This window comes from Coptis chinensis, chromosome 8 (assembly GCF_015680905.1).
Source record: "Coptis chinensis isolate HL-2020 chromosome 8, ASM1568090v1, whole genome shotgun sequence".
Lineage (NCBI taxonomy): Eukaryota > Viridiplantae > Streptophyta > Magnoliopsida > Ranunculales > Ranunculaceae > Coptis > Coptis chinensis.
The window spans coordinates 30115016-30259194 of record NC_141463.1 but is presented as its reverse complement, the minus strand read 5'-3'; the positions used below and the strand labels follow the sequence as shown (position 1 = coordinate 30259194).

Below are 144179 nucleotides of genomic sequence, written 5' to 3'. Positions count from 1 at the left end.
TTCATCAACATACTGTCTTGAAGAGGAATCCAACAACGAAAGACGATCATCTAGTACCCCGAGTGCCCAATATTTCAATGGGTTATCACTATTTTGTCTAATGGAATCGGGTGTTGGGAAAACAGTAAATTCTTCAACCCCCAGATGAAAGGACACAATACGTGACTTGGGATTGGAAGAACTATTATCAATGGCTATCCAATGAAGAGACCCATTAGCAAATACAAATGAAACATGTACATAATACTTCCAGATCGAATCCCAACATTGGCGGCAAATAATAAGACCCAAATTAATAGTGCAAATCATTAGTTGTGCCACCTCTTCAACATCAACCCATCTCTTGATGTCATTCCTAGCATCCTTCAATCCGTTAATTTCAGTTCTCAAGTTTCCCAGATTTTCTTCAAGTCCACACAGGAGTAATTCATATGCCTTGCAGTGCAATTTCATACCCGAACAACAACATTGACTATGGGACTAACTAAATCCATGCAAGTTTTTATGGTAGCAATTAATGAGAATGAACAAAGAAGAAGAAGTGAATGGAGGCTCTCATGGTGGAACTTGCAGATAATATATAGATAGTGAAGAAGATGACTTCTTGATACTATATAATTGGGGCCGTTGGATCAAATCTTAGATTTGATGTTGAATTTAAAAATTCACGTGATAAACACGAGCAAGGGTGTTTTAGTCATTATACAAAATCTATTTTTTTACTAACGGTGAAATCACGGTCAATGCAAAGTCAACGCAGTCAACCGTCAATTTTGGTCCAATGTCTAATAAACGATCAATTGGTGACCAAACGCAAATTATCCAATTATAATTGGGTCCAAAAACTAAATAACCCTATCTTTTTCTTGGATTTTGAGTAAAGTGAGTAGTAAAATGTTAAAATTTAAGAACTTATTTGCACTATCAAGGAAGATTCAAGAAATAGCAGCTTTGTACTTTTAATCATTTTTTAACTAGATTTTAATTTATATAAATTATGGGCAACAATAACTTCTTCCACTCATCTCTCTCATATTACTTTGTGTTCTTTCACCAAATTTGGATATTTTTAAACTTAGTTTCGAATAGAGGAAGCAGTTGCTTTGCAATTCATTACACAAGCAAAGGGGAAAGAGAAAAAAAACGGATGGGGGAAGAGAAAGATGTAGGCAGAAGCAAGGCCCAAAATATCGATATAGATGAATATATCGGTGTACTCAAAAACCGATATATATCGGATATATCCATTTTTTTAGTGATCAGTCCAAACTATTTAAAATATCGAAATATCGGAAATATAATATCGTAAATATATTGGAAATATCGGATTTATATTAAAAAATGGTCAAAAAGTCAACCGACATATATCGTAAATATCGGATATATCGATTATATCGGCGATATAAAGTTTTATATCGGAAATTCCGATATATATCGGAAAAAAGGGTTCTATATTCGGTGGATATATGTCGAAAATATCGATGTCGGTGTACCAAAATACTGATATATATCGGCGATATATCGGATATATCGGCAATATTTTGGTCCATGGGCAGAATTACGTTTACCCCTTTATTTTGGTATCTGTCTTTATTTTCCACAAAAACAAGACAATCGATTTTAAAGGCATCCACTTTCCAACTTGCAACGTGGCATAACACTAGTGGGTTGTCATGTATCTTGATGACAGTAGCCCCGCTAGCATTTTCGGGAGAAATTTAGACGACTCCTACAAAAAGGAGAATAAATCAGTGATTTTCATATAATGAATAAATCAAAACTATAACTAGATACAAAAAGGATCTCATTTAATGGTTACTTTCCCTTTCACGGAATTGGATGGTTCTGAAAAATGTGTATTGCACGAAAACAAAACTAGATGGATATAGAACTTCCAGTGGACAACAAAAACAATAAACACTTTTGGGGAGCCAAGTTAGTTCATTTCTCCAGAGTTCCTTGGAACTTGTAACGAATCCCTATCAAAACATGTTATTCATGCTTCCAATTATGAATTTGGTTGCTATTGGCATGTGACATTTGCTATTGACAAGCTAACATCAAGGTTAATATCATAAAGAGATGGTTGCATATCCAAACTAAGCCAATGATAGGAACTGCAAAAATAACAGAAACTGCCCAAAGCATTATTAATATATTTGATTTATCGTTATAGTTGGATACATGAGTGATCTTTTTGTTTCGGCCAATGCACCAAACTTAGCCATACAGATAAAGGAAATCTAGCACTCTTATTTGAAAAAATAAAATGAAAACCATTAAATTTCTCACCTTGATTCGAATTAATAAAAGAAAGAGATGAATTTTGGCTCCCCAAATTTGTCAAAATGACATTGCCAATCACAGTTAAAATTGATTTATATATATATATATATATATATATCGGGCAGGCTAGAGAGACAACAACATTTCAGACAGCATCTAAACAGCAAAAACTCGTCCGTTGGATCATAATCAAATCAATATCAAGATGGAAATGCGATCTTTCAAAATTTGGGTGAAAACAACGATATTTCGGAATTTGGGTGGTTTCGAAATTCTTCTACGAAGGGTTTGGGTTTCCAATTTCTAAACAGCAAAATCAAACCCAAAATCATCAACAACAAAATCAAACTACCGAAATCATCATCAACAAAATCAAACCACCGAAAAAACACAAAATCAAACCCAAAATTCAATACCCAAAAACCCAAAATTCAAAACCCCTTATTTTCGAAGTTCATGAGCGAAGTAGTATATGGTATGTTGAATTTCAGTTGTTAGCTTTGTTTTTTAACTTGTTAGCTAGTATTTCAAACCCAAAATTTATAAATGGAGTCAATGGGAGATAATGTAACAACCAGTATCGACAATGACGTAGTTGTTGGGTCTTCGTCGAATAAATCTCCGGATAAAATAGTTGCTCCGTTTGAAGGTATGATTTTTAGTAGTGTTGACGACGCAAAGACATACTACAGACAGTATGATCAACAAGAGGGATTTGAGACTCGTGTTCGGTCGACAGATCGGAAAATTGGTGTGGATTTGGCTAGGGATTGTTTAATAGTTTGTTCTCGTGAAAGGATCCATAACAAGAAAGAAGTGGGCGAAGTGAGTGTTTCTAGAAATACTAGCACTGTCAAGTGTAGTTGCCCCGCTAGAATGCGTGTTACAAAAAGAAAACACGATGATATATACTATGTAAGCTACGTTGAAAATGACCATAGCCACGGTTTGGTTAGTCCAGCAAAGAGAATTCTCATGAGATCCAATAAAAATATGCCTGAAGCAGCAAAGAAGTTGACTGAGATTTTTGGTGAAAGTGGTTTACCTGTCGGTAAAGTTGCAGTTGTTTTTAGTGGGGAAAAAGTTGGGTTTACAAAGAAGGATTGTTGGAACCACCATTATGGTTTGACTAGGAAGATGCCTAAAGAAGGTGATGCAATTGCCGTGCTTAAATATTTTATGCAGAAGAGTGCCTGTGATCCCCAGTTTTACTACGCTATTGATTTAGATCTGAATGGGACTGCAGTAAACTTTTTCTGGGTTGATGGGAGGTCTCGAGTGCAGTATGAGTATTTCGGGGATGTTGTCTCTTTTGATACCACATATCGTACGAATGCATACTCTATGCCTTTTGCCCTTTTTACTGGAGTCAATCATCATATGCAGTCAATTCAGTTTGGTTGCGCGTTGTTACTTGATGAGACAGAAAATACATTCATATGGCTTTTTAAAGCCTGGCTTGCAGCCATGGGTGGTCGTGCGCCAACTGCAATCATCACTGACCAGGGTAGAGCGATGACCGCAGCTATTGCTAAAGTGTTCCCTGATACTCGTCATCGTACTGTCTCTGGCATATTATGCAGAAATTCCAAGAGAAGATGTCCTTTACCAAATTTGAGACATTGGTAACTGAGTTGAAGAACACTATTTCTTTTTCGTATAGGATTGATGATTTTGAGAGAAAATGGTGTACAATCATTGAGAAGTATGAGTTGTCTGGAAATCATTGGTTGACAGAGATATATTCAATGCGGGAGAAATGGGTTTCTTGTTATCTCAGTGACACTTTTTTTGCTGGCATGCATACGACTGGGAGGAGTGAATCGATGAATTCTCATTACGACCAATTCGTAAATTCGAGCACTATGCTGATGGAGTTTGTACATGGTAATGAGAGATCTTTGGCTTTGATTGCTAGGAATGAAAGAGATCCTGATTACCACACTGAGCATAGTTCACGAATTGTGCCTAACGATGCTTTCCTCCTTATGCATGCTGCGAAGGTCTATACGATTAATGCATTTAATAAATTTAAGGAGCAATTCGACAAGGCAAAGATGGAGTACAAATTTGATGGGGATGAGATTGTCAACAATGGAACCGGAAGCTACATGGTGAAATTCAGAGATCCGCAGAAGAAGTCCGTTTGGAAAGTGAGTTTCAATAGAGGAACCTTAGAGGGAGACTGTGAATGTAAGCATTTTCAGTTTATGGGGTTACTTTGTGGTCACCTGTTAAAGCTTTTTCAGCGTTACGAGATCGAAGAGATTCCAAGGCATTTTATTTTGAAGCGGTGGATGCAAAAGGCAAACACGTATAGAGCGGAGTTTCATACTGGATTAGTGGCCGGCCATGAAAACCATGAACTTTTGAGAGTGACTCATTGTATCAAGGTTGCTTCTTAAGTGGCTTACGATGCGGGGAATAGTGTTGAGGCTTATTCATATTTTATAGAAAAGATGGATGAAATGGCTAAGCATGTTTCGACGTTGAATAATACTTCCAACGAAGGAGACGAAGATAGTGAAGATGATATAGTTGAAGAGTCTTTCGTTGATACCTCACAGGTTATGATTGTGAATTAATGTTTAATTTGATATCGTTTAGTGTTTAATGTTATTTGATTTATTTTAATTTTTAATTTGATATAAAAAATTATTTGATTTTGACTTTCAAATCTTTATTTCAGATATTGATTTTGAATCCCAACATATCTCAAACAAAATGGAGGAAGAAAAAAAGCAGATAGATGGAAATCCCCTAAAGAGATAGCCCTAAACAATCTAGGAAGAATGTGTAAAACCTGTGGAAAGATTGTTAATCATGACTCGAGAAATTGTCCGGAGAAAAATAAGACGTAATTTGTGAAATGTAAGTATTTTTGGTTGCTAGGTTGCTTGGTTTGTTGGTTAATACGTACTCGATGCTTATGAAGAATTTTTGCCATTTTGTGTAAACTGATCCTTCGATCCTTCGATGCTTGCAGTAGCTTTGGATTGAATCTTGCGGTGTTTTGACTTGTTGGGAAGACTTCGGCACTTACGATGAATGTAGCTGGTGTTGTGAAAGATTCGTTATTGATGCAAGCTGAGTTCTGTCAAAGTTAAGGGTGTGTTCTGTCAGAGTTTTCAGTTCTGTCAGAGTTAGGGTGTGTTCTATTAGAGTTTTCAGTTACGAGTTTTTCAGTTATGTCGAGTTAGGGTGTGTTACTTCGAGTTTTTAGTTTCAGTTAAATGAGTTAAGGGTGTGTAATAGCTAATCCAATTTCGAATTTTGTATTGATGACCATACTATTGCATTTGGTATTTTGTATTTTGTATTTTGTATTGGCTGTCAAAGTTTTGGTGCAAGTTTTGGCTGTTGGTTTAGAACATTGGTTTCGAATATTGGTTTAGAATATTGATTAGCTAAAACTGATATTGCATATTGATTAGTTATGTCAGAGAAAATTGATATTGCATATTGATAGATATTGGTTTAGTTTTGTCAGAGTTTATTTTGAACTGATCATAACAAGTTAGAGTAGCCTTTAGTTCGTCGTGAGGCGACCTTAAGTTCCTTAACAACTTCAGTCAGAGTTGAGTTTCGAATTGGGCATATGAGAAGCAATTTCTGTCAGATGTTTCGAACTGCCCATATTGGTTTTTGGTGTATATCGAATTTTGGTTATTTATGTCAGAGTTTATTTTGAACTTCAATGAATCTGTGATGGCTAGAAGCACCTATTTCTCATGCCTGACATTGTTGGGTTTAAGTTTGTCTCAAATCTAGTAATCAAATATAGTAATCCAAAATGGTACACTAAAGCAAGAAAAGAAATAGAAATGTCAGAGTCATTTTATCTTATTCCATGATACCACAACTTTACAAAAACAGAAATGTCAGAGTCATTCTAGAAACAGAAAAAGAAACACTATCGCTTCCTTACTTTGACCCATTTGAGACAATCCTCCAATCATCATATTCCATGATACCACATCTTTATCTGGCATCGTCTTGAATAAGTTTTGGGCCTCACCCAAGTTCTCATGCTTGACACACCGATGAATCATGGTGTTCCGTGACTACAACATTTCGAGAGACACCTCAAAAAACAGACGCGTCAAGACAATCCAAACTACCAGAGTCCATGATAAACGTAAAATGAATAGTCTACCTACGTAATGAACGATGAATTCTCAACGTAAGTAAACTAAACTTTTCACTTGATACTCTCTTGTTTATCAAAGATTTATTCTACTCTCAACCAATTGAGATATAGTGGAGTAGACAAGTTCGTTCCACTCCTAGTGCTTTAGCATGGATGTTTTCTAATCTAACTAGTCGTTTTTAAGTCTATGAGAGTTTTACGAAGGGAATTATACTACGATGCAACTACCCACAAGATGCAACTAGTCGGTTATCAGAATACTACGGGAATGCTACGTTGATTCTATGATAAGGAGTTAGAGGGGGATTGATTCCACCTTAACTCAACTTAATCCACTAACGATATCGATCGTAAGTAATCCGAATTGAATCTGCTTCAAGAGAAATTTGGTTATTCCTAATCCCCAATTATACATGGCATTTCTACCAATTATAACTAGCATGTGAACAATTAAACCCATTCTCATGGTGAACTAATCATTTCTAGAGTGGAATAGAAAATACTTAATTTACTTTCTACGATAATCGGACTCAAGCTTTCATCAAGGCTTCACAACCCCCTCTAATGGAGGTTTAGCCTTGAATCATTCATAATCATTTCCATTTATATTAAAACTAAACATAATATAAAGCATTGAAATTTATTTAATTAAACAATAATGAAATCTAATTTAATGACTAAATTGAACTAAGGACATGAATTGAAATTAGATCTAAAATGGAAATGAGAAATTCGAACTTGATAAAAAATACTACTTTATTTATCTAATCTATCAAGAACAATGATTCAAGGATTTAATCTAAAACAAGAATTTAAATGGAACTAAAACTTAATTTAATTAATAAAACTAGATCTATAATTCTATATCTTAATTTAGGTCTAACTAGCTACCATTAACAAAGAGCTAAGCTTTTGTTTTTATACATCCAGATCCAAAATTCGTGCATGGGCTTGGAGCCATGGGTTGGGCCAGAGAATCAGGCCCAAAACCCAATTCTTTCAGTCCAAAAAGGCCTCTTCAGCTGCAGTTGACTTCCACAGACTTTTCGTCCACTTCTGCTCCTCTGATTGGGTCAAGGCTTGGACCATTGCAAAGCTCTTTCCGAGCCGGTCGTTTTGACATAAGGTATGCCCAATTCCGAGGTCTGAGTCCAAAGATACGGCTTTTCGAAGTTTTATCGACTTTTGCTCCTCGTATCTCGCTAAAGTGGTACATTTCTGCACACATAATGGACTTTGAAGCCGAAAATGCATAAAACGCCAGAATCGTTAACTCTTACTTATTATTCACATAATTGGTCTAACAAAGATGATTATTAAGGGGTTAAAACTACAGTTTTGGGCTCTTATCAAACCACCCCCAAAACAAAGATTTTGCTTGTCCTCAAGCAAAGATGAGAAATTAGAATAAGTGACCAAAAATGGAGTTCTAACTACTCGCTTTCATTTGAGTGCGATTGCATTGACCATATGCAACAAGGCCTTAAACCACTAGGAATTCCCTAGTGGACGAGTTATAGCCTCGTGAGAGTTTTCCAAATGAAGGTACTCACAAACTTCATCTATACTACAACGACTAAGAAATAAAACTATTGTTTCCTTATTCATGCTCAACTATCTATACATCTCTCTAGCGATTACATAAGAATAACCAAATAAAACCCTAAGTTAATATATGCATAATAATCGATCATCTACAATAAACATATATACAATGAGTAGTACTATCAAATGTTAGCGAGGTTTTGTTTCGAGAACTTCGAATAAGCGTCCTTAAATAGGTTCTCACAAATAATAGTCAAGAAACAACACTCTGATTTTTGCACTCAAGTTTAAGCTACTCCAAAGGTACAGTGGGCACACTTTACCTTACAATCTCAATGACAACAAGGAAGCCGGGTCAATCAAACACATCCGCCACTTACTATCACACTAACCTATTCCTAATCGAGCTAGAGGTCTTTATTAGGTGTTACGGGATTAGGAGATGGTTTAAGAAGGAAGGAAATGGATATTCAAAAGGACAAGTCCGAGATAATAGAGTCTTCAGATTATGTAACTTAGAGAAAACCTTGTTATTTTCTTTTTTTGCTTCTATACTTTGTTTCCATCCCAGCCATATTTTTTTTTTTTCTTTTCTTTGGCTTTTGACTCCTTTTATTCTATTTTTTTTTTTTTGGAGTTTTTATTTTATTTCTATTTTTCTTTTCTTTGGATGGAAACTTCTTTTCTTTATTTTTTCAGCAAGTAACAATTTTTGTTTACACGTGTTTTTCTCTTCTTCTTTCTTCACTCATTCTATTCTCGGACTTATTCTAAATTGGGTAGGTTGATTTATTCTATTTTTTTTATTTGTTTTTTTTGTTTTGTAAATGGGTAAAGGAATTGTGGTGTATGGAAGGCTAAAGAACAGTGCTCGGAGTGGTGACTAGCGAAAAAATAATTCATAGGTTTGAATTTCTGGCTATATCGATCCAAAGAGCTAAATTCTCACTTAGGATATGGTTTAGTGATCAAGCAAGTGGACGGTGATTTCTCTATCCGGATTTTACTTCTCCCTTGTGTCATTTCTCAAATGTTTCGGCTTCATATAAGGCTTTAGGCTATATTCTCCACAGATTTGTAGAATAAGTACTCTAGCCTAGATTTCAGAAACTTCTATCGCTAACAATCATAGATACTCACATAATATATTTATAGATAGATGCAAAGATTATTACCTACGATTAACCTAAGTTTCTAACAATTATTCCGATGCAACAACTATGTGAGACTTCTAGATTGTTAAGAGCATGGAGAAAGAAAACAATACCAATATTCCTAAGTGTATAGCATAAACTTATTTATTTATATTTTTAAATTTTGAAATTTTAACTCGAAAACAAATGCATATTATATATATCTATATCCTAACAGATGTCTTAATTACACGCGGATTCTATGCCCCCCAAACAAGAAGCATGCTTTGTCCTCAAAGCATTGTAAATAAAGAGGGTAGGAAAAATACCATTGAAGCTTGAAATTCAAACATCCGCAAAACAATGTTAGAACGTACTAATATAGGAAATAAAACCCACACAACTCTATAAGAGTTCCACCCATTATGGGGTTAACATAATTAAATTGCTTGGGACATAAGCGCACACACTATGTAAACTAAAACTTACCTCCACTCCCGTTTATTCGTCATCTTCGCCATCCTCTACTTCTATAAAGAAAGTGAGGTTCCTTCGGCCCCTGCCATGCTATGATAATTTGCCGTGCTTCACGCCATTTATCATCTATGGTTGCTAACCTATTAAGTGCCACTTGTCTGATGGGGTGTAGGGTGCAACTCGGGTGAGGTTGTATCCGCCACCCATCCCAAGTCATTGCACGGAAAGATCGGATAATACTATTGGTGGGTCGCACCGTGTCTACCTTAATCCAATCCGCGAAACGTGTACAAAAAACGTGAAAGAAACATAGCATAATACGCGGAAATTAGAACAGGCATAAGAAGATACTTATGCCTCATAGTATAGGCTCGTGCTAAACTAGACATCAAAGTCCCGGAAGGTCATAGAACCAAGGCCCATTGGCTAAAGCAAGGAAAACGCTGCAAGTGGCGCCATTCACGTAAGAAAAACGCCATTCCCCTAAAATGTTTAGCATTATCCAAAACATAACAGTTCCTATGTTCATGGACAAAGGGCCAAGGGCAACGCTATAGTCCCCTTGGTCCTCAATCTGGAAAATGCCCGCCCCATAAGCCTCGTGCAAAGACTCATAGGTGTAGACATGCATATTATCGAATCCAATAGCACCATGGGTCTTGTATCTCAGGGCATAGCAAGTCCAAGAACAAAGGCTAGCAAGAACCCGGTAATCTCCATTGGTTCATCGTCAATGTTGATGGAGAACATCCGGTCTCTCAAAAAGAAAATGCAGTTATTATAAAAATAAGATGCAAGTCTTTGGAGAATAAAGTTCACCCGGTCTTACCATAAGAGGTTCCCAAACCAACATATGTGATCACCTCACAAACCAAGCACCGTAAGTAGTGCTTTGGAACAAATCTTCAAAGAGACTGTTCCGGTATCAATATTGAGATGTCATCTCTAAATTACGCTTTGGAATAGCTGCGAATGATTCGGATACTACACGCCAAAAACCGAAAATTTCTGGTCCGTCCAGAGAAGTCGCCGGGCCATTAACTTAGGGCGCTGCCGCCGCTTTTTGTATTTTTGATTTCCAGAACTTAGCGCTGGTCGCTTCGACTAGAGCGCGCCGGGCGCCTCGACAAAATTTTTCCGACAGACCAGTAGGGCGCTGAAAAGCTACCAACTAGGGCGCTGGGGCCGAAAGGCGAAAATGAAGTCGAATGAAGTCGAAACGCGGGAATCGCTGGTTTGAAGGGTGAGTGATGGAGTTTAGGTGTAGTGTGAGTTGTGAGGATAGATTGTATCAAGTTTATATAGGCTTAAAGTTGCTAGAATGGATCGAAAGTTGCCAAAACTAATTTCGGCGCTTTCCGAAATCCTAAAATTTCCAAACTCGAAAACGGAAACAACTCATCTCCTGGATTCTAATTCAAACCCAGTATCTCTTATTTGGATTTTATGACTGAATGTACCTATTTAATCTAGATTTCATCCTACAATGATTCTCAATCACAGATATGCCTAAACTTCCATATTTTCACCTTACTCCGCAGTAAATTCTAACACTAGGGTTTTTTATAAAAAATACAGCTTGAAATAATCAAACCACCCCCAAACAAGTTTGGAAGGTGTGGTCAATATGAAATAAGCACACAATATGAAAATAAACCCTTGTATTATAATTTCATTCGGAGTATTACTACAAAATTCAAATTACTGAAATAAAAGTTACATTACAATAAAGACAACAAAAGTAAATAAAACAACAACTACTAAAACATAAATAACAGGACTATCACTGCTCATCCTCTCTAAACACCTCGCCACTGGTGGCGGAGGGCACAGACTCGAGTGGTGGCTCACGGGCTCCGTAGGTCCAAAGAGTAGCCGCCCTTCGCCGACGACGCCATGCCTAGTAGTAGCCGTGTCCTCGGAAGGCGAGTCCGCCTGCGAGGTGGGAAGCGTGCTAGCATATCCACTCTAAACCGGCTATTGGGCTTCCATCTCACCGCTCGCTTCCCATCTCTCATCCTCCTCTCTCGGTCTGCGGAGCTCGGTTGTGGTGAATGGTGGCTGCCGAGTCCGGAGGTCCGCAGACAGAGTGTTGAGTGAACGCGATGCCCTATGTAGCATAGTCATGCGCCAAAGATCGACCAACACCTCTGGAAGGCATCCGTGATCAAAACAGGTGCCATCCTCCTCATCCTCCTCCGACTCATCCTCATCTACCCTCTGCTCCTCCTCCTCAGCTCCATTCCTATCCTCGGGCAATTTCCAGACTTGTTGGACACACTCCCTATAGATACGCTGGGTTCCCGTGCAGGGTAATGTAAATCCTCCTCGTAAGCGGAGTTGCCTTCATCTTCAACATGATCTTAGTGATAAGCCGCGGGGAAGAGGTGCCAACGACCGTCCGATCCTCCCCGATTATGTTGAGCAAAAACTCCGGATACAAAATCGTACTTCGCTCTGGAGTATCCATAGGACGGGAGGCAGGTCGACCGATGTCAATCGACCTTGTCCTTGCCTAGGACATTCCGACCAATCCACTCACGTAGCCAGTTAGTTTGGTCCTCGAGAAGCTTCGGGCGACACAATGGGAGTTTGGATTGTAGCTCCCATTGATGACAGTAACGCCCATCAACGGCTCAACCCCGTCAAACTGGGGCTCCTGTAAAACGGCATCCAGATTGATTCTAGGCGGAATGCCTAGAATCTCAGCCAACAGCCCCGTAGTCAACTCCCTCCTCTTCTTCTTCACCAAAACAAAAATCCGACTCCCCTCCAACTCCCGGGTGTTGTAGAACCGTCTGACCAAGTCTTCATGGTAGAAGTCTTCGGTCGAGTACCAGAGACTATTCCAGTCTCTACTAGCCATTTCGTCACCGTAAAACGGCGCGAAATGGTCGGCGGTGAAAATCTGCTCCGGTATAATACGGCGTTGAGCCATTTAGAGTTTGATTACGGTTTGGGGTTTGTAGAGGGTGTGGTAGTTGTGGTTTAACTTGACCGACCTAAAGAAAAGTGGTGGTGGCGCGGTGGCGGCAGCACCAAAATTTTTTTTTAAATTTCGGTGGTTTTGATAATAGAAATCGGTGGTGGTAGTGATGGTTGGTGTTTTGAAGTCGATTTGAGGTTTGGATTTGATTTTTGGCGTGGGTTGTTTGTATTTTCTTTTTATTTTGATTTTCTTTTAGGTTTGGAGCTTGGTAATGGCGCGTTATGGAAGATGAAACGATGAACTGTCGTGAGAATGTAAGAGCCAGCCAGCTCTCCATGGGCGCTGGTGGCGAAAGTTGGGCCCAAGCCCAAAATCAAAATTTTCGATTTTTTCGATTTTTTCGCGAATTTCAAATCAAAATTCCCGCTTCGTTACCGGTCCGATTTTTGCGAATGAGATATGGAAATGATCAGGAGAGAATTTCCTATCCAATGATCCATAAAACACTCTATTCTGACTTTAGATGACATACGTGATAGTGGAAAACGCCTCGAAATCGTGCATGACGTAAGTTATCGCGAGAACGAATGAACTCTAAATTAATAGATCATGTCAATCCGAATCGTAATACAATAAAACGGCCTAAGCAACTCTAGTGGGACATAAAACATTTAGTACGGAACATTTAACACCCCACCCCAAACAATTTTTACAACGAAGCTTTAGAAAATTTGTTTTTAGCGATGGTCTTTTAAAGTCGATTCCCGAGACTTCATAGATTACTATGTTTATTTTATTTTTTTTTATTTTAGTTTTAGAAGGAAAAACAATAAGCAATAAAGACATAATTCACACCATAGAGAAACATGACTCAAAAATCCGAGAAAACATGCAAGAGTGGAAAAACGTGAATTATGTGAACCGTGGGACTTAGGATCCGTACTTACGACCACACACTCCATAGGGAGGGCCCGGTTACCTTAATGGTGCACTCACCAATATATTGGAATGAAAGGAAATGCACCAACACAGAAATTTGAGTCGCTTATAGTCGATACTCAAGACTTTATCTAAAACATATGTATGAACATGCAGCTTGATCATATATCAACAACCAAATAGTTGTGGATCATTCCATAAATAAATATCGGAGGAAACATATCCAAACACAATGAAACACCAAGATTCCCTACGACCAGACCTAGTGGAATCCAAACGAAGTCGGATAACCCTATTGTGTAACCTATCATGCACCTTATTTTTTCATTTTGAATGAGTGGGTGTTCTAGTAAATAAGTGTGGAAAAGTGAATGGTTGTGGAGAATATGGTAGATATGGATAAGTTTTTAGAAAGACAGCTTGTACACAATGAGGATGTGGTTTTAGCAACTCAACTCATTCATTGTGTGTGTAGGGATGTCTCAATTTTGAAAATGAAGGTGTCACAAAGTTTGTCCTTCCTCAAGTATCTGTTTGTTAGGAGGATTTAAAAATTATAGAGCACGTAAGAAACAACAGGATCGAAAGTGCAAACTCGGGGTTCCTTTGAAAGGGTGGAAGGAGGGAATCGAGGTGGATGTTGTGCTAGTTAGTTCTTGATAGGGTGAATTGTCACCTACTCGAAGAAACTCATCAAATTCCTCATCTAGATTGGTCATATCCACATTACTATGGTAGTCCTCTACGCCTTTGAGAAAGTCATCTATCCCATCCCTCGCCAATAACATGTGTATCGACTAGTGTAGGAAAGAAAATATTGGAGTCCGACTTTCCAAAGGAAAAAAATTTTGGGCATATGACTATCGGGGAACGTGTTGTTGAAATAATCTCGAAAGCAAAGCTCTCGATCATGCTAACCTCTCCATCCATAGACGAATCGGGTAATCGCGGTCCTTGTTTTAAAAACATTGACCTCAACAAATGTTAAGATGGCCAAAAGACATGGACATTGAACCATCACGGCAATTAATGAGCGCATTGGCAGTTGCCAAGAAAGGAATACCTAAAATGATCGAGGACCAGTCGTTAGCGACTTTTCCGTATCGAGGACTACAAAATCAGCCGGATAGTAGAAATCCTGCACTTTTACAAGCACATTTTCGACTACACCCTTAGGGAACTTAATAGACCCGATCGGCTAATTGCAACGCCATTTTAGTGGGTTGCATTTTGTCTAGACCTATTTGTCTATACAAATAAAATGGGAGTAAGTTAACACTAGCCCCCGTGTCTAATAACGCGATCAGTCGTGATAGGAATCTCCTAAGGTGCATTGTACATGAGGGATCGACCGGGGTCCTTGTAATTAACAATTCCATTATGTTCGATAAGGTTGGGAATTGTTCTCGTTAAAAGCGCCTTTTGGTATATTGGTCTTACCTAGTAGTACACAATTCCTTAAGAAACTTAGCATGATGTGGTAGCTTTTAATAGCTTCGGAAAGGGAAGGTTTATAGTTAGATTCTTAAAACATCCCTAATCTCCTCATAATTTGTATCCTTAGTTAACATGGCTAATTTTTGTGGAAACGGTGGTTTCTGTCTATATTTAGCAATGGTATCTCCTGGATGTTGTACCGTAGCTTTCTGTTTCTTAAGTTGTGTTGTAACTGGGACCTCTACAGTGGTAGGCTCTTCAGTTTCTATTTCAGTATCTAGTAATATAGCAGGTGTAGGGGCTACTGGTGGGGTAACTATAGGCATAGTTACTTTGTTATCAACCACTCTGCCAGAACGGAGAGTGGTGATGGCATTTATCTCACCTACATTTTCAAATTCATTACTAGTATTATCCGTTACCTCAAAGGCTGTGTTTGTTGTTTTAGGATTAGGTATTGCGTTACCTGGAAACACACCTTTGGTTTGGGCTTTATCTTGAGCCAACTGTTGGGTTAAATTAGTTACGGATTGTAGAAGCTGTTGGTTGGATTGAGCCATGGTTTGAAAAGTTTTTGGCTCACTTGTATAAAGGTGTCAAGACGATCCGGCTGTGTGGGTGTAGTGGTCACGGGGGGGTATTCTTGGAACTATTTCCGTGAATTATTTATTGGTGGATTTTGATAGTTATTATTTACCGAACGATACCTCTATTAGCATTATAATTATTATAATTACCTTGACCTTGTGCTTGACCTTGTCGAGGTTGCACTTTGGTTGTTATAATTATTAAAATTACCCCGACCACATCCTTGTCGTAGTGGGGCTTGGTTAAAAACTTTATGTAGGCTAACATATTGATGATTGTACCCTTGAGGTGTGACGTTTTGGTTATTTCTCCAACCGGTTGGGATTTTGTCTCAAAGAGGTTCACTATTAATGGAACAAGCCCGTTCATAGGCTATAGGACAGGTGGGATTCGGGATGCTTCGGGCTCCAAATGAAACTACATGGATTTGAATTTACATTCATAACGGGGATTGGCTTTTGTTGTCAGAAATGGCATCTACCTTTTGTGAGGGATTCAATTAGAGTTTTAAGCTCGAGGATCTGATTTAACCTCAAACATACTTGGTAGCCTTTAATCTGTGGAAGAAGAAACTAGCGGAGCTGGAGTAATCGTCACTACCCCAATTATTATTACGCTTTAGTTTGGTCCTCTAAAATTTATAAGCCTCGAGGCTCCTTTGTTTAAGAAACTACCCCCATTCATTATGTCAAGGACTTCTTTATGGTGATGTTGAAGTCCTTTGAAAAGGCACTAACTAACGTGTCTTTCGCTAAGTTATGATGTGGACACTCTATAAGCAGATCGGTGAAACGATTCCAAGCCTCTGAAAATGTTTCATGAGGATTTTGTCGAAAGAAATGAATCTTAGAAAGCATCTCATCCGTCTTTAGGGGTGGGTAAAAATGTTCCATAAACAAACAACAAGTTTAGCCCACGAGTCCACAGAATTAAAGGCTTTAAGCGCTTAACCAAGACGCCGCCTTATCGGCTAAGGTGAAAGGGAATACCCTTAATTTAATTTGTTCCGAACCAACCGTAGGATGGTGGAATGTTGTTAGGACTTGTTCAATCCTACGCATATGCTGGTAAGGTTTTTCATGGTCTAAACCATGAAAACGGGTAACAAATTAAAAATATTTGGAGGATTTCTCAAATCCCCTGGTTTGCTAGAACGATGCAAGATTTGGGGCTATCGCTCGAGGCTTTGTAGAAGTCCGAGAGAGGAGTCTCTTTCTTCCCCATTATATCGTGGTGTGTGGAATAGTAGCTAGAGGTGTAGTGTGTGTGGTATACTAGATAGACTTGATTGTTGATGTTGTTGTGTATTTACGTTCGGGTGTTTTGTACGACCATCCTTAATCTCATGCAAGACTAAGTCGAGCTTAACTACACACATGCAACACTCCAAACAATTCTGATATACTAGTATAAACCTCTAACGAGATGCGAGGTGTGGAAGAAAGGAATACGATTGCAAGTCCTTGCTTCGCTTATGAATAGCGCCTTAGATGCAGCGTTCGGTGTTTATAAGAGAATAGAACACCTGGAAAACTTGACAACTTCGAAGTTCAAATCAAACTGTGGAAATCCCGAAATTGAGAGAAAAGCGATGCTATCTTCTATCTTAGCGCTCAAGGCAAAGTCGAAGCTCGATGAAGATAGCTGGTCGGCCTTCGGTGTATAAACGAAGTCCAATAAGATAGCGAAGAAGGCCTCTCTTTGAAGCGATAAGCGCCTTCACGCGCCATCGCTGAATTTTCCAAAACTGAAACGGCAACCACAAATGAATCAAACAAGGGTGGGTGGGTGAAATGGGACTTAAAAATTACTAATTCTATTATGAAAACAATGATAAAGTGCAACTAAGATGGCGCGCCATTTTTGATAAACGTGAAAATGAATAGTCTACCTCGTAATGAACGATGAATTCTCAACGAAGTAAACTAAACTTTTTACTTGATACTCTCTTGTTTATCAAAGATTTATTCTACTCTCAACCAATTGAGATATAGTGGAGTAGAACAAGTTAAGTTCCACTCCTAGTGCTTTAGCATGGATGTTTTCTAATCTAACTAGTCGCTTTTAAGTCTATGAGAGTTTTGAAGGGAATTATACTACGATGCAACTACCCACAAGATCAGTGACTAATTGGTTATCAGAATACTACGGAATGCTACGTTGATTCTATGATAAGGAGTTAGAGGGATTGATTCCACCTTAACTCAACTTAATCCACTAACGACGAATCGTCAGAATCCGAATGAAGCCCATCGGCTCGCAATTTGGTTATTCCTAATCCCTAATTATACATGGCATTTCTACCAATTATAACTAGCATGTGAACAATTAAACCCATTCTCATGTGGTGAACTAATCATTTCTAGAGTGGAATAGAAAATCACGACGACTCTACGATGTCAATGGGACTCAAGCTTTCATCAAGGCTTCACAACCCCTCTAATGGAGGTTTAGCCTTGAATCATTCCAAGCAATCATTTCCATTTATATTAAAACTAAACATAATATAAAGCATTGAAATTTATTTAATTAAACAATAATGAAATCTAATTTAATGACTAAATTGAACTAAGGACATGAATTGAAATTAGATCTAAAATGGAAATGAGAAATTCGAACTTGATAAAAATACTACTTTTATTTATCTAATCTATCAAGAACAATGATTCAAGGATTTAATCTAAAAACAAGAATTTAAATGGAACTAAAACTTAATTTAATTAATAAAAACTAGATCTATAATTCTATATCTTAATTTAGGTCTAACTAGCTACCATTAACAAAGAGCTAAGCTTTTTGTTTTATACATCGGATCAAAAATTCGTGCATGGGCTTGGAGGCCATGGGTTGGGCCAGAGAATGGGCCCAAACCCAATCTTCGATCCAAAAGGCCTCTTCAGCTGCAGTTGACTTCCACAGACTTTTCGTCCCTTACGCTCCTCTGATTGGGTCAAGGCTTGGACCATTGCAAAGCTCTTTCCGGGCGGTCGTTTTGACGCCATTATGCCCAATTCGAGTCTGAGTCAAAGATCGGCTTTCCGGAGGCTTCTTACCGACTTTTGCTCCTAGATCTCGCTAAAGTTGGTACATTTAACACATAATGGACTTTGGCACGAGAAATGCATAAAAACGCGTGTCAGGTGTTAACTCTTACTTATTATTCACATAATTGGTCCTACTTGATTATGATTATTAAGGGGTTAAAACTTCTGAAACAATGTTAGAGCGTGCTAATATAGGAAATAAAAGCCATTACAACTCTATAAGAGTTCCACCCATTATGGGGTTAACATAATTAAATTGCTTGGGACATAGCGCACACTACGCAGAAACTAAAACTTACCTCCACTCCGTTGTTATTCATCATCTTCGTCATCCTCTACTTCTATAAAGAAGTGAGGTTCATTCAGCGATCTGCCATGCTATGATAATTTGCCGGGGCTTCCATTCATTTATCATCTATGGTTGCTAACCTATTAAGTGCCACTTGGTCTGATGGGGTGTAGGGTGCAACTGGTGAGGTTGTATCCGGGCCATCATCCATCGTCATTGTTTACTAACGGAAAGATCGGATAATACTATTGGTGGTTCGCACCGTCTCTACCTTAATCCAATCCGTGAAACGTGTACAAAAAACAGGAAAGAAACATAGCATAATACGTGAAATTAGAACGGGCATAAGAAGATACTTATGCCTCATAAGTATAGGCTCGTGCTAAACTAGACATCAAAGTCCCCGGAAGGAATATCATAGAACCGGCGTCCATTGGCTAAAAGCAAGGAAAAACGCCGCAAGTGGGCGTCATTCCGCGGAAGAAAACGCCATTCCCACTAAAATGTTTAGCATTATCCAAAACATAGGTTCCTATGTTCATGGACCGGGCTACCAAGGGCAACGTTATAGTCCCCTTGGTCCTCAATCTGAGGAAAATGCCTGCCCCATAAGCCTCGTCGCAAAGACTCATAGGTGTAGACATCATATTATCGACCTAATAGCACCATGGGTCTTGTATCTCACCGGCATAGCAAGTCCAAGAACAAAGGCTAGCAAGAACCCGGTAATCTCCATTGGTTCATCGTTCAATGTTGATGGAGAACATCCGGTCTCTCAAAGAAAAATGCAGTTATTATAAAAATAAGATGCAAGTCTTTGGAGAATAAAGTTCACCCGATCTTACCATAAGAGGTTCCCCAACATATGTGATCACCTCGCCCGAAACCAAGCACCGTAAGTAGTGCTTTGGAACAAATCTTCAAAGACTGTTCCGTATCAATATTGGAGATGTCATCTCTAAATTACGCTTTGGAATAGCTGCGAATGATTCGGATACTACGCCTTGAAAAACGGAAAATTTCTGGTCCGTCGAGAAAGTCAAAAGCCATTAACTTAGTAGGGCGCGCGGCTTTTGTATTTTTGATTTCCGGTAACTTAGCTGGCTTCGACTAAGCAGGCGGCGCTCGACAAAATTTTTCAAAATTGTAGACAGAATTCAGCAACTAAAAGGCCAACTCCGAGGAGTTCTGAAAAATTGCGAAAATGAAGTCGAAACGGGGAATCGCGGGTTTGAAGGGGTGAGTGATGGAGTTTAGGTGTAGTGTGAGTTGTGAGGATAGATTGTATCAAGTTTATATAGGCTTAAAGTTGCTAGAATGGATCGGAAAGTTGCCAAAACTAATTTGGCGCTTTTCGGAATCCTAAAATTTCCAAACTCAAAAATCGGAAACAACTCATCTCACGGATTCTAATTCAAACCCAAGATCTCTTATTTGGATTTTATGACTGAATGTACCTATTTAATCTAGATTTCATCCTACAATGATTCTCAATCACGGATATGCCTAAACTTCCATATTTTCACCTTACTCATGATGAAATTCTAACACTAGGGTTTTTTTATAAAAATACAGCTTTTGAATAATCAAACCACCCCCAAACAAGTTTGGAAGGTGTGGTCATATGAAATAAGCACACAATATGAAAATAAACCCTTGTATTATAATTTCATTCGAATTATTACTACAAAATTCAAATTACTGAAATAAAAGTTACATTACAATAAAAACAACAAAAGTAAATAAAACAACAACTACTAAAACATAAAATAATGTGGACTATCACCGCTCATCCTCTCTAAACACCTCGCCACTGGTGGCGGAGGGCCTGAACTTCAGTGGTGGCTCACCGGCTCGGTAGAATCAGCAGTGATCGTCCTTCGCCGTCGACGACGCCATGCCTAGTAGCCGTGTCCTCGAGGCCCGAGTCCGTCATGCGAGGTGGGAAGCGTGCTAGCATATCCACTCCTAAATCGGCAGCGGCTTCCATCTCAGCCCTCGCTTTGCTCCCATCTCTCATCCTCCCTGCAGGTGCGGAGCTCGAAGTTGTGGTGAATGGTGGCTCAGCCGAAGTCCGAGGTCCGCCACAGAGAGTGTTGAGTGAACGATGCCCCTATGTAGCATAGTCATGCGCCGGCATCGAACCCAACACCTCCGGAAGGCATCCGTATCAAAACAGGTGCCATCCTCCTCATCCTCCTCCGACTCATCCTCATCTACCCTCTGCTCCTCTCCCTCCTCAGCCGTTCCCTATCCTCGGGCAATTTCCAGACTTGTTGGACACACTCCCTATAGATCACAGCGGGTTCCGTGGGGAGGTAATGTAAATCCTCCTCGTAAGCCGGGAGTTGCCTTCATCTTCAACATGATCTTAGTGATAAGCACGGAAGAGGTGCCAACGACCGTCCGATCCTCCCGATTATGTTGAGCAAAACTCCGGGATACAATCGAATCTTCGCATCCCCGGAGTATCCATAGGACGTGGAGGCAGTCGGACCGATATCACCGACCTTTGTCCTTGCCTAGGACATTCCGACCAATCCAGCGGGTCAGGGTTAGTTGGTCCTCGAGAAAAGCCCGGGCGCTACAATGGGAGTTTGGATTGTAGCTCCCATTGATGAATAACGCCATCAACGGCTCAACCCCGCCAAACTGGGCTCCGTAAAAACGGCATCAGTTGATTGATTCTAGGCGAATGCCTAGAATCTCACCAACAGACCAGTGAGTGAACTCCACTCCTCTTCTTCTTCACCAAAACAAAAATCCGACCCTCCAACTCCCGGGTGTTGTAGAACCCGTCTGACCAAGTCTTCATGGTAGAAGTCTTGATCGAAAGTACCGGAGACTATTCCGAGTCTACTAGCCATTTCGTCACCGTAAAACGGGGCGAAATGGTCGGCGGTGAAAATCTGCTCCGGTATAATACGGCGTTGAGCCATTTAGAGTTTGATTACGGTTTGGGGTTTGTAGAGGGTGTGGTAGTTGTGGTTTAACTTGACCGACCTAAAGAAAAGTGGTGGTGGCGCGGTGGCGGCAGCACCAAAATTTTTTTTTTAAATTTCGGTGGTTTTGATAATAGAAATCGGTGGTGGTTGTGATGGTTGGTGTTTTGAAGTCGATTTGAGGTTTGGATTTGATTTTTGGCGTGGGTTGTTTGTATTTTCTTTTTATTTTGATTTTCTTTTAGGTTTGGAGCTTGGTAATGGCGTTAATGGAAGATGAAACGATGAACTGGTCGTGAGAATGTAAGAGCTGAAAGCGCTCTCCATGGCTGGGGTGAAAGTTAAAGTTAGAAGCCCCAAAATCAAAATTTTCGATTTTTCGATTTTTTTCGCGAATTTCAAATCAAAATTCCCGCTTCGTTACCGGTCCGATTTTTGCGAATGAGATATGGAAATGATCAGGAGAGAATTTCCTATCCAATGATCCATAAAACACTCTATTCTGACTTTAGATGACATACGTGATAGTGGAAAACGCCTCGAAATGCGTGCATGACGTAAGTTATGCGAACGAATGAACTCTAAATTAATAGATCATGTCAATCCGAATCGTAATACAATAAAACGGCCTAAGCAACTCTAGTGGGACATAAAACATTTAGTACGGAAACACGAACACCCCACCCCCAAACAATTTTTTACAACGAAGCTTAGAAAATTTGTTTTTAGCAGTGGGTCTTTTAAAGTCAGATTCCCGAGACTTCATAGATTACTATGTTTATTTTATTTTTTTTTTTATTTTAGTTTTAGAAGGAAAAACAATAAGCAATAAAGACATAATTCACACCATAGAGAAACATGACTCAAAAATCCGAGAAAAACATGCAAGAGTGGAAAACGTGAATTATGTGAACCGTGGACTTAGGATCCGGTACTTACAGCCCACACACCCATAGGGAGGGCCCTTACCTTAATGGTGCACTCACCAATATATTGGAATGAAAGGAAATGCACCAACACAGAAATTTGAGTCGTTTATAGTCAGATACTCAAGACTTTATCTAAAACATATGTATGAACATGCAGTTGATCATATATCAACAACCAAATAGTTGTGGATCATTCCATAAATAAATATCGAGGAAACATATCCAAACACAATGAAACACCAAGATTCCCTACGACCGACCCCCTAGTGGAATCCAAAACGAAGTCGGATAACCCTATTGTGTAACCCTATCATGCACCTTATTTTTCATTTTGAATGAGTGGGTGTTCTAGTAAATAAGTGTGGAAAAGTGAATGGTTGTGGAGAATATGGTAGATATGGATAAGTTTTAGAAAGACAGCTTTGTACACAATGAGGATGTGGTTTTAGCACCTAACTCATTCATTGTGTGTGTGGGACCGCCTCAATTTTGAAAATGAAGGTGTCACAAAGTTTGTCCTTACAGAGTATCTGTTTGTTAGGAGGATTTAAAAAAATTATAGAGCACCTAAAAACAACAGGGATCGAGTGCAAACTCGGGTTCCTTTGAAAGGGGTGGAAGGAGGGGAATCGAGGTGGATGTTGTGCTAGTTAGTTCTTGATAGGGTGAATTGTCACCTACTCAAGAAACTCATCAAATTCCTCATCTAGATTGGTCATATCCACATTACTATGGTAGTCCTCTACGTCTTTGAGAAAGTCATCTATCCCATCCTCGTCAATAACATGTGTATCGACTAGTGTAGGAAAGAAAATATTGAGTCGACTTTCCAAAGGAAAGAATTTTGGGCATATGACTATCGGGAACGTGTTGTTGAAATAATCTCGAGCAAAGCTCTCGATCATGCTAACCTCTCCATCCATAGAAGCGAATCGGGTAACTTGTGTCCTTGTTTTAAAACATTGACCTCAACAACAAGATGGCCAAAAAAAGACATGGACATTGAACCATCACGCAATTAATGAGCGCATTGGCGGGTTGCCAAGAAAGGCATACTAAAATGATGGAATGAGTCGTTAGCGACTTTCCTCGTGATCGAGGACTACAAAATCAGCCGGATATAGTAGAAATCCTGCACTTTTACAAGCATTTTTTACTACACCCTTAGGGGAACTTAATAGACCGATCAGCTAATTGCAACGTCATTTTAGTGGGTTGCATTTTGTCTAGACCTATTTGTCTATACAAATAAAATGGGAGTAAGTTAACACTAGCCCCCGTGTCTAATAACGCGGTCGTCGTGATAGGAATCTCTAAGGTGCATTGACAAGATGGGGCTAACCGTGGTCCTTGTACTTAACAATTCCATTATGTTCGGATAAGGTTGGGAATTGTTCCGTTAAAAGGCGTCTTTTTGGTATATTGGTCTTACGCCTCAGTAGTACACAATTCCTTAAGAAACTTAGCATGATGTGGTAGCTTTTAATAGCTTCGAGGAAGGAAGGTTTATAGTTAGATTCTTAAAACATCCCTAATCTCCTCATAATTTGTATCCTTAGTTAACATGGCTAATTTTTGTGGAAACGGTGGTTTTACGTCTATATTTAGCAATGGTATCTCCCGGATGTTGTCACGAAGTAGCTTTACGTTTCTTAAGTTGTGTTGTAACCTGGGACCTCTACAAGGTAGGCTCTTGGGTTTCTATTTGATTATCTAGTAATATAGCGGTGTAGGGATCTTGGTGGGGTAACTATAGGCATAGTTACTTTGTTATCAACCACTCTGCTGCCGAGGAGCAGTGGTGATGGCATTTATCTCACCTACATTTTCAAATTCATTACTAGTATTATCCGCTACCTCAAAGGTGTGTTTGTTGTTTTAGGATTAGGTATTCGCGTTACCGGAAACACACCTTTGGTTTTGGGCTTTATCTTGAGCCAACTTTGGGTTAAATTAGTTCACGGATTGTAGAAGCCGCTTGGTTGGATTGAGCCATGGTTTGGAAAAGTTTTTGGCTCCACTTGTATAAAGGTGTCAAGAGCGATCCGGCTGTGTGGGTGTAGTGGTCACGGGTGGTGTTATTCTTGAACTATTTCCGTGAATTATTTATTGGTGGATTTTGATAGTTATTATTTACCGGACGATACCTCTATTAGCATTATAATTATTATAATTACCTTGACCTTGTGCTTGACCTTGTCGAGGTTGCACTTAGTTGTTATAATTATTAAAATTACCCCTGACCACATCCTTGTCGTGAGTGGGGCTTGGTTAAAGCTTTGCGTAGGCCTAAACATATTGATGATTGTACCCTTGAGGTGTGACGTTTTGGTTATTTCTCCAACCGAAGTTGGGATTTTGTCTCAAGAGGCGCTAGGTTCACTATTAATGGAACAAGCCCATTCATAGGCTATAGGGACCCGATGGGATTCGGGATGCTCGGGGCTCAATGAAAACTACATGGATTTGAATTTACATTCATAACGGATTGGCTTTTGTTGTACAGAAATGGCATCTACCTTTTTGTGAGGGATTCAATTAGAGTTTTAAGCTCGGGGATCCGATTTAACCTCAAACATATCTTGGTAGCCTTTTAATCGTGGAAGAAGAACTAGCGAGCGAGAATAATCGTCACTACCCCCAATTATTATTACGCTTAGTTTGGTCCTCTAAAATTTATAAGCCTCCGGGGCTCCTTTGTTTAAGAAACTACCCCATTCATTATGTCAAGGACTTCTTTATGGTGATGTTGAAGTCCTTTGAAAAAGGCACGAACTAACGTGTCTTTAAGCTAAGTTATGATGTGGACACTCTATAAGCGGTCGGTGAAACGATTCCAAGCCTCTGAAAATGTTTCATGAGGATTTTGTCGAAAAGAAATGAATCTTAGAAAGCATCTCATCCGTCTTTAGGGGTGGGTAAAATGTTCCATAAACAAATTGAACAAGTTTAGCCCACGAGTCCACGAAATTAAGGCTTTGGCGATTAACCAAGACGCCCTTATCGGCTAAGGTGAAAGGGAATACCCTTAATTTAATTTGTTCAACCAACCGTAGGATGGTGGAATGTTGTTAGGACTTGTTCAATCCTACGCGTATCTTTGGTAAGGTTTTTCATGGTCTAAACCATGAAAAGCGGGTAACAAATTAAAAATATTTGGAGGGATCTGAAAATCCCACCGGGTTTGCTAGAAACGATGCAAGATTTGGGGCTATCGCTCGAGGCTTTGTAGAAGTCCGAGAGGAGTCTTCTCTTTCTTCCCCATTATATCGGTGGTGTGTGTGGAATAGTAGCTAGAGGTGTAGTGTGTGGTATACTAGATAGACTTGATTGTTGATGTTGTTTTGTGTATTTACGTTGGTGTTTTGTACGACCGCATCTTTAATCTCATGCAAGACTAAGTCGAGCTTAACTACACATGCAACACTCCAAACAATTACGATATACTAGTATAAACCTCTAACGGGAGATCACGAGGTGTGGAAGAAAGGAATACCTGATTGGTCCTTGCTTCGCTTATGAATAGCGTCTTGGATATGGCGTGTTCGGTGTTTATAAGAGAATAGAACACTGAAAAACTTGACAACTCGAAGTTCAAATCAAACTGCGGGAAATCACGGAAATTGAGAGAAGAGCTGGCGCCGCTTCTTATCTTCGTAGTATGGCTTCGAGGCAAAGTCGAGCTCGATAAGATAAGCTGGTCGCCTCGATTAATATAAACGAAGTCCGGTAAGATAAGATATTGGTCTCTTTTTGAAGCTGGCTTCGGTCGCGTTTTCTGTGAATTTTTCCAAAACTGAAGCGGCAACCCGCAAGATGAATCAAACAAGGGTGGGTGGGTGAAATGGGACTTAAAATTACTAATTCTATTATGAAAACAATGATAAAGTGCAACTAAGATGGCGGCATTTGATAAGCGTAAAATGAATAGTCTACCTACGTAATGAACGATGAATTCTCAACGTAAGTAAACTAAACTTTTCACTTGATATACTCTCTTGTTTATCAAAGATTTATTCTACTCTCAACCAATTGAGATATAGTGGAGTAGACAAGTTCGTTCCACTCCTAGTGCTTTAGCATGGATGTTTTCTAATCTAACTAGTCGTTTTTAAGTCTATGAGAGTTTTACGAAGGGAATTATACTTCTGATGCAACTACCCACAAGATCTGGACTAGTCGGTTATCGAATCTACTACGGGAATGCTACGTTGATTCTATGATAAGGGAGTTAGAGGGGATTGATTCCACCTTAACTCAACTTAATCCACTAACGACGAATCGTCCGTAATCCGAATTGAAGCTCGGCGGAACAATTGGTTATTCCTAATCCCTAATTATACATGGCATTTCTACCAATTATAACTAGCATGTGAACAATTAAACCCATTCTCATGGTGAACTAATCATTTCTAGAGTGGAATAGAAAATACGACGACTCTACGATAATCGGACTCAAGCTTTCATCAAGGCTTCACAACCCCCTCTAATGGAGGTTTAGCCTTGAATCATTCCGCAATCATTTCCATTTATATTAAAACTAAACATAATATAAAGCATTGAAATTTATTTAATTAAACAATAATGAAATCTAATTTAATGACTAAATTGAACTAAGGACATGAATTGAAATTAGATCTAAAATGGAAATGAGAAATTCGAACTTGATAAAAAATACTACTTTATTTATCTAATCTATCAAGAACAATGATTCAAGGATTTAATCTAAAACAAGAATTTAAATGGAACTAAAACTTAATTTAATTAATAAAACTAGATCTATAATTCTATATCTTAATTTAGGTCTAACTAGCTACCATTAACAAAGAGCTAAGCTTTTGTTTTATACATCCAGATCCAAAATTCGTGCATGGGCTTGGAGCCATGGGTTGGGCCAGAGAATCAGGCCCAAAACCCAATTCTTTCGGTCCAAAAGGCCTCTTCAGCTGCAGTTGACTTCCACAGACTTTTCGTCCACTTCTGCTCCTCTGATTGGGTCAAGGCTTGGACCATTGCAAAGCTCTTTCCGAGGCGGTCGTTTTGACATAAGGTATGCCCAATTCCGAGGTCTGAGTCCAAAGATACGGCTTTCGGAAGTTCTACTGACTTTTGCTCCTGTATCTCGCTAAAGTGGTACATTTCTGCACATAATGGACTTTGAAGCCTGAAATGCATAAAAACAGCGTGTCGTGTTAACTCTTACTTATTATTCACATAATTGGTCTAACAAGATGATTATTAAGGGGTTAAAACTACAGTTTTTGGGCTCTTATCGATCCAAAATACCCGCCTTTGCTAATACACCCTTAATATCGCCTTGCTAATAAATCCATGCATTGTCTTTGCAATGTCCAAATTCCCTAATGCTACCGAGTCGGGCATTATACCCGCTTCCCTCATCTTCCTAAAACACCCAAACCTTCTCTTGGACAATTTATGCGCAAACATAAGCACGATCATCGAAGTCCACAAAATCAGTTCACACATCTACACCTAACATAGAAACCAAGTAACACACTACAAACAAATTGACTACACTCATTTCCAAATTTTACAACATGTGCAATCTCACCACCGAATCGACCTCTACTAGAATTTTTTTTTCCTTTACCTTTGTCTTCTACTTTCTCTTTGCTCTCGGCCCGGCATCACTTTTTCTCGATTGAGATACCTTCACTCCGTCTTTTTTCTTGGGGGCAGAGTCTTCCTTGAGGTGTCCCGCTCTACCACATCTGAGACATAGATTTCTGATATGCAAAAGTACAACCATACAGCTTTCTGATATGCAAATACTCAAGGGCTCTAAGCATGAGAATGTACAAGAACCTGCCAACAAATTATAACCGGGTTAAACTAACTCCGGGAAAAAAATCATGAAATGTCGAGTGCAAAAAATGGAATCTGATCGACAAACAAAATGCAAAGAACAATTTTATTAGCTAGTTTATTTCCCTCTATTAATCATTATTTCCCTTCCATCAGAAATCCAGTAGCTCCAACGCACAATAGTTCCACTTCTGGGAAAACACAATATCATAACAGAGAAACCAACGAATACAAAAAAAAAATGCATTAACAGTTGAGTAAAACAGACCTCAAAATTACAAAAAAGAAAATGAAACCGAAAATTTGCAAATTAACAGTTGAGTGAGTGAAACAACAACATTTCGGACAGCAACATTTCCATTTCTTAAAAGTTAAAACTCAACGAACATTGAATATAAATCATCAACAAGGCGCATCACATATGACATATTGCCAATTCAATAAAAGAAAAATCAATATTTTCAATGAAGATATGATTAGAACTCTACACAGACATCTTTACTATATAGAAAAATATGGAGGTCGATGAATAGTAGTTTCACGTACGTCATAGGGGTACTTTCGTCATTTTGTAGTTTTTAAATTTGTCAATTTTTTTTCGTTTTTTTGGAGGGGTAAAATGGTAATTTTGCTATTTTAAAAATACTTTTTTTTATTAATGTGTGGGCTTCGGTGGGTCCCTGTGTCGGGAGAAAGGTTTACACCTAGGGGTATAGTAGTAATTGTAAATGTATACATTAAAAAAAAAAAAAAAAAAAAAAACTCCAATGTGGCCATGTGCATTGTATAGTTAGTGATTTCGATGGAATTCTCATAATTCCCCCCAATATTTCAATTTTTGAGAAATTCGGGATTCCGGATCAAGAGTCGAATAAACATGAATTTCAAAATGTATTTGAAATATAGCGGAATAAGAGCCGGAATTCCGGTTTTTGAATTTGTCGGAATTCCGGAGATTCCAAAATCTTGAACTATGGTGCACAGTGATTAGTTTAACTTGAATTATTGAGTTTTTTCCAATGTTCAAAAACACATCCTCATTATTATAGTATTAATTATATTCTTATTAATTATTAATTAATAAGCTCGTGAATCCATTGTTGGGGAAATTGTCAGCAAGCAAAAAAACTGAAAGAGATGGCTGTTGAAAACATAGAAATTCAATACCATGGTCCGATGTGGAGTGTGGTTCGGTCTCTAACTAATTGTGGCAACTATGGTAATATTTAAGTATTTTAGGGGTTATATAGCTAATATTTAAGTATTAATTAGAGTTCCATTTATTTTTAGTTAATTATTTATGGGTTTCTATTATGATTTGTGTGCGGACCTCCCAATTATTACAAGTGTGTTATTGGTCTCAAAAAATCTAAAAAAAAACAATTATTACAAGTATGCCATTGGTCCCCAAAAAATTGAATTCGAAACCTCAAACTTAAATGACACGGCTAGGTCATTTGGACTAAGTCCCAAACGACTTGGCCACACCGTTTGAGACTTAGTCCAAACGACCTAGCCACACCGGTCAAGAGCCCAAAAAACAGAACTTTATATTTTTTCAAAGTTCAAACAGTTTGGCCATATCGTTGGGGATTTTTCTAAGTCCAAACGGTGTGGCCATTTTTTTCTAAGTCCAAATCCCAAACGACATGGCCACATCGTTTTGGACTCAGTCAAGACGGTGTGGCCATGTCGTTTGGGATTTGAACTTTGAAAAAAATTTAAAGTTCTATTTTTTGGGCTCTTGATCAGTGTGGTCGGGTCGTTTGGACTAAGTCCCAAACGGTGTGGCCAAGTAGTCCAAACGACTTGGCCACACTGTTTGGGACTTAGTCCAAACGACCTAGCCGAGTGGTTTAAGTTTGGGGTTTTCGAATTCAACTTTTTTGGGACCAATGGCATACTTGTAATAATTGTTTTTTTAAGATTTTTCGAGACCAATGACACACTTGTAATAATAGTTTTTTTTTGTGGGAGTTTGCCCAACACAAATTGGGGTCCGTAAGTAACAAATACCTTATTTATTAGCGATTCTAGAATGCGCTGGATGCACCGGTGCGTTGGATTAAGGACTCTAGATTGAAGACTTCTGGGGCAATACACTCTCACCGTTTACTGGTGGAGGGCCCAAATGGGAGAGTACACATACAACATGCGTACTCTAGATTTTGCAATTATTTATTTGGTTATGTTGAATTGGGAATTTTCAATTTTGGTTTGGAATACGACTGTTAATGTTGTTTGAATTTTTGGAGATTTAAGTCATTGCTCGTTTGTTCCATTTGCAAGACGAAAAAGATGCGTCAGTGATTATTTGTTGAGGAACGTCAGTGATTATTTGTTGAGGAACTACCTAAACCAGTTCCTAACTAATCGGGAGGTCATTCTACTTATATGGTGGCTTGCATTTCCACATGAGTACGGAGTACTACCACTTCGTGTGGCTTAACCTAATAGTCTCAACTAATAATGCGATTTAGTAGGAGAATGATCCTTAGCCTGTCATATATCCTTTAGGCAATAACAAAAAATCTCTTCTACAATTACTTATAAAAAATTTAGATTTATTTTGTACACACAAGAATGAGGGGAAGTCCAAGTGTCAGACCAAACATTAACAAACAACAGTTGATACTTGGTAGTTAATACTAGGGCTATTTAGCTTTTGGGCCACTTTTTAATTGGATAATTTGCAGTTGGTCACCAATTGATCGTTTATTTGCATTTGGGCCAAAATTGACGGTTGACTGCGTTGACTTTGAGTTGACCGTCTTGTTCCATCTATAATTTCCTAAAAATGGCTAAAATTCCCTGCGCATGCCATACACGAGACTTGACTTGTGGACCAAACGCAAATATTACTATTAATAGTATGACCAAATACTAAAAAGTATAAGTAATAGTTAAACACACAAAATCTAAGATTTGATTCAATGGCCATATATATAAGAATCTTTTTGTGACCACAACGTAACCAACTTACATCATGCATCTAAAGCAAGTTAATTAAAAAAATTATGGAAAAAAAAAACAAGTTAATTAACATACACATGCAAATACGACCCAAAAGTGATAGGTGGAAGAAAAACAAAATCCATATTATTAATTTTTGCATAATTGTACAAATAGTCTCGATCATTACACAAATTTTTTTGTAGTAGGAGAAAAACGAAACTTCACAAATATTAATATATATGAACACATTTGAGGTTGTCATAATTCAATTGCTATACTTAGAGGTTAGAAGGTGTTTGATTTTTATTAACTTTTATACTAAAATAATTGTAAGATATTGTTCAAATTGGACTATCACAAGCCTAAATTTGAAGAAGATTCTTACATCTATATAAAAATGACCTATTGCATAACACCTCTTACGATTTATTACCAGTGTTAGTCATGGGGTGAACAATTTATTGTTGATTCGATTGCTATCATTAGGTATAAATTAGAATATAATAAATATTTGTAAAAGAGATCGAGTAGATATTTGAGTGGCCAGTTTATCCAATTAGAGAGTTTTAACATTCAAGGAGGCGGTGGTGAACTTATGCTAATGGGAGAGGTGGAAGAATAGAAGGGTATAATAAATAATATAATATTTTAACTGTGAGTTTATAGACGTAACAAGGAGAATATTAACACTCTAAAATTATTGTTTAATGGTACCAAAAACATAAAATTGTACACCCCAATTAGTAGCTAATTTTATGTCAATTTAGAGTTGGTTATTGTATTTAAGGTCAATTATCAATTACATAAAAGATACATCATAATTAGAGCATACAATCGGAATTAGAACAAATTTAGGCCTTTTATTAATTGCCCAAGTCTTATCTCAAAATTAGGGTTTGGCCCCAAAGTTTAAATGTAAATTAGAGTTTGGTCCTAAGGGTAAATGTGTCAATATATAAAATATGGATGGGCAACCGTCAATTTTGGCCCAAACACAAATAAACGATCAATTGGTGACCAACTACAAATTATCCAATTAAAAAGTGGCCCAAAAGCTAAATAACCCTTAATACTAAGTCCAATTATCCAAATTATTCCAAAATGATCAAGTGATGATTTTCGCCTTCGCACTATATAACTGACTCCAATAGTATTAGGTAACAGTGCCGTATGTAGCAATATTTGGATGTTGACGGCATAATGTTTCCCCATTTTTTTATTATTTGATGGTATAATAACATTAGATGTACATCCTTATCTTTTCTCTACACTATGTATCAGACACTTTCAAAACAACAATTTTTGCAATTGGAGTTAGGAGAACAGTTGCATCAATCCTACTTCATCAATGAGCTATCATTCTTGTAACAAAAGGCCTTGATAAAACTTCAACATCCCTAAGCTTTTGTTCCCAATCAACACTGCAAGCAGCCCCACGATGGTGGGCAAATTTGTTTAAATAATTCACAATTTCTTCAAAGTTTTTTTAACTTCATCTGCATCAAAGAGCCTCTGCATGCATCTTCCTCTTGTCGGATAACTACCACCTCCTTTGGTACTACTTTCTTGCCACTAATATAATCATGCATTACAAAAATAATGTAAATCATTCGAAAGTATATACAACCAGTAATTTGTCCAAACTACATTCGTCCCGCTAGAGCTATATGAGAAATGTGTTCAAACATCAACCCAAACATCACTTGATTGCTCAAATAAGTTTTAGATAAACATCAGACTGAGTTATTACATTTCTTTCCTCCTATGATTTTTGTCTTCTTTAGAAATACGAAGAACACATCACTTAAGCTCTTGCTTTTCTTGGCTCTTTCCGCATATCAAATTTGTATTGAAAACTTTATTTGAATAAAATTATTTTCTCTTTTGTTAATTTCTAGATTATTGATTTGTATTTAAGTTAGTTTAGTAATTAGAGAATTGAAGTAAGACTTTCGACTTAGAAAGGTCATTTTATATTCAATAACATAGACTTTCTTTCCTTGTCTAGGAGCAATAAACCTTTCGGGTTGTTCCATATAAATTTCTTCATCTAACTCACCATTCAAGAATGCTGTCTTTACATCCATTTGATGTATCTCAAGTCCATACATCGATGCTATTGCAACTAACATCCTTATGGACGTTATTCTTGTAACCGGAGAGTAAGTGTTGAAATAGTTCAATCATTCTTTTTGTCTAAAGCCTTTGACCACAAGTCTCGCTTTATACTTGTTGATTGATCCACCAGTCTTAAAGTTCTTTGTGAATATCTATTTATATCCTAAAAGCCTTGGAACTAGGTGGTAAATCCACTAATTCTCATGTATGATTTTGCAATATGGATTCAATCTCGCTATTGATAACACTACTAAAAAAAAAGGGTTTTTATCTCGGTTCTAAAATTAGCCTTATCTCGGTTTGTTGATAAGAGAGATAATATGTCCTATAAATGAGATAATATATCCCATAATTTAGGTACTAACTCTGAGTATAAACCTGTTATCTCGCCTCTTACTTAACCGAGATAAAATATATGGATTTTACCACTGGTGGTATGGAACTGATATAATAAGAAATTTCATTTATCTCACCATTGTGGAACTGATATAATAGGAAATTGAATTTATCTCACATTGAACTGATATAACTAATATTAAACCAAATATCTCGGCACTCAATTGAAATAATTGATATTATACCAGATATCTCGCACTCAATTGAGATAATAGATCTTATACCTAATATCTCGGAATAGATATGCAAAATAGAAAACAGGAATCGTAGAAAAAGAGGACACGATTACATAATGGAAGTTTCACACTCTCTCAGGATGGCAACCGCCCCATTGTGCTCCCAAGTATCTCGCCTTCCTTATATATTGCCAACTCTCTTCACCTCGCAGAAACTCAAAAACAATTCCCACTACCCATTTCAACTCCAGAGCAGTTCAACAACACCGTTGGTTTTCATGTATGGAAATTTGATTTTTCAGAAACCGATGATCTAATCTTGGGGTGGTGTCTAACAACAAAACCAAGTATCTTTTCACATTTACTAATTTGCATTCTTACTTTTAATTACTTGTGTATTTCGCCAGTTTTTTTTTTGTGTGCGATCGAAGAGGTTAAACTCAAATTCAACACTAGTTGCTGAATGCATTACTTCCCAATTCTAAGCATTTGGGAATTGGTCTAAGCGCTATTTACTTCTAGCTTGGTAAACTCCTATAACTTTGCCTTATAATTTGTGAAATTAAATGGGAATGCAACGGATTAAATGATTATTATTATTTTTTTATCTGATAGCCATCTGTTTTCAGTTAATTTATTTGTTGAGTTTTTCTTTAATGATGGAGGTACAATTTGACTGTGATGGTATGTAGGGGCCTAAAATAGTTATCCAATTTACTAGTACCATCACATTTAGTAGATCAGGTTATGTTGGTCTCGAAGAAGAGATGGTAATCATTTAGTTTTCTAAATTTTCATCTGTTATTAATTGACTTCACGAGTTTGTGATTTACTATATATTAATGGCTAGTGCTCTTGCAAATGTTAGATTAGGTGGTTGTAAGTTCAAGCGGTTTATCACCTCACCTCATGTCCAATACTCTAGGTCTTATTTTATGTTACTGTCTATTTGCCTTGCCTTCTCAAGGAGAATCTAATGTGTGGGTGTGTGTGCTGCAGTTTGCATGTGTGTACAACATTTGTCATGTTATACCTTTTTTAGTTGATGTCTATTTTTCCTGATATCATGTTGTGTTAATCACCTATTTCTTTCTTACTGCAGTATATTAGTTATTCATCTGAAAATGACCCTTAGCATCCTTATAGGATCTCGTCTCTAGAAGATAGTTAGGATGCAGTACTATTATGGCTTAAGCTTGAATGTTCTAATTGTTTGTCTGGCCATTTAGTATGTCTATCTGTGCTACAATATGAATGTGTGTGTGTACAACAACAAATGTTTGTGTGTGTATAATAACAAATGTTTGTGTGCGCCCTGCATTTTATTGAAGCTCTTGTCCCACCTGTCCTGTAGTTTCCATGGCTCTATGATAAAGAGATTTAAGGAAGTGGTTTTCGTAGTGGGATCTGGATTGGAGCGAATTGAACTTTAGTAACTGATGTATAGACTATTAGGAAAATTTGATATGTATCTCATTTGATTTTAATTATTGAATAGCTTTAGTCTTGTGGGCCTCAAACACACTCTATCAAACTTTAACATGAAAATATTTGTAAATCGTGACTTAGATTTGATGGTGCTCTCCAGTTTAGTTATTAATTAAAGGATATGCAAGTACACCTCGTTCTTTGAGTAAGTCAGAATCCTTGTCCAGGACAAGCTTTTGCATATGGTCTGACTCTTTAATTAATTTACCTAGACCTCAACGACTGCCCTTTCTACTGAGCTTAGCCTAAGCAGACTTAGTTATGCGAGAAAAGGCTTGTGAAAGGATCGCCTGTCAGACTTCTAGTAGAGCCTTTAACTTGCTATAATCTGGAATTCATCCTCAAATCTTAGTCTTAGTTACTGAGTTTGAACTTTATATTTTTTTGAACAAGAAGTATGAATATGTAAATAGGATAAGATTATGAAAACTGGAGGACACTTGTGTCTCCATAACAAGTGACACTTTTATAGTTTTAGATGTTACTTGTTTATAATGTTGCACTATTGAATTCAAGTATTGTTACTTTATTGTGTATATGCATGAATATCTATTAATTCAGTAAGTTAACTTTGATTATCATAGCATAGGTACAATTTACTTAGCTTAGTTTATCACTTCCATAAATGAGGTTTGTACCGCTCCATCTTTCTCAGGTAGTCACTTTTATACTTTAGTTAGTTATTGATATCTTTACTAATGTGTCGTCGAATACAAGCTGACTTTTTAGAGTGTCATAACAGTATAATGGAAGGGAATGAGTCCTTGGGAAGGTTTTCTCCTGAATTTGTAGTACAAGACCTAAGATTCACAAGTGCAGTTTCACTTCTGCCTCCTATCGTCCTCTTCCATGGAACTACATATTATTCCATTCCATCAGATTCCAGGTACATATCTCCTTTAGAGGGACTGCTAATAGCTTTAGTTAGTATGTCGTTAGTGTTTATCTACCTTATCCTTCACTAAAGGTACTACACTTTGATGTTGGTTGATATAAAAAAGGATTCGTATTTAATCTGTAATGTGGAGAGTAATTATTAGTAGAAAGAAAAAAGCAAAGATGCATTTTATATACTAATTTATCTATAGTACATAACTTAGATTCCTTCTCGAGTTATTTAGTTCATATCTGAGTATTATAAATGAGAAATCATAGAATTCATGCTTCCTACTTAGTTGACTAAATGACTACACTAAATTTAGAGTGCATCTCTCGGAGCTAAATTTGCCTACAAAGGCACAAGCACCCAAGTACAAGCAAAATGTTATTGACCAATTTATTGCAAAGGAAGTGTCTCTTGTATGGGGATTTGTTGGGATATGCTAGGCATTTTCTCCATTTTGATTAAGTTTTTCTTTGAGTAATACCAGTTCAAAGCATTGGAAGCAATGGCTGAACAAGTCAAGCTTGATCATATGGCCTCTCACATTACAAATTCGTTATCAACAAAACAAGAGAAGAATGCAACAAAGACTAGAGGGGAACATGTGTTGTTGTTGGCAAGGTTGATCTCTCAATGGAGCTCGATGAGAACATCGGATAGAGCTGCAAAGCCATTGGACTTTATTGGCTGGTTCGTCCATCTGTCTCCTTTCCTGAATATATTTAGAAAGGTTTACAACATGTCTTATTATAATTTGAAGATTAGTTGATACAATATTTGAGTTTCTATAAATGATTGATCACTTGTACTATTCGAAAGTGAAGTTCATGTTCGACATTGTTCATTCTTATCTTAATGAAATTAGATTCTTCAAAAAATTTACTTATGTTGGGTTGCTTTTGTTGATTAGTGTCAATGTTTATGAATATGAAAGGGAATGTGGTGGTTTGGGAGAGTGGTTTTTATTTGCTGGTTGTCATGAGCAATATCAACACCGATTAAAAAAAAATGACAAACTATGTCGGCTAAATAAAGGGTGAGATAAAAAGTTGTCCAATGATCTCTCTTTCCAAAAGAATTTATCACGGTTATATTTTGATATTATCTCGATTTCAATAAAAAAACATCTTAATTTTCTTTTATACTAGTTGGTTTCAAACACAATTCATCTCGGTTTTAATCTATATAATATGGGTTTTATTTAGAAAACCAAGATAATATATTTAGATAAGATGTCAGACTTGTGAGATAATTTAGTAGCTTATTATCTCGGTTTTATATAACTCTATTATCTCAGTGGATTTTACCTCGGTTGTTTTTTCCTAGAAAACCGAGGTAAAAACTCTAACATCTCACCTTTTAGCTGAGCTTATAAACCATTTTTTTAGTAGTGTAGCTTCTTTCCAATAAGGAGTTTTTGGAGAGGACATTGCTTCTTTGAACGTTTGAGGATCATTTTCTAACAAATATGTTAGAAAATCAGGTCCAAAAGACATTGATGTCCTTGACCTTTTGCTACGTCTAGGTTCCTCCTCAATTTTGCTTTGTGAATGATGGTTACTAGTTGTAGCATCTAAAATTCTCTTTGTTGAACTCGCCTCTATACACATGTTATATGGAAACATATTTTATAAGAATGAGGCATTCCTTGACTCAATAATTGTATTAACATGCATATCTTGAATATCTGATTTATGAACTAGAAAACAATATGCACTACTATTATTTGCATATCCAATTAATACACAATCAATAGTTTTGGGTCATATCTTAACCTTATTTGGTTTTGGGACTTCCACTTTAGCAAGACTGATCAGCTCCCAAATGTGTGTTTTATTACTCTTACATTACTGCATTACAACCCTTCTTACGTTTAATGAAAAGACAACTCATAGTTTTTATTACCTTTTTCAGGATACAGAGAAATTCATACCACTTATCATAAAAGCTGCGTCTTAAGCACCAAAATGAGCCTTAATCACGCTTATTATGAAAACTAGAAGCTGCTATGAAAAAGTGCTGAAAAAGTCAAAGTTAAAGGTCAAAGGTCAAGGACTCATAACCAAAGAGCTGGAAGTCAAAGTCCTCAACTCAGAAGACTAGAGATCAATGTCCTCAACTCAAAAGATGACTTTATCTAAAACCTATCTTGATCAAGAAGAAAAGAAAAAAGTAAAAGCATAAAGCAAGTGGTGAGGTGTTTCAAATATAATGGAGAAGGGCAAATCAGTCATTGGCATAAAGTAGGGGTATATAAACCAAAAATTAGGGAGAGAGAATGCACCTAGACTTAATCTAGTGTCATGTAGGATTTATTTTTCTAGTTTTTTCCATTTCAAGTCATTTTTACTTTATTGTTCTTCATTTCAATCTTGCTATTTTGCTTTGTTATTCAATCAATCAATCTTCTTTTTTCGTTCTTTGTTCCAATCTTTCATTTCAATCCTTTCTTTCAATGTTTGTGTTATTTAAATCATTTGCAACTTAAGCTTCAATGTTCTTCAAACTTAGAAACCAATACAAGTCCTAAACTAAGAGTCTACCTTCCTTTCTTTAACTCCCAACACTCAAACTCTATACAATCTATAGTGAACCACATAAAAAATCTTTGATATACTCCAAACTAGTCTATTTTAAATGGCGCCACCATCATGGATTGAAAAAGAAAGAATGCTTGGTTGAGCATCTAAGGAGGAAGCACCATTCTCACCCTTTCACTTATTTTTTTATTTTTTTTTTTAATTTTCGTTCATTTATTTCGTTGTTTCTCATTACTGACTTACTTATCTACAAATCCAGGTTCAAGATCAACATACTGGAGAAGAGATGAAGCTGTCGTTGAAAATCGACATAACTTGGACAGAATCCGACGCGCGATCACGCTCTTACCGGTGGGTGACCGCGAGGCCACCTCAGCATTCCAGTGTCAAGTTTTTTTTTTTCCAATTCTAGTTGTTTTGTGATGTGTAGTTGAATCCTAGATCTGGATTTTGTAATAAAGTAGTATAAGTTAGTGGAACTCGTTTGTAATAGATAGAGATAGAAAAAAAAAAAAAAAAAAAAAAAAATAGAAAATATGAGTTTTGATTGATTGTATGGATGAACTTGGGTGAACACTTGGTTGAAGTTCTAAACTTACTAAGAGATTAAAGTTTTCTTTGCTTTGAGAAGTTCAAGTGTGCGAGGCGAGTCGTGAATCATACGCTTGCACACTTTGAATCAACTTGGTAATCAACACTCTAACTAAGTTGAGCTCTAAGTTAATCTAGATAATCCTTCTAAACTAGTTAATCTATTAGATTAGTATAGTATTAGTTTAGTTTTATGTTTTAGGCCCTTGAAGGCGAAGTTGTTTAATTATCAAAAACCCAACTTGTGAGCTTTCTAAGTGGACCTTTATTGTAACCTAAAACAGGGAAAAGCTCGAAAGGTTAGCCTTGATTCTCAGATCACGCGCCAACCGATGTCACCTTCTCCTAAAGTAGTGTGTAAGCACGGCTTGAGAGGTAAATTCTAAATCTCCTCGAAGCCCAAGTAAGAGGATACCTTGTGTGTTCAAGCATGTTTACGTGATTGTTTAAAATTTGATTTTCGCACTGCAATTTACATTCATGCATAAGGCTGAACCCTAGTCACATAACAACCATTGGGAAATCATTCCCCAATGTAGATAAATTGGACGTTGCTTGATTCTTGAAAGGCCTAGACAAAAAAAAAAAAAAAAAAAAAAAAAAAAAAAAATCAACTAGAGCTCAAAGTAGTCACGCTCATCCAGAAAATGACAAAAATATAGCCACGAGGATTTAGAGTAATCAGTTACCGAATTCCGCTGGACCAACTACCTTCCTCACTCCCCTTCCCCAGATTTATCTTGAGTGAGATTCTTGGTAGCACACTACTTGGTGAAGTGACTGCCTACTCTTCTGAGACATGTAGTAGAACCATCCTAGTCTCGCGCCCAATTGTTCCCGTGAATAGGGAATAGTAAATTATAGACCAAAGCAAAGTTTTCAAAACTCCATACTTGCAAAAACGAATTTCGATTGCTTGAGCATACTTTGCATCGTTTGCGCATGTTAGGATAGTTTGTTGTCTTGTTAGAAGTGCATGATACTGTGTTCAGGCACTTCAAGTATTAGCAAAAAAAAAAAACTTACTCACGTAGGAGAGAATGTCATCCTAGACAATCTCCTATTTCTAGTCCTCCATCTACTAAGATGGCCGACGAGGTAGTGCAAGCTGAAGAGCCTCTCTCCAACTTCTACACAACGTTACAAGATGTGCCTCCATCTTGTATAGGACTCACACCGCTCACGAGTAATTTTCACATTCCACCGAACGTGTTCAATCTTCTGCCCATCTTCCACGAGTTTGAACACGAGTTACCGTACGAGCATCTACGCCGGATACATGAAGTATGTAATACTTTCCACCATCCGGGCGTCACCGATAATCAGGTTTAGCTACAAGTGTTTCCTTTCACTCTAGCTGGTAAGAGTCACGCTTGGCTTATTTCTCAGAAGCCCGATTCTTTTGATACATGAGAAAAAGTTGTGTTCTCCTTCACGAAGAAGTACTTACCACCGAAAAAAATAGAAAAGATAATAAACAAGATACAGTTATTCAGACAGAGTCCAAGTGAGACATTTTCTGAAGCATGGGATAGATTATCTTACCTACTCCTTTCATTTCCTCACCATAAACTAGAAAAATCCACTCTTGTTCAATGTTTCTTCAAAGGTCTTCTCCAAGAATATAAAGTAACCCTCGACATCACGAGTAATAGTAACTTTTTGGATAGAGGTGCAACCAAAGCCTTAACCTTTCTTGAAAACCAAGCTGAAAAGAGTATCCATTGGGGCGACATAAACAATTCCAGAACAGTCCAACCCAGTACATCCAAGGCTAGTGGTATTTTTAAGGTGAAATACGATCAATAAATCAAAACTTTAATTGAAACCCTCGCAAGAAAGATAGATGCTCTCACAACCAAACAAAAAGACCAAACCCCTCATCCTGTCATAAACATAAATACCTCACCATGCAATTTCTATCTAAGCTTAAATCATATAGATGCCACCTGTCCCTTGATCACAAACCTATCATCACTTCAGTCAGAAGAAGTATGTGCTTTCAATGTACTAAATGCACCATGCAAAGAGGTTATAGAGCAATTCAGACCACTTATCATAAAAGCTAAGTCTTAGCACCAAAAGAAGCATTAATTATGCTTATTATGAAGACTCAAAGTTGCTATGAAAAACATAAAAAATACTGAAAAATTCAAAGTCAAAGGTCAAAGGTCAATGACTCCAAACCAAATAACTGAAAGTCAAGTCCTTAAATCAGAAGACCAGAGATAGATGTCTTTGACACAAAAGAAGGCTTTATCTAAAACCTAGCTTGATCAAGAAGAAAGGATAAAGGAAAAGGAAAAAAGCAAAAAGAATAAACATAAAACAAACTTGGTGAGGTGTCTCAAATATAATGGGAGAGGGAAAATAAGTCATTTGCATAAAGTAGGGGTATAATAACTCAAAAGTAGGGAAAGAGAATGCACCTAGACTTATTCTAGTGTCATGTAGAATTTATTTTCTAGTATTTTTTTTTTCATTCAAGTCATTTACTTTATTTTTCTTCATTTTCAATCTTGTTATTTGCTTTTGTTATTCAATTAATCTATCATTTTATTTCTTGTTGTTCTTCTTCCAATCAATCATTTCATTTCATTTCTTTCAAGTTTATATTCTTTCAATCATTAAAACAACTTAAGTTTTTTTTTTCAATGCTCTTCATAAACTAGTAAACCAACACAAGTCCTAAACTAAAGAAAACTACCTTCCCTTCTTCTAAAACTCTTATAATTCAAACTCTAAACAATTTATGATGAACCACAATCAATATCTTTTGAAGATACACACCACTCAACTACTTCAATAATTGAAAAGAATAAGAATTTGTCATAAATTGTTATGAACCACAACTCAAATATACTCACTTTTTACCAATTACCAGCAATAGTACAAACATTTCTCTCAAATGTACAAAGTACGGAAATTTCAATCTGAGCTTAGTGAAGATTCATTATGTCCTTAAGACATATTTTCCCCCTCACGATGCTTCAAGGTTGGATGGGAAACTGTCTCCCAAGATAGAACACATTTTTCCTTCTATGGAAAGCAACACTTCAATTCCACATAATCAGCGAACTCAACATTGTGTTTTAACTAAGAACATAGAGGAGAAGAGATGTTGAAAGGGATGTCTCTTCATGCAAAAACGTTTGATATTTATAGGAGAGTTGTACCTTTTCAAAACAACACAGTGACTGTTCGAACAGTCAAACTTTTCGAAAGGACGCACATTTTCAGTATAATGCAACGTTTCGAACCGTTACATCTTTCGAAAGGTCGCACATTTTCAGCAAAATGCAACGTTTCAAACCGTTGCATCTTTTGAAATGTCGCTCCTTTTCGGCATAATATAATGTTTCGAACCGTTGCCCACTATTTCAAAAACGTTTTCTCTCTTTATTGTTTCAAGTGAAAATATTAAGCCTTATGGGTCCAAACGGATTGGGCCTTATTAACAAATTGGTTGTCCAAAAAGAATATACACTACACACCACCCTAGCCATGCCCATGCTTAGCCGGCTGGTCAGACGGACGGCGGTGGCGATGCTTGCGTGTGTTTCTTTGTTGAGCTTGACTGCGTTCCATCTCTATGGAAAATTAGTGGTACCCCTTGGGGCCCAACCCAAGTAGCCACAATTAGGCCTTATAAACTCAACAACACTTTGGTGTTCTTCCCATGTGGGACTAAATGTTTTTCACACTCATTTCTTAACCATTTCATCTCAAGTGGGAGATAAATTACTCATTCATTTCTCAATGGATTTGTGCAAATCCAAGTCCCATGTGTTCACAACACTTTGAACTTTCAATTGCACACCCATTTTTCTAACATGCACTAGGAAGAAATGTGTTGGATATGAAGACTACAGGTCACCAAACATCTGCATGTACAATGCACCTGGGATAATATATGTGAACTTTGTATGCTTAAACAACCAGAAGTTCTTCATTGTGTGTGACTCACGCTTATGTCTCATGCCTTATGTACACTATGTGGATTGAAGTTATTTCCAGTGGCAATAAATTACCATCTCTCATCTGCATTATTTTTCTCCAATTGAGTCAACCATAAAATTGAGTAGTACACCCATTAGATTCTTTGTAATATTTTAGGGGTGTCAGAATACTTATGTTGCGAGGAATAATTTCAGGGGAAGATGCAAGATATATCTTTCTTCGGTTTGTAAGGAAACATTAGTTTTACGTGCCTTTTCGTTTGGAATATGTTTCTATCTAATATTACTATGCTATCTGCAGGTACTTACAGAAATGTTGTTACTATTTTCACAAGCCTTTTGGTTTTTCACTGTGTTTTCATTCTAAGCATAATGTATTAGTAGATATTTTTACTCCCATTTACCAAAAAAAAAAAGTACTTTTCTCTCTTAGTAAACAATAAAAAAACAATTATTGTACCAGAAATGCATTATTAAGCCTCAAGAAAAAAATTCTAATTGAACTCAAACAAATTATTATATGAAATGCTCCCCGTTAATCACGTGCCCTCTACTAGTAGTATATATATAGATAGATAGATTTCACCATTTTCACTATTTTTACTTCTTCCTCAATATTTACATTTGAATTGTCTGGATGATGAAATAGTACATGAATAAACTGATCGGTAAACTTGCATTGACTAACAGTTGACCTAGTCAACCAGTGAGATTGGGGGTCCAAAACAAAAAAATTGGGGGTCTATATCAAAAATCAAATGAGCGCTCCACTACTAGCCAAATTGAACATTTAGCGCAAAAAAAAGGGTCTTTTGCATTTTGGTCCTACTATTAATAGCGAAATTAGGGTTAGGTCCACAATTAATCGTTTATTGCAGTTTGGTCCCAAATTGACAGAGCTTTGCCATTATAGTTAGCTGATTGTGAATGCAGCAAACGGTCGAAAGTGGGCACATGGTAGCATTTTTGAAAATGGCAATTTTACCCTGTGCATGTTAGCCACGTGATTTCTTATTTTTGTTTACATCATCATACATCATCAAATTAGCTTGGCCAAATCACAAAATACATCCAAGGATCCCAATCCACTAGCCGTTGGTACTAGTCTCCTGCATCACCTATATAAGGCCATATAAGGCCTTCTTCCACCAGCCACATCTTGTCTGCAAACACCTCCCCACAAGTAAACTACCTATTTATCATCTTCAAATAGTCAAACTAAGATGGGTGGAAGTTTAGTTGCAGTCTTCTCTCCACCAAAGGTAAGTTTTGAAACCTTTCTCGAAGGTTTTTAAATTTCATTAATGGTGGATTTGAAGGACCAAACACTAAAATAGGCATATACAGGCAGTACCAAAGCCTAATTAGACCAAACATTATACTGACTATTCACTAATATATATACTTTCTTGCAGGTCTGCCAGTTTTGCAAAGAAGAAAGGCATTATGCTTGAACATGCTCTTACATAGGTTTTCACTGCCCTAAAGCATACTGTTGTGGCTTTATGCGTGTGGTTATCGAGTACAATGAGACTAAAACCCTAGAGAAAAAGTTTCTTAGGTGCTCAAGGAATGGTTGTGGTGCTGTGCAGGAGATTTACTCAAACAAAGAGATGATTGCACTAGTCTGTCAACTATGCAAAGAAGAATCTCCTATCTGCAAGGGTTGTCTCCTATGTGAACAATGCCATCTACCTACTAGTGTAGATGGTGTGACTGACTGTGATTGAGTGATTGTGTGAGAGAGTGTGAGAGACAGAGAGGATGTAATCAGTACTCTATATGAATAAACATAAATCTTCATTCATTCATTCATAACAAAATAGACATATCAGTCATAACAAAATTTTAACAGTCATAACAAAACTTTAAAAAGCATGTTTAGTCTCCATTCATTCATTCAAACAGAGCCAGTATAGATGCTTAAGCTAGTTTGTAAATAAGCAACAAAACAAAATACCACCAAAATGCCAGAAATGTGCAAGTACATCATACACAGTACATGACCAAACCATTACCAAGTATCTCAAAACAAGCAAAATAGACATAACATAATACATCAGTGTCTAAACACACACACCAACAGAACCATACCTACTAAGGCTGAGATTGAGTCAAACTGTCACACCCCGAATTTCGACAGAATTCGGAAAAACAATATTTGTTCCCAACTCTTCGATCTTCGAGGTGTGACGCACTCTCAACTCCCAAAACCCATAAACAGTTTAAATATGCGGATAATTAAAAACCAATAAAAATTTTAACTTAAACAAAAGTCTTATTCGTTGCAAAAATTCACAAATAAGATTAGGTTACAAATCTCTTTTCAATAACTCTTTATTTAAATTTACAAATGAAAATACAAATAACCTTGTCTCAACTGAAAATCTATATCACCTCAAGGGAAAACAAAACATATCCTGAAATGCAACGCTAACGCAAACCACAAGCAGCAACCAACCTTCTTCAACCCTAAACCTGTCAAGACTTATTAACTATGTTCATTTAATAAACACACTCGATAAGCAAACATGCAAATCGGGTCACCATTATAAAAATGCTGGTGTGAGTAGCTCTAAAATACAACATATATTTATACATATACATACACAATCCATAAGGTAGTTAGTTCCTCCACCGAGGTGCCTTAACTCCCAACAACTAATACAACATTCTTAACTACAATAAGTAAGGCAGGTAGTTCCTCCACTGAGGCGCCTTAACTTCCCACTAACCACACAACAAACCATACGCATAATAAAAAGGCATTTAGTTCCTCCACGAGGCGCCTTAGGTTCTAACTAAACTAATAACCAGCCAAACATATTCTATACTTACCGCATTTCATGCTCAATTACAGAGTGGGTTGTCTCTGCCCAAGTAATTAGTTTGACCCACCCTTAAGCAAAACCATATACAATCATCTATCTAAAGATATATTATTAACCAGCATATTACCATAATTATATTAATTAAGGCTTTCTTTGCGTGTCCCTAAAATCACGTCGTATCTATGTCTTACCTAGTTTCCCTGGCTACCACAATCGCTTCCCATCGCCGAACATGTACATCCACATGCCTCCCCTTACATAATGAACCACTCCGTGTGTAACTACTCTGAGCGAGATGCCGCACACTAGGTAACCCTCACACGAAAGCCATTATGCAAGCACTCCCACTATTCGGCATAAAATATCGCGTATCTCGTTCTAATTTTGCGAACGGAATAATCAAGCCACCATTCGGCTACGCCAGAAGGGCCATTCAGCTTTACTGAAATGCCAGAAGGGCCAATCACATTACTTACGCCAGAAGGGCCATTCAGATTCACTGAAACGCCGGAAGGGCCAAATCACATGAGTTGTGGTAGCTAGGTTCTAGGATTTTCGTTACATAATTTATTCAAGTGTCATACATTTATGACTCATAATAATTCCACTATATCACGTGCAGGTCAAATACCTTATTGCACTAAGCCACAATATTTAGAAATATCTCAATTATATCTCATAACCATTTTCATTCTTTCACGTGTCAATATATTATTGCACTACGCCACACTCCCGTGGGAAATATCCACAAATACTCTACTACCTCCTAGTAGCATCTCACAGATAAAAAAAAATGGAGCGTTTATACATTTATTCTTCCAAGACTATTGCATTTAATATATATATCCCAACATCTCTATTAGTAAAATACACCATAATTAACCTGGCCTTTTAAATTAGACCAACCTTTTTTCTACCACCTAATACCCACGATTAAATAAAAAATATTATTCAATGTCTTTAAAAAGGACTATTTAGATCATTTAATATTTTATTTCTATTTATACCCTTCAATTACAACACCACGGACAAAGGAGTTTTTATGTCAATTCAGGGCAAAACCCAAATCCACCTATATTGACATGTAATGCGGTGTTGCCTTCTCATTCATACCCACTTAAATACCATTAATACCCACTTAACTTCCCATTAATCTCGAAGTTCTTTCAACTTCCCTCCTTTCTTCATGAACTCTTTCCAAAGATCTTGGTTAGATGACCATCTATATATGCTTGGAAGAGATTAGAGAAATAGAGAAAGGATCAAAGGAGGATTCTTTTAATTATTATGATTATCTTCTTAACAAGTAGGCTCGTGGACCTCCATTGAGTAAATTTGGGGTTGAAACTTGAGAAAACTATGATTATCGAGCTACCATGTAGAATTGAAACCAAAGACCATTCTTAGTCCTACCATTATTCGTTCAGAGCCCCGACCGAGCTTGATAGAAGTAGTGCTTTTCCCAGACCTTGCTCAAGGACTTCAGTTCTTTCAACTTCCAATTTCAAATTCCAGTTCTTTCAACTTCCAATTTCACTGTTATGCGTGGTGGTTTCTAGCGTGGTCGTCGAGGAAGGAGCCCATCAAAAGCCTACGGTCAAGACAATTCAGGTAGGCCTTTTTGTTTCCAAACACTAAATCATTTGCCTGTGATTTTGGTTTGCGAGAATAATCATTGTTAGTATTAGTTTGGATGATTTTTGGATTTTTGGATTGTTTCATTGTGGTTTATGTGTTTTTTATTTGGGTTTGTCTTTGTTTTGTAGATGGAATGGGGACTGCGGAATGGAGAGCTGCTAAGAGTCTGGCTTATTATAAGCGCGGTGATATTAGGCGCATTTAATGTGTGCTTTGAAGGTGCTGAAGATCTACCCGGCGGGGGTGGATCGAAATATGGTACAAGCGTGAAGAAGGAAGTTGCAATGGATTCATCAAGAGATATTATATTAGCTTATATGCGAATGGTGGTGAGCTTTACAACCGGATAATGGTTTTCCAAAGGGATGATAATTCCTGGATTTATTGGTGGGAGAATGGTTAAATGGTTGACAAGAATCATAGTTACTACAGAGGAATCACAAAATTACTATCACTTCAAGGATAATCGCGTACTCCCTTCCCATGTCGACCCTGAGCTTGCAAACTCTGAAGGTAAGAGCTAATATAATGGGTACTTTTACTGACAAAGAAGACGCGTACATACACTTTTTTTTAGTAGGATATGGAACACACTCCCTTCCAGTAAAGGTACCATATTCAATCCTGATTCCTATTATAGTAGACTGAACACTGAAGTACTGAATCTGTGCAGCTTGGTGGTACAAGCCAGAATACATTATCAACGAACTGAACATAAATTCAGTAATCACAACACCATGTCACGAAGAGATCTTACCGATTAATTCAAGAACGACACAAAATGCCCTACACATTGAAGGGATATGCATATTCCCGTGAGTGATTCTTATTCATTTGCATTGGGAATCTTTTAATTGGTGGAATCTGTTTTTAATCATCAATTATTTGACGGTAAAAGCTAGATCCATAGACCACACAACTTTTATTTAATGAGCCTATTAGAGTTTGGTTTGGTGATCAATTAGCACTTTTCAATCGTCGCAACTTAGTTATTTATGTGGAATTTTTGGTGTCAACAACTCGAGTTGTTGTTTGTTTCTCACTATTTTTGTTCCCATTTTATTGATGAATCGCGCATTAACAACAATTTTTACTTGGTCAAACTATCAAAGACACTTTATCCCGAGCAATTTATTGAATATAACAAAGAAACAATTCACCCTAGAAGCCTAGAATAGTGGAGTTACATACTCGATTGGAATTTATAGTCAACTAGAATTTATTGACTGAATAGTGGAGTTACTAGCTCGATGGATTGAAGGTGAGGGAAATTTATTTTATTGTGGTTATTATGTTCTTTACATTAAGCACACACACATAGTAACACACATTAAAGCGTAAATCGATGGAAGGTGGCGGTACTATTAGTTGTTTAGTCATGTTCTTAGGGGTTTGACTTGCCCACTATAAAAGCGGGTAAGGGGCTCAATGTGTAATCTTGATTAGAAGTATACCTTCTAAGTCCGTCAATGAGTAGGTGCAGCCTTTTAGTGTGGGGAACATGTCGGAATGTCTCATTAGAACCGTATCAACCGGTTTGGTTCTCAAATTTGAATTAGAAAGAGTTCAGTTGTTCAGGTTGTTCGGATGTCCGGATGTTACTACATTAGTTCGGATGTTTTCCCACCCGTAGCTTTGGAGGACTCTTTTCGGTGTAACTCAAAGGATTTTGTTTGAGCAATTGCCACTTGCTCCACATGGATATTCCGTGCCACATGAGGACAATTTTATGCTCATGCACTTTATGGAGGGCCTCTCCACCTCTTGCGATCCCAAGACTCCCCCATGAGTCCTATACTAACTAAGTGAATAGTAAGAAGGTGTTAGTTTAGAAATTGGTATGCTTCTTAGATGACATCATGGAAACAGTGATAAAAAAATAGTTATTATTTTAGCATGACTATAATTGATCATGAGCTATGTGCCTCTTACCCCAGATTTTGATATGGAGGATTGCCCGGGTAACTTGTACTTTAATCTGCAATGGCAGTTAAATTGCCTCATTCTAAATGGCTTTTACTAAGTTTTAGCATTTCTTCATCTAGATTAATCTTTTAAGTTTTATCTTAACAAGAATTTGATAATGTGCTTGATAACCGTGTTCATTCGTGTATGAACAAATGATATTATCCGGGGTCACTCCAGATAGGAAAGCAAGAGCAATGCTTTATGGTCTGCTCTCGAGATATATATGAGGCAAACATTTGATTCATAAGAAAGAACTACTAAACACTTAACTAAGCGTTCTGAGAGCCAAACTTCCCAGTTCCATAATCATCTTTTAGTTTCTGAACACACATTCAAGGTTGGAATCAGACTCCCTTCTGAATGATTATATTAGAAATGTTTTACTTATCCCTGTCACTATCCTTTATTCTTGCGGTCTGTTGGCCTTGGTCCTATGATTGCCTGAATTAGCAAGATACTGTTTAGTTGTATTTCTCCCCCTAGCCTGGATCGTGTAACCGTAGCCTCAACCAAGCCTACTGTGTCAGAAAACACGGTAGTGTCAGAAAGTCTACTAGTGTTATCTGTCACTACAAGCAAATGGGATGACGTCTCAACCAAGCCTTCAACCAAGCCTTCAGTCAAGACAATTCAGGTAGGCCTTTTTGTTTCTTAACCTCCTTTTTTCTGCTTTACCTAAAGATTTGATCGCACTGCTGGTATTTGAAGAGAGATTAAATTATCTTCTCATTCATGATTTTCTATTCTAAAGGATGTAATGTTCTTTGAAAATTCGGTTATTAAATGAGAACTTCAACCGGAAGCACAGAAATTCCATCGCTTGCTTTGTGTCTACATGGTTTCTCCAAAGAAAGGTACGGGTTTAATATGAAAACGATAAAGTTATCGGATTAGGAAGGTTAAGAACCCGAGAAGAACATCGGAAAAAGGACTTAGAGGGGTGTACCAAAGTTTTTCCGTCAAAGGCCTTAAGTCCTTATCCCACCTGTTTGAGGTGGAGAGATAAGTCAAGCTTTTAATGTCTTTTCTATGTACGATATTGGTGAAAGCTCTGCTTCTATTGTGGGTGAGGATGATACTCTGCGGTTTGGATCTTGAGAACAACTGCTTTGCGGATCTCGATGCGATGCACGGGATCAAAAGAACCATTGACCGTGTAAGTCGATCTAAGTTATTCTCGTGATATTTATGCTATATAGTGATCATATCTTATACTTGAAAATTTTAGAGATTTAACTTTATGGTCAATCTGTAATTAGTCGAGGCGTCGGTTAGGGATTCAATGTTGATATGGAGCATCCCGTTGGAAAATTTCCCTATCTGCTTGCACGAGTAGCACATTGTTATGTCTCGTACAATGTTTTTAGGTGTGATTATTTGAAAATGATCTTCGTCGTAGTAGATCATCCTCGCATTAAATCATTTTATTTGAATATGTCTAAAGTCTAATTTGATTAAAAGATGTGACAATAGGAATCGCCCACAAGACCACCACTTCAAAATTTCTGCAACCCGCCTTTTGACCCACGTTAAAATTTTTGGTGTGGAAGTCATCTTCACGAAAAATTATGCCTTAATGCATAATAGGCCCATCATTTATTTACTCAATATGCCGAGAGCCCCTGCACTTCTAGGCGTTTGTAGCCCCCGCCGTGAAGTCTCTTTCTTTTTACAATGTGCCCGTGAACTATATCTGCATCTTAGTTCTAGCCTTCCGGGTGCCCTATGAAGTTATTTGAATGTCTTATTTTAAGTTGGTACCAGAAAATTTTCCATTATGTGTCGATAACCTTGATGAGGTATCCGTTTAAATTTGATGGAAGCATGAAATAAGGCTGCGTTTGGTATTTGGTTAAAAGAAAGAGTCGGATTTGTATCATGGCCTATCAACTTGGAGTCCGTAGTAGACTCTCTGTTTTGGTTTCGTTTATTCGGTTTCTTATAGTGTTGTTGTCATACACAATTGTGTGAAGTTTTAAACCGGTAATAGTCGGATATAAGCATTTATATGGAACTCCGATTACAATAAATATTGCAACATCTGAACTACATTTGGAAACCAAAGATATATATAAGTTAAATTTGACATTCTACACCTCTCGATGTTGGATAAATATGTGGTCCATGCGAAGCATAAAAATGTTTTTATGAATTGTTGTGAGGTGGAGTGACATTGAGCATTGGATTTGGCACTAATAAGAAGAATTCAAAAACTGCAAAGCACATTCGAGTCCGAATCGGTTTGCTCTAAACCAAACAATTATGAAAGAAGGGAGTTGGATCGATCTCTCGTCAATCGATCGATGCGGGGAGATCAATACATGAATCGAACAAACAAAGACGAGGCGAAATTGCGGTCTGCGATTTTGATAGGGAAGGCTTGCAAAGACCACCTTGGCTTTTCAAGCTCGAGTTTAAATAGGACATGAACGTGTATGTATGTTGTTGTGTCCGTGCATTGGTGCATGGAGTCATGGATACTAATGTAATGTAAATCAGCCTCAAGATGTACAATTCAGTTTTATTGATATTTGCATTGGTTCGATCCGTGAGTTCTTTGTTGTCAACATTACTTAACGAATACAGAGACAAATAGTGGACAGAAAGTTTAACTTCATAAAATTTGTTACACCTTTGCTTAGATTCATGTTGTGAATGCAAGTCCCGATGAACAATATATCTTTGCCAAGTGAGTCGCGTTTGTGTCACCCATCGTGTGAACACATCTATTGAAATATTGCCAATCGGTCTTCATGCACTCAATCGGCGAAAGAACGTCAAAGGTGCTAGATTAAGTTAGGTACAAAGTCCTTGAACTCAAGACAATAAAAAGAAATACAAAATATGTGCGTTTGTATGTGAAGAACAGCCAAGGAAATACAAAATGTGTGCGTCAGATGTGATGGAGAACGATAAGGGAGGAGGATTGAAAAACAAGAACAATTAGGTTCCCCAATAGCATTTGTATGTTTTGAACTGCAAGGTGCACCATTATTATGATGTGAACCATTAGGAGTACTTTTATCGAATGAGCTTACCTTATAAATGACTCATATTCGAAATACAGAAATAAAGGAATTTCAAGGTGGAAGTCAATGAATCGAAGATTCATGTTGGGATCGCCACTTATCCCATTTCCATCCACATTTCATCAAGCTGCACGGTCACGCTTAAAAACAAGGGTAGAGATAGCTTAATTAGGAACAGATGATGGATCGAGCCATTTTGCATTGATCATTGTATTTATATGTGTTAACTTCGTCCCCATAGTACGAAGTTCGCATGTGTCTTTGGTTCCCGCATGTGGTTAATCATGGGAGGCGATAATAGGTCGATATGAATATCCAAGGTGGAAGAAACAAATATATAAGTATGGAACGGACCAGTGGGACTGATTTGTGTGTGGACGCACCGAAATGCTATTAGTCCCTTATTAGGTAGCTACAAATATCAGGGCTGTCAATGGTTTCGATAACCCGATAACTGATCCGAAGTAAACCGATAAAAAATAGTTTGGGTTTTGGTAATTTGGTTTGCCTTCTACCGATAAAAAATAGTTTGGGTTTTGGTAATTTGGTTTGCCTTCTACCGAACTGAACCGATAAAATATTGATTTGGTTTTGGATCTGTCCTCCATCAAACTGATAAGATGACATCAAATTGGTGTGGCTGAAATTAATCAATTTAATTTAAGATTTAATTAATTCTTATAGTTTTCGGTTCGGTCGATTCGGTTTCGGTTTGCAATATATCTTATCCGTTTGGTTCGATTTGAATGAAATATAATATTATCGGTTCGGTTGAGTTTGGTTTCGGTTTCCAATTTTTTATCGGTTCAGATTCAGACTTTTCAAATTCTACCCAAACCGATCCATTAACATCCCCAGCTACAAAAATACAAATCATGTTCCAAAAGTAGTGGCCTCTTCGCACAAATGGAGGAAGGCCATGGACAAGATGGTGACAAACGTCATGACACAACAGCCAGGGGCAATAGCGAGAAAAATTAGGATGCCCAAGCATCCTAAGCTTTTTTGTTTTGACTGAGATTATGCATCCATCCAGGATTAGTTGTCTACAACTTAACATTATTCTGGTTACATCTTTATTACTAACTACTAACCATAATCAAGAAACTAGGCTGTATTTAGTATACACTACTGAATTTCCAATTATAATTAATGAAGGATTATATCGAACATGTTAGGGCATCACCAATGCATGCCTTTAAAACCTAGGGCCACGTCAGCGTTTTGGAGGGCAATAAGCTAATAAGGAGGAGTTAAAACTCTATATCGATGGGTGTTCCAATGGAGAAGATGATCTGCTCCTTTATAACATGTGAAACAAGACCAAAAATCAAAAAGTGAAGTCATGTGCAAAGTTTCAATTACACTTTGGGCTTAAGGTCCTTTATAAATATCTATAGAAATAAAGACATATATCCGGGATGGTTAAATTGGAGGCCCATTTAGAAGTCGTGTTGGAAACAATTTTTCACTAAGGTCTGTTAAATCAAGTAATTACAGTTTATGAGATTTATCAAGCAAACACTATCACAACAAGAGAAACATATCTAAGATCATAAGTATTCTTTTATCCCCATTGTATCTAAGGTAAATAATGATTAGTAACTTTATTCTGATTAGACCTTTCTTCATTGTCACTCTTCTCATTTATCTCTTTACACTACCAATTTGATTCTAGAGCTCAAATAATTGATGAAAACTTTGTTGTCTGTTATTGCAAGGAAACTAATAGTTGTTCATTGCAACAAATTCCAGCCATTCGATCAATTCAATCGAGGTGAAAAATATGAATTTTCTCTTTATAACAATGTTATTCTTTTACCTTTTTGAAGTTTAATGCATTTTCATGCAGTAATGCTGAAGTGGCCTAATGCCGAATCAGAGACCTAGCGTGCTTATTAAGTATTAACATACCGAGAAACTACTTTTATAGACCTTTTTTGGTAGTCTGTTATTAAACTTGCTTTCTGCAGTATGATGGATTTTGACGTTGTTTGAAAGAAATGCAATTGTTTCTTTTGTCAAGATGGTCCTCTACGGATTGAAGCCACCACAACCGGTTCAATGTCAACAATTTCAAAAATTTATGCGCATGGTAAGTATGCTTCTTAATCGTTTGATGTTTGAAGTTTGGACTACCTGTTTACTAAGTACTAGAGCATGTTATTCTGTTAACTCATGGTTATGGATTCGCCAAGTTCGAATGCTTAGATGTTTTAATCCAGATTTATAATATCATGGTAAACCACATGATATGCTATCATTGATTTCAGCACTTTCCCGACTTGACGACGCATGTGATGATTATTAAATATTTATCTACAAAATGGAAACCTCCAGAGGGGAAGCGGGGGGTGGGGTAGATGATAGTGAGTCTCTCCTCTGCAGTAAAATTATTAAATTAAGGGTTTAGAGAACATCATGCTAGATCTTAGACTTTGTGAATTATGAACATAAGAGGTGTAGAGGGAATTTTAGGACAATAGCATTCAATTTGAACTTTCATGCGCATAACAAGATTGGTTTTATGCATTTGTTTTATTTTGTATTTAAGCTTGAGCACACTTGACAGTGAGCTTCCATTCCTTTGCTTTCAGGTTGAAGATGCTCAAGGTCATGAAGCACCGATACAAAGGCTCGCCATTTGTGTACACCGTAATGACTTTATCAGCAGCAACTTTTGGTTTAGGTATGCAGTACATTGGAGTTGCCTGCCTTTTTTCCTAGCTATATAACAGATGATGTAATATGAAAATGTAATGTGATTACTCTCTGATCTAACTGAACTTCAATGTGTTGTATGCTTATTAATCAAGAAATAGAAACTTATAAAACTTTGGGGGTTTGAGACCAAGTTTTGGAAAAAGTCGTTTCACGTTTTAACACCATACAACCATTGCAGTGTAGCCTGAAATAGTAAACTGTCTATGATGAGGTATTTTATTGCTCATAATTATGGTACTTCTCCAGCTTCTTTTCATGGATTGAAATGGCTGTCATCAGTTGCATCACTTCATTCAGGAGCTTATTTGTAATTAGGATTTTCATTCAAACGAGTGTCCTTGAGCTAGGGATGAACAACAACATTGTCATGTTTGGTGTCGCCTCATTGTCTGCTTTTTTTTTTTCCTTCATCTTCCTTTCCCTCCCCTCAATTTGTTTCACTCTCACCATCTCGCAAATCAGATTTTGTGATTTTCTTCTCTTCCTTATTCTCTTCCCTTCCCTCCTGCAAACCCCAATCCCTATTTTCAATTCCTTATCTCCAATTCCCGACAAGATTCCTGATATTGTCACTGTCACTAATTCACTATCCGTTGTGGCAAGTTCTTCCCCTTTCGATGATGAGTTCTTCATTGGTACAAATGTTTTGTGATTTTATATCAAATTAAATACTCTCCTCCTTTCTGTCTTATATTAGATATATCATAATAAAAAGAGTGCTCACCTAAATTATATTTACACTTTTCGGCAAGTTTTGTTTAACATCCCGTGCATAGCACGTGCATCTTGCTAGTATTATATAATGTCACAATTGCTTCAAACGTATCGCATAACATTTTTATAGCGTTTTAGGAATATTATATCTCCTAAAGTTTCTATCTCGTCACGTGTCAAAATATACACAATGTCAATATCAAATCATTCATAGATAATGACAACCAAATTTATATAAGCTTCCACAGCATTTTAGCATTTGATTTGTCCATACAATTTACAACATAAAACGTAGCACAATTAAACAGTCCACAGTCCACCATCAAATCCCCAAAAATCTAAAGTCCATGAATATAAGTCCGTATATAGTTTAATACTCATAAAAACATATATATCTAAGTCTTATAAAAATTCCCCGCTTGTTACGTGCCAATATATTTTATGCTTTACACACTACTCAGGTCAAATCTTCATTAGATAATGACGAACCAAGTTATACAATCTCCGACAATATTTTATTACTACATTTGTCTATATTCTTAAATATGTGAAAATCTAGAAAAAGTCAACATTTCACAGTCAACGGTCAAAGGTCAAAGTCAACAGTCAATGGTCAAAGTCAACACATCATTGCCAAAGTCAAACTGTCATTTCCATGTTCAACAGGTTCATGGTCATAGCCATGGTTCATGGCTAAGGTCAAAGGTGCATGGGCTCATGGCGATGGTCATGGTTTGGACCCAACTAGAAATATCTAAAGGGAACAGATCCACTTAAAATAATAATGGCCCAGCCCACAAAAATAAAAGAGAACCGGTCCATGTACACAAAAAATTAGAACAGGCCCCAACCAAAAAGATTAATATCGGCCCATCACTAAACAAAATAGAATCGGGCCCAACAACTAAAATAGAACTGGTCCAAACTTAACAAAACTGGTCTGGCCCAACAATTTAAACCGGCCCAAGTAACTGATTGGTTCAGCCCAAGGCCCAAACCGGTCATCTTCTCCATCAGTTCTCTCCTCCACCACCACAAAAATCGACCACCACAACCTCCACTCCTCCGCCCATTTCAACCTAGCAGTTTCCCTCCTCATCAAAATCCAAACAACATTAATACACACAAAAACTCGATTCATTACCTCGATCCCCCTTCATCAAATCTAGATCTGATTTTCGCTACCATTAACAGCTTGTTTCAAGCTTCTACCACCACCATTTGCAGCCCTCACCCACACTACACTAGCCACCAAACCTAACCTAACCCACAACCACCACATCATAACATTATAAAGATTCAAAATCATTAAAAGTACCGATTTCTATGGGCTGGCGCCTCCATTAACGCCGGTGCGAAGCTTCCCCAACACTCAAACAACCCACTTGACATCAAATACTTCATCCCCAACATCAACCAACAAAAACAACACACACTAACAGTTCAAAATAAAATCATAACACCCTCACAGTATCACAGTAACGCATACAGAGAAGGATTCATTGCTTTGAGGCTTTAGCCACCATTAATAGCCCCGTAAGAGTTTGGACAGTCCTACAATCTAACCAATTTTTAAATACTAACGAGAAGAATACTAACTGAAGAGAATGAGCAGAAAATGAACCAAACACTGTATTACAGTAAAGTTAAAGTTATCTCCGTGTATCGACGTGAAATAAAAACTAAACTACTCACCTGCATTAAAACTTCGACCGAATCCCCTCATCGTCCAACCCTCAGCTCCACCCTCCAAAGAAAGGAGTTTCTATCTCTGCATCCATTTTTATTATTTTTTTTATTCTCTAAAAACCCTATTCTCTAGAACAATGTGATTATATACTTGGGTTTGAAACCCAAGCCTACCACATTGCACTTCGGCCCGAAAACCGGCCCACATATCTCAAATCCAATCCAACAGATTTTATATAAATAAATAAATAAATAAATTAATAAATAATTACGTATTTTAAATACGGGCGTTACACAAACACTCACTGAGAGCAGATGTAGGATTTGAGGGTCCTGGTGTGGAGGGTGTTTCTGGCTCTTCTTCATCAATCCTAATCCACCAACCCACTCCTCTACTAGTGGCTCTACCTATGCCTCCTCTACCACCTCTCCTACCAGCTGAACCACCTCTACCACCACCTATAAGGACCACATTCTGTTGCACATTATCAACTTGAGTTTCATTTGGTGGTTGGTCCACATTGACATTCTGACTTCCACCTCCTCTACCACCTTTCCTACCAACTGAACCACCTCTAAGGATCTCATTGTACACATTCTGTTGCACATTATCAACCTGAGTTTCATTTGGTGGTTGGTCCACATTGACATTCTGACTTCCACCTCTCCTACCACCTCTTCTGCCACCTCTAGTTGCTTTAGGTATATCATCAACATTGTGAACTTGAGTGTCTTCTTGTTGTTGCTGCACATCAACAATAGGCTCCACATTTTCACCTTCAGCCTCCACCCCACCTTCAATTTCATTGCAGTTACTTATATTTTTTTTGTTTCTTTCCATTTTGCCCACTCTTACCATGAGGACATGTCCTACTATTATGCCCTGGTTCCTTACATTTTATGCATTTTCTCTTGCTAGTTGCTCTCTCTTCATCATCACCTCTTATCCTTTGTTTTCTAGGTCTTCTAGCCTTCCTTTCAATGCTTGGAGGTAGGACCTCATCACCAGGCATAACCTATAAGTATAGTGACTATACGTATATAACTATATTTTATAATAAATTACAAGTAGAGTTAATTATAGATGAGATTCTACCTTGCCCCATTCATCTACATTGTCAAAGGGAAATATCCAACCAGCATAAGTTGCCCTAAATGTATTAACATGGTAATATGGGCTACAATATCTGCATATCCTAAAAGTCATTAGTATACAACTTTATGATAACTAAAATAGACAAATGCAAATCTGAAATGACACTAACCTTGCCCAACTTTCTTTGGAGGGTCTAAATTGCTTGATAACAGATATAGCATGAACACAAGGTACCCCAGTCATTTGCCAAACAATGCAGGTACATGTTTTGACAAACAAGTCAATTATAAACTTCTTATCACTCTTGATGTTAATGGCACAATATGCAGTGTCTGACACACCATGGGTCTTGTACCTAGGAAACTTCCTCTCTAGCTTTTTAATGACAAGAACAATAGCTGGAATCAAATTATTATCATCCATCTCCATAGAAAGCAGTCTTCTATCATGCAATAACCCCATCACTGCTAAACTGTACTTGTCCACAAAATTAATAAGGGGTTTATCCCTAATCTTTAGAATCCATGCATTAAAGGACTCATTAAAGTTGTTGGTTATAGCATCACATTTTGATATGATGTCAAAATGTGATCTAGCCCAAGTACTCTTGGCTTCTCTTTCTAACCACACATTTGCATCAACTTCATCCTCCTCCAACTGATCCATAAACATTTCATGCTCTACTACTTTATATGACTTTGCTGCACCCCAACTCAAACTTTCTAAATAGTCACCCTTAAAAGTTTGCTTGAAATTCTTATACATATGCCTAAAACAATACCTAAACCAAGCATTCAAAGTGCAATACACAAAATTAATACTTGTAATGTAATTTAGCAGTTTAAGAGCAATTTAAAACATATAAACATATATGATATACCTGTGATTAGACTCAGGAAAGTTGACATGAACATCATATATTAGTCCTTTCTGCCTGTCTGAGATAAATGTCAGCTTCTCTACATGCTTGTTCACATGTGGTCTCAGATTGAGTAAAAACTTATTCCATGTGAACTTATCTTCACCCTTGCATATGTAGATAGCAAGGGGAAAGAGCCCATTTACTGGATCTAGACCAATTGCAGTCAACACACAACCTCCATACTTGCCTTTGAGAAATGTACCATCCAGACCAATGATAGGTCTACATCCATTAACAAAGCCATCCAATGATGCCTTATATGTTAGAAAAAATCCAACAAACTCACCTGTTTCCCCATGTCTATACCACTTTGCAATTGATCCTTCATTCCTATGCAGTATTTGTGTTTTCAGTACATATATCTTAGTATAACTCTATTCATAGTTTCCATTAATCCTCTTCAACATTCTAGACCTTGATCTTCAAGCAGTCCAATATGAAATAGCAACCCCAAACTCATATAGCACCTGTACCATGAGGTCCTTTGGTGACAAGTTTGGATGAGCTCTCACATATTCCTCTAACTTATCAACTACCCAAGGGGTCTTGGCATGATCATACTTATTTGTCTCATCAGCCTCATAAGTGTGAGTAGGTACAAATGTCATCAACTTGAAAGTATGCTTACTAGACAAACTACAAAACACACTCCACCTGCACTCAAAATCCTTACATCTTAACTTCAATCTTTGTTTGTCATTTTTGATTTGGTGGTAAGTGAACTTTTGATCAATTGCCAAATCCTTCATGAATTGCCTATATTCCTTATGTGTCTTCCACTCCATCCCAACAACCAATTGCATACAAACCACTGCATTCCTTGGACCATCATTTCTCTCATTGTCTTTAGCTTCATATTGGTTCTTAGCCATTTTAACAAAAGACCTAACTTCATCATCACTCACATCATCTTCAGAATGAACCAACTCAGGTACCACATCATTACCACTGTCACTTTCATCATCATTAAGAATAAATTTTTCATCTTCAGAGTCAGATGAAGCAGCACTTATATAACCATTCTGGATGAGCACATAAGGGCTAAATATATGCCCAACTTCCAGCACCCTATCAACTTCATCATCTTCACTGACTCCAGCATCAAATTCCTCAACCTCATTGTCAAATAAATCTTCAAAATCCATACCACAATCAACAATCTCTTCACCCTGAGTACTCACATGATCCACATCAACAGGCTCTTCAACCCTAGCTTCACTAACAGGTTGAACCCTAACCTTGGTGGCTGGAGTGCAAAATTTCAATTTTTTGGCTGATTTGATAGTGGGTGGTGAGGAATCTAAATTAATGACATGGTTGAGTCTAGGGGATTTTCTCAGCTCAAAATTATTTTTTGGTGGTGCTGGACTAGTGTGAGTGGTAATTGATTTCCTAACTTCAGTGTGAGTGGTAATTGAATTTAGAGTTGTTGGAATGGAAACAAACCTAGGTGATCTCCTTAGTTCATGGACATTGGTTGCTGATTTTAGAGTTGATGGGGAAGGGGAAGAAGGTAAAGTGGGCTTTTTAGATGGGATTTTATGTGGCTCATTGGTTAATGGACTTAAATGGACATGGACTGGGCTTGGTCTGGTGATGTCAACAGTAACCATAGACACAAATAAGTGGTGCTTCATATCCCTCTCAGCTCTAATAAGATCCCACATTGACAACATTTCACCATCAGACTTGAATGAACACAAATGCCCCCTACTAATGTATTTCACACATGACACAGGTGCATCCCCAATATGTATCTTGATCTCCTTAAGCATATCTAAGTAACACATCTCATCACCATCTATAACTAATGCACTTTGTGTGCCACCTCTAAAGTCAGAAAACTTTATCTTCCTAGTAATCAGCTTGATCTAAAGCCCATTATAGTGCAAAATAAAGTCCCTCTCACCCATCAGAGGAGCCATGTAACTGATAGATACATATACATATATACAAAATAAGAAAATAAGAAACATAAACATGGGTACCAACATTCATTCAAGTATTCATTTTATTAAACACATGATAAACTTGATTGAATAACAAACATAAACATAGACTTCATTGAACATGAAACAACATAACATGAAACATTCATTTGATTACATCAAGTCATTTGATTGAACTTCATTGAACATGAAACAACATAACATGAACTTTCATTTGATTACATCAAGTCATTTGATTGAACATAAAACAAATATATATAAACATAGACAACATCAAACTGCAAATCATCCCACAAACAAGGGCCACATAGCACAATCACTTTTTCCTCTTATTTTTGAGTGAAGGCTGAAAAGCTTCATACTCTTGAGGACACATTAAAGCTTGCACTACCTCCACAGGTTGGCTTGATCTTTCTTTTGCCTTATCCTTAGCCTTAGGCTTACCCTTACCCTTACCCTTGCCCTTACCCTTACTCTTAGCCTTAGCCTCAAGACTATCAGGTCCACTGCAACACTCCCTCATATAGTCAAACCAACACCGCTTCATTAACTCCTCCTCTTCATCTTTTTCTGGAAATGAACATGGTAGTCCTACAACAACCCTTTGTGCTTCTACTTTGTCTTTCCATTCAAACAAATAAGCATGGAGTTCTTCAAGACAAACATCATCCCCATGCTCATCAACATAAGCTCTAGCAGCCATAACCTCATCCTTAGAGCAATTGTTATACCCAAACCTTACTGCACACATTAAATGTCTTGGATAATCCTTACCTCTCCTATGATGTGGAGATTCTCCAACATTCCTAATCTTACCCTTACCCTTAGCATTATTTTTCCCCATCTGTGTGAGACAAGTGATTTTCAACATTGAACAAAAATTAGATAACAACAATTAGGGTATGCATGCATGGTTAGGTCAAGACAATTCAATACAAACTGAACACAAACAAAAGTTCAGTTGAACATTTATTTCATGGGTATTTCATTAAAACAAAATGATCACAATTTTTAATTAAAATTTAGGGTTTGGTCCAATATTTGAATTTCAAATTTGAAAGTACATGCAAAAAACAAATAAAGTACAAACATTCAAAAAATAGTAAGGAATCAAGCATGGTAGAAAGGGAAACGATGAAATATACCAGCAAAGCAACTCCTTTTTGTATTCAAACAGATCGATCTTCAACTACTTCAGTACTTCGTTCTTCAAACTATCATCTTTCACTTCAAGTCTACTCCACCTCCACCTTTTCACTCTCTAAATCATTTTACTGAACTGATGCAAGATGATGATGGTTTAAGTTTACTTCTCCAACCTTTTAACTTAAAACCCTAGATTATCAACCCTAATTCTTTGAAGATAAGCGAGAGAGAGAGAGAGAGAGAGAGAGAGAGAGAGAGAGAGAGAGACGATTTCTGTCTGAAGTGAGGTGAGAGAGTGGTTAGGGCTGTCAATTCCCGCTAAAAGATCAATGACCAAGATTTAGACACACGTAACTAATCTACGGTCATCTCGAGCACTCGTGGGCAAACATGAGCCGTCAATCTAAAATGAAGAAGTTGACAGATGATCAAAACATGACCGTTGATTAGTTTCATGTGCAGTACACGTGTTAGGGTAATTTGGGTATTAAGAAAGTATAGACGGACCTCTGTTAATTTGGGACCAAACTGCAATAAATGATTAATTGTGGACCAAACCCTAATTTTGCTATTAATAATAGGACCAAAATGCAAAAAACCCAATAAGAAAAGTATGCAAACCGAACCACTATAGGTCGGTAGGGAAAACCCTAAAGTAGTAAGAAAAAAAAAAAAAAAAAGGAAAGAGCAAAACACGTGGAAAAGAGATTTTTAACAGTATTTTTTAGTGTTTGTTTGTTTTAACAAGACGTTTAAAATCTGTTTGAAAAGATAAAGTTCGTGAACTAGTTTCTCGCTCTCTGAAAAACATGGCTACATACAAGAGCAATGAAGGCCTCCCTCAAGTCTTGTCGTTTTCATTTGTCACAATATTATCTTTCCTATATCTAGAAGACATACAACATTATTTTCTTTGATTCTTCGTCACCAGTTAAACACTTTTATTCACTTTGAAACATTTTGTGATCACTTTACTTCTCTTTGGACCCTTTTTTTATTGGACTCCTCCACCTCAACTCGTTGACGATTTCGATGATTTGTTCATTAATGCATGATGGTCGTTGTTGGCTACTTCAATTGTATACAAATGGTTTAGGAGTGGCTACTCATCAACAAATGCTGCACTATTATGTTCAATTTCTAGCACGTGCTCTTAAATGGTACAAATCTATCCATGAAAAATGTTATCTTTATGATTCCGTGCTTAATCTCTTACCATTTAGTGAAGAAGAAGAAGCAAAAAGGAAAATATATCTTGTTTCCTGTAAGTGGCCGTTTGGTTTTGCTGCTGAAATCAGTGCACAGACCGCGCATAAGCTCAGATTTTAGTGCTTCCCCATTATTTTACGTAAATAAACGTCTGGCCCTCATAAAACTGACACTATATTCTCTCTATAGGTACTCCTCGTGTTTTTAAAATAACCGAAGATGCCTACTATGGTGCAAGGAGTGGTAAGCACTATTAATTTCCAATTTCTGTATTTTTTTTCCCTATATCTTCAAACCTTGAATGCGTGAGGAGACTGTTGAGATTATTTGTCACACTCCACTATGTTGCCAATTGGCATGGGGTGTGTTTGAAAGTTTAAGAGAAACATGTGCTTATTTTATCCATTCTCAGTGTGGCTTTTATCTTATTGTTTATTGATTATGGAAAACTTGAATATTATTGCCTTCTTTATTTGCTATACTGAAAAAAGGAGTAATATTAGGAGTGAGGAAGACTGAGCTGGATAATTCAGGTGGTAGGCATTTTTCATTCCATATCACAGATTTGTAAACCAACTTTTGGGGTGGTTGTGTACATGGTTGGTAGAAGTATTTAAATTCTACTTGGTAGGGAAGATATACTTTCTATAATGATGTAGTTCTCACCCATTACACACTTGATATATATTGAATCGCATTGTACAAATTTTCTCACATTAGTGCAATTCTTGCCTAGCAAAAAAAATGAGGGGGGGGGGGGGTTATATTACATGTATACCCTTGAGTTTTCAGGAACCTTAATTTAACAACAATCTAAAGTTTCCTTTTTTTGCAATGTATCCAAAAAAACTGCTCTGTGTCCACACAGTCTAACATGCCTTCGATACATATACCATTTTTTGGTCCATCATGTCACACGGCGTTGACGTGGTCCACCACACCTCGGCACCGAACCGGTCTAAGGTGTTAGACCACTGGTTGACAAACCTAACGACAATGTTCTATAAAATGGCCTAGGTGTGCCCAACCTTCTTGCCTAGGTCTCATATTGGGCTAGTTAGTGTCAAATGGAGCGAGGTTAATCTTAGCGAGCAGTGTTCTTTCGAATCTACCAGTGTATTTGGTCTTTAATTATCATCCCTAAAGGTGTGGCTGCAAATATTGAGAGATTGATTCGAGATTTCATTTGGGGGTCATCGGAGGAACATAGAATATATCACTGTAGTGTGCTTACCAAAAAAAGTGGGGGGTCTCGGTTTACGTTCACTTGTAGACATGAACCAAGTGTTACTTGGAAGATGGATATGGCGATACATGGTGGAAGAAAGGGCTCTTTGGCGTGATGTGATTAGTGCAAAGTATGGGATCAACAACCACAGTTGGTGGCCCAAGCAAACATCTAAACCCCATGGATGCAACCTTTGGAGAGGAATACTAAACGTGTTACCGAACTTCAAATGCGGAGTAAACTTCAGTGTGGGAAATGGGCATAAATGCTTATTTTGGACGGACACATGGCTCGGGGATAAGCCTCTCGCTGTCCAATTTCCTTTAATCTTTCAAGCTTCTAATAAGCAAGAGGGTTATGTTTATGAGTTTTCACATACAAACAACGGTCACATGGCATGGAATTTGGTTTTGAGGAGGTGTAGTAATGATTGGGAAGTACAACAATATGCTAACCTCACGGTGCTACTCGAAACAGTGATACTGAACGAGGAAGAGGGCAGATGCTTATGATTTTGTACCAAAAACAACATGTTCTTTGTCAGTTCTTTCTATGATAGAATACATACCCAAACACATAATTTGGAGATAATGCCCAACGCCTTCCCCTCCAAATTAGTATGGAGAATTCAGATACCTCTAAAAGTGAAGTTTTTCTTCTGGGGAGTCGTTCTTGGGAAAACATTGATGGCTGATGCTTTAATTCATAGAGGTACAATTGTTTCTCCATTATGTTCCATGTGTAATATGCTTATGGAGACTACCAGTCATCTGTTCTTGCATTGTCCCTTTGCTTTGGAGGTATGGACTATGTTGTTACAGCCAATGGTTATGGCTTTCTCTTTGCTAGCACAAGTTCATTCGGTCAAAGAATTCATCACTAATTGGCCAAGGCGGAGAGGGAAGACCTTTGGGCCGGCTATGTGGAGGCTTTTACCATACGCCGCTATTTGGGTTCTATGGAAGACTGGAAATCACCATATCATCAGGAACAAGGGCTGTGAGGTTCGAAAAATAGTGGGGGAAGTCAAAGGATTGCTATGGTATTGGATGTCCAACTTGGATGAAAGGAGACAGTATCACTTCAGAAATCTAGTGCTGAATTGGCATAACATTATCATGGACGATGATGCGGGGGGCTAATGTTATAGGGGTACGGTGTGTTAGTATATTTTATTTTCTTTGCCTTTGTTTCTCTGCTTCTGTTTTGTAATTGGGCTACTTGTGAGGATCTCACTCACTGCATGTACCTTGTTACTTTGTTGTGCTTTGCACTACTTGTAATAAAGCTTATATATATATTGGACTAGGCAGACTCTAGAAGTCTAACCGGCGTCCGATTTTTTTTTCTTATTATTATTTCTTTCCTGTCTCTCGAAACATGGTGAGTTGTCCACAATAAAAGGTCCAAGAAGGCTTTAGATTTGATATGGGTTAAAACTCTGAAGCACAGACACATCTCTTGGTGGTTTGTGTCTGTGTCGGATTCACGTCGTAGTCAACATGCTCAGGACGTGTTCAACGAAACCAAACACGGGTCAAGATGCGGTTAGGATGCGGATATTTGACTCAAAAAGGACAAAAAATAAAACATAATAATATTAAAAAAACTTTTTTTTTTTTTCCAGTTTGTGTTTTGTTAAGAGTTAAGACTTATGACATACTTTTAAAGTTTAAATAAAAAATATGTAACTCAATCTTGTGGCTGTTTATCATGAATAGTTTTGAATTTATAAATTATGATACTTTTAAATTAGTTTCTAATCTTTAATTTGTATAAAATATAATTACAATTATTAATTAATTTCCTTGTCATTTTCTGCGCCTGTGTCCTACTTTTGTGAGATATAAGAGTCGCCGCCTTTCCGCCTAGCCCATCTAGACACGGCTTGTCGCCTTCACTAGGCACTCTACCTTCGTCCAACTACCGCCTTTGCTCCTTGCCCCTCTCCTTAAACCATATATTTTTTGGACATACTTAACTTGCTGCTAATAACTTAAAGCTATATTCATAAGGGTTTAACTCTTTTTCCTCATGGAGACGGATCGACACCCCAATTCACTCTATTTAACTGGAATTACCGACTTAATAATATTTTCAGCTACCATCATCTGTCTGAACATAATCCACAATGGAACTCTGATCATTGGCTTATTATACTAAAGGTACCTGATGCGGGACTCTTTGGAAGATCTAAAAGAGTTGAGTTTTGTGTTAGAGTATTAGCTGAGGTTGTTGGAAGGTAAGATGTGGAAAGTACTTAAATTTGTTTGTCCTATGTTCAGTCTATGTTTATATGTATTTTATTTGCGATGTACTTCTGTTTTTGTGAAACATTTAATTAACACTTCAACTGTCTAACTATATTATTCTGTACTATAAAGAAAACATTGTCTCATTCACTAAAATAGAGACTCACCTAAACATATCTATCATGTATCTTGTTTTGGTGCCTTTCTAGCCATATCTCACGATTGTCCTATGCGTAAATTTTTATTTGAGTATATGTTCATTTTCTGCTCATATGGTATCCATCTTATAATCCTGTTTTAATTATTTCCTTTTACATATACTATTTTGATAGAGAGGAAGCAGAGCAGAAAATTTACATTGTTTGGTATGTGTCGCCTCTCGATTTTGCAGCTGAAATTGATGCGGTGACTGCAGATAAGCTAAGAGGTATGTGTATACATAGTTCAAAAATGAGTCATTAACAATTTAATAAGTTGAAGTCTTACTAAAGCTATTTACATCATTTCTGTACAGGGGCAAGCATATGTTCTTGAAGTGATTCCAGATTATGCATTTGATGTAAAGGATATGGAGCAGGGAGGTAAGCATTTCGGTTTCTCAGCTTTATGTGTATTTCAGTTGTGTATTTATACCCCGTTTGCGATATGCTGAGGAGGAATATTTATGGCGGAGAGTCATGGTAGACTAGTATGGAAAGGGGGAGTGTAGGTGGTCTTTGAAGGACTCTTGGGAGGGTTTTAGCAGGGCAGTGGGACAATTTTTAGAAATGGTGACATTTATACCTTGCACTGGTGAGTTCATTTACGCTTGGGAGGACATTTTTGCCACTTGAAGAGCAATTTAGTGACATATAGATTGGCATGCAACAAAAAAGGTTGGGTATCTACCGATTTGGAGTGAACTAATGGAGGGGTTCTCTGGAATGTTTTGCTTAGAAGTAGGCTCAATGACTGAGAAGGTGATTATGGGGTTTTATTAGATTCCACTCTTATACTGGGAATAGCTAGAGGGAGATGGACTTAAGGAAGTGGATCTGGGAGAACAAAGATGTGTTTACTGTGAAATCCTCTTGGTCTTTGGCAAAGAATTTGCTTTGCTTCATCTTGAGGCCACAGAGAGAATAATCAATTTACGATATAGATATTGGAGAATTTGGAGCAGCTCCATCCAATTCAAATTCAAAGTAACCTTCTTTTTCTTTTGTTGGCTGGCCTACTTGGGAAGTTCAGAACAATCGATATTGTAACTGGAGGGGTATGAATGTAAAAATATCTTTGCTCACTATGCAAATCGGTAGAGGCTGATCCATCTTCTTGTGCTTTTTCGATGAACCGCAAAAACATGTATAGGCCAAAATGTTAGATGTATACTGATGCGAGGTGCACATCATGTGATATCATGGTCATGACATCACCATGCCGCACCACCAGCTAAAAGCGAGCTTTAATAGTTTTAATTCCAAATGATCTTTTAGTAGTTAATTATCTTTCGGGAAGTCATTTCAGTTTGACTTCCTTATTAGCTTTATGTTAGTTGCAAATTAGTAGATGGCTTCCTAATTGGTTTTGGGATCCTTACGATATTATAGTACGACCTTTGACCTCAGAAACAAGTCACATAGTATTGGTCGCGATAAGGTGAAACACAGTGTTTAAACAGTAAAAATAAAGAAGCAACTGGCGCTGGAACTCACAATTGTTGAGGTTTTGATGATTAATAAAATTACTAAAGCCTCAGGATGAGTGACAACTCGGCAAACAAATGGTTTACGTGTGTTAACATACTTTTATGTTGGAGCAACATGGTGACCAGGGAGGTTGGCTTCCTCCCTCCTTTACCGAATGAAATGACCACTCTTAAATAGTCAAAAATCAGCATGAAATAAATCTCCTTTCTGTTTTAAGTTTAATTGAAAATAGCAAATTACACAAACTATGCAAATGGATGACGGATATTCTTCAGTATTTATCTGTTTCTTTCATTTTAATTTTAATTTTTTTCTGTTTTGATTTTTACCGTACACACAAGATTTTGATAAGCTCAAACATTTTTGTGATTTTATTTTATTTGGCGGTCACCACGGTAGAGAATGGATGAGAACTGAAGTAAGTAGAGGCTAGAATGATCGACAGATCTATCTTCTCCTTTCTCGTATAGTTGGGAACAGTTATCAGAAAAGGAAGGTTTTGGAGGGAAAGAGAGGATATGATTGTCTCACTAACTTTAAAATTACTGGTAATAGTAAGAATTGGTGCACTAGATCACAAAAGCAGTTTAATGCTACGTAATTCCTGATCTCCAACTAAAGCTTCCCATTAGAGCTATCCGTAGTTATCAACTGAATGAAGTGATTGTTGTACTATGGATTGTATATGTAAAGCAATATGCATAACACAACTTTAAACCTTTGTTACACAAACACGCCATATTTTAAAAATAATCTGTGTCGGATGCATATCCATGTGTCTATGGCATACACACACGAACACATTGTATGTGATATACCTCATTTTTTATTATTTCACTGTGTCAAACAGTCCATATCCGACACGAAGATGGACACACATATCCATGTAAATGTAACTTATCTTTAAATAGATATTGAAGGTCCATCTTGCCATGATATGCATATAAAGAAACTTTGAATGCAAATGGATTTTGTATCAAAGTCATTTTAACCAATGGTCGGGACCTCATATATATTTAGGAAACGCAACATTCTTTTGATCATTGATAGACTGTGGTAAAGGTCGATTTGGTATGAAGATTTTAAGTGGTTTTAATGGTTAGACTTATCCGAAAAGCTAGGGGTGGCAGTTTTGTACACGACCCGCTGACCCGACATGAATCTGACATGAAATTAGCATGCTCGGGTTAGAAATAAAGGCTTTTGGAGCATTTAAGAGTTGACCCGCCGAATCCGTCAAATAAATGGGTTGGGTTAGGGTCACATGTTAACCCGAGTAACTTGTTAGTAAACCCAATTAATTATCGGGGTTTAATAGGTCAGGTCATCAACCCGTGACCTGTATAACCTGTTTTAAGATAAGTTTCTTTATTTTTTAAGATCTCATCATCCCAACTACCTAAAATAAACGATTAAAAGGAGAAGGATTAGTCGTCATATTAATTCATTCAATAAATATATGTTTCATTATTCAATTTTCATTAATATGTAATTGAATTATTGATGGTTTTGAGAATTAATATATATATATATATATATATATATATATATATATATATATATATATATATATATATATATATATATATTTATTTATTTATTTTTATTTATTTTTTGATAAATAAAATCGTGAAATACTAAATATTTTACATACAGGTTATCTGTGAATCTGATCCGAAACTGATATGAAATTGACCCATTGGCTTAGCAATTCACCCGTTATATAAGCGGGTTAGATTTGGGTTTGACAAACTAACACGATTAGTAATTGGGTCAGGTTTGGGTTTGCTCTCCTAACACGTGATCCGAATATGACACGACACGAACCCGATCCAGCACGACCCATTGCCACCCCTACGAAAAACAACTTGATGTAAATAGCAGTTGTTATTTATAGTAACTCACATACATACTATTTATAGTAATTCCGTGCTTACTTTTTTTAGTAATTCCAGGTTTTAGTTTGTTTAATTGTTTTTAGAAGTTCTATTAGTTTTAGGAAGTTCTTTCTAGTTTCCTTATTGGCTTAGGATTGATGTTAGTTCCCCAAGTGTTAGTTTCCTATTTGGATTTGGAAACCATAGGTTATTATAAATAGGGCCTCAAGCAGTAGAATTCTGATAAGAGCCCAAAACTGTAGTTTTAACCCCTTAGCAGTCATACTTTTAGACCAATTATGTGAGTAATAAGTAAGAGTTAATACTGATTACGTGTTTTTATGTATTTCAGGCTTCAAAGTCAATTATGTGTAGGAATGTGCCACTTTGATGAGATAAAGGAGCAATGGTTGGTTACTAAGGAGTTCGGTGATTAAAGGCCAAGATTCAAGAAGACGAAGCCTTTGTAAAGCCTGGTCAAAAGATGAAAAGTCAAAGTCCACGCAGTAAAAAATTACACAAAAAGTCAACAGAACTTCCGAAGACCATATCTTTAGACTCAGACCTCAGAATTGGGCCTACCTTATGTCAAAACGACCGGCTCGGAAAGATCTTTCCAATGGTCCAAGCCTTGACCCAATCAGAGGAGCAGAAGTGGACGAAAAGTCTGTTGAAGCGAACTGCAGCTGAAGAGGCCTTTTTGGACCGAAAGAATTGGGTTTTGGGCCTGATTCTCTGGCCCAAAACATGGCTCCAAGCCCATGCACGATTTTTGGATCTGGATGTATAAAAACAAAAGCTTCACTCTTTGTTAATGGTAGCTAGTTAGACCTAAATTAATATATAGAATTCTAGATCTAGTTTTAATTAATTAATTAAGTTTTAGTTCCATTACAATTCTTGTTTTAGATTAAATTCTTGAATGATTGTTCTTGATTGATTAGATAAATAAAATAGTTATTATTCAATTTCGTTCTTGTCATTTCCATTCTAGATCTAATTTAAATTCTTGTTCTTATTCCATTCCAACCATTAAATTAGATTCATTATTGTTAATTAAGTAAATCTCAATTTCTTACATTATGTTTAGTTTAGATTCAATGGGAAATGTTAGTTTGATGACTCAAGGCTAAACCTCCATTAGAGGGGTTGATGAAGCCTTGATGAAAACTTAGTGGTTAGTATAGAATTGGTAGTAGAATCTATTCCACTCTAGAAGGTCGTGTTTCGCCATGAGAATGGGTGGGCGACCTCACATGCTAGTTAGTATCCGGTAGGAATGCCATGAACACTAGGGATTAGACTCGAAATTCTTGCCGTGAAAACGTAAGAATCGAGATACGACAATCTATACTAGGTTATTAAGTTGGATTCGAGGTGGATTTAATTCCCTCTATTTCTTTATCTAGAGTCAACAATCGTATTTCCGTAGCTTCATAGATTAATTTTAGTTTATATTTTATCTTGTTATTTATTATATCTAGTTATTTAAAATAACGCTTGCCTTTGTTAGCATAACATTTCAGTAAAGCTCTCATTGACTTAATACTGATTTCTTAGACTTAGAAGACAATCCATGCTAGGGAACTAGGAGTGGAACGAACTTCCTACTCCACTTAGTGCAATTAAGCGATCGAGAGTAGAAGCTTTGATAAAATAGACACGCGTAAAGTCCAGTTTTAGTTTACTTACGGATTGAATTCATCGTTCATTTCGTAGGTAGACTATACAATTTTACGATTATCAAATGCCATGGCCGCTGCCATCTTAGTTACACTTTAGCATTGTTTTCATAGTAGAAGTAGTCATTTTAAGTCCCATTAAACCCACCCACCCTTTGTTTGTTTCATCTAATCGTGGTTGCCCATTTCAGCCTTGACAAATTCCACGCGAAAAAATACCGAGAGCGCCCCTCCCAAGGAGAGCGCGACCAGCTAAGTTCTTGGAATTTTATCTACCAATCGAAGCGCGTTCAGCTTCATACCAAGCGACCAGCCAAACAACACCGAACTTCGACTTCACACCGAAATGACCACCTAAAAACACATGTAATCTGAAAATTACTTCGAGGCCTTGAAGGCTTGGCTATCGCGAAGGCCGGCCTTGTGTTAAAATTTCCGGATTTCCACAGGTTTGATTCGAACTTTGATCTTTCATATTTTTCAGTGTTCTAACCTGCTATATACACTGAACAAGCGTAAACAAGACGCTATTCATAAGCGAAGCAAGGACGCAAACATGTATTCCTTTCTTCCATACCTCGCATTTCCAGTTAGAGGTTTTCTACTAGTATATCAGAATTGTTTGGAGTGTTGCATGTTTAGTTAAGCTCAACTTAGTCTTGCATGAGATTAAGGTCTGGTCGAACAAAAACAACAAACGTAATTACACGACAACAAACAAGTCTATCTAGTACACCACACACCGACACCTCTAACTACTATCACACACACCATACCGACATAATGGGTCGGTGAAGAAAGAGAGACCTCTCTCCTCCGACTTTTACAAAGCCTTGAGCGATAGCCCTAAATCGTGCATCGTTCTAGCGGACCCATTGGGGATTTTGAATCCCCCAAACATATTTAATTTGTTACCCGCTTTTCATGGGTTAGACCATGAAAAACCTTATCGGCTACACGCGTGGGATTGAACAAGTCCTTACAACATTCCATCATCCTACGGTAGGTGTGGAACAAATTAAACCGAGGGTATTCCCTTTCACATTAGCCGATAAAGGGCGTCTTGGTTAACTCGCCCAAACGCCTAATTACGTGGACTCGTGGGCTAAACTTGTTCACCGTTTATGGAACATTTTACCCACCCCTAAAGACGGATGAGATGCTTTCCAAGATTCATTTTTCCGGCCGAATCCTCATGAATCATTTTACGAGGCATGGAATCGTTTCACCGATCTCCTTATAGAGTGTCCACATCATAACTTAGCGAAAAGACACGTTAGTTCGTGCCTTTTCAAAGGTCTTCTACACCACCATAAAGAAGTCCTTGACATAATGAATGGGGTAGTTTCCTAAGTAAAGGAGCCTCGGAGGCTTACAAATTTTTAGAAGACCAAACTAAACGGAATAATAATTGGGGGTAGTGATGATATCCCCGCCAAATAGTTCTTCTTCAACAAGAAAGGCCGGTATGTTTGAGACGAAAACCGATCCGTAACTTAAAATTTAATCGAATCTCTAACTAAAAAAGTAGAGGCTATTTCTGCTCAACAAAAGCCTATCCCGTCATGAATGTAAACTCCAACCCATGTAATTTCTGTTTGAGTCCGAGAGCACCGACGATTATTGTCCTCTAGCTTATGAACAACAACCACCGAACAAGATAATGTTTACTCTATTAATAACTATCCTATTCCTAACGCCCCCTTGAGACAACATCCCAACTTCAGGTTGGAGAAATAATCAACAAGTAACACCTCCGGGTACAATAATCAAAACGTTAGGCAAGCAAACAATTATAACCAAGCTCCACCTAGGCAAGGACAAGGTCAAGGGAATTATAATAATTATAACAACCAAAAGCGCTTAACCACGACAAGGTCAAGCACAAGGTCGAAATAATTATAATAATTATAATACCAATAGAGGTATCGTTCCAGTTAATAATAATAACTATCACAACCCACCCATAAATAATCAACGAGATAGTTCGATCCACACCACCCGACTACTACACCTACACAACCGGATCGTGTCGGCGCTTTTATACAAGTTACCCAACAACTTTTCCGACAATGAATCAATCAAACCAACAGATTTTACAATCCATAAATCGGGGCATACAACAGTTAGCCCAAGCCGAAAAGCCCAACAAAAGGCGTTTTCGGACAAGCAATACCAAACCCTAAAACAAAAACACAACCTTTGAGGTAAATGGTAATTCTAGTATGGAAACTACAATCGTAGGTGACCTAAATGCCATCACCACTCTCGGATTCGGAAGAGTGGTTGATAACAAAGTAACTACGCCTATAGTTACCCCATCAATTACTCCCTACACCGGACATCGAACTAGATACCGCAATAGAACCGAGGAGCCTACCACGGTAGAGGTACCCGGTTAAATCACAACCAAAGAAACCGAAAGCCAATGTTACCGCGACAAGTAGAGCCATATGAGAAATATAGAGCGAAACCACCGTTCCTCAAAAATTAGCCATGCTAACCGGGGATACAAACTTTGAGGAAATTAGGAACGTTTTCAAGAATCTAACGATAAACCTTCTTTTTCTCGAAGCTATTAAAAGCTACCTAACCACGCTAAGTTTCTTAAAGAGTTGTGCACTACTAGGCGAAGACCAACATACCTAAAGGCGCTTTTTAACCAACAATTTCCAACTTTATCCGAAAAATAATGGAATTGTTAAGTACAAGGACCCTGGTCGCCCCATCAGAAAATGCACCTTAGGAGATTCCCACACGACGACCGCCTTTATTAGACCTCGGGCGAGTGTTAACTTACTCCCGTGATACTTGTATAAACAAATAGGTCTACAGAAAATGCAACCTACAAAAAATAACGCGTTGCAATTAGCGGATAGGTCAATTAAGTATCCTAAAGGTGTAGTGGAAAACGTGCTTGTTAAGGTTCGAGATTTCTACTATCCTGCTGATTTTGTTATCCTCGATACGAAATTAATGACTCAGACTTGATCATTTTAGGGCGCCCGCTTCTTGGCAACCGCCAATGCGCTTATAAATTGTCGCGATGGAAAGATGTCCTTATCTTTTGGCCATCTTTTCCGTCGAGGTAAATGTTTTAAAATGATGAAACAGCTACCGATTCGTCTGTAGATGGGGAGGTTAGCATGATCGAGAGTTTAGCTCAAGATTATTTTAACAACACGTTTCCTGAAAACAATATGTACAAATTCCTTTCTTTTGGAACTTCAGATTTTATAAATGACTCCTACTTAGAGGAAGTCAACACCATCCTGGAGTCCACACCAATTGTAGACCCGTCGGTTGCTCCATATACTGATTACGAAGACTTGCTACCTAAGCAAGTCTTCATTACGCAAGATAAGGACACTTATGAAACATCAATGGACATTCCGTCCACACCGATTAAAAACCTCTTCCCCCGGAGTTAAAATATATTCAACTTGATCCGGATGGTAGTCACCCGATAATTATATCTTCTCTGTTAACTAAGGATGAAGAGACATGTTTAATAAGGGTGATTAGGGAACATCGGTCTGCGATTGGTTGGTCCCTAGCCGACATTAAGGGAATTGACCCCAATGTTTGCACTCACCGTATCCATTTGAGGATAACGCGAAGACTTCTCGCGAACCTCGCCCGCTTGAACCCCGCCATGAAAGAGGTGGTTAGGGAAGAAGTCTTGCGTTTACTCGATCGATCACGGGTATTATATACCCAATCTCGATAAATTAATGGGTAAGTCCCATTCATGTAGTTCCTAAGAAATCGGGAGTTACCATGGTGCGTAGCGGGAAGGGTGACTATGTTGTCACTCAAGGTCCTATGAAATGGAGAATCAGATTGATTACAAACGTTTAAATGCTATGACATGAAAGGATCACTTTCCCTACCATTTATAGATCGGATGCTAGAACGCGTCTAGCTGGTCATGCCTTTTATTGTTTTCTCGGATGGCTACTCCGCTATTTTCAGATTATTATTGATATTGATGACCAAGAAAAGACAACCTTCACATGTCCCTTCAGAACATATGCCTATAATCGAATGCCTTTTGGCCTTTGTAATGCCCCTGGTACCTTCCAGCGATGTATGCTTCATATATTTAGTGACATGGTAGAGCGCTTTATGGAAGTGTTCATGGATGATTTTTCTATCTATGGAGACTCCTTTTTTACGAATGTTTGTCTAACCTTGTCTAAGGTCTTGACACGGTGTGAAGAAAAGAGCCTCGTTTTAAATTGGGAAAAGTGTCATTTCATGGTCAAAAAGGGCATAGTACTAGGTCATATTGTATCTAGTGATGGCATCGAAGTAGATAAAGCTAAACTAGATAAGATAGTGACCCTACCTAAACCACGGACCGTCAGGTGAGAGTAGAGCCTTTCTAGGCCATGCGGGGGTTTATAGGCGTTTCATTAAAGATTTTTCGAAAATAGCTAGGCCTTTAACTAACCTCGCTTTTGAAGGATGCAATCTTTGATTTTAATTTTAACCGTAAACAGGCTTTTGAAACCTTAAAAGCCTCTAACCATCGCACCTATTATACAGCCTCGATTGGTCTAAACCTTTCGAACTCATGTGTGATGCTAGTGACTATGCGGTTGGTGCCGTCTTGGGGACGAAACTAGATAATAAGTCCATCGTTATTTATTATGCTAGTAAAACATTAAACGCTCAACGGAATTATACAACTACTGAAAAAAGAATTCTTAGCTGTCATTTATGCTTTAGATAAATTTCGTCCTTATTTGGTTGGTTCTAAAACTTTAGTTTACACGGACCATGCAGCCATAGGTACCTTCTTGCAAAGAAGGATGCTAAGCGAGATTAATCCGATGGATTCTTCTCCGCAAGAGTTCACATTAGAAATAAAGGACAAAAGAGGGGTCGAAAACGTAGTTGCCGACCACTTATCTAGACTTACAAATGACGATAGTAGTGATTCTCGAGTCCATACCGGATTCTTTTTTCGATGAAGCATCGTATGCTATTTTTCATCACCATGGTATCGCGGACATCGTAAATTATTTAGCGGCTGATGTTATGCCTTATAATTGGACAAGAAATGAACGTAAGAAGTTCTTGGCGAGAGTCAAGTTATACTACCGGGATGAGCCCTACCTTTTAAGTATTGTGCGGATCGATTATTCGTCGTTGCATTCCCCAAAGGGAATATAATGAAGTTCTATCGTTCGCCATGACAAAGAGTGTGGTGGCCACTTTAGTGGAATGAAAACAGCCGCTAAAGTTCTTCAATGTGGATTTTATTGGCCTACCCTTTTTAAGGATGCCCAAGTGCATTGCAAGGCGTGTATTCGTTGCCAACAACTTGGGCTTAATCACGGCGTAATATGATGCCATTAAATCCAATCTTGATAGTAGAAATTTTTGATGTTTGGGGTATTGATTTCATGGGCCCTTTCCCCTGTTTCCCACGGTTATATTTATATTCTAGTTGCCGTGGACTACGGTCTAAATGGATAGAGGCCCTAGCTTGCGTAGCAATGACCATAAGACCGTGGTATTTTTATTAAAGAATATATTTTCGTCGGTTTGGCATTCCTAAAGCCATCATTAGTGATGGTGGAACACATTTTGCAACAGAGTTGTTGCATCCCTAGTGAAAAAGTATGGAGTTACACACAAAGTAGCAACTCCTTATCATCCACAAACTAGCGGACAAGTAGAAGTTTCTAATAGGAAATCAAAAAGATTTTAGAAACAACAATAAACCCCGATAGGAAAAGGCGGGTCGGCGTCTATCGGATGCCTTATGGGCATATAGAACTGCTTTCAAAACTCCTATAGGTATGTCTCCCTTTAGACTTGTATTTGGGAAACCATGTCATTTGCCCGTTGAATTAGAGCACCGTGGCTCGTGGGCTATAAAAAAGCCTTTAACTTCAATATTGATGAGGCGGGTGTCAAACGCAGTTACAATTAAATGAGCTTGAAGAAATCCGTGGCGATTCTTACGATCTCGCTAAGGATTATAAAGCTAACATGAAACGTGTTCATGATAAGCATATCTTGGCGAAAAGAGTTTGTGGTCGGACAAAAGGTTTTGCTTTACAACTCCCGCCTACATATTTTCCTGGGAAACTAAAACCCGTTGGTCCGGTCCTTTTCTCGTTATTGAAGTCACCCCACGGGCAATTACCTTGGTAAATCCCAAGGACAACATACCTTTCAAGTTAATGGTCAACGATTAAAACATTTTCACGAACTTCGCCCCCGATATAGAGGAAGTCCTTTTACAGGACCCTATATATGAGGAATGACCCTTGTCATTGGTGTACTTCCTTTCACTTCCATTTAATGGTAAGTGCACCATTAAGGTAACCGGCCCTCCCTAGGGAGTGTGTGGTCAGTAGTCTGGGATCCTAAGTCCACAGTTCACATAATTCACGTTTTCCACTTCCGCATGTTTTCTCGTTTTTTGAGTCATGTTCCTCTATGGAGTGAATTATGTATTTATTGTTTTTCGTGTTTCTTATAATAAACAAATAAAATTAAAATTAAAATTCTTAAAAATCATAAACATAGCAATCCAACAAGTCTTGGGAATCTGACTTTAAACGACCCACGTTGTAAACAAATTTTGTGTTTAAAAATTTGTTTGGGGGTGGGCAGTCGATCCTTGCATCCGGATTGCTCGAACCTTCCTTTTGCGTTGCTTAGGTCCATTAGTATAGTTCATTGGGGTTGACGTCATCTAATTTAGTGTTCATTCGTTCGCATAACTTACGTCATGCACGCACTTCGAGGCGTTTTCCACTATCTTATATGTCACCCACGGTCGGAATAGAGTAGTTTATGGATCAATGGATTGGAAATTCTCTCCTGATCATTTCCATATCTCATTCGAGAAAATCGGACCGATAACGGCGGAAATTTAGTTTGAAGTTCTTAAAAATCGATTTTAAAGTCGAAAAATCGAATTGGGCTTGGGCCCAACTCGCGCTCACCTACAGCGCGCCCGCGCCTCCCTTTCCAAAAACCCAATCGCGAGTCATCTTCTCCAACCGCTTGTCACAAATTTAAATTCAAACCCTAGCAACCAAAATAAAAAAAAATAAAAATAAAAATAGAATACATCAAAATAGAAAGACCACCCACGCTTTGAAAACACCAACACAATCTCCAACCGTTTCCACCAAGAAAACACCCACCAATTCAAGTTTTCAAACCTGCCACCGTAACCACCACCGCCACCACCATTGTTTCTCATTGTTTTTTATCAAACTCGCCTCCCCCATAGGCTACAAAAACCATTAGTTATCTAAGAAACTTCAATGGCGCTACGACGAAGAATGTTGCCGGAGCACGCGTTTGAGGCCGACCATTTCGCACCATTTTACGGCGCCAATATGATTAAGAGGGATTGGAACAGATTTGGTATTCGACGGATGAGTTCTATCACTATGATTTGGTAGAACAGTTTTATAAGAAACGAGAATCGAGGGAAATAAGATTTTCATTAGGATAGCGAACGAGGAAGGAAGTAACGAGACGGTTGTTGGTCGAGCTATTAGGAATCATGCCCAGAACCAACCTAGATATCGACCATTCGGGAATCCCAAATACTGCAGTTCTGTTTTTGATGAAAGATAATGGTCATAGAGGGTGAATACAATACGATATCTCATTCGTTAAGCGGGACGACCACGATAACCAATCAACCGGTCAGAAGCTCGATGGATTGGTAGGAACGCCCCTCGGCAAAGACAAAGTCGGCGACATCGGACTTCGATTAATGCCGACGTTCTCTGGATTTTGCAAACGAATGAGTGTAATTTCTGCATCCTCGATGTAATTTTGAATGTGATTAGAGGGAGTGGGAAAGAGCATGGCCTCTTCCCGTATTGATCACTAAGATTATGCTCTCATTTAGAGTCGCTAAAAATGCTCCTATTAAGATCAAATTGCATTCTAATGCAAGTATTTATAAGGAATGCATCCAAGAGACTTGGCCGTTGTCTGCAGAGAATAAAGTTGAGTCGAATAATGAAGGCGAAGATATGACATGGTTGGTTGAGGATAATTTCGATAGTCATACTTCTAATTTAGAGCGAATGATAATCTTTGAACCGGGTTCGCGATGCGCTTATCGTATATCTGTGAAGATATCCGACATAGACAAATTGTAATTCGAAATAAGCAAAAGCGAACTTTCGGGCGAGAGTTGAAATGCTCGAAAGGGGTCAGGAAGATATCTTGTCTAACTTGGAGATTATCCACCAGAATCACCAAGCCCAGTATGCAGTACTCAAGACTGAGATGGAAGCACAGCGCTTGTTCAGGATAGAGATGCTACGACGTATGCCACTCATGGATGAGTCGGTCTCAGCTGAGTCTGAGAGGCATGAGCATCGTCGCCGCAGGCCAGATGGCTCAAGCCATTCTTCACCACAGAAGCAGTCTCCATCTCAGGGACCATCTTCTTCACACGCCTAGGTGTTCACCATCAGTTGTGTCCTGTTATTTCATTGTTTTTATTGTTTTGATTAGTGGAATTTTATTTCAGTAGTTAGATTTAAATATTAAGTTGTTTGTTTTAGATTGCTTGGATTTCATATTATTTTAATATAATTTATTTTGATCATCTTTCGTAAGGATGTCTTGGAGTCAAAGTTAGAAATTAGGCCGATATCGGCATATCTATGATTTTTTGTAGTGGTAGCATGATATGTAGGAGAGTTTAGAAGTTACTATTCTAAACCAAGTTTAAAAGATACCAGGGTTGTTAGGAAATCAAAACTATAGTTAGTTTCCGCTGGTTTGGCAGTTTTCTATTTCCGGAAATTGCCTTAAAACAATTTGGCAACTTGCCGATTCGTTTTGGAAACCCAGAACCTATTTAAACTTCCATCATTCTACACTCACAACCCACACTACACCCCACAATCATCTCTCACCTTTCACTCCAAGCTTTTTCAGCTTGTTTTTCTTGTAAACACTGTTTCTGCACTTACGAGCGCGCCTGCGCCCTATACACTTCCATAAATTTTTTGTCGAAAGGCGAGCCGTCAAGCAAGCGAGCGACTTCGCCCTAAAACACTGTAAATTGAAAAATCTCAGAGCGCGCCCGCGCCCAAGCAGAGCGCGACCCGCGCTCAAACACTGTAATTCCAAAAACCTTCGAGCGCGACTTCGCGCCTATCTGAAAGCCAGCGCCGCTCCTCCGTAACCCGCGAAATTTCGATTTTCTGAGGTTTCTTCCGTGTTTTCGCAGTTGTTCTACAGAGTAGTTTTGAGATGACACCTCCTATAGTGATTCCCGAACAGTCATTTGAAGACTTGATGGGAACCGATACCTATGGAGCATCGTTCCGCGAGCGGATCGTGCAGTTAGGATGGCGGCATCTTACGGTGAGTGATGACGATTCTTTTTCACCTAAGCTAACTGAATTCTTCTATAATAATATTACTTTTATTGTACCCAAGAAGGAGAACAAAAATTTCCTTTGCTATTGATGGCACGACTATGAAATTCATAAAGCAATTGATAGCTTTGGTTTCGGGTTGCCATTATCGACCCTATGCACACGTGGGGATATATGATGGATAACTCATACCTATATGAATATGCCTATTTCCATGAGTATTATGGGGGAGGGTGTTTCAGATCATGGACCAAGACCAATATAACATCGCCTGAAAGTAGCCTATCGTTGAATGTAGGCCTTAACCATGTTGTTCATCATGATGAACATTCTAGGAACGGCGGTTTACTTACGCCAATAATATCGGCCGGTGACGTTTTCCTTGCTTTAGGCGAGGGTCGTCGTCGGTATGACATTCCCCGAAGTTTTAGTTGCTACTCCTGGAAGCGAGGCCATACCTTGAGGCATAAGTACCTTCTTATGCCCTGCTTTGGTTTGCCGCATTATGCGCGCTTGCCTACCCATATTTTGTACCGCGATGCACAGATTGGGAAAGGGTCGAAATCATGAGACCCACCAATCGTGGTGGTAAGATCATTCCGAGCCATGACTTGGTCGGGATGGCGAGTCTGCAACCACATTTGGTTGCCCCTTACACCCCATCGGACCAAATAACACTAGAGAGGTTAGCACTAGTTGATGATACACGGCCGGAAGGCGTGGCAAGTTGTTATGGCATGGCAGGATCGAAAAGAACCTCATATAGAAGAGGAGGATGACGAGTAAATGCCGGGTGCGGGTAAGTTTTTAGTTAAGTTAGTGTCCGCTTATGTCCCAAGCAATTTAATTGTTAACCCCATAATGGGTGGAACTCTTATAGAGAGTTACGTAATTTTTATTACTATATTTGTATGTTTTAACTTTGTTTTGCGGATGTTCACGAATTTCACGCTTCTTCAATGGTATTTTTCCTACCCTCTTTATTTAAATGCTTTTTAGGACAAAACATGCTTCTTGTTTGGGGGGCATAGAAACACGTGTAATTAAGACATCCCGTTAGGATATAAATATGTATAATATGAACTTGTTTTCTAGTTAAAATTTCAAAAATTCAAAAATATAAATAAAAAGTATGCTATACACTTAGGAATATTGGTATTGTTTTCTTTCTCTATGCTCTTAACAATTTAGAAGTCTCACATAGCTTTTGCATCGGAAATAATTGTTAGAAACTTAGATTAATATGTAGGTAATAATCTTTACATCTATCTATAAATTTATTACATGAGTATCTATGATTGTTAGCAAGAAAGTTTCAAATCTAGGCTAGAGTACTTATTCTACAAATCCTGTGAGAATATAGCCTAAAGCCTTATATATGAGCGAAACATTTGAGAAATGACACAAGGGGAGAAGTAAAATCGGATAGAGAAATCACACGTCCACTTTGATTGATCACTATGCCATATCCTAAGTTGAGAATTTAGGCCCTCTTTGGATCGATATAGCCGAAATTCAAACCTATAAATTATTTTCCGCTAGTCGCCCCCTCGAGCCTTTCTTTAGCCTTCCATAAACCACAATTCCTTTTACCCCAAAAAAACAAAAAAAAAAAAAAAAAAAAAAAAAAAGAATAAATCAACCTACCCATTTTAGAATAAGTCTGAGAATAGAATGAGGAAGAAAGAAAAAGAGAAAAACCTGTGTAAACAAAAATTAGTTAGTTGCTTCAGGAAATAAAGAAAAGAAGTTTCCATCCAAAAAAAAGAAAAAAAAAATAGAAATAAATCAAAACTCCAAAAAAAAAAATAGAATACAGGGAGTCAAAAGCCAAAGAAAAGAAAAAGAAAAATATGGCTAAGGATGGAAACAAAGTGTAGAAGCAAAAGTAAATAACAAGGTTTCTCTAGTTACATAATATGAAGACTCTATTATCTCAGACTTGTCCTTTTTGAATATCCACTTCCTTCCTTCTTAAACCATCTCCTAATCCCCACAACACCTAATAAAGACCTCTAGCTCAATTAGGAATAGGTTAGTGTGATAGTAAGTGGCAGATGTGTTTGATCGACTCTCGGCTTCCTTGTTGTCATTGAGATTGTAAGGTAAAGTGTGCCCACCGCACACCGGAGCAAATAAAACTTGAGTGGAAAAATCGAGTGGTTTTGTCTTGACATTTATGTGAGGACCTACTTAAGGACGCTTATTCCGAAGTTTTAAAACGACCTCGCTATTACATTTCATAGTATTACTCATTGTTATATGTTTATTTTAGATGATTGATTATTATGCATATATTAGCTTAGGGTTCCGACCGGGTTATTCTTATGTATTTGCTAGTGAGAGGTATAGATAGTTGAGACATGAATGAGAAAAACAATAGTTTTATTTCTTAGTCGTTGTAGTATAGATGAAGTTTGTGAGTACCTTCACGAAAACTCTCACGAGGCTATAACTCGTCCACTAGGGAATTCCTAGTGGTTTAAGGCCTTGTTGCATATGGTCAATGCAATCGCTCAAAGAAAACGCGAGTAGTTAGAACTCCATTTTGGTCACTTATTCTAATTTCTCATCTTTGCTTGAGGACAAGCAAAATGCTGTTTGGGGTGGTTTGATAAGAGCCCAAAACTGTAGTTTTAACCCCTTAGCAAATCATACTTTTAGACCAATTATGTGAGTAATAAGTAAAGAGTTAATCCGACACGTGTTTTATGTATTTCGGGCTTCAAAGTCAATTATGTGCGAGAATGTGCCACTTTGATGAGATAAAGGAGCAATGGTTGGTTACTAAGGAGTTCGGTGATTAAAGGCCAAGATTCAAGAAGATGAAGCCTTTGTAAAGCCCTGGTCAAAAGATGAAAAGTCAAAAGTCCACGCAAAGCGAAATAGTGCACAAAGTCAATGAACTTCCGAAGACCATATCTTTAGACTCAGACCTCAGAATTGGGCCTACCTTATGTCAAAACGACCGGCTCGGAAAGAGCTTTCCAATGGTCCAAGCCTTGACCCAATCAGAGGAGCAGAAGTGGACGAAAAGTCTGTTGAAGCGAACTGCAGGTTGAAGAGGCCTTTTGGACCAAAGAATTGGGTTTTGGGCCTGATTCTCTGGCCCAAAACATGGCTCCAAGCCCATGCACGATTTTTGGATCTGGATGTATAAAAACAAAAGCTTCACTCTTTGTTAATGGTAGCTAGTTAGACCTAAATTAATATATAGAATTCTAGATCTAGTTTTTAATTAATTAATTAAGTTTTAGTTCCATTACAATTCTTGTTTTAGATTAAATTCTTGAATGATTGTTCTTGATTGATTAGATAAATAAAATAGTTATTATTCAATTTCGTTCTTGTCATTTCCATTCTAGATCTAATTTAAATTCTTGTTCTTATTCCATTCCAAACCATTAAATTAGATTCATTATTGTTAATTAAGTAAATCTCAATTTCTTACATTATGTTTAGTTTAGATTCAATGGGAAATGTTAGTTTGATGACTCAAGGCTAAACCTCCATTAGAGGGGTTGATGAAGCCTTGATGAAAAACTTAGTGGTTAGTATAGAATTGGTAGTAGAATCTATTCCATCTAGAAGGTCGTGTTAAGCCATGAGAATGGGTGGACGACCTCACATGCTAGTTAGTATCCCAGTAGGAATGCCATGAACACTAGGGATTAGACTCGAAATTCTTGCCGTGAAAACGTAAGAATCGAGATACGACAATCTATACTAGGTTATTAAGTTGGATTCGAGGTGGATTTAATTCCCCTCTATTTCTTTATCTAGAGTCAACAATCGTATTTCCGTAGCTTCGTAGATTAACTTTAGTTTATATTTTATCTTGTTATTTATTATATCTAGTTATTTAAAATAACGCGTCTTGTTAGCATAACATTTCGTAAAGCTCTCATTGACTTAATACTGATTTCTTAGACTTAGAAGACAATCCATGCTAGGGAACTAGGAGTGGAACGAACTTTCTACTCCACTTAGTGCAATTCGCATTGAGAGTAGAAGCTTTGATAAAATAGACACGTAAAAGTCCAGTTTTAGTTTACTTACGGATTGAATTCATCGTTCATTTCGTAGGTAGACTATACAATTTTACAGTTATCAAATTCATTAGTGTTGATGTGAGTACAAACTTGAGTGTTTGAGGGTTAATTCCCGTTTATCCCCAATTGAGATGATTCTAGGGTTGATTTATTTCAATTGAGTTTATTTAATTTTGTTTGTTGAGTGTTACTCTTTAAGTTTTAGTTTAGTCTTGTGTTAATTTTAATTGGTGTTCATTTTACTTCCCGCTTCAGCGAGTAGGTTTCATCACAACCTTAGAACCGTTTCCAAGTGGGTTCAGTTTTCATTGATTCTCATGATCTCCACTGGACGTATTGAGTGACATAGTAACCTTCCCACAATCTTTCAGTGATATAGCCTTTTATTAGAGGGAGACCTAAGGACTATTATGGAGCTGAGTAATGCTTTGAGAGTAAATAGAGTGGATTGAGTATTTGAGTGATGTAAAGCCTTGCATATGAACAATCCAAGAAGGAGTAGAACTTGATCCCATGTCTTAGAGGTGATAATTATTGTCATGTATGGACATGGAAGTTTCAATCTTCCATCATCAAGTTTCAATCTCTTGTATGTTAAAAATTATTCTCCACTTTTATATTTGTATTGGTTCGAATTATGTCTCCTGAATGTGTTTTTCTTTTACATTCTCGTTGCTGCGGGTTGTGCTCCGAGTAACTGTACTATGGCTCTGAAGGAGGGTTGATGGCTATGTAACATCGACACCCATATTTAAAAAGTCAGGATATGGCACCTGGACATAATAAAGGTTATAAAGTCTCAATACAATATTTTTGCCAGGTTGAATAATGATACACGTATATGTGCTAATGTAAATTAAATTTGATGGCTATTGCAAGAGGGAGTAGGATTTTACCCCATCCTTAGAAGGTGATCAGCATTGTTTTGTGGAGCATGGAAGATTTATGGAAAATTAAATCTGTGATCATTAATTTCAACTCCTTACTCTCCGAATTCTTTTGTCATCTTATTTGACCTGTTTCGTATGTGTGAACCTTTACGTTTCTATATTTGTTTTGGTTTGGATTCTGTTGCTTGCTTGTTTTGTTATTCTATCTTTCGATGCTGTGATTATGTTCTGATTAATTGCAATTTTCTAAACATGCAAGTTGTAATTCGAAAGAGTTTTTAGCCAAAAGGTATGAAGTTGTCCAAAATTTACACTTTGGTCAATTTGGTCCATCAGTTGAGTTCCGGCTAAAATCAGACGACAGAAAGCTGATGTGTATAATAGTGGAACATTTCGCCACATGTTGTATTTTCTAGTAGTGCATGTTGTACTTATGTGGCAGTTCACTGTACACAACTAATTACCAAATTGTCATTGAGTTTGATGTAAAGCCATTTGATTTAGGTGACACATGTTTTAATCTTACCCATATGGGAATGTAACGGCCCCTATTCCATATTATCTTCATCATCTTCTTCTTTCAACCATCACCACCATCCTAACTACCACGTCCAACTATCAATTTTCAAGATCAAACAATGAAACTCTTCTTCAATCAAACTAGCCTAATATCCAAAATGGTAAATCCATAATTTGAAATTTTGAACCTCCAACCATCAATACTTTGAATATAAAAATTTGGGGTTTTATTATAGGATAATTTGATTTGTTATAATGAGTGATTGAAGAAGAGTTTCTTTTTTATCTTGGAAATTTAGGTAGTTGGAAATGGTTGGGTGGTGGTTTAAAGAAGATGATGAAGATAATATTATATTCAGGCAGTTAGAGTATTCTGAAATGACTTGTTAAGATTAAAACATGTTCACCGTGGAATTTGGTAAGTAGCTGGGGACAATGGATTGTGACGTACACAACTAGGAACTGTGCGACAGTACCAATACTGTCCACCCCGCTTTCCAACGCTTGAGTGCAGCCGGAATTCAACCGATGGGCTAAATTGAAAATAAATAAATAAAAATGGTTCGTGGTATCAATTGAATGATTCTAATGTTTATGGACTAAGTGTAAATGTTTGACAAGTTTATGGTATTTTCTGTTAAAAACTCGGCTTAAATTTAAAGGCATTTTTTTTGGATGTTCTCTTTTGCAGTTGTCCTATATTGCCTGTCGTCCCATGGATCAAGATTTAGTTATTATCGTCCAAAATGTGAGGAACATGTTATTGGTATGGCGGATTGTGTTGGTGAATTTGGCGACACAACTGATCCACTCGTGCAGTTTGATTTGTTTCTAAATGATCCTTGTCTGATTGAATGTGCCCAGAGGTTTGATTGTAGACATTGGTTTATTGCTATGGAGAAAAAGCCCGTTCTTTTTGCTTCTATGCGAGAGAAGATTGATTACTATATTTGGGCACTGGGTGAACTTGTTGGAAGGTAAAATGGTACAAAAACATTTTATTTTCTTTTTGTGTCCCCTCACCCTGTAAAGGATGAATTTCTTTAATTTTATGTTATTACTAGGGTTTGTCCGTGCCATTGCGGCATGCCGAAGACCAATTGACCATGACCAAAACTTCCGTGTGGAGGTCAATATACCAACATACTTCACGAGACTGAAAATTTCTTTTCTCAATTTTATCCCTAAGTTATAATAAAAATAATTGGATAAACCACAAAATAGTTATCTTCGATATCCCATAGTCACATACGTCTTCTTATCCAAGGACTAACAATGTTTTACAAGATAGTGTCACGATGATCTTTATGCGACTTTTTGCAAAAGTAAGGATATATTACAAATATAAAGAGTTTACATTTTGTTACATGGTTCTTAAGTTACTTCAAAGAAAGGCTAGTCAAATCTATCTCGGATGTCTTGAATAGACATTCAATAAGTCCAAACTTCGGGCCTAGTAGTTCTCCATAGGCTAAGTCTCCTGCATTCATGAATTTGAAAGTTTGCTTATCCGAGTTATTTTTTTCAAAGGCCAAGGTTCCCTTTTTAACCTGCACAACCATAGAGTCCCTCTCAATTGAATCCTTTTTTTTGCCGATTATAAGGCAATTGGTTTGTAAAGTCCATGCACAATCCCAAAAGTTCAACTTGTGAGTTCACGAAAATCACACATGCTTATTACCAATAATGGGTTTTGGGTTTCACTAATTATTTTCCATTTGTTTGGTTTGATTCTTCCTTTCAAGTTCAGTTGAGTGAGAAGTGCTAAGTCCTCAACTATTGGTGAGTTATGCGGGAAGACCCGGCATGCGGCGGAGAAATACTATTGTAACCCGGCTTTATTGTTTTAGTTAATTATTGGAGTTTCATTCTTATTTCTCTTAACAACCATATAGGTGAGTTGCAACAAGACAACGTAAACCTTGTAGTTCCATGCCTCTCAAGAAGAAGTTCTAATGCAAATGCCTTCTTCCTTCTTGCCTTCTTCCTTCCTTTGTTTTCTTCGAAACAAATAATTTGGACTAGGCGACCCATTCTCCAGTTTTTATTCATAATTAGAAAGCAAAATGGTTCCATGACAAACATTTCTCCTTCAAAATTCAAATCTGAAAACTGTCCATTTAGCTATACTTTCATAATGTGGTGAAAAAGAAATATACCTTGTTAATTTGAACAATAAAGAAATAATGTGGTTTAATTTATCCGGTGGATCAGTGCACCAGAATAAAATCTCCAACAAATTATATTTGAAAATATTAACCTCAGTAAAATATTAACGTAGATAAATCAATTATATTTTAACTCAGAAAAATATTAAATTTCCAACCCATCAAAAATAATCTCCTTACTTAGAGACATAGAACTGCATTCTGAAATGAAGTTTCATTATATTGTTTGGCTAAACATAGAGATTCATTCAATCAGTCCTAAGATTCTAACTTGAATCGATTGACAAAACTTTTCTGTTTTACTTCAAAAAAGTAAAATACAAAATACATGCAAATTGCAATGAATATCTCAAACACTTTGCAAGTAACACAATCCAAATTCCTACTCAAACTACATAACTCCAAATCTTGCCCCATTAATAAAACCAAACGAAGTTTAACAAATGCATGTATTAAAATACTCACCAAAAATCCAAAAAACTAACACTTTACATTATGAACAATAATATATAGTGCTTTAATCAAAAGTTATATAGTAGTTCTATAGTAGTGTCCGACCTTGTAGTCTTCTTTATTAATTTTTTCTCATTTGAATTCCTTCAAACCAAACAACGGTCGCAGAACCTTTCCAAAACAGAAGATGGATGAGGAATAATTACTTTTCCAAAACCAATTTAAATGGGTTAAATTATTTTTGGAGGAATAGAAATGAGGGCGGTAGGGGATGAGAGTGAGGAGAAAATAAGAAGGGGAGGCGTTGGTTTATTTGGAGGAAATCGCGATACAAGATGCGGTCTCAAAGTTAACTAAAGAGATCCGCCATGTCATAAACAGGTGAAACTTAGAAAGTGTTTGGACGGCGGATCGTGTTTGACCCTTCCCTAATTTGTTATATAGATATTTTGTCAGAGTTAAGTAACGAAATGATCATTATTTATTTATTATTATTTTGAAAGTTTGGTGAGTCCACTTTATTTTTGCCGAATTTGAAATTGCATTTTTAAATTTTTTGCAATTGAATGATTTTGTTATATTGGCCGAGGTTGCTAGCGGACTGATGGGTTGGAAATTATTTTATTGCTTATCAATACTATATTAGTTTTTTATTTATAATGACAAGCCACATCATTATAGATGAAGTTATGAACAAAAGATACGTTGAGAAGAAAAACGATTATGGGAATGCAAGGAAAAAAATCGCCAACACATCATTCTGTTCCGTCTGTTAATGGTTGTTAACAGCAATAAAGAGAATTACTCAATTGCAAAAATTAACAAGTACACATCCAAATTCTTTAAAAAAAAATTGGACTCACCAAATTGAAAAAATAGGAACAATGTCAAAAGTTAGTTCTAAATTTTACAATTCCTTTATTATTTTGGTTTATGCTATTTGTAGTGTTTGACTTCAAATATGTTTTTTACTGCTTGTTCCTTTTTCTGTTTTTATATGGTTATAGTTTTAGTAGGGTTTGGGGTGTGTGTGGGTCTTAGGTATCGAGTCATTTGCTTGTTCCTGTTCCTGTCGCAGACATTTTTCTGCTTGTTCCTGTTACAGTTCGTTACTTTTGTACCACTCAAATCTACCCGTCTTCCTCACCAAACTTCCCTTTCACATGCTAAATAGTGGCTAAATTAGCTTCCTATACCATCCCAGTCCCACACCAAATCTGTCGTCTTCCTGACCAAGCTTCTCTCCTTGATAAATAGTAGTTAAGAAGTTGTTTGAGATGTGAACAAGAACTTGTGTTGTAGCTGACATCAGCTTATGAAGGATAAGCAAACATCATTATGTAATTTCTGGGGCTGGTTATATTATTTGTAGCAGTGTATCACATTATTTGGTAGTTTGTTTTGGAGTTATTACCATTAAAAGAATGTCTGTAATAAATTGACTGAGCTGTGTCTTTGTAGGTCTATCTCGAACATAACAACCCAAACCCAAGCTTTGTGGTTGAAAAATTGAATTTATTGTTTTCTTTTGTTTTCATTAATGTTATTCATATTGTATCAGAAAGTTCTTTTTAAATTGCCTTATTATTCTTATAATTTTTTCTTTTAGTCAACAGGAAGCGAAGAAGAAAATTTAAAGGATTGTATGTGAGAATCACTTTGTCGGTTTTGGTGCCGAAATTGAGGAAGAAGTTTCAAATAAGATTAAAGGTTGGTGTGTGTGTAGTTTAGTAATCAGTACTATAGTTGATTGGTTAGGTTATTTTTGAAGTTGTTCCTAAAGTACTCGATGGGATGGGTTATATCTTTAGATGTTTACCAAATTTTTGTACAGGAATGCCCGGGGTTCTAGCAGTTCTTCCAGATTCCTTAATAAACAATTGCCGGAAAGGTAACCTTTATCAATTTATCCTTTTGTGCTATTCTGTGTTTTGCTGTAAGTGTATTATGAGGACCAAACCCTCTATGTTGTCTTACATCCGGAAGTTAGTGGTTTTGCTCTAAAGTTTTGATGTAGTTTTATTATTTTAACTATTTTATCAATAAAAACATCTTCATCGCTTCAAAGAAAGCCATATTGGATGGTTGCTTACTAATTACTATGCAAACTTCATTTGTGGTCTTTTCATTTTCTTTCTTCTCGTGCAGTCCAGTCAATTGCTCGCTTCAGTCCAACGAACCGAAACTACCACCTTAATGATATATTCAGTTATTATCACCTGTCTGAACGTAACTTGGAGCGGAATTCAGACAGTTGGCTTATTGTTATAAAACAACTAGACGGTGAATTTGGCAGTGAAGAACAAACAGTTGATTTTTGTATTCAGATGCCAGCTAAAGTTCTTGGAAGGTAACACAAGTTTTTCAAAAGTTCAGTCTTTTTCGTATGCTTATTAATCTATTGATGTTGTTTTGGTGCATTCAACTCTTACAGTTTTTTTTTTACCCCTATTTTATTAATCATAAAAAAGCTTGTTACATCCTTACATATATTTTGCCATTGGCATCATCAAACACTATTTTCCTAATATCTTACAGTTTCTTTCATGTAGTTCTTTATTTGTACTGCTTTTAGTGTAATTAAGTGCATTTGTACTGGATATTTGCTTTAAGATCGAGGTTTTTTCTTGTATATGAGCACTTTTGGTTTAACCTTATGCCACTTTTGAATCCTTAGTGTAGTTTTTGACTTGGCAACTCATATTAAAAATTTAACAATCATGGAATGTTAGATTTAGCTTATTCAAGATTTGCAGCGCCTTGAGATGATTATCTCAACACACAAGTTAGTTATTTCCTTTTAAATTAGTTCTTATTAGTTATTGTCACCAATTGCTGCAGCTCTAGCTACACAGGCACTACACATTTAAATAAGTTTGTATGGTTGCCAACATTGATACCCTTGATTGCATTTAATCCCACATCGGGCAGGAGGTTGTCTTGGATCCTAGATATATTATAATGCTCCAAAGTTATTAGCGTTAGGGCCTAAGAAAACCCTGCACATTTGATAGGTGTGCTTTAGACTTGTGCTTTTGGGTGGGTAAGTGGGAATAATGTTGACTGTTGGTATGTGGTGGGTCGTTACAAAGTGGTATCTGAACCGAGGTCCGCTCGCCTATGAAGCACGGACACTCCTCTAAGGGCAACGTATCCGACACCGACACTCCCCGATACGCCTCCGACACGTGTCGGATTTATTAATTAAATTATAGAATTTCTGACACTCCATACACATGGGGGACACTTCTACATTTTACTCTAAATTTTAAAAAAGTGATTAAAATACTTAAAAGAAGACATGACTTGGTCGGGGTTTTATTTCACTCTTGAAATAAGGAGGCACAATGCACAACTGCACACTTTTGATGATTGCCAAGTCCTTTTTAAGTTTATATATATATATATATATATTTGTTATGAATCTTCTGTAATTGTTATTTCTTTCGGCTTGCATTTTTGGACATGTATGCTGTTTAATCTTTTAGAGTTAGACATATTCATAACTAGTTTTCATATTTTGATTTAAACTTAGTGGAGAGGGTTGAATTTCATGACATATCCATATATATAATTTTTATTTAACGTGTCCATGAGGTATCCGTGTCCTACTTTTTTGAATGACGTCGTATCCGTGTGTTGTGTCATATCCGTGTCGGTGTCCGTGCTTCATAGCCGATCGCTATTAAGGTGTTGGCATTGTGGTACTCTGGATTGGGTTTAATTCTATGTCAGATTTGATATGTAGCTGTCTTGGATCTTGAATATGTTGTAGTGCTCTAAAATCACTAGGGATACCCTTTGAGAAAAGCCCACACCCATGATGGATTGGATTTGGACTTGGGCCTTTGGGCGGATAAGTGGGGAAAGTATAGACTGTTGGCATTTGTTGGGTCGTTCACCATCGTTGACATGGACATGGATGTCCAATACTTCTATAATAACAGTGTGTATTGACTTGGAATTTCTGATTTGTTCATCCATTGTCAAGGAATTTGCTGATGTCATGGGTTTAGAAAGAAAAGAGGAGACAATTTGGGAAGAGACTTAGGAGAAACACACCAGACTTGGTTTTGGTGTTACCCTTAAGTCTAAGAATATAGAATATAGAGAACTCTACATTTTAAATAGTGGGGAATGAGAACATGATTTCTCCTTCCGCCATATGTGCTTCCATTTTGTAAAGACAGCCCACAACTTGACATACAAAATGAATGAAAATCTAGTCTTTTGCGGATATGAGCTAGTGACCATAAAAATCACCATTACAAAAATCATCTTGTTTGATATCCTTTTATCCTAGATAAAAATTGTTGGCAACTTAAAAAATAAAAATAAAACAACCCATAAGTGTCGAGGTTTTGCAATGATCTTTTGCCAACGTTAAAAATCATCAAACGAGATGAATTTTTGTAGAGGTGATCTTTATGGTCAGTAGATCATATCCACACAAAATTAAGTTTAAATCATTTTGAGTAGATAAAAATGCCTCACTAATAGGTTTGGATTAGGAATTTAAAGCCTTGCATCATAATTGTTTTGAAAATCCGATTTTATTATTGTATCATAGCGTGCTACTGTGTTAAGCCAATGCAGGAGCATCAAAATGGACCCACTAATCAGTTGGACTCGCCACTAGTTTATTCGTAGTGTTCTTTATTTTGTTTTATTTAAGTTTATAGTCTATTATTATGTGCCGTTTCTTTTGAAGATGTCATGTGACTAGCATGTGACTTTAAGAACAATAGAAGGTTTTAAAGCTTGTTAGAGTATGGATGGATAGGATCTTAGGGTAGTTGGTTCGTATAATAAAATCTTGCATTGAGCCTGCCTAAGCAGCTTTTGTTCACTTTATCAAAGAATGATGATAAGAACTTTAGGAGTGCCATTCATATCATTCATGTTAGAATTATTTACTTTTTTTTAAATTTTGAATTTCTTTGACAATTTTTTTAGCAAAGAAATTGCGAAAGAGAAGATTTACATTGTTTGGTGTAATGCTCCATTTGGTTTTTGTGTTGAAATTGCTGAGGAGATGTTAAATAAGCTCAAAGGTTAGTGTATTATTACTTTATTAGTTTGGAAATGAGTCATTGAATATACTTTGTAAGAGGGAGTCTTGCTGAAGCTGCTTATATAATTTCTGTGCAGATCTTCCGAATGTTCTAGCGCTGCTTCCTGATTATACTCATGATGATAAGGACTAGGACTGTGGTGGTAAGTCTTTTGATGTCGTGGATAATTTTGTTAAAAATTGTATAAGTAATATTAGGGAGGGGTAGAGCCACTCCCTTGTTTACCGTCCCATGTACATTATCGTGTAAAAAGTGTAACTACAACTTAAGTGGAGTACTGATTTTTGGTGGAGATGATGCCCTACCATGAAGATTATCCTCAAAGATAAAATCTGTCTAAACTTGTCAAAAGAGTCGGTAAAATGGGTACCATTAGATGAAATACCAAAGTTTAATCACAATGTTTCACATGTGGGAAGATACTTCTGTTGCACTATTTTCCCTATCAACTTGAGCTCGGACATTTTCTAGTTTCCTGGTCTTGATTCTATACATTTTTGAGCTGAGAATGAGAATATCGTGGTCTTGTGATCTTCTAATTTTTCATTTTTTGTTGATATACTCTAGCTTCACCTTTAAGGTGGAGATATCGTTTTGACAAATTTTAATCCTTTCTGGTGCAGTCCTTGTTATTTCCGCTTCTTGCCCTTTGAGACCTGATTGTGGTCATTTTCATAGTACTTTGGATAACGTTTGTAGAGATTCTGAGGAGGAACCTATTTCTGACGTGGTTCAATCAGGTTGTTTATGATGGGGCGGACTTTAGCATTATTCCCATGGTAGTTGTTCGATTACCACCTACACCGAAGATGGGCATCTTATGATGACGCGCTGGTGTTTATGAGATATTAAGAATAAAGCAAGTATGTGCGAAAAGAATGTGTCCAAACTCCAAAGTGACCATTTTTCAATCTACTATCATTATCTTGGAACTATCATTATATGTTTTTTTTTATAAATTTATCAAGGTCTTGTAAGTTGTAACATTTATTATGGTATTTGTGTGTACATATTTTAACAAATAGATATGTGACATGTGGCAATATCTTCTTAAGAGCATAACTAATGCAAGTGGATTTATTTCCCCCCTTATCACCTCCACGTAGGCAGTTATTTCTCCTCTTTTTACCGTTTTGGTGAAAAGTAAGGTGAAGCTGTGCAATGCAAAGGTGAAAAAAAAATCTCAGACGGGATGTTGGATTCCGCCTGGAGGTTTTTTGATTGAGACGGAATGTAACATCCCGTTTGGCGAGTCAAATATCACAGACGCGAAACAGACCTATTTGCACTTTCTTCCTAGCCTCCATTGCAATTTTCTTGCCGCCATTACAAACTTTTTTTTTTTAATTTCTTCAATTTCTAATGATTTCTCTACCCCCCAATGATTCCCCACCAACCTCATCACATGAAGAGCGTAGTATATGGTTTTGAAGTTTTAAAATATATAAAAAAAAAGGGCAAAAAGAATCGTCGTCAAGAACGCAAAATGTGGGCGAGGACGAAATTGAATATGGGTTTAATTTTCCACCACGTTGTGAAATCGAGGAACACCCACCATTAGCTTCAATATCGGTCCAACACGTAGCAAATCGAGTGGCAGAGTCTCAAATAAGTTTTAGAAGTTTTTTTATGTTAATTATTATTATTTATGTTAGTTTATATCAAGTTTGTTGTTGTGTAATTAGTTTGAATTTGTTGCATTGTGTTAAAAAAATTTGAGTTGAAATTATATCGTATTGAATAGTTTGTTGTATTGCGTGTAATATGAATGTAAGAAGTACACCTATGGAAAGTGCGTTGTGCACTTTCAAATGTTGTGTCGTGGTGGTGTTGTTTGAAATAAAAAAACGGATCCTAATTTTGTCACGGTTACCAACATTATAGCCACCACACCATTTGGAAACTTTTTGAATTCTAATTTGGGACAAAATGATCAAGCATTGTTGTTTGGGATAGTTGAGCGGTGGTGGAAATTTACCCATACATTCCATTTCCCATGGGGTGAGCTTGGGATTACCCCTCTTGATTTCACAATGCTCACGGGTATCCCAATTGGTTATGGAGATGTCGTTCCTTTTGATGAAAATTTAGAGGTTTTTACTACGACAATGAGTTTTTTTGAAGGTTTTGATTTGGTAGAAGATGATGAGGAAAATGGGTTCTTGAGATTATTGGCTGAGCAGTTTAAGGGAGGGGCTATAAATATGAGTTGTTGTTTACTTCGAGATACTTGAATAGGCTAAAGGAGAAGCCGAAAGGCTATCATATTAGTGAGGAGTTGATCCAAGAATATGTACATGCCTCTTCTATTTTGTTGGTGCGGTATTATTCGGATACGCTGATAGTTTTTACGTGTCGTGATGGCCGGTTTGTCTCCTCGTAGAGAGGATGTGGGATTATGACTGGGGTCAATCCATCTTAGCATACCTTTACCGTTGGCTAGACCTCGCAGTTGAGACGAAAGCCGCTATTTGTGCGGCTTTGTTTGGATTATACCGGTAAGTCTTATTTATTAAGTTATTGTTTCATTTCATTTATTTATCTAATTATTAATGTTGATATATATATATATATATATATATATATATATATATATATATATATATATATATATATATATATATATATATTGATATTGTATTTTATCTATTGATTTAGTATTGGTGGTACGGAACATTTTCGTGTGATGCATCATGTGTTGAAGAGGTTGGAAGAGAATGAGACTCATGACCTGATTCCACGTATTCAAGCATGGGGGCTTCATCGTAGGCAGAGGGGGTATGGGGATCTATCGCATAATATTCATAACACTCGTCAACAGATTGAGCTTTTAGGAGCTACCCGAGTTAAGTGGCAACCTTGGGCCGAGTCCTTCATATTTTAGACCCCTTATGCGGATATTCCAAATGTTCCAGAGAACACTGAGTACCGTAGACTATCCTATATGTGTCATAGAGCAATGTTTCTTTCTCAATGTGAATGATACTTGTAGGGTCAGTAACTGCATGATACCTTGGGGACAGATGTTGGCGTCAAGTATCTGGAGAGATTGTTATACTTTACCTACCACCCATAGATATGACAGCTTCTGATATTCTTCTTGCAACTCTTTCACACTATAGAGCAAACCCAAATGATTGGCCAGACGCATCAGCTTTCATTTTTATGGGAGACTATGATTTGTATTGGAAGGGGGTTGGTAGAGGTCTCTTGCTAGGTGCGTTATACTGGGGCACCAATTTTGAAGGGTTACTTCTGAAACATTGAGGCATGACATTCATTTCCCAGAAGGAGTGGAGTTGCCACAGTTATAGCCCAGGGTGTTTCATGATATTGAGATGCCGTAACGAACTCCACAGATATTTGATGAGTCTAACCTTTGGCACTGGAGCATGATTACTTCTCAGGGGCAAGAGATGAGCATACCTATTCCACCAGCAAATGCCGCATTGGTCATAGATTTGTCAGAACAGTTTGAGCAGTTAGCCGTGGTTAGTATGATTTAAATTTATTCATGATTTGTTATTATTATTCACTATAACATGTAACATGCATTTGTTTTGTTAAATAGGATGAAGTAAGGTCGGAGCTCCTTAACTACAACTCTCTTAGTTATGTCATGTGTGCGTCGTTCATGGAGTCCTCTCGTCAAAGTTTTGAGTACTTCAAGAGAGAAATCGAACTTTGCAACTTCAGCAGAAACATGTGCAAGAGTTGGAGAATGCTAGAAGTGCCACACCTCAAGCTCAACCTCAACTAGAGAGGCGACAACGACATAGGGGGGAGAGCTCTTCGACCGAGCCTTCTCGTAGGGGGATGAGGTCTCAGTAGATATTTTTTTCTAGTTTGTAATAACTGTGCGCCATTACTTGTAATATGGCGTTTGGGATTGTTGTTTGTAACGACTTATTTATTAGCAGGTTTTTCTTTGATTAGTTTTGGATATTAATATGTCATTAAACAAAGGAGGTTATGACAAATTTTTTTTAGGAATTATAAGTTAGTTTTTTTACCGAGTTTCTGTGTTAGACTTGGGTGTTGTTTAGGATTGTTGTTTGTCTTATTTATTATTTCCAAAGTATATTAGCAGGTTTTGGATATGAATATGTCAATAAAACAAATGAGGTTATGGCAAAAAAAATTCAGAAATTATAAGTTAGTATGTTTCCAAAAAATATTGTATAATATTTTCAGGAAGGAATTTTAAGTTGCATTTCACTCATTTTTCAGGCTTGGTTTTGACAGAAATTATTTCAGGAAATATAAATTGCATTTCACTCATTTCCTACGTCTTGGTTCTGACATGAAATTTTTCAGAAATATCACTCATTTTTTTAGGTTTGGTTATGACAGGTTATGACAGGAATAGTGTATGGTGTAGATCGAGATGGAATGTAACATCCCGTCTAGGATTTTTAGACCGAGACGGAATGTAACATCCCATCTGGTTTATAGGTCCATGCCACTGCGCCTTTTCTTCATTCAATACATAGGAATTATTGATGGTGGCCCATAGATTGGAATTATTGAAGGTACATTTGGATAGACATTTGGATAGATTGTGTTGTCACTTGGAGAGTGAACAAAAATCTGATAAAATGTGTTGTCAATTGGAGAGTGGACTAAAATCTAACTATCACATGTGACCTTTCATATTTCGTTTTACTCTTCTTTCTTTTAGATCAAACAAACAAACAACCATCTTCTTCCCCACAACCAAGCTAAAAATTGAAAAAATGTATAGAGAAGATAGAATTGCATTCAACCAACGTTTATGGGGAGGATCTGGTAGTAATAGTTCGTCTTTTGGTTTTACCGGGTCGTCTTTTGGTACTTCCGCTGAAGATAACTACATGAAAAAAGTAAGAGATGAGCATAAAGATATGATGAGGTGAAGGAAGAGGAGGAGGTTGCAGTTATTGTTCACTAATGGGGCATTAATGACTCAAGCAGCCATTGAAATTGAAGACGTGGTGGATCTGTGATGGGCAGAGAATATACGTTTAGAGATGGTGGTGATTTCAATAAACAAAAGATACTGAGGGATTACTTCACAACACCTTCTAGGTGGCCTCCTCATAAGTTTAGACGAAGGTACATGATGACAAGAGAGCTTTTTACATATATGTTGAAAACTATTGCTGGATTCGATGACTACTTCAAAGACAAGGTGGATGGATTGGGTCGGGTTGCAATTTCTGGGTTGCAGAAGGGATTAGCTGCAGTTGAACAATTAGCAACTGGTTGTTCATCTGATTCAATGGATCAGTATTTTCAAATTGGAGATTCCACAGCAAATGTATCTATGAAATGTTGGTGCAAGGCAATAATCACAACGTTTGAGGAAGAGTACTTGAGACGACCAATTGAGGCAGACACTGCTAGGATATTAGCTGAAAATGCGGCAAGGGGTTTTCCAAGAATGCTTGGATCAATCGACTGTATGCACTGGGTGTGGAAGAATTGTCCAACTCATGGATGGGCTGGAACACATGTAGGGTACAAGAAGGAACCAACTTTGATACTTGAAGCCGTTGTAGACAAACACTGTTGGATCTGGTATTGCTTCTTCGGCTTACCAGATTCGCATAATGACATTAACGTGCTTCATCGTTCCCATGTTTTTGAATCATTAGAGCAAGGTGAGGCTCCTGCTGTTGCATTTATTGTGAATGGTAATGAATACGATATGGGATATTATCTTGCTGATGGTATTTACCCAAAATGGGGCACATTTGTTCAAGTCATTCGTTATCCAAGAAATAAGCATGAAAAGATCTTTACTCAACGTCAAGAAGTTGCAAGAAAAGATATTGAAAGGACGTTTGGAGTTTTGCAGGCACGATGACATATTATTAAGGCTTCTGCACATTGTCATAGTGTTGTTGTTCTTGGAGACATAATGAAGGCATGCATTATAATGCATAATATGATTGTTGAGAATGAACGTGCAAGTGGAGTGTGGAATTGGAAATGTCAGAGGAAAGAAATAATACCTGCGCTCTTTCAGGAAGATGATGGTCTTCATTTTGTCTATCAGATGATTGAAGCAAGAAATAAAATCAGAAATGAAGTTACACATACTAATCTTCAAAAGGATTTAGTTGAGCATGTTTTTAATTAGACTGGTATTGAAGAAACAGCAGATCCGGTACCAATTTATGATCCAAATTGGTAGGATCCAGAGGAGGGAGAAGGAGAGGAAAATTAAAATGGAAATGAAAGTGTATTTCCTGTGTATTTCCTATGTATTTCCTAATGTGACCTATGAAGTTCCAAAGTATTTCCTATGTATTTCCTAATGTGAACTATGAAGTTCCTAATGTATTTCCTATGTATTTCCTAATATATTTCCTATGTAATTCCAAGAAGTTCTTATGTGTTTAATGAGTTGTGTTTTAATGAACTATATTACAATGTATTTTAATTTTATTGGTAATTGTATTTCTATGAAAATAATTATATTGGAAAGAACATACATAGTGCATTAATTAAAAAAAAAAAAAAAAGTGAAATTAAAATACATAGTTCATTAAGAAAAAAAATACAGTGAAATTAAAATACATAGTGCATTAATTAAAAAGACAGTGAAATTAAAATACATAGTGCATTAATTAAAATAAAATACTAGATATTACATAAGCTTAGTTAGAGCTAGAACCACCTCTAGCCCTTGCACATTCAGTACGTATTTTAGCTTGTTGTTGCTCGATTATAAAAGCAGTATCGGGATGGAGGACACTTGTATCGGTCGCTAAAATCTTAGCTTCATATTGCATCTTTTGAAGCCAATTTTTTTCCAATTGAATTTGATTTTTTTTTCATTTGAATCCGATTTTTTTCTTCTCTTGCCATCACAGTTCTTTGACCATATGCAAGTTCCCTTTCCCTAAGTTCTAAGCATTTTTGTGTTTCATTTGCATCCTTTACAAATGTATCCTCTAAACGTGTAAAATAACCCTCCAACATACCAACTGATTTTTCTTGGTTCCTCTTGGACTTGGCTTTCTTCGATCCAAGAGGACGCTCCATTTCTTGAGGACGCTCTAATTCAACTCCACCAACACTTGGTGAATTAGAAGTTGAATCTTTACCATCACTTTTGTGACCTTTTCCCTTTGTGGGGCAGCTTGACCTTGTCTCAAAAACGCTACTCCACTTTAAATTATCCTTGAGTATCACATAACAATGATCAAGTGAAAAAGACAATTTTTCTTGTTGTTGGTACATCATCCTTGCCTCGGACAACTAAAAAATAAAATTATGGTAATTAGACTAAAATAATCACTAAGACTAAGATAATTAAACTAAAATAATAATTAGACTAAGATAATAATTAGACTAAGACTAAGTTAATTATAGTAAGACTAAAATTGAAATAATAATTACACTAAGATAATTAGACTAAGACGGAAACAATTAGACTAAGACTAAGATAATCAATAATTGACAAAGTTGTAATTACCAGGCTTTGTATTGTTGTACCACTTACATGTCGAGCCTCCACCGCATTCACAATTGCAACAAACTTTTTCATCATCTTCGAAATATATTTTCATCTACCGCAAATTGAATAGGAAGACCTATCCGACCCACATGTTTGATTGAACCCGTTTGTTATACGATTCCAAAATCCTTTTGCATTTTGGAAAGCACCAACAATAGTCTTCACTAATTTTTATCCAAGCAAGACATAAAGCTTGATCTTCGGACATGCTAAAGTGAGTTTTTGTTTTTGCTTGAGTGCTACCACTTGCTTGAGTTGTTTGAGATGCTTGAGATGCCATTTGATTTTTTTTTTGAAGAATTGATTTTGAAGAAGAAGAAATATGATTGTTGGAAGTGAGTGTGAGTTGTAATGGAACAAATGTTGTATATATACCAAAGTTTTTATTTTTGACCTTTTTTGACCGTTCTGACTTTCTGACCGTTGGTGAACTAGCCGTTTAGGACTCCGGACGGGATGTTAGATTCCGTCTGGAAAAAAAAATATATAGTGAGACGGGATGTTGGATTCCGTCTGATGAGTTTTGTGATCCACACGGAATCCAACATCCCGTCTGAAGTTTACAAGTCAGCCACTATCTCGGTCTCAGGTTTCACCTTGGTTTTGACTTGGCAAAATAGTCACCACATATTCACCTCTGCATTGGACAACGATTTTGAACCAAAACTGGTGAATATTTTCACAAACCCCCCTAAACCACCTGCATTGGGAATGTTCTAAGGCTCGGGATACGGTCTTGGTGTGGGTAGGAAGTACCATAACACCCTTTTAAGTCCAAATCATAACTAACTCACTTCCTAGGTTCGAAAGTAAAATAAGAAAATGAGGTTCGGAATTGGTTGGAGTAGTAGGCTCGGAGAACTAGAGGTTCATAACTGGTTGGGAGTAGTAGGCTCGGAGAACTAACTCCTGCCAATCCGAACCTGAACATGTTTCCTTATTGTTCAAGTCAATAAATGAGACTTATTGATTTGGGAAACATGAGCTTCTAGAAAAGTCTAGAATAAATGAGACTTATTGACTTGGGAAACATGAGCTTCTAGAAGAGTCTAGATAAGACTTAACAATTGAATTATGCTTTGAGTTTGATTCATCTCCACAGAATACATAGGCAGAAAGAATGTGATTCAACTCATCATCTTCTAGATCTCTTATTTTTTTTATTCAATACTTCTCATTGTTTTTTGATCATTAACAAAATACTTGTGTTTCTAGATTAAGAAAAATCATCACACAGTATTGATCATGAAAAGTGAAGGAAACATTCAATATCAAATTGTGTAAACCGTGACGTAATGTTGTTTCAAAAGACGCATCATCCTATATCCCGAGGGCCTCTGTATTCAAATTAAAACATAAAACTTGGACTAATTCAGTCGTAGCCATGGGCTGCCACCCCACCATAAATTTCTAAATATCAAAACCCTAACTAATAGCTATAACAGCTTAACAATGTCGTTTACACACTCCAATTCATGGCGTTTGAAATTTGTTAAAAAACCACCCCGAGTATCATGTTATTCATGTGGCGTGTGAAATATCACTCCCAAGTCATGTGGCTTTTCAGCATCCTTGAAGGCTCACAAAAATCAAACCCCCAGACTTTACTGAAAGCCAACCTTATATGAAAGCCTTTTTATTGTTGCAACTGATGATGCAGCACATACAAATGGGTTGGATATTTATTTCCCCCTATGAATGGTAGTAGGCAACCCAGTTTGTGAATCATCAATGTGCTTAGTGAGATAAATGATTCGGCCTATGGACATTCGTATATGGGTTAGATATATTTACAGCCTAAACTATTATCATTTAGGCCCAATCACTCAAATTGGAAATTAATTATGGCTACGGGTTAGATATATTTACGGTTCTAGGACAAATCAACTGGGTCAGTGTAAGCAATTACGGTTCCAGGATAATTTTTTCTATTTTGGTTTTATTTAATTCCAATAATAACCTTCTCTTCCTATACATAATAGAATTAGAAAATTTCCAGAGTAAACCCAACTTTCATACACAAACTCTTGTATATTTTCTGCCATTCTACTTCTCTCTATCAATCGTTGCTCATCTAGGTTCGTTTTTGTTTTCCTCATTTTTTCATTTCATCTCATCTTCTTTTTCTTTTTCTTTTATTGTTTTGAATTGTGTATTTTCCATATGTAGGTATTAATGTATTCTTCAATTTGTGACATGTGATACAGATTGTGTTCTTCAATTTGTAATACATTTTTATTAAGGTTTAGTGTTATTCATAGTTAATTCATTGTTTGTTTTGATTTTTTTATGGTATTGTGTCATTTGTTTTTTTATTGTTTATGGCATGCAAAACATGTCTTTGTATGAAATATAATGAGTTTACTTTTAATGAATATAAGTTTTTTTTTTCTTGCAGTGATATGGATTTTTCAGTACAAGCAGTGTTTTGCTATGACCGTGATAGTTTCATTTTTCGTATCGGAATAGATTCAACAGTTTCTAAAATTAAGGAAGAGATCCAAAATAAGTTGAATGAATTGTGTACAACGGATTCTAATATATGAATTTCTCGTGATGGTAAGCAATCTATCATTGAAGTATGATTGATTTTAATGTAGTGTTGGGTTTGTCTTCTTCAATTATTGTTGGAAATTGTGAGGGTGAAAGGAGTACTAACTCAGGTGGTTATATTTTTTTTGATCATGATATTGAGTTTACTCGTGAAAACAAGACGAAGACTTGGGCTAAAGTGTTTACGCATGTTGGACAAAAATTTAAAGGACCATGTGATTTCCGTGTGAAACTAACCATGTACTCGATTGAGACGGGATATAAATACTCGTTTAAGAAGAATGACTTGCAGCGAATACGTGTTATTTGTAAAAAGAAAGGGGAAACTGGTTGCCTTTGGGTTGTCCATGATGCTTTGAAGTTTGGTTCTTTCGAGATGAAGAAGCTTAACATTGAACATAGTTGTGGTTTTGCATGTAAAGAGGTTAGTAATAATTGTAAAGTTTCGAGTTAACTTGTGAAAAGCCTGATTCTTGAGATGATTCGTGATAATCCTTTTATGATGACGAGAGAAATTATGTGTTTGATTCATAGAGAGTATCACCTTGATATATCATACTATTATGCTTATATTGGTAGGGAGTTGGCCTTGAAATACATATATGGCGAGGATGGTCTTTCATATTATCAGCTGCGTTGGTTTGAAGGCTTCAAATGCCAGTAGTCATGTTGTGCTTGAAATTGATGAGGGACTCCATAAGTTTCGTAGGATTTTTATTAGTTTTGAAGCGTGTATCCATGGGTTAATTAGTTCAAGTATTATCGCCCAATGATGATCTATTTGGACGAGACTTTCTTGAAGGCCAAATTTAAAGGCTGTTTATTAGCGGTGACAACTAAAAATGGTATTCAAGGTTTTATTCTAAAACATCTATCTTTTTGTTGAACGTATGTATGTTATTTTGACATTGTTTTAATAGTGTCTTATTGTGCTTATTTGTCTTCACATATGCCTTGTTTACGTTGTTTGTACATGCATACTTCAGTTTGCATGTGAATGTTAGTGAGCTTTCCCAGTGTGAAGTTATATATATATATATATGTTTTATATTGATTCTATTTGTTTTTTCTTCTTTAGGTTTGTTTCAAATGGTCATGGCTGTCGTGGCTAATGAAACAGATGACAATTGGCGTTGGTTCTTGGAGAATTTGAAGTTGGTTGTCCCTTGTAATAGGAGGTACACATTTCTGAGTGACAGATCGACATGCTGACTTAGTTAATTAAAAACATTCCCACTGTTTTCCCCACTCCATTCCATAGCTATTGTTTGTGGCATCTAAAGAACAATGTGTCTACGGCTATGTGTGGGAAGAGTACGTGCAAGTATACCACATGTTGTGAATTTGTTCTCGGAGTGTGTTAATGCTCCTACAATGGCTGAGTTTCAGGACAAGCTTGCTGAGCTGAAAAGAATTGGAGGGCCAAAAATTGAGGAGTTCTTAGTGAAGATCCCATTTAAGCATTGGGCTAATGCATGCTTTCAGGGATGCAGGTACGGTGAGATGTGTTCTACCCTTGCCGAGTGCTTCAATGCGTGGATTAAATAAGAACATTTTATGCCTGTCACTGCTATGTTGTATCATATCCGTCGAAAGATGATGAAGATATTTGATGACCGCCGTCATGAGTGTTTGTCTTGGCGTTCGGAGTTGTGCCCTTTAATGGAAAGTGTTTATTGTGCTAAAGGTGATGTTGCAAGATCTTTCAGGGTTGTTAGATCGAATGAGGTTGAGGATGTCATAGTTCATCATATCAATGTGGAACGCAGGTATTGTAGTTGTCGTTACTGGCAGATTGATATGATGGTTTCTCCTGTGTACATGCAGTGGCGTCTACTATTAGTTATATGGTGGTTCAGTATACTCATTCATTGATCCAACTTTCGCTATCTCTTCTTTCTCCCAGTCGTACTCCCACTCAATTCATCCTATTGCAAATATTGAGATGCCTATGGAGATGCCTAAAGATTGTGATATAATGCCACCTGATGTTAGGAGAGGTCCAGGAAGGCCGAAGAAAAAGAGGATTATTGAAAGCACAGGAGCACGCCGAAGACGTATTCAATTCATTAGAAGCTATTGCAATTGATTGAACTTCTTGTTTTTTGTTAGAGATATTCTTCTTTTGAATTTTTTTTTCATGGATGAATAATATTAGTAGTTAAGACATACATATAACAAATAGTACTAAATATTAGACTGGAGTTGTTTAATTCATTACCACTCTCGTACCAATATACATGCACTCTTTATTTTCATGGCTCGAAGTTTGTTTTTACAGGTATATGATAAAGACCAAATTTATGTACTAAAGTTACACATGCATATTACCAATATGCATGTGTATAGTGCACATGCATACACCAGTTTGCATGTGTTGTTCTTTCTACCGTGCATACGCATAATATTAGTTCTCCTACTCTACTTATTCCTACTATATAATTCTTTGTTTTTAATTTTTACTTTAAGACTCCAAAATTTTATTGGCTTTTATTAAGCGTTGTGCCGCATGCATGTATACACAGCAAATACCAAATTTATGTACTAAACTTAAGAATATCTAGTTGGTGTGACAGGCATGACAACATTGGACTGATAGAACAACTGTAGAAATGATGGGCAATACTTTACGAGATAAATGGCTAACAAGTGAAGCTTTAAAATGCATACAATTTGTAATACATTCTCTTGTTAGCAGTTTTTTTTTGTCTTTGCTATTTAATTTGCAAGTCTCTTTGGCTCAATATCCTCCGCTCATCGTTGCTACCAAATTATGTACTAAACCTTTACATGCATACTGGTAATATGCATGTGTATAATGCACATGCATATACCAGTTTACATGTACTTTTCTTTCTACCGTAGACCTGTAAACACATGCATAGACCTGTATGCATGTGTATAATGCACATGCATATACCAGTTTACATGTACTTTTCTTTCTACCGTAGACCTGTAAACACATGCATAGACCTGTATGCATGTGTATAATGTACATGCATATACCAGTTTGCATGTACTTTTCTTTCTACCGTAGACCTATAAACACATGCATATACCTGTATGCATGTGTATAATTTCATGCATAGACCTGTATGCATGTGCATAATGCACATGCATATACCAGTTTGCATGTACTTTTCTTTCTACCGTACACCTGTAAACACATGCATAGAGCTGTATGCATGTATATAATGCACATGCATATACCAGTTTGCATGTACTTTTCTTTCTACCATAGACATGTAAACACATGCATAGACCTGTATGCATGTAAAATCAATTTGCAAAAATAGACACGCATGTATGTACAACCAATTCGCAAAAATAGTTTCACTATTAAGTGGAAAAAGTATATATTTACCCTTTGAAAAGAAATATCATTCAAAAAATTGAAACATTGTCTCAGAGATTGCCTCAACCATTTACTATTACTAAAAGACTATTACTAACAACAAACACTTAAGGATTTATCTTGACCAATTCAAATTTTGTCTAATGCTTCATTCATAACTGCCTTGTTCCGCTTCTTTTGATTGTCTTTATCTTGATTCTTGATTGTCATAGATCTTCAGCTTCCAACTTCTTCTATCGTCACACAACAATTGGTATGCCATTTATGCTCTCAAGAAGTCCACACCATGTTTCTTCAACTTTGAGGTTAGAAACTTACCGGCTTCCATGATTATTGTTCCCATGAAAAGACATATGTATATAACACAATCATTCCTGAATGGTGAAAAAGTATTAACATAAATGTCAAAGTAAAATCATTTCTTAAAAAAAAAAAAAAAATATCCAATTCTTAAAATAATGGTACTTACGGGGTTTCTTGCTGGTTGCTTGTAGGGCATGACATCCAATTTTCTATCCAGTATCAACTTCTCTATTGGGTTCTCCATAGCCAGACGTTTGTTGATTGCAGCAAGGACTCTTGTTTTCTGCATTAACAACGACCTTATGATGTTAGCTAAAAAGTATATTTTCTTGTCTATCTTTATAATACTCGGTGATAGTAATATTGCTTAATCATACAATAAGTCTTGCACTTTTGATGAATTTGTCATTTATGTTATTCTTTATTTGGGCAGAGTTGTAATACTCGCACTCCTGCCCCTGACCTATCCATGTAGCAATATCCACTTTTGTTGTCTTCGTGCCTTTTCTTATCACCATTGCATCTTTTTTGCTCACTTGTCTTTTGTTGTCAACTCTTTTTCTTTTTCCACACTTTTTTAAGGTGACTACTAAAAGAAGGGTTTTTTGTGTCACTTTTTTTTTAGGCCTCGTGTCACTTTCTACAAAAAAGTGACACACAGAAGTTTGATGTGTCACTTTTTTATGGGATGAGAGTTGATGTGTTGCTTCTAGGAAAAGTGACACAACTAACTTAATTTTTTGTATCACAATATTTGAAAGTGACACTACCGGTTTGGCTTGTTGTGTCACTTTTTACTATGAGAAGACAAAAACAAAATAAAACTACGATCAAATTTAAAAAAACGACACAACTGTAACTACAAAACACAAGTTCCAGCCCACGTTCTCTCTCCCACGCTCGCAAAAACAGGTATATTGCACTTATTACAAACACCCAAAAAAAAAGAAAAAAAAAACGCTCGATATCTCACTCTCGTCATGAAGGTAGTAATCAGTTTTAAAAATATTTCACAACTCTTCTCTGATTTCTCGTGCTCAACTCTCCTAAATGTCTCAAACACAAAATCTTAAGTGTTCTTCTTCTTAACTCTGATTTAAGTCGCATCTCACCCCAGTGCCCATTTTCAATATTATGTTTTTTAGGGTGTTTGTAAGTGCTATATACCTGTTTTTGCGAGTGAGGGAGAGAGAACGTTGATTTTGAATTGAAGAAGGGTTAGGGCAAATTTTTGCGAAATGAGGGAGTGAGAACAGGCGAATTTCAATCGATTTTGATTAGGATTTTTATGCGTTCACACCTACTCTACCTCTCTGAGACGACAATTTCCCCTTAAATCGAGCAAGGTATGGCTTTTCATCTGATTTTGTTAGGAATAACACAATTAAATAGTGGGTGCTGTCAGATTAACTTTAGGCATGGGCGTTGATAATTTCTTCTTAAATGATCAAGCAACATTGATTATTTATATGCCTGATTATATTTTTACCTTAGATGGACGCTTGCACGCATGATATGCCGGTCTTTGCAGGCATAAATCCTTTGATTACTTTTTTTCTTTTACAGGTAGCTTGCAGAGACTACCCTCATCCATGACATCTGTGTGCTAGATTTCCATTCAGTACCAATCAACATGAGAAACACTGTGCTCTGGTATGTTAACTGAGTAACTGACTGGTTTGTGACATTCCTAGCATTTTTGCTAACCTTTTTTTCCTTGAAACTGACTTTCTTCTTGTGGATTATTTCACGACTTTATTACATTGATTTTTGAACTATTACATCTTTAAAATTTAGTGCCATTGTTATGTCTGTGACACTCGAGCTCCATGTGTCTACTGGGGCACTGGTGTTTGGAGTGGTGACCATTGTCATTCGATTGACAAGGAAAAATCATGGAGAGACCATAGAAAATGTTTCAAGAAATGGAAAATAGCACACTTTTTACAGTCAAAGCATCCTGAGACTACTTCTTCAGTGGCATCACCCCAGCATCAAACGCTCACTCGGTCTCAACCTCTGAATAGTGGCAATGTTTCTCTACACACAAACTCCTGCTTAAACACTCTTATTGCATCCTCCATCGATGGTGGTGGTTATGCTAACTGTGGATCCTGTGTTAGGGAAACAATAAGAAGAGACAACAATGGCAGCAATTCCTGATGGAGGGGTGGTGGTGGAGGCAGCGGATGTAAAAGTTATGGTGGCAGAGCAGGTTCTTCTGAATGTTTCAGTTGTGGAGAGACAGGGCACTCAGCAAAGCATTGTTATTATAAAGGAAGCGGTGGTAATGGTGGCAATTACCGCTACAAGGGAAACATTGGTGAATAAGGTTTCATTGGGACAACTTACAACAATGGTGATTACAGGCAATTAGAAAGGGGCTATACCAATGGAAATTGGCCTGTCTATACCAGTGGAAACTGGAAGGGTGAGCACAGGAATTTGGAAAGGGATTACAACCATGGGCACAGGCATTCGGAAAGGGTATGTTACAATGGGAAAAATTATTAAGGCAGGCGTGTGGAAAGTGATTTTTACAGTGGAAACAATGGTGTACACTGGCATTCAGAAAGGGATTACAATGAAAACCAGGCTCGTGAAAATAGTCATTCCAAAAAGGAATATAATGATGGATTCATTGACGGTGCAGGCGCTGGAAGGTTCAACAGAAGTGGCGTTGGCCGCTGCTGCTATAACTGTGGAAAAGGAAGGACACTTTGCAAGAGAATGTCATTTATTCTAACAAAGCAATGAAGCTAAAAAGGGTAAACATCATTCTTCTATTTTCTTTCTTTTGTACTTGTTTAAGTTTTGTAGTTATACTCTGAAGGGGTAAACGGATTCATGTTACTTTAGGCCCTTGTTTTTTCTTCTTCTACAATTAAATTTTAAGAGGGGGTGGGAGCTGGGAGCTGGGAGGATTACTAAGAACAGATATGGGCTTGGTTTACATAAATTCTAACGTTTGCGTATCACAGCCACAAAAGAGATAAGAAATCATTACACAACGGTGATTAAAGATATGCTAAAGCGCCTCTCAGCCAAACACCTTATAGCGAGTTTTATTGACTCCCTATCCTATATCGTCTCCTTGAAATCTCACTTTCAAGGTATAGAGTATTATTCCTAGACAAGTAAAACCAAAGTACCTATCTGCTTTAGAATCCATCTCCTAAAGTGAGAAATGTGAACATTTAAGTTTGGAGAATGCTCCATCAGCGGAGAATTTCCACCCAGCTTCAGAGCCATTGTCTATGACAGAGTTCATTCTACAGTGTCCTAGAATTACAGATCCTGATTATTACAGTGTGTTCTGTTGATTCCATCTGACCTGATTTTGATGAAAAAGAGGCAATGCCATCTATATAGGTTTTGGTCCCTGTCAAGTGGAACTGATGTATGCAATGATGCTCTAGTTTGATTTTGCGTGTGTTTTTAGTATGTCAATCTGATAGGAACTAATAAGCTCAGGTCGACCCTGACGGAATGGAATTATACTGAGTTTTCTCCTAAAACATTCATTTTTGTTTCCTGTTGAGAGATATCTTCACTTTTCATTTGTTTATATCATTAATTCATTCAACATTACGAACTATTTAACGAATTGTCACTTTTAAGTTTTAGGCGCCGAGCTTTGAAATCAAGCTTGACCGTTGCAAATGCATTTTTACACTGATTTCAGGAGGAAAAGTGTTCCAGCACATATATATTTTCTTGCCAAATTTTTTTCAGCTCATTCTCTTTTTAAAATCCTAATGACATGTGTCCGACTTCAGTACAAATTCAAAAAACTTAAGTTGAATTTCTCAGGTACTCCTTCTATTTCCTCACCTCAACTTATTTCTCTATTCAGGGAGTTCTAGGGTATTGATCGGTTATTCGTGTTTTGTGTAAATTTTACCTTTTGTTTGATCACTTTGAGTTTACAAAGTTCAACTTTACTGAACTTTGAGTTAAGTTCAATTTCACGCTGTTTTTTTGTCGACTAATAGAGGTATGAATTATGATATGACAAATTAGTAAGACAATCTCGTTTCTTCTTCGGTTTTATTATTGTAGTTGAGGATTCAAAGGTCGAATTCAATGTTTATGTAGTTTTGGTTCTCTGAATTTTGGTTCAAGATTGGAATTCACGAAAGGAAACTGCTTGAAAGTTTTTCTCTAGAGTCTAGGACATGTCCATTGTAGAAGATTACTTGTTGCAGTGATTATTTGTAATGCGCTGTTAGGACTAATTGATCATAACAATAGTCTCTTGCAGGTTGCAATGTTATTATTAATACAGATAAAGGAGTATCCCGAGTTCATGCGGAGGTAGTTATTGATTCAATGACTTCGTTGGATCCTCTACAGAGAAGATCAACTAGCTTTTCCACTAAAGTTCGCATCAAAGATTGCTCAAAATATGGCACATTTCTAAACAAGAAATCTAGATCAAAGACAAAAGTTGGTGAGTATCCAAACAAGGAGGCCCCTATAAAAGATGGGGACCATATATCATTTGGAACCGGTAATGCCACCTACAAGTGATTGTATGACTTATGTATACTTTACTACAAATTTGACTTTTAGCAAGCTTAATTTTGTAGGTTTAGGACATTTTGGGAGTGTGGGAGTGGTAGGTCTTCTGTAAGCTAATTGTTTCTTATTTTCTTTTGGCAACAAACAATGTTTCTCTTTCAGGTTCATTCTGTTTTGTTCTACTTGTATTTTTTTGTGTATAGATCAAAGGCTAATCGTATAGAACGTTCTCTTCAAGAAAATGTATCGTATATAAGTTAGTATTATCACTAGAGTTGGTCTTTCTAGTTTTAGTTTATATCTGTAGTGAGGATTTGCATGTCTTTTGACTAACTTGTTATTTTATTAGCTACTAGTACCTTCATTTGAATATAAACTTGGTTATGCTCTTGTTTTAAAATTTACTAGTAAGGTGCTAAACATACTATATTTTTACGTTACAATATCTTGGTATAACTATTATATTAATGCACAACCAAACGCATACTTACTACACTTTTTTTTTTGGTGCTTCTCAATTATGGTTTAACCTTGAACCATTGCCCACTAGTGTTTTCCTCTTTTATCGTGTTGTTTTTGTAAACTCCACAGACGATTCCCTTCTCAACTATATTTTCTGGAATGTAAATCATTTCAAGTGTTTTCAGTTTTACCTGCTGCGTTTAGCATAATTGGCAATTTTTAGAAGCAATAGACGTGACATTAAGTTCCATTCATATATTGCAAGTACTTTGGCTAGAGTTTCTTTAACATTTGTTCCTCTCATAACCAAAAAACAAATTTTGGCATACATTGCTTAGAATTCTATAAGTTGGTACTTTACTAATTTTGTGTATTTTGTGTAGGTGCTGGAATTACTCATAGTTGGAAGGAAAAGTGCACACGTGCATGTTCTTGTTGATGAGTCCATGCCCATTAAAGAAGATTTACTTGATGCTATTGTGGCCCAAAAACGTGTTGTTCTTAAAAGTTGGCTAAAGGTATCTAACACACATACACGTATTTTCTTGTATCTTTCATGTACATTCCTATACTAGGGATTACAAGAAGATGCTTCCTTTTCTTCAGTTGGTAATAAGTTAATTCATATTTAATGGTTCATTAGTTTAGGGTGTTGTTTTTCTCGTGTTTAACGAAATTCTTTCAATTATTGAAACACATTTTTTTTTTAAAGTTTTTAATAGAAATCTTCCACTACTAAACTCAAATCTCTCAAAGGATTCAATTCCAGAGAAAAAGAAAGAAAATGACATTTAATTGGAAATTGGTCCCTTTCTAACCAGAGACATTAGTGGATTGGTCATCTTTCTGATAGCTTAGTTTTATTTTGCGACCTAGTAATCCCCCTCAAAGTTGAGGGTACTACCTTTCTATAAATGAGCTATAAAATGAATAGAAGTGTATCTTAAGTCTTTATTTAGCCACCTTTTTATATTTTTCTTTGCTTCTCTAGTGCAACTACACTATGTATAATTAATTACTTCTGTACCCATAATTTATGATACTCAAGTGATTGTAGAGAAAAAATTTTGGACTGAAATTCCAGTTGTTTACTGCAACTCGCCACATATATATATTTTTCTTTTTAATGCCCTTGCATGTTCTTAACATGCATAATGATTGGACTTGTAGGTTTATAAGATGTTGGGATGCTAAGCTTGCACAAGAGAAATACAGGATAACGATTAGACTTGGAGGGTGTGCATGAACTTTGTGTATGGTCACTGCTTTTCTTAAGGTAAAACCATTAGTTTCTGGTTTGCCTTTATTAATTTTAATAGCCTATGCCCAAAGCTTTTTCCAGAAAGTAGTACTTTTTTTTCCTGGGTAATAGAATCTATTTATTTATACCCAAGCAAAAGGGATTGTGACCAATGCACAATTGTTGAGTGGGTTGAACACATGGAGAGGGCCTCATAAATTCATGGAATCCTAAGTTAACCAAGATATGCCGTTGGTGCAGAACGGGTAAGGACTATGCCTTCGGTTAACCAAGCTATAAGTACTTGATATGGTACCTTAAAACACTATCATGCCATTTTTTTTTCATTGTTTGCATCTTATAATAACTTATTACTCGCATGTTTTGATATTTGAAGCATATAGCTGAACGAAAATATAACTTATGGTTACTTGTGTAACAATGTGGAGTGACTTTGTTGTTTACTCAATTATTTGAGCTAATTTGATTCACAACTATTCATTGCATCCTTTGCTAACGTGATAAGATATGGTAGAACCAGAGTTACTTACTACTAACGTATATTGTTTTTATCGATTTTTTTTTCTTACTTGTGCAATATACCGTACCTTTCTTTGATTCACTTGCTCTTTAATTTTGTATAGTCATAGTGGAACGAGGACTTCGTGATACAGATGCATAAATCGATTAACAGATGAATAGATGGCAGCTAGGTTTTTTGGAGTTAGAAGTGCGCACAACAAGCTAAGATATAGCTAGGATAACGTTAGCGTCATATAATTATTGTTTTTATTATTTTATTGTGATTTTTTTGGTATAGGAATTATTTATTTTGTTGGGAGTCAAACTAGATGATAAATACATAGTTGATCTATGAAATCAATAGAAGTTAATTGTTTTGAATGTTGTTTCTTTCTTCTCGAGTGGATGTTGTTTCCATATCATAAAACAGGTTAAAGTGATTTTGGTTGTGATGTTTTGATAAATTTATGTGGATGTTGTTTCTGTCATAAAGCAGGTTAATGAGATTTTGGTTATGACATATAAGATACAGGTTGAGAAATGAATACGATCGAATACAAAAATGAGAAAAAATTTAAAAAAAAAAAATTATTTTCATTTGTCTCGCTTTTGGAAAAAGTGACATAATATCTATTAAAAGTGACACAAATGACCACTCTTATGTGTCGCTTTTCTTTTTCATACGAATTACATGGAATTGATTCCTAAAAGTGACACAAGAAGTAAAGGGCTTTTGTGTCACTTTTGACGTACTTGTGTCTTACTCTGGTCTAAAAGTGACACAACTAGTATACTTAATGTGTCACTTTTGACGTACTTGTGTCTCACTCTGGTCTAAAAGTGACACAACTAGTATACTTAATGTGTCACTTTTGACGTGCTTGTGTCTCACTCTGGTCTAAAAAGTGACACAACTAGTATACTTAATATGTCACTTTTGACGTTTTTTATGTCTCATCACGGTCCAAAAGTGACACAACTAGTATACTTAATGTGTCACTTTTGACGTACTTATGTCTCACTCTGGTCCAAAAGTGACACAACTAGTATACTTAATGTGTCACTTTTGATGAAATTATGTCCCATTCTGGTCCAAAACTGATACAACTAGTGTCACTTTTGACAATCACTGTGACACTCTTTCTTAAAAGTGACACAAGAGGTTATTCTTAAGTGTCACTTTTATTAACAAAAAGTGACACATTTAGTAAGGCTTTTGCTGTCACTTTTGGTAGAACTTTATGTGTCGGGGGCTTATAGGTCACTTCAGAATTAGTTTCAAAAGTGACACAAGTGAATTCTTGTGTCACTTAAAAAGTGACACAAAAAGCCCTTCTTTTAGTAGTAACAACAAAATCCTGTTTGGACGCCTGCATAAAATACTAAAATGGTTTAGAAGAATTATATAGTCATCAATTTGTAACATGATATAAATAGACATTAAAAACAAATTAAAATAGGTGTATTCCGTATAATGATCGGGGGCCTACGGTCACGGCGCATATATAAATACGATGGGCTTAATTCCTCGATTTTTGAGGGGCCTTAGGCGAATTCTGAATAAGGGCCTATGTAATAAAAAAAAAAACACACATCTCAATTTGACAAATTTGACGGGGAAAATGATCTAATTGTCTTTTTTGCAAAAATAAAACTTAATTTAAAGTTAGAAAATATATATAATATAAGCATTGTGGATAGCTTTGTTAATATTAAATCTTGAGTACCCTATAAATAAAACAATTGTAAAAATAATAACTACTAAATGGCTTGTCAATTTGGTTATTGGTCTAACTTTATTACATGTAGTCATGTAGAAATGTTCCATGCTAGCAGAGAGTAGAGAAGTAAGTGCTCTATTTATTGGTCTGGACTTGGCGTGGGTCAGGAATCTTTTTTGGGCCTAAAACGGGCTTTGAGTGGGATTAAAACGGGCTTTGAGTGGGATTAGAATTAAAATATTTAGTAGAATTAAATATTTAGTAGTGAAAAATATTTAGTAGAATTAAAACGGGCTTTGAGTGGGATTAGACATATAATGATAGTTGGATCTGGACAAGACAAGAGGACTATGGGCCCTTTTTTGGGCCTAAAGCTTGTGGCCCCAACCAGCAGCCTCTGTGGATTGTCCTCAGAGCCGGCACTTGATACACATGCAGAGACTAACACACATGTATACACCAGTATGCATGTGAAGTTTTGTGGGTGAAAAAAAAACGTACATACATATAAACACATTCTTTGATTCCAGTATGCATGTTGATAATGCACATGCAAAAACCAGTACGCATGTCAAAGAATATAAATGTGGTTTTACCTCGTCATCAGTTTGTTCATAAGTTTCTTCTTCATCACTTTGTCTACCATCATTGCCTTCATTTTGTTGTTGATTGCCATCACTTTCTTCACCATCATCGTCTTCTTCTTCATGTTCACCATCAATTTCATAATTCATAATTTCTCTTGACGTGTCCTCATTATTCAAAACACTATGCGTATGACAATAATCACTATTCGGAGCACACTTCAACTCTTTACAGTGAGTTGTTTCTCCACTATTATAGCAACTTAACATCGTAGGTTTGGATCTATGTCTTCTTCATTTTGTTCTCTATAAACTTTGAGTTTCAGCTTCCTCTGATGATTTTTCTACACCAACAAACAATAATACGATACAAATGATTGAAAACTTCTCGAAAAATAATCAACTTTTTTAATGTAATAACCCTGAAAATTTTATGATACTTCATTCGCTAATTTCACACAAGTACAACACACATGCAAATAAGATTATGCATGTGTGTTAGAACATGGAGACAGCTTTATGCATGTAAATTCGTTGCTCAAATTAGTTGTAAATAAAAGTAAAAATTGAATAACGACATGCCAATTACAAATTATTATTATAATTCTTTTCAGACAACTAACTCACATATTTACATACAATAAAAATATAAATAAAATAAATCACATAAGCTAGGGTTTTACCTTTAATGGTAATTCATCTTTTTCATTGTATGAATCTTCATTTCTTCCCAAATCTTCATCACTATGTTTATCCGAACTTCTCATTCTCAAATTATTAGAAATTAGGGCTTTCAAATTTCGTAGATTAGAGTTTAAATTGGGTATTGAAAGAAATTTAAAGTTGTGTGTTTAAAAATGTTAGCTTTCTTAAATTAACAAGGGTAGATGGTGAGATGAGGTTGTATGCAAAACTAACAATGGTGGTTTTTGAGCTTTCATTCGGAGTGACTTAACAGAGCTAAAGAGTTGGGTTCAAAAGCAATAAAAGACAATACTGTCTTTGCAACCCGGTTTGTCCTTGAGCTATAATTATTTGCGGACCTAAACTAGAAGCTAAATTAATCTCCAATTCTGTCCTATGGGCATGTTCTCTGCCACTCTAGCTAATTTATAAATCTAAATTGAAATTGGGGAAAAGATATACTAAGTTTATTACTATTGCACTTTGCCTTCTGCCTTAGGATTAAGAGATTTATCATTGACAACACGATTTTACGTTGGCTGCTTTCTTTTTTCCCAATATTTATCGCTTGTTAACATATAACTATTTCATAATATAAGGTTATATTTCTGCATCTCCATTATAATATTTGTAACTTGTTCTCTTTACAACGTAGAATGATCTACTTATTAGGGATTAGAAAGTTAAACCATACACATTGAATCAAAATTTAGTGTTTCACCATTGTCATTTTTTTTAAAGAAAAAAAAAGGAAATAAATTCGGGTTCAAGGATTCCCTAACCTTTATTAACCGCTACTCAAGTACATATGGCTCTTTATGCTCCATAGTGATTACATGAAGCTTTCTATCAATAGGAGGTATAAAGTACAAAATTTCTTCATCCCGACTATTACACCACTTAAATAAGTAATCAGCTGCCTGGTTAGCCTCTCTAAATGTGTGTACAAATTAAGGTGCAAATAACAAAACTAGTACACAAGTTTCTAGTCTTTGCCACTAGATTCCTGCATAACCAAGGGGTTTCCTCCTTCCTGTTTAGGATATTCACTGCCCTTAGGGAGTCAGATGTCACTTTTATCCTCCTAAATTCTTGCTTGATATCTCCTTCTAGACCTGCTGAAATTGCTAACAGTTCCTTGTACAAGACAGATTTGTTGCTAGAAACATCCTGTGTATGCTGACCATTGCCCTTAAGGCTTATGTTGACCATTACTGATCTCAATCAATCCCATACCTTTACCGAACCAATTATAAAAGATGACTGAATTATGAAGTGTTGGTTGCATTCAGTGGTATCGAGTTACAACGAAGAATATGTTTGTGAATGTGACAGGTTTTTCACAGAACTCAGTTTCTGACAACTTTTTTGTGTCATGCTACTATTTTTTTTTGGTACCAGTGTTATCCTACTTCATATAGTTTGTTCGTAAGCATAGAAGTACGTGATTGTTCATTCCTTGACCATGAGACCTATTAACGGTATCTTTCGATTCAAGCAAAAGTTTATATTTCTTACGCCTTTAGAGGCACCCTCGATGATATATATATTTTGGTTTCTTTCAGTCGTTTTGTATTATCTCTTTCGTGTATTTCCTATTTTTATTCGTTATCCAGCACAACCTTTGAATGTGTGTTAGGTTTTAAGTCTTTCGGTTGCGCCTCTGATATCCTAATGGGATGTGGCACTCTGTAATTTCATGATTTCAAGTTATATTAGGTGTGGTTACGAAAAGGATGTTTTTCAACTGTTTGTCTTGACCTTGAGAGGTACATCCGGCTAACATAATTCACTTTTAGCATCATGTTGTAATAATATGAACAATGAAGCCTAAGGTCAAGCTCTAGACTTCTTATGTTATTTGTTCACACATTAGATTATCTATGAAGCTTTTGTAGATAAAGCAGTATTTAGAGAGATAGTCCTGTGATCAGTACCATCCATGTCTAAATGAGTAAAGTCGAGTTCTATACAGGTTAACAAAATGTAATTTCCTTTCTTTAGCAGTTTCTCTTATAATGAAGTTAAGTAGTCAACTATCTGTTTTTTTATTTGTTTTGGTTTGCTATAGTGCTTTAATTGGATCTGTAAGGGTTGTTCGGGACTAATATTTTTAACTTGGTTGTCTTAAACCGGAACTTTAGCTCAACCCTTACAGACACAATTAACTAAACCGGATCTTTAGCTTAATGGAAGAGCACTTGATGGTGGTTCGAATCCACCAAGGTCCTATTGTTTAATTTGAGTGCTTGCTTCATTCTCATGAACTACTGTATGAGTTTCTTTTCAACCTATGCTAGGGTTTGGGCGTCATAATGTATGTAAAGATTTCTCGAGTATCTACACTTAATTCTAGGGACATTGTCATTGGAAAAGCACTTGATGGTGGTTCGATGGAAAAGAAGGTTCAAATTCACCAAGGTCCTATCGATTAATTTGAGCTATTCTTCTATTGGGAGGTACTTGTACCTACTTTAGAAACGTTTGTTTCTGAATTTCTAAGTTGCATGCTCTTAATAGGCATGCATCCATTTCTAAAGATAACCTCTTAGTAACTACTATTTATTGATGTTCAATTGCAGCAGCCTTTATGATTTACTCTGAGATAGCAATGCTCATTCTCGTTGGATGCTGAGAAACTCTTAAGTCAAGATATTCTGAGTTTTGTAAACTCTTCAAGGTGCTCGATCAAAACACAAAAAAATGTATGTGAATACAAGCATTGTATGTCTATGTGTGAACATGACCCATGCCAGTGTATGTTAGAAATTTCTTATAGGTAGTGCATAGAAATTTCTAACCATCAGAAATGACCCATAAAATGACTACTATGGTATTATTCCAAAGTAATTCACAGCGTGGAGGGTCTTAAATATCCTTTCTCAAGTGTGGGTCGGTGGTCAAGAATTTATTCCACATTGTGTGCATGCATGGATACATAAACATAGGTATCAAATATAACTGTCAGCATGAGCTGTAAATAGTAGATTGATCTTGTTAGTATATAGGATGATTTAGTTTCCTTATTCATAAGATTAGATTTAGTTTCTTTCTTTGTAAGATTGTTTCCTCCTGTATAGGATTGTAATCCCTCTATATATTGCCTCCATCTTGTAGAAGAATACATCATCATATTTGTAACCACCGAAATCATATTCTAACATGGTATCAGTAAACCAGTCGAATCAACCACCATCCACCACCAGCTGAATCATATAAAATTCTTTTTCGAATTAACCGAATCAACCACCATAACTCATGGCCGAATCAATCGTACGTACCTCGAACCTGCAAATTATTATCCACCAAGACAATTATGCTTTTCCCACTGGTATCACTTTGGATGAGACCAATTATTCATTATGGTCGCAACTCATGGAGATGCGTATTGGCGCTCGCAACAAGGCTGGATATCTCACCAGAGAAGCAAGAAGACCTGACCTCGGAGACTCCAATCTTGGAACATGGATTACAGAGAATCACAAAGTCAAAAGTTGGCTTATTGATTCAATGAGTCCATCCCTGTTGCAGAGATTTATCCGTCTCCCCACAACCAAGGATATATGGGAGGCTGTATCGAACACCTTCTATGATGGATCGGACGAAACATGTACCTTTGAATTGAATCAGAGATCTTTTTCTACCAAGCAAAATAGTCGACCATTATCCACATACTACAATGAACTGGTTGCTATTTTTCAGGAAATCGATCACAGGACTATCTCTCAGGAAAGAACAGTTGCAGGGGTGGTCCAATTGCATTCTGCGATGGCTAGGCTTTGAGTTCATATTTTTCTAAGTGGACTCGACTCCGACTTTGCTCAAGTTTGTGGAGAAATCTTACGAATAGATCCAAAACTCGATTTGGAACATACGTATGCATATGTCCGAAGAGAATTTCAACAAAGACAAACAATGGGGGGCTCTCCTCTAATCTCTGAGAGCTCGGCTATGTTGGCTAACCAAACTCGATTTGGACCTTCGTCTAAAAACCGAAACACTCAATCAACTGGAAAGTATGGCAGCCTAGTCTGTGCTCACTGTGGGGAAACAGGTCATTCGAAACAACGATGTTATGAACTCATTGGCTACCCTGAGTGGTGGGACTTCACAAAGAAACCGAGAAAGAAGATTGCAGGGAAAGCTATGGTGACATCTATGGAGGAAGACAATTCACAGCCTATAACAAATGTTGCCCACCCAGGTATTGTTGGTAATGCATCCGTTTTTTCTACAAAAACTTCTAAAAATAGTGCTTGGATTATTGCTACAGGTGCATCCGATCATATGACAAGGGACTTAGGTCAGTTACAATCCGTTCTTCATTCTCCTTTCTCACCAATCTGTTATCTCTACAGGAAATGGTAGTACCTCTCCCATTACTGGAGAAGGCACCTCTACTATTGCTTGCACTGTAACCTTTTGGCCGTCCTTTTTCAGGACATTCTAACTCGGAAGATTCTTGGTTATGGTGTTAGACGGGATAAACTCTACTACTTGGAGTTGACAGAAAGTGGGGGACCGAAATTCAGTCAGGCAAACCAAACTAGTAGCACAGATAAAGCTCGAGCCACTATATGGTTGTGGCACCGGAGACTAGGACATCTTTCTTTTGGGTATCTTAGAAAATTACAACCACATCTTTTTTCCGTTCAAAATGATTTAGTCTTTCATTGTGACATTTGTGAACTGGCTAAGAACCATCGTATTTCTTATTTACCAAGTTTGAATAAAAGTTCAGAACCTTTTAGGGTCATTCACTCTGATGCTTGGGGTCCTGCAAAAATCCCTTCTATCTCTAAATCTCGTTACTTTGTTACATTTGTTGATGAGTGCACTAGAATGACTTGGGTGTCTTTGCTGACAACAAAGAATGATGTCTGTACAACATTTCAAGAATTTCATAAAATGGTAGACACTTTCGATTAAAAAGAAGATTCGTGTTTTGCAATCTGACAATGGTACTGAGTATGTAGCTGCATCTAAACTCGTCAAGTTTCTCAGCCACCATGGGATTCGTCATCAGACCTCTTGCACTTATACTCTGTAGCAAAATGGATTGGCAGAATGGAAGAATAGACAAATAATGGAGATTGTTCGTGCCTCTATCTTTGGCATGAACATGCCTCGGTTCTATTGGGGAGAGACTGTGAAATCTGCTGCTTACCTCATTAATCGAACACCTTCCCGAGTAATAGACTTTCAAACCCCCCAACAAAAGATGCACTCCTTACTTTCAGTTCCTCACCTCCCTAACCTTGAACCCCGAGTCTTTGGTTGTAGTGTATATGTTCATATCTCTAAAGCTCTGCGAAGTAAACTTGATCCATGTGCTAAACGATGCATCTTTTTTGGCTATTCTAAATTTCAGAAAGGATATAGGTGTTATGGACCCTCAAACCCAAAAATTACATGTGACTTTAGATGCCTCTTTTCGGGAATTAGAACCTTATTACTCCAGGGGAGTCTTGGAACCTTCTCCTCAAGGGGAGAGCTCTAGTGATGAGAATGTGCTACAAGAAGGTGGCAGAGGAGATGAGTTTATAGAGTTAGAAGAAGTGAATGAACTGGTTGGGGCGATAAATCAACAAAATGAGAATGAGTTGTTACCCATGTCTGCACCATTAACTGAAGAATCGACCCAAAATGTTCTTCCTCAGGTAATCTCGACCCTGAATGTTATCCCTCAGGTAATTTCAAATCCCATGTCTGATGAGTTGTTTGATGAGTTGAATGAAACACATAATCCCATGCGTGATGTGTCTAATGTGTCTGATGTTCCTAAATATTCATCACAAAGATCAAACAAGGGAGTCCCAAAGAAACAATATGAACTTGATCCTAAAGCAAATATCAAATACCCAATTAGCAATCATGTGTCTTTCCATAGGTTGTTAGGATCGTATGCACTTGCTATTAATCAATTATCCACTGTATCTATTCCTAGTAGTGTGCAGGATGCATTGACAGATCCGAAGTGGACAAAGGCGATGAACGAAGAAATGGAGGCACTACGAAGTAATGGTAGTTGGGAACTTGTTCCATTACCCGTTGGAAAGAAGACATCAATTGGGTGTAGATGGGTGTTCACTGTGAAACTCAAAGCAGATGGAAGTATTGATAGATATAAAACACGGTTAGTTACAAAGGGATATATGCAAAGGTATGGGGTAGATTATCAAGAGACTTTTGCACCGGTAACAAAGATCAATACAGTTCGGATTCTCATATCAATAGCAGCAAATCGAGACTAGCCGCTAAAACAATTTGATGTTAAAAATGCTTTTCTCAATGGAGATTTGGAGGAAGAGGTCTACATGGAGTTGCCCCCAGGCATTAGATGTAGTTCTTCGTGTAAACGAGAAATTTGTAAACTGAAAAAGTCATTGTACGGGTTGAAATAGTCACCTAGAGCTTGGTTTGCGAGGTTCTCTTCCACAATGAAGGCATTTGGTTATAAGCAAAGTAATTCAGATCATACCTTGTTTATAAAATGCAAAGAAGGGAAGGTAACCGCTCTAATCGTGTATGTTGATGATATGGTCCTGACAGGAGATGACCCATGTGAAATGAAAGCATTACAGGAGTATTTGGCTACTAAATTCGAAATGAAGGATCTGGGGCAGCTTAACTATTTCTTAGGGATTGAGGTTGCAAGATCTAAACATGGGGTTTCTCTTTCACAATGGAAATATGTAATAGATCTTTTAACCGAAACTGGAATGCTTGCTTGCAAACCAGCATAAATGCCTATAGAAATGAATCATCAGCTGGGACTTTTTCCAGATCAAGCTCCAACAGACAAGGGTTGTTATCAGCGGTTAGTTGGGAGATTAATATATCTGTCACACACGAGGCCGGATATAGCTTATGCAGTGAGTGTCGTCAGTCAGTTTATGCATGCACCAAGTGAACTGCATATGAATGCGGTATATCGTATCTTGAGATACTTGAAAAATGCTCCGGGCAAAGGGTTGTTGTTCTAAAAAAATGGTACCTCGAACATTGAAGGATACACAGACTCTGATTGGGCAGGTGATCCAACAACCAGAAGGTCCACATCTGGTTATTTTACTTTCGTGGAAGGCAATATTGTCACTTGGAGAAGCAAGAAGCAGAAGGTTGTGGCGAGATCAAGTGTAGAAGCCGAATTCAGAGGTATGGCTCAGGGTGTATGCTAATTGTTATGGATTAGGAGTGTCCTAAAAGATTTAGGTATTGCATATGAAAAACCTATGAATCTTCATTGTGATAATAAGGAAGCCATTGAGATTTCCCAGACTCATGTACAACATGACCGCACCAAACATGTTGAAGTTGATCGTCATTTCATTAAGGAAAACCTCGATCAAAAGGTTATACAATTTCCATTTGTCAAGTCCGAGAACCAGTTAGCTGATGTGCTTACGAAAGCAGTTTCAGGAAAGGTGTTCCATGGTATAATCGACAAGTTGGGCATGATAGACATCTATGCCTCAACTTGAGGGGGAGTGTCAGCATGAGCTGTAAATAGTAGATTGATCTTATTAGTATATAGGATGATTTAGTTTCCTTATTCATAAGATTAGATTTAGTTTCTTTCTTTGTAAGATTGTTTCCTCCTGTATAGGATTGTAATCCCTCTATATATTGCCTCCATCTTGGAGAAGAATACATCATCATATATGTAACCACCGAAATCATATTCTAACAATAACAGAAAATTAAAGACAAAGGTCAAAGAAAAGGAACATAAACCATGCAAATGTTGTTTGGGTTCACAGTTGATTCTATTCAAATCAGCTTCGCAACCTGGGTTTATTGATCAGTCAATGGAGAGCAGAGGTCCTGTTGTGAAGCAGATAACCTCCTTTGGTTGCTAGCTAGACATTTTGGGTCGATGGCATTGCTGCAGACGAAGTTTGCGTAATGTGGGCTAACCAGAATGAGCTGGCAAGCTTACACTCAAAGCTGCTAACTGTGTCTCACCACCTTGTGAGCTGCATAACTGCAAGGTTCTTTGTTGGGATTGGAAGAGGGGAAATACTTCCATCTAAGGACACTCGAAAATTGTTTTTAGAAACATGGTTACAGCCATTAATCGATAACTACTATTGGTTACAACACAGTTGCAGATCATTTGATCAAAAGGTTGTGGAGGAAGGAATTGGTCAGACAACACTGACACTTCCACTGGAAGAGCAACAGAGTATTCTGCTTGCATGGCTTGGCAAGTTCTTGAAGGCAGGTGACAACTGTCCAAATCTTCAAAGAGCAATTTGAAGTTTGGTGGAGGAGAACTTTTGTCAGGCCTCATGTAGAGCAGCAGGGAAGTCCAGTTCTCCGAAAGACAGTATATTCTTGTTATTACTGACAGAGTTAAGATGAGAGGTACTGGCATGTTGTATAACTTATAAGCATTTCCTTGAGTTATTAGGATATTCCTTGTACACCAAATTAAAGCTCTATATTAAAAGGGGGAAAAAGAAATAGGTTGTAGCATTTCCAGTTTTATGTTCTGATTGCTATGTTTTGAAGTAAATGATTACCGTGCAATGATGTCCATGTTTTATGCTCCAACTATCATTGTGCATATAGGAATATAAATTTTTGCGAGTGATAGTTGCTTGAAGGAATTTGTGTATCTTCTTAATAGTTGAGTCCCAAAACCTTACTCTGTATCTTTCTTGATTACCTTGTTGAAGTAGAAACATACAATCAAGATAAAAATTACTATCAAGCACATAGCCCATGTATTTTACATGTTTTCTTTACTTGCAGGGCTTTTACTGTTGAGCATGCATATCCCTCAAATCAAACCAACTGAAACTATTTAACTTTTCAGTTGATCCCAACTTAAACCTGAGAAGCTACTAAAAGTAAGATTAACAATATGAAGACAACTATTTGATTTTTCAACTATTATTATATCTCATATATGGAAGCCACAAGCCAGTATTACTGAAAGTTGTGAATTAATAATGCCATTGATTCAGCATAAAGTTGGTAAGTTAATGAAGATTCTGGAAAATTATTCACTACATAAGTAGTATACTTGCTCATGGAAATTTGTATTGTACTATTGTACAACTGTTTTTCTTGAATGGTCTTGGGTATCTTGTCTTTGATCTTCCCAAGGTATCAAATAAACATTGCAGGCAAGGAATAGGCTCTTAAAACAATAAATATACGCAGCAACTAAACTAAAACACCAAAAGTGGTATGCTCTGTTGAAGTGCTGACCTATAAGCCATTCCATCAATAACAGTTGTGCCGACCCAAGTGGCACCCACTTGAATGAGTGCGGAAACCACATGCAATGTTTGAGATGCAGGGCAATGTGTCATTTGGTACAGACAAGTATCCTAACTTTCCTTCCATTGAAGAGATAAACTCAGGCATCTGGAGTTTCTTAAAGAATCAAAACAAAAAGTTTGTATATAATTTTGATCTCACAAATATAGATTCTGACAAGGAGGATATATATGTTGCCATTAAAAACTCGAGGAGAACTGCTAATGGAGAAAACAACTCAAAGATCTAAAAGCAGTTCCCTGAGACAAAATGTTACAAGTCCTTATATGGTCTAACACCTTTCTCAGAAGTTACTCATTCACTAGGTCTGCAAAAGCAGTCACCCTGGACAACTGAGTTTTTTAACAAAGTTAAAGAGAATTGAAGAGAAGGATGCATCAGGAACTTCATACCACAATGATGCTACTCTTTGAGGATATCCCAATCAGATTGAAAACATGGCCAAAAAGGAAAAGTCCATCTACTCTCGATTGCTACAGGTACCAAGGCAGAAGCAAGTCCAAGAAAGCAGTAAAAAGATAGTGGCATAAGTGATTCATAGTTTCATACCACCACCAACTGCTTCGAGGACTGGAAAAGCTTCAGAGACCCTTAGTCAGACATGGACTCCAATTGACAAAAGAGCTAGACAGGTCTATTTCAATTGAACTTTCTTTCAAATATAGACAAAAGATCTATCCATACGCCACATTTACAATAGACGTTTCCAACATGAAATCCTTTTAAAGCTTAAAGAGTATATCACATATCATAATGAAGACAATTCAGCATCAAATGTACATCCTTCACTTTCTCTACACTGTATTGCATCAGTCCTTCACCAGCTATCAATTTTGTAAGAAAAGGCCTGGACAAAGTTTCAACATCCCTTACCTTTTGTTTCCAATCTTTTAGAATATTTGTTATTATATTTAGTATTAGGAAATATCTTGTGTATTTAGTAAAAGTATTATCTTCTCCTAGATATGTGAATCTAGGAGATCTTCTCTATTCTTGTATATATACCTAATGTAAAGATCAATAAAGATATCATAAACATTAAGTAAAACATCTTTGACATGGTATCAAGAGCCAACTCCGATTACCTTTCTATTACCCCATTACTATAGGAATCGGAGCTTTTTTTGGTGTTTTGTTTTTCTTCATTTCTGGTCATTGTTTGTCTATTGATCTACCAATAATGACAGACTTACCTACCAATAATGATTTCGTTGTTGTGCATTCCAATAACGATTCCGCTGTCATGTCTTCTAACTCGAAGAGTCACTTAGTCACTGCTGCCGGATTTGTTGCCCAGTCAGGTATATCTAACTCTGCTCTTATTGCTTTTACTGGAAATAGTGATTGGATAATTGATATGAGTGTTACTGATCATATGACTTGTGATCACCATAAATTTAACCATTTCTCCTCTAGTTGTTCCAAATCAGTCATTATTAATGCTAATGGTGTGTCATCTCCAGTTGTTGGTGTTGGCACTGTACCTCTGTCCCCGTCTTTATCTATCCATGATGTTTTATTTGTTCCATCAATAAACTGTAATCTTCTCTCTGTTAGCCAATTAACCAAATCTCATAATTGTGTTGCTTTGTTCTTTCCTACTCACTGTATTTTTCAGAACACCCTTACCAAGGAGAGGATTGGCAGTGGTAAACAAAGTGGAGGATTGTACCATCTGGAGGATGGTTTTCAACTGTCCAATCAAGGAGTCCAAGCTCATGTTATGAGTGACGTTAAGGTTAATAAAAATAAATGCGAGATTTGGCTTTGGCATAGACGACTAGGACATCCCTCATTTGGTTATCTGCTTAGGAGATTATTTCCATCTTTATTTTATGGTTGTAGTCTTTCTGATTTTGCTTGTGAAACATGTGTAATGGCGAAAAGCCATCGTACTATTTTCTCTTCGAGTGATAGTAGAGCTGATGCTCCCTTTTGTTTAGTTCATTCAGATGTTTGGGGTCCTGCCCCACGTCATACACATAACGGGATGAAATGGTTTATTACTTTTGTCGATGACTGCACTCGGATGACCTGGGTATATTTTTTGAAACATAAAAGTGATGTCTGCACAGTTTTTCCCCTTTTCCATCAGATGGTGCTCACCAGTTTGGAATCTCTATAAAGGTTGTTCGCTCTGATAATGGGGGTGAGTATTTCAAAAAGGAATTGACTGGCTTTATGCATTCGACTGGTATTCTACATTAAACCTCTTGCTCTTATTCCCCTCAGCAAAATGGGGTTGCAGAACAAAAAAGTAGACATCTTTTAGAGGTCACTCAGTCTTTATTAATTGGTGGTCATGTCCCATCTCATTTATGGGGTGAAGCTCTGACCTCTGCGGTTTACTTGATGAATTGTACACCTTCTAGTGTTGTCCAATTTCGGAGACCCTTAGATGTGCTTTCTGATCACTATACGCTTCCGCCCATTGTTCATTTAGCACCCTATATCTTCGGGTGTGTGGTGTATGTTCACTTATATACACAACAACGCACCAAACTTGATCCACGTGCATTGAAGTGTGTCTTTGTTGGGTATAGCTCAACTCAGAAGGGTTATAAGTGTTATCATCCTTCTTCTAAATTTTTTTTTGTCTCAATGGATGTCATTTTCCATGAACATGACCTTTTTTATACAGAGATCACTAATTCTTCACTTCAGGGGGAGAATAGAAATGAAATACAGAATCATGATGATATAATGGTCTTTGATTTATCGAGACCACAATCACCTAGTGATAAAAACTCAATAGAAGAAGTAGATGGAACCTCCACTGAGTGCTCAAGTGAAGGATGTGAAGATCAAGTCCATGATAGTACATTATCTCCTACAACGGATCCACTAATCCAATCTTCTCCAGAAGACCCATTAGAGGTATCGCCTGACTCTATCATTGTTGATTCCAATACTCATAATGTTGGTGATTCTAATATTCATGATGTTAATTTACCTAGTCTTAATTCTGAACCAGTTCAATATCATCTTCCACCTCGATCTAACCGTGGCTGACCACCAATTCAATATGAACCTGATCCTAAAGCTAAAGTAAAATATCCCATAAGTAACCATGTGTCATCTCACAAATTATCCAAGTCATATGCATCTTATGTATTCCAATTATCATCTGTCTCTATTCCTAGTAAAATGCATGAAGCTTTAGCAGATTCTAGATGGACCAAAGCTATGGCAGTATAAATGGCAGCATTGAAAAAGAATGCCACTTGGGAACTTGTAATCTTACCAAAGGGAAAGAAGACAATGGGGTGCAGATGGGTATTTACAGTCAAGCTCAAAGCAGATGGGGCTATTGAGAGATACAAAGCTCGGTTGGTTGCGAAAGGGTATGCACAATCTTATGGTGTTGATTATCAAGAAACTTTTGCACCGGTTGCTAAACTCAATACTGTGAGAGTGCTTTTGTCATTAGCAGCTAACAAAGATTGGCCTCTTCTTCAGTTTGATGTAAAAAATGCTTTCTTGCATGGAGATCTTACTAAATAAGTATATATGGATCCTCCCCCAGGTATACCAGAATACTCAGATACGACAATGGTCTGTAAACTAAAGAAGGTATTGTATGGGTTAAAACAGTCTCCAAGAGCTTGGTTCGGCAGGTTCACCAAGTCTATGAAGAAGTTCGGCTACAAACAAAGCAACTCGGATTACACTTTGTTTTTAAAACACAGAAGAGGTAAAATTACTGCTTTGATTACTATGTTGATGAGATGGTGGTGACTGGTGATGATCATGAGGAGATTTCTAGTTTACAACAGTATCTGGCTTCTGAGTTTGAAATGAAATAGCTTGGAGACCTTAAATATTTCCTTGGGATTGAGGTCGCCCGATAAAAAAATGGTATTTTCTTATCCTAGCAGAAATATATTCTTGATTTATTATCTGAGACTGGAATGCTTGGATGTAAGCCAGTTGATACTCCTATTAAGCAGAACCACAAGCTGTTTCTATGTTTGAATGCAACTCCTACCGATAAGGGGAGATATCAGAAGCTTGTAGGGAAACTGATCTATTTATCGCATACCAGGCCCGATATTGCGTATGCCGTTAGTGTTGTGAGTCAATTCATGCATGACCCACGTAAACCTCATATGGATGTTGTAGAGCGCATATTGAGATATTTGAAATATGCTCCAGGTAAAGGCTTATTGTTCTCGAAATATGACCATCTAAAAGTAGAAGGCTACACTGATGCATATTGGGCAGGTTCAGCTGACAACATAAGGTCTACCTCAGGATACTTTACTTTTGTAGGTGGAAACCTTGTGACTTGTAAGAGTAAAAAACAGCCAGTTGTATCAAGATCAAGTGCTGAAGTTGAATATAGAGGTATGACATATGGGGTATGTGAGTTGCTGTGGTTGAGAAACTTGTTGACGGACTTGGGTGTTAAACCAAAAGTGGAAATGAATATGTATTGTGACAATACGTCAGCAATAAAGATAGCTCATAATCCTGTTCAACACGATCGAACGAAGAATGTGGAGATTGATAGACATTTTATCAAAGAGAAACTTGAAGTTGGAATTATTACTTTTCCATTTGTAAAGTTTGAAAACCAACTAGCAGATGTCCTTACTAAAGCAGTGGCTAGCAAAACGTTTATTGACTCTCTTGTCAAGTTGGGCATGTGCGATATCCTCGCACCAACTCGAGGGGTTGAAATACTATTAAACGCGCCACGCGCCTTGTCCAGGCATACGGAGAGCGTGGGTCGCGCCTAATGATCTGGAAGTCGCCAAAGACATGAGCGCGCCACGTGACTTGTCCAGGCATACGGAGAGCGCGGGTCCCGCCTAACGATCTGGAAGTTGCCAAAGGCATGAGTGCACCATGCGCCTTGTCTAGGCATACGGAGAGCGCGGGCCGCGCCTGACACTAAAGAGAGAAAAACGTTTTGTTCTCTCTATTTGACTCTCTTGTCAAGTTGGACATGTGCAATATCCACGCACCAATTTAAGGGAGGGTGTTAGAATATTTGTTACTATATTTAGTAGTAGGAAGTATCTTGTGTATTTAGTAAGAGTATTATCTTCTCCTAGATATATGGATCTAGGAGATCTTTTGTATTCTTGTATATATACCTAATGTAAAGATCAATAAAGATATCAAAAACATTAAGTAAAACATCTTTGACACAATCAACACCACAACCAACCCTATTATCTTGGGAAAATTGGTTTAAATCCATAACAATTGCTTCAAGCTATTGAACTTCTTCTACATCAAAGAGCCTATGTATCTTCCTTTCGTCCAGCAACTCATTCATCAACATATATGAGTATTTCTTCACACAATTAGAAGCAATAACTCTTGGGGCTAAAGTCATCCCCTCCGCTTGGATTAATAAAGCACCATCAAGAGAAAGGCTAACAACCACCTCCCTTGGCACTACATTCTCCCCACTAATCATGCACAATAAAAACAATGTTAATCATTAGTAAATGCAACCAATACATTTAACCTACCAAAAAAATGGAATACATTTAACAAGGTAATAGATTATTCAGGTTGGGCGCGACCAGCAAGTCATTTTGCAACACTAAAGAAAATGTATATCATCATCTAATCAAAGAAGTGGCATGTCATTAAACTTCTAACAAAGGAACAACTAGTATGCTTATCACCCAACAATAACTCCTCCTAAGAAGCCAAACAATCCTAATCAAGTCCCTGCTGCCCAAAAAGTGCTATCCACACTCCTAGCTATCTAAATGGAATGTAGACCTATTATGAGATAAACATACTTTAATAAATGATAACAGTAATGGCCTCAGATGTGTTGTATGCCTGTGGGGTTTATATCCTAGAGGCAAAACTTGCTTCTGGCTATTAGGACCCCGACATCAACTTCTCATAGGGTGAAGTCACCTAATACCTAGGTTAGGTTAGATGGACGACCACAACAATGGGAACCGACCTTCCAGAAGTAGTGTCACACACTCATTATCACATGCAAACAATATTCAGAATGGATAAAGTCCGAATCTTCGCAAGTTGTGTATGTTGGATTCTTCGATTGACTCGTATTCGTTGTTCTTTTCAATTTGTTTGTTATTGTGATGTTTTAAACATCTCCTTTGAGATGGTATGCCTTGGTGCAAGAGCAGGATATGTGATTAATTATGTGCCTTAGTGAGTATTATGTGTTGATTCTACCTTGGTGCTGGATAATTGTAGCTAATCTATTGTGGGTGGTAATTACGATGACTGTCCTTGTGCTATATTAGATAGAGTTTGAATGACAAGGTTTTTAATATAATTTGATTGTTAAGCTTAGTGAAATTAGTTCGTAGAAATGAATCCATGAGAAACTCATTATTAATTTGCGTGTAACAGCAATTATGCTTTACCTCGTGTTTATTATGTTTCGAAGAAATTAATTACTTGTCTAACTCTCGTTTTAAGTTTTGTTTTATTGAATTTTTGTTTTCTCTCAAAATTGAGTATATGGCTTGCGAATGGAAGTTTATGCTAGGGAAAAAAAGTAGTTCCCCAATATTTTTGGTGTTATTGCATTTGCTGTGTTTATGGTATGTTCCACCGTCAGGTACATATATGGGTGTTTCTTTATATGGCTGGTTTCCTTCTGCGCTAATGAGTTACTAGTTCTCTTAGTGTAATATTTAATATGTGGTTGTGCTTTAAACTTTGGACCTCATGTCGCATGTCACGTTTGGTAACTCGAAGTTGTTGAATTTCAGGACGAAATTCTTTTAAGAGTAGAAGTAATATGTAAAACCCCATTTTATGGGCTTTTTAGTGGATGGCCCAGGAGGGCTCATGATCTCTCAAAAAGAAAAAAAAGAAAAGAAAAAGAAAGGAGAGGATGGGAAGAATTAGGAAGGGGTTCGAAAAGGAATCTCGCTCTCTTAGCTCTTGGTTCTCAGTGGTACCCAATGGATCTCTTTTTCTCGGCGAAATGGAAATTAGTGTGAGCCAAATTTAATAAGGAGAATTAAGGGTTTTGGCAACCTACACTTTCGTAATCATCTTGGAACGTCAAAAGAAAGAGAGATTCCTCTTGGAGGACGAATTTTATTTAAAATATTCTTATTTGAGGGAATTCATGTGCAAATTGAAGGTGAGTAAATCTTATCTCTATCTCTAAAGTCTAATTTTGGGTTTGGTCATTGAATTTTACTAATTTGGTGTGTCTAAACCTTTTTGAGTTGCTAGTGTTTGATTATGTTATTAAGATGAGATGATGGATTAAGTTGCTTTATGCATGTCTTTAGCTAACTGTTTGGAACACAGAGGACCTCGGTGATTATTTTATGTATGACCATAAATAGTTTAATCTTATAGTTTGACTCTTCAAAAGGATTCAAGTGTGTGTAACCTCAAGTAGATTGAATTTCAAGGACGAAATTCTTTTAAGTTGGAAGTATGTAAAACCCCAAACCTTATATATAGTAGTAGGGCTTTTTGTGTTGGGCCCTTGAATAATAACCCAACGCCTTTTCACCCATGACCCATTTGAAAAGAAAACCCACAAAGAAGGAAAAATACAGTTCGTACCTTTTGTTCTTAATTTCGACCTCTCCTCTCTTTAATCTCGATCTCTATTTTCTCAATATCTTCACAAGAGATGGATTAGGGTTTGTTGTTGGGGAGAAGAGATAGATTAGGGTTTGTTGTGGGGGAGAGATAGAGAAAGGGTTTTGGGCAAACAGTATTTCGGGGAAAATGATTCAAGAACAGTGACTTCGATTTGGATGGGAAATTGGGGGTTTTGCTAAAAATGGAACATTTGACTCTCTATGGAACCATAAGAATGTGGAATTTTGGTTAGATGACAGTTTTAGCTTGGGAGCTAGCTTGCTTGGGGGAATTTCTTTGCAATTTTAAAGATAAGTGAATCTCATCTCTTTCTCAATTCTAATTAAGATTCACTATTGATCCGAGTAGAAATCTATATGTGTTATATTCTCTTTATTAAGTAAATTGGTATATTATTGAAGGTGTGTTTGTTCATGTTATTGTCTGCCTGAATAGTTAGGTTAGGTCTGAAATTTTGCTTAGTTGAATTGGTATTGGTTGTTGATTTTATGGTTCTGACATCACATTGTTCTTATATGATTTGAATTATTTATTAGTTGTCGGGATGATTTAAGTTATTGTTGTTACAATCTATTGTGTATTACCTCGTTGTCTTTCTATTGACATTCATGATTACCTTGATTTGTATTGTTGAATGAATTATTACGTGTACAGTTTAGATAAGCGTTGTATGATAGTATTGATATGTCGAGTTCTAGTATTAAACTGTCTAGCTCTAAAGGAGGAACTATGTATGGCTTGATCCCTGAAAGGGTACATAGGCAGCCACCTGGCACAGCCGCTTCCGTAGGTAGATACCCATCTGGTAGAGTTCTCTGTTTCCGATGTTTGATCGTTGTTTTATTTCATAACTATACATGTTAGAGTGTGCTTAGTGTGATATGTTTAATATTGGGTCCTCACGTATTTTTCTTGGAAGAACTGATATTAAGCATTGTCACCAAGTACGGTACGGGTTTAAAACGGTATACTTGAAAAAAACTTAGTTCGTGTTTTAAACGGAACGTCTCGGGAAAAAAACGGAAAAAAAAACGTAAAAAAACGTGGGGCATAAAAAACGGGTTTAAAAGCGGTAAAAGCGGGTTTAAAACGTATAATAATATTATATAATAAAAAAAAACGGTAAAAACCGATGATAAATAATATAATAGATAAGGAGTTTGATTTTCTATAAAAGTGGAAAAAAAAATAAACACATAAAATAAAAATAATAATAATACAAATGAAAGAAAATTCAAATACATGAAAGTATCAAATTATCATTACTCATCCAAATACTAGAAATTTTAGATTCAGTGCCAAAACACTATTCAAAATAAGATACTACTAATTACCAACCATAATGGCATAATTAAGTACTACAAATAAGTTAATAACTTTAAAATTTTCAATTAATTATTAATAGTCCAAAGCAAAATAGAACGGTCTCAATAAGTCAATCTAACGCCCACTCTTCAAAAAGGTAAACTCCATAACCCTTTTCTTTTCTAGCGTTTTCTTTTAGAAAAAAAAAAAAAAAAAAAAAAAAGTTTAAAACGGAGATTTTCAAAAATCTCTCGGTTTTAAACGCTTTTTAAGTTTAAAAACGGTTTAAAACGCTTAAAACGCGCTTTTGTTGAAAAACCCAGGTTTTAAACTCGAAACGCATTACCTCGGTAATATCTCGGGTTTTAAACGCGTTTTAAACCCGTATTTGGTGACAATGATATTAAGTGATTCAGGTTTAATGCTGTACGTATGTCATTTGGTTACGAATAGACAGATGCAGGCCGGAATGGCACTGAGAGTAAGTTTTACTATAACTTAGATATTTAACGCTATGAGTGTCATTAATTCTAGTCGTGTTTATGTCCACCCGGTTGTTATATTAAAGATATATTTATTTGTTTAGTTTGTTTAACCGATATTAGTTTGGTACTCAAGTGATCTGGCACTTGTCAAGACGCTTTAATATCTTTCTCTTTTATATCTCTTTTAGAAAGTTTTATAGTAAGTACTTATTATTAAGGGCGTAAACCTTTTGGTAGTTATGGGACTTAGATGTATGTATGCTAGTTGCACTGTATAAATCGTGTATTAGAGTTTCTGGGATGTTTGTATATTTTTAATTTTATTCTTATTCGAGGATTGGTTACTTGACTTAACTGGCATTGGTCGAGATGGTTAAGTGGCTGGTTCTACGAATCAGTATATCTTTTAGTAGTTGAATTTACGACTGAGGTACGAGGTTTTATATTTGGTTTAGATGTATTCTTATTAAATTTTCAAGTTAGGACAGGTTATCATATTTATGAAATGTTGAAAATACAGATGAGACTTTCTCGAAATTTTTCAGGAAAGTCAAGTAGTTTAGGTATATAATTGTTTGAGATTTGGGGCCTACTAGCACCGTAAAGACACACTTTAGTATCATCTGCCCACACAATAATCACCCCAAAACCACGACTATTCCCTCTATAAGATCCGTCAACATAGACTTTAACCTAAATCAGTCAACAACAAATGAAAAATATCACAAAAATAGATATTAACAAATATCTAGTCAATAAAATAACAAATAAATATTAAGAATTAAGTTTTACATTTTCAATCAACAAAGATTGATCATTGTGATGAGAAGTCGTCACATATCCCTTGCAAAAATTGGTAGAGTTTCTTTTGAATCTAGCAACCTTGATGTGTCTAACAAATGCAGGTTGACACAATTTACTACCATCTGCACGGAGAACTAATGCTACAAACTCAGTGTCGGCCCTGAGGCAAAGCGACCCAAGCAGTTGCTTTGGTCCACCAAACCAAAACAAAAAATAGGGCCACACTATTATCCGACACAAAACAATTAACTTTCTAATAAAGAGTTCAGTTAGTTGCCACTTATTTAGGACAAAAACTAAACTAACCATATTTAAGAGAAAAATAAACACACAATTTCAATTAATCCCTCGATACTTGAGAACCCAACTCCTTATATTAAACTCTTTGACAATTATTACCCCACTCGTTACAAACAATTAAAAAAAAACAAAAAATACTAAACCAACTCACAATTAAAAAACCTAAACTTTTATCTATATCTAAAAAAACAAATAAAACTCTTCTGTCAAATAACAAAATCACTTAAAATCCTCGAGAACCTAACTCCTTATTAAACTATTTGACAATACTTACCCCACTCATTACAAACAATAAAAAAAAAACAAATAACACTAAACCAACTCACAATTAAAACACCCAAACTATTATTTATATCTAAAAAAACAAATAAAACTCATATGCCAAATAACAAAATCACTCACAATCCCCGAGAACCCAACTCCTTATTAAACTCTTTGGCAATACTTACCCCACTCCCACTCGTTACAAACAATTAAAAAAAACAAAAAACACTAAACCAACTCACAATTAAAAAATCCAAACTTTTTTTTATATCTAAATAAATAAATAAAACTCCTCTGCCAAATAACAAAATCACTCACAATTCTCGAGAACCCAACTCTTTATTAAACACTTTGGCAATACTTATCCCACTCTTTACAAACAATTAAAAAAAAAAAAATACTAAACCAAATCACAATTAAAAAATCAAAACTTTTTTCTATATCTAAAAAAATAAATAAAACTCCTCTGCCAAATAACAAAATCACTCACAATCCCCAAGAACCCAACTCCTTATTAAACTCTTTGACAATACTTACCCAACTCGTTACAAACAATTTAAAAAATAAAAAAACACTAAACCAACTCACAATTAAAAAACCTAAACTTTTATCTATATCTAAAAAAACAAATAAAACTCATCTGCCAAATAACAAAATTACTCACAATCCCTGAGAACCCAACTCCTTAGTAAACTCTTTGGCAATACTTACCCCACTCCCACTCATTACAAACAATTAAAAAAAAAAAAACACTAAACCAACTCATAATTAAAAATTCCAAATTTTTATCTATATCTAAAAAAACAAATAAAACTTATCTACCAAATAACAAAATCACTCACAATCCCCGAGAACCCAACTCCTTATTAAACTCTTTCACAATACTTACCCCACTCTCGTTACAAACAATTAAAAAAAAAAAACATTAAACCAATTCACAATTAAAAAACCTTAACTTTTATCTATATCTAAAAAAACAAATAAAACTCTTCTGTCAAATAACAAAATCACTTCACTCGCTCTCTCTTAGATTATATTGAATAACACAAGTAAAAAAAAAAAAAAAAAAAAACGGATAACATTAACGCATATAGGACCACATTCTATTGTCTTGCTTTAAGCCACCAAAATGTCAAGGCCGGCATTGTGCAAACTGCATTGTAAATTAAATTTTTAAATACAAATTGTTCAAGTATCCAAAAGCCAAAACCACAATGACATGAGATGAACTTACCATTTTGCAGGCTGAGCCACGCAAAACCCAAGCCATCTCTAGTAACGCAACCTAACTGAACACAAATCGAATTCAACTTCAATTAATTGAAATACGAATGAGAAATAAACTAAACCAACATATCAATTCAAACTATAGAAATGAAGCTCAATCATTATGCTTAACTCAAACACAACGTTTTTCAAATTTAGAACAGCAAATGATTAAACAATTTATTATATGCGTGAACTGTTTGAGAAGATGTAAAGTAATTAAGTAGATGCAGTATCAAATTAATTGAAACAATAAAACAACAACTTCAAACAATAGAAATAGTTACTTCAAACACCAATAACTTGAATAGTAAAAAAAAACAATAAATCGATTTCACTATCATCAAATAAATGAAAAACAAGTAAAACTTGAAATTAAAAAAAACAACAACATAATTAAACAATAGTAAGGCATACCGCTGGTGAATGGGGGAAATTGAAGATTCTTGCAAACGAAACTGAAATCTCGTTTTGGCTGTTGGGAATGGCGAGAAATGAAAAGAAATGCGTGGAAATGGTGGTGTGAGTGTGATGTTACTATGTTAGAACAACATATGTATATATAGACGTGGCAAAAAAATTTGAATGTTTGAAAAAATGAAGTGGCCGGTGAACCATATGGGTTGGTTTAGCAAGGGTATGGCTAGCTAAACTGAACCAAAGACTCCTCAAAAAATTATATTCATGGCTTCTAGAAGCTTAACTTCAAACAAACTTCTTGTCTTAGGCCCATATAGCTACTTAGGCCAATATTTATTATATATTAGTTAAATGACTGACTGTGGCCTTGCGGTTGCACATTTCAATTCATGGTTAGTTACGCCAAAATCAAACATAGCGAAATTAAATTGGACTTCGTATTATATTTGTAATAGACTAATACTAGTACAAAATTTAGATTTCAAACAGTTATTGGTTAACAAATAAGCAATTAGATAGAAAAAACTTATTTTGATGCAACAATAGAGAACTTCATGGAATACAAAATATAAACCCAATATATTTTTATGATAGGGAATTTATCTTTCACCACTAGAGTAGAGACTTTACTCTATTATAATTCAATAATGTATAAACGAAAAAGAAAATACCACCATATTTTGAAACTTGACTTGAACTCAATTCATTTAGGTATTTTATGAGTAACAATAAAACCTCAATGCTCACTCTCTCAATCAATATTATTCTAACTATGTAACCCTACAAATTTGCAACTACTATACTGCCCTTATAAATGGTGGCTAGTGATTTCTTAATGGAAATAATATATTCGATGGCATAATGTAAGGTATGTTATGGCGGGTTATAAGATTTTGGTAATGACAAGGATGAAGATGCCATGTGGTCGTGCATATGGTAACTCAATTGAGATGAGCGATCACCACGCATTACTATATATATATATACAGTCCCGATCTTAAAAGTACATACTTATTTTAAATTAAAATAAGTACGTAAGTAAAACATCACTTGGAAAATGAATTCAACTCTAATTTTTTTTTTTGGGTATTACCTACACACCATAAAGATCATCTCCACAATATTTGAGCTCATTTGAAAATCTCTAACCTAGCTAAAAATTGTTGTCATCTTTAAAAAAAAAATCCAACGGTCTAGAAATGTCGAGTTTTGCAATCATCTTTTGCTTAGGTTAGAGATTTCAAAATGATATGAAATTTTGTGGAGATGATCTTTATCGTGAGTAGGTCATATCCACAAAAAATTAGGGTTGAATTCATTTTATAGGTGAAGTTTTACTTGCGTACTTATTTTAACTTAAAATAAGTATGTATTTCTAAGATCGGAACTATATATATATATATATATATATAATTTTTTTTCTAAAAAGTAGCTACTTAAGTTAACTTAAAATAAATATGTAAGTAAAAACTTCACCTAGAAAATGAATTCAATCCTAATTTTTTGTGGATATGATATATTTAACATTAAGATCATCTCCACAAAATTTCAGCTCATTTGGAAACCTCTAACATTGGCAAAAAATGATTGCAAAAACTCGATATTTCTGGACTATTAGATTTCTTTTTAAAAATAACAACAATTTTTATCTATGTTAGAGGTTTCCAAATGAGTTAAAATTTTGTGGAGATAATCTTTATGATGAGTGCTTCATAACCACAAAATATTAGGGTTGAATTCATTTTCTAAGTGAAGTTTGACTTACGTACTTATTTTTAAGTTAATTTAAGTAGCTACTTTTTAGAGAATGACTGTATATATATATCAAGCAGGTTCCGTTTACCATATTTTTTATACCATAGTTTATATCATGCCCCACAACTTTATGTACAACGTGAAGTATAACCTAACTTTTTTGTAGATGTACGTGTTCAACTAACTATGAATATCATTTCTACAAAATTTCAGCTCATTTGATAATGTTTAACTATGTCAAAAGATGATTGCAAAATCGAAAAATCGGAGTCATTTAAAAAATATTAAAATTGAGAACGATTTTTAACTAGGTTAGAGATTTCTAAATGAGATGAATTTTTGTGATTTTTAACTAGGTTAGAGATTTCTAAATGAGATGAATTTTTGTGGAGACGTTATCAATGGTTAGTAGATCATATCCACAAATTATTAGAACTTAACTCATCTTGTAGGGGAGTGTGGTATAAACTATGGTATAAAAAGTATAGTAAACGGAACAGGTTCCTAAATTATAATTTTTTTTTATTAGGTGTACCCAAGACAAAACAAGTCATTTATTTAATATACATCATGGGACCCCATACGTACTAAACCCTATATATACTCTACGTTCTTCACTTATAATTGAAAAAGAACGTATTCATCTTCTTCTTCTTTCAGAAGAAAAAAGTGCTCTTGATTTCTTCTTTCAAAAGAACGACTACGCAAAAGACGTGTTGTTATTTTTCTTTTCTTTTTTAAATCTTTTTGCCCCTATTGGAAATACCCCAAATTAATTTGGGAGATATTATTGAATTGAGACAGTTATTGGGGTATGACAAAAACTTAAGTTAGTTATGAGGTACGGGAGTGTTTTTATGGGTGTGTCCAAAATTACCTTATATACGTGAGATTCAATAACCTCCTTAAATATTGCATTTCCCTTCTTCGTGTAAAAGTATATATACCCAGCCGTTAGTCCCTTACGATCGTACCAATCTGATATATGCTTCTTTACTACTACTTAGAGGTTGAACTCTCTAAATTGATGCAAAAGCAACTCAAGGTCCTTACTCACGATCTTCGATTTCGTAGAGTTGGAATAAGGATTCGAACCAACCTAAAGTCTAGGACAACTACAAATTGGTTGTTACAATAAAGGGAATTAAGGAGTAAGGTTATAATACTAATGCTAGGTTTTCTTTCCTACACAACATTAAGAAAAACATTAAAGTTTGAATCACGCACTTAATACAAAAGACAATTTACTAAAGAAAGAAAAGTGGAGAGCTAATCCTCCTCATGTGATACTAACATTTAGTTGTTGATTTGAAAAGTTTATTTATTCTTCCTAGACTCATAGACAAGCCCCTAATGGAAGAAAACTTGATCCCTAGCATGTATGGCTCACTTAAGAGCTCATACATGCTAGCAAGTGGAACCAAGCAATGACTTATCTCTAA

General features: G+C 36.6%; 4 protein-coding genes, 2 long non-coding RNA genes and 1 other non-coding gene across 7 annotated transcripts; all 7 read left to right on the top strand.

Moving 5' to 3' along the window:
- The first annotated feature begins 2832 nt into the window (after positions 1-2832).
- Positions 2833-4871, top strand: LOC147481005 (protein FAR1-RELATED SEQUENCE 5-like). Its single transcript, XM_086578806.1, has 4 exons — positions 2833-3369; positions 3472-3557; positions 3950-4173; positions 4693-4871. Exons 1-4 carry the CDS (start codon positions 2833-2835, stop codon positions 4869-4871), a joined length of 1026 nt encoding a protein of 341 aa, XP_086434932.1.
- Positions 4872-16237: 11366 nt separating this feature from the next.
- On the top strand, positions 16238-16341 carry LOC147481004 (small nucleolar RNA R71). Its single transcript, XR_015207126.1, has one exon. It is a non-coding gene; the product is annotated as a small nucleolar RNA R71 (small nucleolar RNA).
- Positions 16342-66449: 50108 nt separating this feature from the next.
- LOC147481003 (uncharacterized) lies at positions 66450-66905 on the top strand. Its single transcript, XM_086578805.1, has one exon. It carries the CDS (start codon positions 66450-66452, stop codon positions 66903-66905), a length of 456 nt encoding a protein of 151 aa, XP_086434931.1.
- An 859-nt stretch (positions 66906-67764) lies between these two features.
- On the top strand, positions 67765-96851 carry LOC147481002 (uncharacterized). Its single transcript, XM_086577375.1, has 10 exons — positions 67765-68005; positions 68348-68443; positions 68532-68596; positions 88804-89089; positions 92350-92443; positions 92568-92624; positions 92882-93083; positions 95690-95787; positions 95885-95950; positions 96432-96851. The coding sequence occupies exons 3-6, from the start codon at positions 68584-68586 to the stop codon at positions 92583-92585; spliced, it is 411 nt and encodes a 136-aa protein (XP_086433501.1). The 5' UTR covers positions 67765-68005; positions 68348-68443; positions 68532-68583; the 3' UTR covers positions 92586-92624; positions 92882-93083; positions 95690-95787; positions 95885-95950; positions 96432-96851.
- Positions 96852-105697: 8846 nt separating this feature from the next.
- On the top strand, positions 105698-108085 carry LOC147481001 (uncharacterized). The gene is made up of 3 exons (XR_015205693.1): positions 105698-105874; positions 106947-107637; positions 107775-108085. It is a non-coding gene; the product is annotated as an uncharacterized LOC147481001 (long non-coding RNA).
- A 3563-nt stretch (positions 108086-111648) lies between these two features.
- LOC147481000 (uncharacterized) lies at positions 111649-112953 on the top strand. Its single transcript, XR_015205680.1, has 2 exons — positions 111649-112294; positions 112729-112953. It is a non-coding gene; the product is annotated as an uncharacterized LOC147481000 (long non-coding RNA).
- Positions 112954-123178: 10225 nt separating this feature from the next.
- Positions 123179-126009, top strand: LOC147480999 (uncharacterized). Its single transcript, XM_086578804.1, has 5 exons — positions 123179-123467; positions 123622-123677; positions 124179-124309; positions 124635-125460; positions 125668-126009. Exons 1-5 carry the CDS (start codon positions 123179-123181, stop codon positions 126007-126009), a joined length of 1644 nt encoding a protein of 547 aa, XP_086434930.1.
- Positions 126010-144179: the final 18170 nt, after the last annotated feature.

Excerpts from the sequence above, each read along its gene's own strand:
- LOC147481005 (XM_086578806.1), top strand. The coding sequence starts at position 2,833 with ATGGAGTCAATGGGAGATAATGTAACAACCAGTATCGACAATGACGTA. Across the intron at positions 3,370-3,471 it reads TTGTTTTTAGTGGGGAAAAA|AAGAGTGCCTGTGATCCCCA; the intron begins GTTGGGTTTACA and ends TATTTTATGCAG. Across the intron at positions 4,174-4,692 it reads GCTGATGGAGTTTGTACATG|TGGCTTACGATGCGGGGAAT; the intron begins GTAATGAGAGAT and ends TTGCTTCTTAAG.
- LOC147481003 (XM_086578805.1), top strand. The coding sequence starts at position 66,450 with ATGGCTGATGCTTTAATTCATAGAGGTACAATTGTTTCTCCATTATGT.
- LOC147481002 (XM_086577375.1), top strand. Across the intron at positions 89,090-92,349 it reads CTGGGTGAACTTGTTGGAAG|GAAGCGAAGAAGAAAATTTA; the intron begins GTAAAATGGTAC and ends TTTAGTCAACAG.
- LOC147480999 (XM_086578804.1), top strand. The coding sequence starts at position 123,179 with ATGGGGGGCTCTCCTCTAATCTCTGAGAGCTCGGCTATGTTGGCTAAC. Across the intron at positions 123,468-123,621 it reads AACAAATGTTGCCCACCCAG|GAAATGGTAGTACCTCTCCC; the intron begins GTATTGTTGGTA and ends TTATCTCTACAG. Across the intron at positions 124,310-124,634 it reads ACCTCTTGCACTTATACTCT|AAAGGATATAGGTGTTATGG; the intron begins GTAGCAAAATGG and ends TCTAAATTTCAG.